At 44.0% G+C, this 144,179-nt stretch overlaps 1 protein-coding gene and 1 long non-coding RNA gene across 3 annotated transcripts; both read right to left on the bottom strand.

Moving 5' to 3' along the window:
* Nucleotides 1-53,295: 53,295 nt before the first annotated feature.
* On the bottom strand, nt 53,296-121,959 carry LOC119706802. Its single transcript, XR_005258605.1, has 5 exons — nt 121,835-121,959; nt 117,617-120,803; nt 116,933-117,111; nt 116,478-116,851; nt 53,296-67,665 (listed from the first exon to the last, which is right to left on the bottom strand). It is a non-coding gene; the product is annotated as an uncharacterized LOC119706802 (long non-coding RNA).
* Nucleotides 121,960-127,081: 5,122 nt separating this feature from the next.
* C14H16orf72 (chromosome 14 C16orf72 homolog) lies at nt 127,082-143,821 on the bottom strand. Of its 2 annotated transcripts, XM_038150881.1 has the most exons (4): nt 143,373-143,813; nt 142,528-142,608; nt 138,268-138,543; nt 127,082-130,509 (listed from the first exon to the last, which is right to left on the bottom strand). In XM_038150881.1, exons 1-4 carry the CDS (start codon nt 143,590-143,592, stop codon nt 130,265-130,267), a joined length of 822 nt encoding a protein of 273 aa, XP_038006809.1. In that variant the 5' UTR covers nt 143,593-143,813; the 3' UTR covers nt 127,082-130,264. The 2 variants fall into 2 exon arrangements, with proteins under 2 accessions (XP_038006809.1, XP_038006811.1); XM_038150883.1 differs by lacking the exon at nt 142,528-142,608 and having other exon boundaries at nt 143,373-143,821.
* Nucleotides 143,822-144,179: the final 358 nt, after the last annotated feature.

The following is a 144,179-nucleotide window of genomic DNA, read 5'->3' as shown; positions in this document are numbered from 1 at the left end:
CAAGCTTTGCTCTCCATGGTGCAAGCATAAGCCTGGAGTCACTGAATGGAGCAATGAAAATAATCCTACATCAGGGCAGTAATTCTCCCTTCTGAGGGGAAAAGAGAAGAAAAAGGGGAAAAAGAGGAGGATTTGTAAACTAGCAGCTGGTGGTTGAATGAGTCAATGTGATGTTTCTTGTTCACCTTTTACAAAATCAGTTGATAAGAGATGCAAGAGAAAGATGTATATTTCATTTTTGACTTAAAAAACTAGTGAAATTCTTAACATAATATTTTTTAAATCATCATATATACCACTTGTTTTAGCTTATTGAATTTATTTCCTTCTCCTCTTTATCACAAAGCAAGAGTAAAAAACCTCAGCTTTGAAGTTGGAGCTCAGTTGCTGGAGGAAAAAAAAATGTTGGAGTGTTCAGTGATGAACTTGGCAAAAGTTTGGCCCTTTGTGCCAAGGACCACAGAGCAGAGAGGAAACTCTGTCGCTGATAATTTGTCAAGAAAAGCTTTCTGCTGGAGTAAACCTCACCTTGTGGCTTTACAAAACCCTGCCTCCACATTGAAACAGCTTCAGTGAGGAATAGCTGATTTAAATGTTGCCTCTGCCTCCCTGCTCCTGCCTGTCCTGTGGAGAAGGGACAGCAGCTGGTGAGATCTCTGTATTTCCTTCATTAAACTGCTGAAGTGCTGTTCTTGACTTCTTCCATCCCCCAAACGAGGTCTAGTCCCTTATCTGGGTTCCATCACAGCACCCAGTCATTGCCACGATCTGTTTACTCCAGGAAAGCAGCTGGGGCTGGGCACTCCCTTCCCAAAGAGCAGCAGCCAGAGAATCCTGTGTGAAACACTGATCCTGCTCCTGCCACTGAAAACACTCACTGAAAACACTGATCCTGCTCCTGCCAGGGCTGCACCCTCACTGAAAACACTGATCCTGCTCCTGCCACTGAAAACACTCACTGAAAACACTGATCCTGCTCCTGCCAGGGCTGCACCCTCACTGAAAACACTGATCCCTGCTCCTGTCAGTGCTGCACCCTCACACTGAGTGTGAAACACTGATCCCTGCTCCTGTGTCCTCACTGCTGTCTTGTCACCCCTTGGGGTTGGCCCAAGTCCCCCAAATGGAGACTCAAAAGTGCTCAAAATCACCTCGTGCCACAGAAGGGGAAAGTTGTGACCATGATGAAATCATGTAGGAGGAGAATTCCTGACAGTGTGAGAAATCTCCCCTCTAAATTTGTCATTCCTATTCACTTCATCTTAAAATTCAGCACAATATATTGGAAAGGCAGATGATAATACCTTTCTACCACAAAGGAAAAAATCAAAACCAAACCTGGAAATAATCAGAGAACTAAAGAACTAACCAACTCTCATCAGTGTCTGTCAGCTGTGGCCTTTTTCTAGAAGTGCCAGCAAAACAAAGTTATTTTGATAAAAAAACTCCTATCCACCTTCAGCTGAAATTGTCTGGTGTCAATGGAAGTGACAACTCTGCTCAGCATCACTGCATTTTCTGTTAGTCACCACTCTCCAGGCTTTACTACATCTTCTACTCTGCTGGCTCGTGGCCATCTCAAATGTTATGTCCTTGAGTAACAATTTTCTGCTTTCCCATTTTCCCCCTCAAGCACAATGAAGAGTTTCATGGCACTCAGGGTGCAGAGATTCAGCTGTACAATCCCCATTGATACTGTCTGAGGAGAAAAGTCAAAGAGTCAAAGCCAACCCACATTATATTCATCTATTCTTCTGACATTTATACTGTTCAGGGAGCAAGGGGTGTTTTTATCCAGAACATTCCCCACACATGATAAAGGGAAGCTTCATGTGTGCATAATGTACTTTGTTTCTAATATAAATGTTTGGGGTTTTTTTTTAAAAAAATTTACATTGTCATACTTTAGTATTATTTCTAAGGAAATATATTGCCATTTAGGAAAAAAATTAATTGAGCTCATTACTAAATTATATATATATATATTTAAAAAAAACTCTTTAAAATACTGATCTGGAAGAATTCTGAGGTTACACCAAAGATGCCACTGTGCCCTAGGGTTAAAAGCTGCTCCTGATGTATGGGACTTACAGGAATTCAGTCCTGCCAGGGTTCATTCAGGCATTTAAACAAGTGTGGAAACATTTTGGGCATCAAGAGTCAAACTTACACAACACTTACCACCAGTGTTACTCCTCAGAGAATTCAGTGGGGCCAGCCCTGAAATTTTTAAGTGCCCCCTTTTCTGAAAATCTGAGAAACTGAGTCTCAATAGTGACATTTCTGAAGGACTTCCCACGTTGTACAGGGAGAAACCTGGGCTCTGTTGAGGCTTGGAAATATTAATGAAAATTTCCAGGAATGCCAAGCTAAATTTTTTTGCTAAATATGTGGAGTGCTGAAAATCAATAGGTACCTCCCACTTGAGTCCAAACCTGCAAACACAAATAACACCTCTGCTAATCTTTTAAAATAGCTTCATAGAAGAAAACCTGCTTTTATTCATGATATATTGTAAAGATTTTTAATTATACCTGTACCTATCATAATTACAAAGCCTCATTATATGATTACACAGCTTCCATTATGAAAATGCAATTAAGAAAATCAAAGAAGAAAAACATCACATGCACCTTCCAAAACTCTGAAAAATAACTTCTGAGAAGGAAGAACTGTGCTGGTTTCACTTGCCTGAGCAGCCCCACAGCACAGAAACTCAAGGTTTAGGAAAAGCAGGCATTAGGTGTGACAGCATCTCTGTGCACCAGGTACCAGGGAAATTAAACAGAATGTCATTCCAACCTTTCCTTGCACTCCTGCTTGGTACCATCCTGCTAAATTGCTTCCTTTTGCACATTTATCAGGTACTTTCCTGGCTTAATGAATATTTGGTGGAGATGGGCAAACCAATTTCTCCTGACAGTAACAGCTACATCCTGCCAGCAGGTCTGTAGAAATACACCATCATTTCCACAGTTATCCAAAAGATTTTCATTCCACTTCTGGAAAAAAAACTTTTGTCTCCCAAGGCTGAGCTTTCAATTTTGGCAACAGCCAGGTTTGTTTCTCCTGTAGTGCTATTGCTCTGCTCCTAATGGAATATTGATCTTTCTAAGGAAGTGTAAAGCAATCAATACACTACAAAGAGGAGAAGCAGCTAGGAAAAAACATCTCCTTATTCTCGTCATACCTAATTAGAACAAAGAGAAGTAGACTGAAACCAACAAACCAGAAATGTTTGGATACTAAAGATATTTGTGAAGTCTCCACTCCAAGGCAAAGTTTTGGCACAGATTTGGCAAGCTTAAGCTCCTGAATGTGGGACGGATGGAATAGGGCCAACAGTTTAATCTGTGCTGTGACATTTCTGGTATGTATCCATGAGTTTCCTTTGGTTAATTTTGGTAATAAAACTACAGAAGTCCATAGTGTGCATCCTCCAAGAACTCAAAGGTGTCTCTGTGTGTGTAGAAATAGCCTCCAGTAGGTACCAGGTAGAGTTAGGAGGGATGAATTTGGCCACACCAGCTTTATCTCTGTGTTCAAGTGAGAGGAAAACCTGAGGAAGACAAAATAAAGAATGGGAGAGCATGATGGGGAAAAGGCTTCCCTAGGTGTTGTCCTGCAACACCATGGGTAAAAGCAACAAGTTGAAATGAATCCCCCTCCCCTTTCTGTCCGTGTTGGCCAGAGCAGGACAGACATTACCCCTTACTCTAAACTGAGGTAGGTTTTCTGTTTGTGCAGACCATTGCCAAAGCCATTTCTCTGCATTTACAAATGACCAGGGATGCTTCACTTGGGATTGGATGCACTTGCTTGGAATCCTCAGCTCCCCTGCACTTCTAAAGTAACTGAAGTTCCACAGGCTTTTATTTTGCAAAATAATCTTTTATAAAATATTATAATAAATCTTTTTTTTTTTTTTTTTGCAAATCCAGTGTGAGCACTGAGATATCTCCCCACTCTGTGCATTGTTACTGTGCTCAAACTTCATCAAGGCAATGATTCTTTGCCCAAACTGTTGTTCCTGTAAGGGAGACAAATAAAAACTCTGTACACTCAATAACTTAAAGAGAGATGAATTCCCACACTGAGTTCAAGTATTACTGGTGCCTCTTTTAGAGTTCTCCATAAATTAACCTTTCTTGTAAGCAGCCCTTACCTAATGTTTGAGTAATGTCAATTTAGCTGAAGTGGAAGATTTAAACACCAAGGGAAATAAACAGCCATAAAGAAATGGATACAAAATGAATCATTAGTCAGGACTATTAGAGTATATTAATAACTTAAATGTTTTTAAAATGTTACCTGTAATTAGACATAAGAAATTACTGAAATCAACAAAAAACTAAATTTAATGTTTCTGTGACTTGACCCAAGGCATAAATATGTGTTTGCCAAATTTAAAGAAAGAGTCCTTCATGAAAGAAATAAGAAAGGAGTATGAAAAGGTGTAAAAAACCAATTTTTAGCAACACATAGAAGTGCTGGAACAAGTTCTGAAATATCTTCTGGAACAAAAACATTTCCTCTTTATGGAAAAGCATGAGGACTAGCTCTCTTTTTGGGGCATTAACAAGTAAGAATCAGGCACAGAAAATTCAAATGGAAAACAAATTTCACAATAACTGTACTGTAAAACATTATCCTGATATTAACTAGAGATATTTTTCCCCCTTATGTGTGGAAAAGAAGCTGGTAGTGAGAATCCAATCATGTAAGGAAATGCAGAGTAAGAGAAGAAAAAACTCTACATGGAGTTCATATCACAGAGCCAAAGGGAGGAAGAAATGGAAACCAGCAGCTGAAGAACATCTACCATAGAGGTGCCAATTTTTTTCTTGCACCTTGTTTTGCCTTGCTCTAGCTGTGCCACAATCCATGTGCATTCATTCCCTCAGTGAGCCCAACGTTTCAGGCTAATTACTGAAGCTGAAAGCAGCCCTTTCTGCACACAATAACATTGTAAAATTTAAAAATCCCAGCAACTAGACTCTTGTTCCCTCCACTTCTTTCTGCACATTACCCTATTATTCTAATAGATATCCCAGAGTTTGTGTCCTGCTAGTAAAGGGATGAGAGATCATTCTGATACAGTCCAGCTGAATGATTTACAACATAAGATAGAAGAAAGAGATTGCTTTATCTCCATCTTTCAAAAGATGCTGAGTGGAGAAGTGACTGAAATTAATTTCTGGTTTTTTGCTCCTAATCAGATGGCTGCAAATCATCACAAATCCTTCCAGTCTCTAGGGATTTTTGATATGGCAAATATGATTTTAAAATTCTTTGATGAGAAGAGGCAGCAATAGCTGTTTCAAATTGCCTTATAATTCTCATGTATGTCTAAGAATGGGGAATAAGCTGCAGGAATCTCAAAAATACAGAAGAGAAAAATTCCACTGGGCACTTGCCTTGGGATTCTATCTTGCTATCAGTTTATGTATGCTGAATTGATATCATAGGTTTTCACAGAAATTAGATCCATTTGATCAAGAGGCAAAGAAAGCTATTCGAGAACAGTGAATAAATGGAAGGTGAAAAGCAAGAAGAATGAGCATTTCTCAGTAATGGAAATGCTGGCAAGAAGTGGAAATACCTTACAGAGCCCCCATCCAGAAGAGACACATGGTTAATTTTAATTTTAACCTCATTTAGAGCATGTGATTCACTGCCCCATTTAGTTCAAAATGAAAATTAAGCATGTGCTTAAGTGCTTTGCTGGACTGAGGCCATATACAAGAGTACATTGGTCATGAATCCATATGCCATAGGTTGATTTGGAATTGAAAAGTCAAAGCTTTAAAATAAAACCTGAAATGCTTTACTTTGTTTATTTTTAGTGCAGGAATGCATTGGCAGCATGGAAATCTATAGCAGTTACACAGTTCTTTTGAGAAACTAATAAAAACCAAAGAGAAATCCCTAAAAACTTAGCAGATGAAATTAATCTAGAAAATTCCCAGCAAGAAAAGCAGCTTTAGGAGACTGAGTGCCCTGTCCTGTGTGTCTGTGCCAGGTTTCCCTGTGCAGGTTTCCCCATCCCAGAGCACACAGCTCACAGTGTGCTGCAGTCAGACACAGCTGAGGAAAAAGCTGCTCTGAACATCCCCATGCAGCACCCTCAGCACCATTTCTGAGTGATTTACCTCCTGGTTATCCCCTAGCCAGAGCCTGAGGAGAGGCATAATCCCTGGGCATGCTCAGGGAAATGTCACTCCTAATGTCACCTCTTCAGCACCGCAGCCAAAATGCCTTTCACTGCCCAATAAATTCCCCAGGTGAATGCAGAGGAGAAAGGGAGCCACAATTCTGTCTTTTCCTTACTCTAAAGTGATTTGTTACCTGGGAGTGCAGAACAGAGCAGGCACAGCAGGAATTAAGAGAAGGAAACATGCCCTGGGTCCCCAGGAACACTGTTTTGTTGCACTCTATTTCATATTTCTGCAAGCAGCTCTTTGGATGCAGGGTTGATTATTTTACCACAATAAGGAGAAAAGAGGCAAGACATAGCTACTCAAAAATAAGCAGGAATCTCATGCAAATGCCCTTGCCTGACCTACTGCTTCAGTTTCCCTTGTTTAGGCGCCCTGTTTGAAATGTCCCTTAGGCCAGGCACAGTGCTGCCCCTGTCCTGGTACTCAGGGCTCACATCTGTCAGCAGTGGAGGATCTTGGTGGCAGCCAAGGTCTGGGCAGGCCAGGTAAGAGCTGCCAACTGCTTTGGGAAGGTTTGCTTTCATTATTAACAATTGGAAGTTGTGGACAAAAATAATTTTCATAGATTGGAAACTTGCTTCTAATCCCCCTCCCTTTTTTTTTTTTTTCCAGAACATACTCTGTCTTCATGAAATGTTCTCATAAAATTTTTGCCAGTCCCAAAATTAGACATGTAAGCTTGGGATGTCCTTCCTTACCTTCCTTATAACTTTCTTATTCCAGAGGACATCAGTGTTTCAGATAAAAGACATCACAGTGCTCTGTGATGCTCTGGCATCCCTCTCATTACAGAATTTTTTCTTAATATCTAATCTAAACCTCCTCTCTTTCAGTTGGAAAGGTACACAGACTTGCTTCCTGTATCTTGGAAAATAATGTGATTGGGTAGTTTCACAAAGGTTTGACAAGGAGGGGATTGAGAAAGGAAATGCTGAACTTGGTATAAAATATCATCAATATCACACCCTTTTAACCTGTAATTTCCCTTAAACAGGACTGAACTCCCAAGTCTGTAGAGTATTATTTGACTCAAATACATGTATGCTTGTTTTTTAATCTTCAAACATGACTAAATATTCAACATATACTTGGAAAACATAATTATATAGCTAATGTAAGTCCCATTTATGGTAAAGCCACTGGCACAGAAGCAATAGAGAGAAGCAAATGACAAGCAAAATAATGCTGTGGGCAAAGCAAACTTGAACAATTGCAAAGGGATAAAGAAAGAGGTAATTATCTAAATGGAACATAACAGCCATTAGTCAAACATTCACAGCTTGATCTAAGCCCCACTGAAGTTAACAAACAGCTCCCCTTTGACTCCAGCAAGTTTTGAATTAAGATTTTAAACATTAGGGAGAAGCATTTTTGATGAGATTTATGTGGGTTTACTTTTTTTTCAGCATTTCACTCTCAAACTCTGCAACAGAAAGGCCATGAAGTAGCAGCTCCTCTTCATTAAGCAGAGAATAAAGTAGCTGGCTTCAGAAAGGCAATTGATATTTAGCAGTTATTTCAGACATATCTGGCTGTACATGAGTACCCCCTCAGTGGCATTGGCTTCCAAGTCCTTGGAAAACTGTCACAGAATAAGATTTCATTTAAAACCCAAAGTGTGCTCATTTCAGTGATAGTTTAGAAGCTTTTCTGGACACCTAGCAGAAGGGTATACTCTCTGCTTTGGAATGTAGAGAAATGGGCTGATTTGCTGACATTACAATTCCTTTCATACTGGGACGAGTAAGTAAAAGTTTGTCATTATCCTTTGGATGGAATGGGGGACCCACAAAGGTTCTGCCCAGTCTGTAGATGAAACACAGCACAGCTCCAGTCCCTGCAGGGCTGTGGGCATTTGCTAAATCTTGAGAAGAAACAGAGAATATTCAGGGCAGGTCCCTGGAGATGAATCACCTGGAGCATGCACCCGGTACTCCCAGACTCAGAGCCAGATGGCTGCACTGCATTTTACAGTGAAAATCCCTATGTTTGATTTTAGCAATGTTTATAGCTGGGAAAATTGATCTATAGGGGGAAAAAAAAACCACTTTAAAAGAGTTCTAATTACATGCAGCCCTGTCATGTTGCTAAATGAGGCCCACTGCTGTTTTATGAATAATTTGCAGAATTCATTGTCAGTAAATTATATTAGGAATTGGGAATAGGCTCTGAACTGCACTGCAGCAGGTTTTCCTTCCCTACTGCCTTCTTGTAATACATTCAGAGTATTTGCTATAACTACAGAACATAATTGCAATTATACTCAAAGACAAGGAACTATAACATATAAACAACAGAGCTTCATTTCCCACCAGACTGTGATTTATACTTAAACAAAGAAAGTAGCTGAGTAACCAAGAATGGAGACTCTTTCCAATCAATGAACCAAACAGAATGGTTTACCCACAGGAGGTGGTAAATGGGAATATCAAAGTTTCTTTTAAACACTTTTAGGCTGATGCTAGGAAGCTCCCAAGGGCTTCTTTTTCTCTTGAATCCAGTCTCTGTAGCATATCCTGGGAGAAAAGTCACCCAAAATCCAACACAACCACATAAGAGAATTTCTGTAATACACATGTAAGGAGGAAAACCCAAGAACAGAAGAGCAATAAACACAGTTAAGGGGAAGGTATCTATCGTTATCTCTTTGATTAGGGAGATAACACAGTCTAGAGCAAAGACAGCTCTGGAAAACAAAATCTCTCATGTGTTCCTTCCCGTTCAGCATATTCTGTGAATTTGTTTATGGAAAGAAAAAGTCCTCAGATAATGAGTTTACTGAGTTCTGCCCTGCTGCATAAAGCAGAGGATTACATGCACAGTTTTTTTTCCTAGAGCCATTTCTGCAGAAGCCATTCAAAGCTTTCAGAGACTACAATGGGATAAGTTCAAAGACTGGACAAAATAGTCACCAAAACTGAAGAAAGCTCTTGCATTTATAGAAGAGTTAGGGAAGAGCTGGAATGTGGTCATAGCATTACCCATTCTTGGCTGTTTCTAACCTTGCAGCTCCTGATACACCTGGAAAAAGAGAGGCTTTGAACAGAGCTGCTCAACATCAACAATTCCAACACAGCTTGAGCCAAGCTCCCCGCTCTGCCCGCCGCACGGAGCTGAGCAAGCAGCTCTGGGCAGCTCCCTTTGCCCACAAATGAGGGTCTGTGCCTGCAGGCTGGGCACTTCTGTTGTACAAGATCTGTTTGCCATGGAGAAAGGCAGGAGGACCACGAGGTGACAGAAGGTAACAGGACAACTGCTCTTCACTGATGCAAACATCTTTCCAGCAGCCTGGGAACAGGGTGCAGGCCTTGTGTCAATTGATTCCCACTTTAAGACACAGATCAAAGGAACACTACACCCATTCTTTTTGGTGTTTTTGTTTTGTTTTGGTTTTTGTTTGGTTTTTTTTTGTCTTTTGAAATCTGTTTAGTGTGGTATTCACATTCTCTGAACAGAGAGAGACATAATTCTCTCTCCCAGGATTTTTCCTGGGGAAGACAGTGAGAAGTTCAGAGAAGAAGAGAAAACAAGTCTTATCTTCACTTGCTGCTCTTGTTGTTTGGCACATGCAGCATGTGTTACAGAGATTGTTTACCCAAAGTGATTTGTTAATTGGATTCTGGTGATGGTTGTTTGGATTGATTGGCCAGTTGGGTCAAAGCTGTGTCGTGACTGTCTCAGACAGTCATAGTTTTTCTTTAGTATCTCTTTAGTATAGTTTTTAATATAGCATTAGTGTAATATAACTTAGTTTAATAAAGCATTTGTTCAGCCTTCTGAATCATAGAGTCAGAGCACATAACTCGTCCGTTGGGGACGCCCTGCATTGATAGTTCAGGGATAAGAAGCAGATTTCTACTGACACGACAATGTCTGCTTGACTTCAGAACCAGTTTGGAAATTTTAGTGGTGTGCCTGTTTAGCGGCTCATCCCACTTCTGCTGAAGAGCCCATTACAATGCCTGCTCTGTGCTAAATTACCTGGGAATGCTCTGATCACCTGTTGCTGCCTTCCTTGATTGTCAGTACCCTGCTGCTCTAGTCCATCAGCACAGCTGCACTGCACTCTCAAGGCTGTTATTCTCAGAGAGCTGTTTTTCTTCTGTGCAGACTATTCAGATTAAACCAGGCAATTCTTTATGCATAAAATTCTCTGTGAGGATGCATAACAAAAATCATGGCTTTTATATGATTAATAGAGCTGTCAGGACCTGTTTGAGATTTAACTTCCTTATTGTGAAAGTTTAACTTACTAGTTTCAGCATAAAAACCTACATAAATCACAATGTTATGGCAGTTGAAAGCAGGGTTGAAGTCATGTGGATTCAGAGGAGCTGAGGCAAAGTATAGCCACAAAGAATCTTTATTATACTGAAGCATCATGAAAATCACAGTATTTGATACAATATATGTAACCAGTGTTTGAATTTTTTAATGCCATCTAAGCAATTTGAATCATTAATCCAGTTATAAAAAAATGTGGAACCAATGTGCCTAAATTCTCTGAGTACCACTGAAGTCTCTGCCTTCATGTAGATTGATCTACTTGTAAATTGAGCAAATAATCTGAAATTTTATCAGAGTTCACAATGACTATTTAATATTTAAGCTACAAGCATTATTTCAAGGCAGTATCAATTGATATGATACTTTGCAAAATATTCTAAACATCTAAAGGGACTTATCATTCTGTTACCAAGAACAATGCCCCACATTATCCAATTAAAAATGGGAAAGAAAATCAAGGCCATTTCCCAGAAACCCTCACTCAGTGCAGACAGTTCAGGCAAGACTTACAGAGACATCACTGGACAGGAGGCAAAGGTGATGTCTGAGTGAAATTTGGGAAGGAATTCCCAGTGTAGCCAGAAATCAGAGTGCATCTGAGCACTACTCAAAGAACAGGAGACAGCCTGGATTGGTTATTAACTGATGAAGGGAAGCTCAGAGCTAACCTACTTCTTATGCTTGCTTTCAGTTATAAGACTAGTTTGAATTTTTCCTGTGAATGCTCTTCTAGGTGTTGGAAACAGCAGTGGTGGTAGCAGGACAGGGATAAAGCCCCTCTTTAACTTGCCACAGCTCTCAGACTGTTTTTCCCTCCTCCTCAAGGGCCTGTTCTTTGGTTTTACCTTGTGATAAGTCAGACAAATTCCCCACCTGGATAGCACCAATTCTGCCATGAAATGCAGGGTGAGCTGAGCTGATGGGCTGCCTGGTGCTCAGCCCACACTGCCAGGTGTCCAGCAGCCTCTCCACTCAGGAGAGCTGCACAGGGTGCACACAAAGTGTTGCCAAACCCCTTCCTGCAGGAGATGCCTGCCTGTACCATCATCAGCCTCACCTGCTCTCTCCCTGGTGTGCACCTGCTTTCCCACTAGCAGAGGGTGACAGGTTAGGGATTAACAAATCCCTGTGCTCCTTTTTTTGATCCCTGTCCTGATCCAGCATTTCTGTACACTATACCCTAAAACACGGGCCCTGGCTCAATGAAAAACGCTGCTGTGTGGATGTAAAGAGCCACCTGAAGGTGCTGCCTGCTCCCTCTTCCTAATTGCTGCAGTGTCTGACCGTGCTAGCTGTGCCGAATACCAATAAGAATTCACCTGATTTAAACCCCAGCCAGTAATTTTTGGATCATTAAAAAACCTATTCAATCTTTTTTCTGTGTCTTAAGCAGGTTGTTTTGCCCAGAGGTATTCTGTGACTCATCAGGCTATACAAATCTACCTACATTTCCAGACGCATTCAAAAATACAAAAGTATGGTAAATCAGCAGTTCTACCAAGAGTATTTTTTTTAATTTTCTAATCAGTTCTCCTGGTTTTTGTAATTTTTTAAATTTATTTTCCTATGCAGCATTTAGAGTAATCTTCCTGACATATTTTGGGGGCTCCACTATTGGGCTAGAACTAGAAGCTTTCCTCTCTCTCACATAAAGCAGATAAATATATAAATTAAACATTTAGCTTTAGCATGCAGTTGTTAGAAGTGTCTGCATAGGCAAGATTCAGATAATTGAAACTGCATAATAACATTCAGCTTAATGAAATGTTGGTGTTATAACTACAGAGAAACACTGCAGAGTACCCATATGACAACATTGAATAATCTCATATTATAGCATTAAAAAACATCCACTTGATTAGAGGCCAGGTTTCCAATTTCCTTGGAAACAAATTCTGTGCTCAAGAGGCTGCTTCTGCTGCTGCTTAATGAAACTGCTGCATGAACAACTGCCCACAGAACAACAGCGTGGCACTAAGATTTATATATTTTTGCCAGGTACATAAAAAGTCAGTGATACCCAGCACAACCCACACTCTGTTCAAACACTCTCCTCTGTCCTCCTGGGAGGGGGCAGCCCTCACACGGAGCTGTGCCAGTGTGGATATTCTCAGTTCAGCTGCAGAAAGAGCAGAGACAATTTCTGCCAGGCTGACCCTGGGAAACTTAGACAAAAGAATTCAAACATTCTATTATCTCTCTTTCTGTAACCATTGTTTATAGTCATGGTTCTCCACAGTGTGCTATTCACAGGACACCAATAATGTGAGATTGAGACCAATCAAGTATCACTTTAGCAAGTCACATTATAAAAGACCCATTACTTTCATTAAAGAGAGCCTTGTGATCCATCTGAAGACTGGAGCCTTTCCTTCCATCCCTGACTCAAGAGTGTTGTGCCAGCATAGTCTGAGCAGCAGGGTTTGTGCCATGATTCAATTCTGTGCTGCAGCTCAACCACAGGCTCAGACTTAGCCAAGGCTCCCTCTAAACTGCTCTCTTTGTCCTTGCAGAGCAAGAGACAGTTCTGCCTCGAAGTTCACCACTGAAGGGAGGATGGGAGGAGAAACAGAGGCAGAGAGATGAAGTAAGTTGCTCTCAGGAGCAGCACAGTGGGTTCAGGCCCCCTGTGCCTTGTCCCCTGGCCTTTGTGCAGCATCCTGCTGCTCCCTGCCATCAGCAGTGGGCACGCAGGGCAGGCGCGGTGCCCGCTGTGTCTGCAGGAAGCCACGTTAAAGTGGAAATGCCACGCTTCTCCAGCTCCTTTAAATAACAAGCTCTTATGTCTTCTTTCTTATCTTCTTCCCTCCATATATCAAGAAGTTCTCTTAGTTCAGAGTTGTTGCTGTTACAAAGCTAATCTCAAAGAACTGTGAAACCACACAGCTACAAACCTAAGCAGAAATTATATGCAACCTTTGTCTAGCCATTAATTTACTCCAGCCTTCTGGTCAAACCTCCTGCTAGGATAACAACAGACAATTTGGAGGAAGGATTGACTCCCACACAGCCAGGATGTAGGTAAGATCTCATCCGAGCATACACAGAGCTCCAAAAAAAAAAAGCACAGAAAATATTGAAACAAAGTACTCAAGATGGCTTGTTCTTGCATATTGGCCTTATTAACATGTAGGCACATATTGTCTCAGGCAGGCAGTTTGTACAGAGGTTCATTATCTTACACAGTGCTCATAACTCCTTCCACTTTAATCTTGGACTCTAAAAGCAGCTCCTCAGTGTAGATTCTAAAGCAGACATAAAAGTGTGTAGTGGGTATTTTTAAAATGTTTTTTAAACAGCCACTAGCTTGACTTTCAAAGCTGTGTTATCTCCAGAATAAATTCAAGCCTTTTTTTGCATGAAAACAACTCTGTGGAAATCAGTGGAATTGCATCCTCCTAAGACATGGGTGATGTCCTCAAACCTCAGCTTTGAAATGCAATTGCATCAGGAGAAGAGGACAGGAAAAAACGTGGCAAGAGCCCAATAGCATTTCAGAAAACCTGGGGCAACCTAGGGTCTGCTTCCTGACATGTCCTACATTGTAATAGCCAGACTCATCAAACAGCTTCATGCAGGCAGCCCAAGCCCACGGGTCTGACCAGTGGTGGCAATCTCTCCCACCCAAACAGTGGCCATCTGTTGTACAACATTTGAGCAGATCTAATAGCACATACATCTTAGAACTCAGGGAAATAAATCTTGACACCAGAATGGAGCAGCCTTCTAGTGCTATTTGAAATAGTGAAAGGAGAAAAATTATGTAAGAAAGATCAGTTTGGCTGAGTTGGCTTTTCACTTTTGAAAAAATACTGGAGTCTATACATGAGGTAGGTCTTTTTCAGAAAGGACTTTCAAAACCAAGTCAGACTAGCTTATGGGGGAAATGTGGTTCTGAGCAAAACAAAATACATAAATAGATTGGCTAGATTGGAGAGAGTAAGGCAATAAATCAAACCCCCATAAATAGCACTCAGAGTCACGTACCATACAAAGTCACCTAAAGCGGTGCAGAAAGAAAAAACCTTTGGAAAGCATAAAACTCAGAAACCAGACAATTTCAAGAGGGCAAACAGTGCATAATTTATAAGACAGGTGAAACTGCAGTGGTAGCAACAAAGAAGTGAAAAATAGAAAACTAAAGTTTTTCACTTCAAAGTTTTCCCATAAAGTACAGTAATTCTGCTGTCATCAGAGGGTTGGAGGACATGAGCAGGACAAGTACACAGCCCTCTGTTCTCCTGACAGCAGCTTCTGGGGGACCTCACTGATGTAAGCACTACAGTCATGTCCAGTCTAGAAAATGTCTCTCCACCAAAGGTACTTCAGTCACCATTAATCCTGACATTAGCAACGTCATATTTCTCTAATCTGATCTATCTCAAGATGTTGTATGCAATTTTGCAAAACACATGGGCAAAAATCTTGCTGGTTTAGAAAACAGCTGAATGCATCTCACAGTTTAGCTTCAGCTTGTTCCTATTTCCTCACAGCAATACACATGATAAGCAGAAGGCACAACAAACCCCAACCATTTCCCCTTGGTTTCATTCTTTTCCCTGGACACACATTCCCCCTATCCACACAGCCCACACAAATATTGCCTTCCAGTCTAGGGTGCAATTATTTGAAACTTCTTGCTCTGGCTGATCTGTAGCTCTTGGCATTTCTTTGCCTGAATGTTTGGCATGGCTTTGGGACAGCAGTGGGACAGGCATGTCCAATGAATAGGCAAAGGCAGAGCTCCCAGTCCCCAGCTCACCACTGCCCCACAGCTCTGCTGTGGCCTGTTTCCAGGACTGGGATAGAAAAAGCAAAATCATTTTTCCATGCAAATAAGCCACAGCACAAATCTGTAAAAATCATTATCTTAACACTTAGTAGATGTCATGGTTTTTATTATATATACAGTGCACAAGAGGCAGAACATTCTTTGGGAGTCCAGAGGAGAAGTTCTCACCCTTTCCACCTCCATTTAATAACATCTGGTGTTAGCTTGACACTGAAAATGCCAATTGAACTGTGCACAGCAATTGCACAGTTAACTGTTAGTTTGCTTTAAAGGACACCTCTTGAGCTTATCATCTTAGGGGGAAAAAAGAGCTTTTATTCTCATGGGGAAAATGGTGCTGGCTGCTACATAGCAATCACTGCCAGTGGGAAAAATAGTAGGAAGCCAAAGGCTGTATTATCAACAGTGTATAGAGGGAAGAAAAGTACAGCCACGGCCATGCTTGAACTGCTGTTAGTGTCTCTTTCTGGGAGAAGATGGAGCCTGAGATTCAGCCATGACTTTGTATGATTACCTCAACTTTTATTAGCTTTTCTAACTCAATGCAATTCAGACAGGTTACCATAAGAAGCCCCAAGCTAAGCTTTGCTGTATTTGCAAAAAAGAAAATGAAGTCTGCACTGCCAGTGCTGGCTTTGGTGCTCCAGGTTTCCCTCTCACAGGAAGGATTTCCTCCTTGCTCTTCTCCCATGTGTGCCTTGGCTCCTTGCAGCATTTTAAGCAGAAAGCAAGATTACAGCCTACAAGACTGCAGGAAGAGAGGTTTAGCTCAGTGTCACTGATAATTCCCATCACAATTACTGCCAGCATGAGAGAGAATAACAAACACCACTCAGCTTTTATGTCCTGTCTCCAGTGGCTGTGAGCTGTAGGGGTCTGAAGTATCATGTACCCTCCACGTGAACACCTTTATCTGACCTCTCAGCATTTTCTATATCAGGATCCTTTCCCTTCTTTCCCCCTCCTATTGCAGACTGTGACAGCTGTATTTTAGGAGCCACTATGAAAAGGCCAGCTAGTTTTAGTAGCTTTGATTATAAGCAGAGCAATTTCTTCTCCTGGGCAGCGTGGCTCCTCCTGTGAACCTGGCTGAGTCACTCACACTTTCCAGCAGTGATGTATTTGTTCACTTTCCTCCAGAAGAGGGGACACTGAGGAATTAAAAGGATCAGAAGTAATATCTACAGCTAGTGTCCCTCCCTGGATCTTCACCCACTCTTCCCTGCATGCTGAGCCAGCCTCTGCAACAGGAGCCACTGCTGCCGCCCAGCCGGAGCAGGGCCCCCGAGGGTGTCACTGCAGAGGAGCTGGCTGGGAGCTGAATGTGCAAACAGCCTGCCAGGCTGGCCCTGCTGCCATCAGCCTCCATCTGAGGACAGGTGGCAGCAGTCTATATAGCAGTCAAGGAAAATTAAGAGGCAAACAACTGCCTGCAGACCTTGTTTCCTGATGTGTCACCATCAGGCAGCTTGCATTTCTGGGAAGGGCTGCTTGAAACCCAACCAAGGAGGAAGCTGTTGTCACTGGCTTTGGTGCTTTGGCTTAGTTTTGAATTAGAAGTCAAGGAAATAGGAGCAGAATATTCAAAAGTAAAAGCTACTAAATGAGACACTTGTCAAGCTAAGTTAATTTCTAACCAACCCACTTTGACAGCATCTCTTTAATCACAAACAGAACAAGGAGATGATCAGTGCCACTGAATTAACTTCTAATTTCTTCTGAAATATTTAACATACCATTGCATAATTCTGGCTGATAAAGTATGACTATGAGCAAGCCTTTTGGAACATTGTGCTTCTATGTTGAGAAGCCCTAGACAAAGTATTTTGCCATGAAATATCTGTGGTGTACTGCAGGGCTGTGAGGCAGCATTATTGCTGCTCTGAGATAGAAAACATGCAGGACAGAAACCAGCACCTTAATTAAATGCATAAAGCTTAGAAATTTGGAATAATTTTTTTTTTCTGTGTAGGAATCACTGCATCATCTGTGGAGCTCACCCATGGGAGGGGACTTGGCCTTCTGAGCATGGCCACAGCACAGAGCACAAGGGGCTGGCAGGGCGCTCTGCTCCTCCGGCTAACACACAGCACTTCATCATCAGGGCTCTTGCTGGCAGATGGGAGAAACAACATTATGCCATGTAGGAGGTGCGTGGAACAGAGTTGTAAGGTTTTGTATAATCTCTATGTTGTTTGCTTTTGTTTCCAAGAACTTGAAATATTGTTGAATTGATGAGACCTTAACACCTTTTGTAGCTTAATTGCATCTTCACTGAGGAAAAGTACCAGGAAGCAATAGGAGAGTATGTGAACTGCTCAGGTTTGGCAGAGTTTAAGGATTAGTTTGGGGGTACATGTCAGCCCACATATCTTCATTTGATTGCCAAGCTCATGGTAAGAATTTTGATAACTTTCCATAGAATTTGTTGCAGGTGTTTTACTAACTGTTGAAGCACTGTCTGACAGCTAGATACTCGGGACAGATACTGTAAAAACAATACATGGAGCACACCCACAGAGCTGCAGTCTCCCACACTCATTCCAGAATAGCATTTCTTTTTCCCAGATAAGACTCTCCCATCTCTTTTGGTGGAGACCCTGTGCACAGATAACAGGAGACTACTGCGATTGAGGTGCTCTGAAGACTGGACTGATAACCAGGTACAGGGCTGGGATTTGATAAAGGAAGGCTCTGACAGCAAAGAACAACCTGAACAGACAAGACAAAAGGGTAGGAAAAGAGAAACACATAAAATCTTTAACAGCAGAGAAAGGAAGACTGCTGTGTAGCCTCAAGGTTTAAACACTGCCTGAGAAATCAGTCTCCTTGTTTCAATCCATTAACAGTGTATTTCAAAGGACTGGAATAGCTTCTGACCATCAGAAGCTTTGCTGACCAGCAGTGAAAAGCTCATTCTGCACATGAAAGAAAATGTGGAGGGAAGGAAAACCCCCTGCCAACAGCTGTGTGTTGTCAAATCTGAAACACATTTCGTCTGTGGCCATAAATTTCTCCAACACTTACATGACAGAATGCCTACCTTGATAATTGACCTTAATTCCTTATACAAAGCTTTTGAGCCTTCATTACACTTACAGATTCATGTGCACAGCTTTAAGGAACTCCACAGGGCACAAGGGAAACGTGCTGCAATGAGAGCAGGGGGAACCTGCTTGGGAGCCACCCGGCAGCACTGAAGAGGGCAGAAGATGATCTGATACAAGGAGGCATTTTAATCCATTCTTTTCTGAAGTACATTCAATAGAACTGTCTATTAATATAAAGGCCCTGATGTAATCTGCAAACATTGTGATGGCTTCTATGTATTGTAAGAAAACTGATAATGATCCTGTGGGGAAGAATAGCAAAAGAGATGGTGTCTAAGAGAAATACCTGGAGAGCAAGTAATGCCACTTTTACAGTGCAATTTGAGATGTCTACAGAGAGTGATTTGGTTCTTTCAGTGTTTCAGGCTGCTGTCCCTCAGAATGGCATAACTCTGCATTAGAAGGCTGAGGAAAATCTGTATCCTAGTGGCCAAACCAAGTTCATCTATCAAAGACATCCCAGACTAATTTCATATCCATAAAAACAAAAATATAAACCTGCAATTACCCCCATCTCTCTGTCACAATGAAAGAGGAAAAATTCCTAAGCAAAGTGTCTGTATTTAGGAGCTGCTGCTTAGTTCTGCAGCACAAGGTGAGGAGCAGAGCAAGCCTCCCACCTCAGGGCATTCAAAGAGCACCAGGAAATGTCTGTGTCACTACTGAAGCTGCAATCAGGAGCTGAGTTGAGTGAACAGCCCCTTGAATCAGAAGCAGAGTGATTCAGAGAGAGCCTGGGCTCCTCCTGAATGGCAGTGCCAAGAGACAGAGCCTGCCTGACACTGTCACAGAAGGAGGGGACGTTGTCACACCTGGAGGACAGCGGTAAATGCACTGCTTCCTATTCCTGAGCTCTCTCTGCCTCTCAGGCTGTTTCTGTCCAAAGAAAACTTTGACAGTTTTGTCAAATCCCAAATTGGTCCCAAAGCCGTATTTCTTCTGAACACTTCAAATTAAACAGATTAAACAGAACAAGACCCCATGCAACAGATACAGAGGAGCTAAGAATAAAACTGGCATGTACATGAAGGTAAAAAGGAGAAGGGGATGGAAGAGAAGGACTGATGTGCTCCTTTGACTTTTGGGGGCTGCAAGGCACATTAAAAGCAAAACAAACAGGAGTGATTTTCTCTGTTATTGATCTTTTAGTCACAGGGACTCCAAGTATTCCCAGGAAAGAATCTATTGGTATGACTCACAGAAAAAGGGAATCTAAATCAGGAGAGCAAAACCTGAAAACACAGAGCCAAACCAAAGTGTACTTCTGAAGGACAATATCTACTTTCTAATTTTTGCAGCCTGCACCTCTCAGAGGTCTGGCTTGGTTTTCTTTGCCTTCTTTTCTGTTTCCACCACCGCCTCCAAATTTGTTTATAAGCTCAGCTTCAGCTCACAGTGTGGAAAGGGAATCAAAGAACACTGATCAGCTTTGTTACAGACAGCTTGTGGAACAGAAATGTCTGAGGCATCCTGGCAGGTTGGTTGGTTGGTTTGTTGCAAGTGGGTTTCATTTTCATCAGACACCATCCCAGCTGTGGATCCCCACACATCTGAAGGGTACAAACACCATTGTTCTCTAATCAGGCCCACTTATGATATATTAAAAAATATATAAATATATATATATATATCTATAAAATATATCCAGCAATTAAAAATTTCATCCAGCAATTCTTACATCAAGCCCTAAATCCTATTTAAGCAAAAGTTTATTCTTTACATAAAGATTGCTGCATCAATACTGACACCATGCAACTCTGCCTAAGTACTTCTGATTCCCTTTATAAGTTCTACGTTTCACATCATGGAGGCAACCATGACAACAAACCCACTGAAAAAGCAAATTATTTTCGGTCTCTAAAGAGGACTATCATTACATCTCACTCTAAGAGCTGATGTAGGACTAATAGCAAGGCACTGTGGAAAACTTACATCAAAGCTGTCCTTCAAAATTCTCTTTTTTCCCTACCCTGGGAAAAAATATGCTTTAAATTCATAGTAGGTGCTTTTTCAAAGGACATGAAATGAATACACAATTCCAATTATTACTTTGTCTCCTTTATACTTTTACAGTCCTTATTAGATTTCCTCAATTAAAAATCAGCCCTGTATTTCTTATGGATTCCTATAGGGGTTGCAATAAAAATAAATTTGAGAAAAGACTTATTTGATTCTTTTCCATGGTCAATGTCATTGATGGGATTATGACTCTGTCTTTTAAGGGAGTTTCATAACTGTCATTTTAGGCTCTTTCTTCACATCACAAACTGGCCTGTGGTAATGGCACTTTCAAGGTGATACTTCAGGGTTTCCCAGTTTCTTAAATCATCTCTCTTCTTCAGCTACAAGCTAATGGTTTATTTCAGGAATATGACAAGCCAGATAATCACAGATTTACAAGAGAAGGCAAGAACATTTTTGGAAGAAAAACAGAGCCTTAGGTATTGGAAAGAGATCAGGAGAGAAAATATCAAGTCATTACAGGAAAAAAAACAGGGATATGATCACAGCCTTCCAAGACAAGAACAAGGTTGCCTGGGAGGAGAATATCACTCTGTGGGGAAAAGAAATCCAAACAATTCCCCTTGGAGAAATGCCAAGACCCTACTGATGGATGAAGTGAAGGTCTGGGAGGGAATCTAGACTGGTGGAAAATTGGGCTGGACATTTGGAGGAGGGAACTGGACCATTGGAAAGAAGCACAGGAATTCCCTGGATAGTCAAATCATTCACAAAAGAAAATAGCTGAAACCAAAGATGAGGCGCTCACATGCTTACAGTGAATTCCACCTTGCAAAGCTTTGACTGTCCTTGAAATCCTCAGTCCTTTTCTGTTAACAGTCTCTGTTTCCTCTGATGTGATTGCACCATCTGCCTGGTCCTAACTCACCAACAGGTGGATAATATTGCTAACTTTTTTGTCTCTATCAAGTATATTAAACATCGAATTTCTACTTCTCTTAAAGAAATGCCACCATGTTTTTGTTAATGTTAGTAATTGCCTTCATTAAACATCAGTGGAAGTGGTGAATATACTTAGTCTGTTTTGTTTTACACTGGAAAAGAAAGTTAATTCCCAAAACTTTTGGATTTCTGATTGTTGTTTCACATGAGGTATTCTGGGGCATTGTCTGTACAGGAGACATGTACATGTACTCATCTTCTTACTCAAAAAGGGGCATAGGGATGGACCTCAGCAAACACTGGGAGACTGAAAAGGAAGAGGACAGTGCTTAGAAATAATCATGATTTCACTGCTCAGAGTCCCATAATGGTATTCATTCTCCAGGAGTTATCCAAATACTCACTTATGCATTCATTCCGTTCCAAGGAAGTTACAGAAATTAGGTTTATGAATCCACATGCTCCCTACATTTTTACAGTTCCTAGGTCTGACAAAATATTTTAGAATAAATGAAAAGTGGAGAGGAGAGCAGATGCAATGGGAAAAGGATGTAAGTCAGTCTGGTGAACACAAAAATGACAGACAGAAACCATTTTTATGGTGTAGCTGAGCTGACTGCGGAGGGTGCTTTGACCTCTGCAGTGCATGGATGCTCACAGATTCATAAAACTGCATGGTGAATTCCCCTGAAATCATAACTATTCTCTCAAGAATGGAATGCAGCTGATTTTCCCTCCCTCATACTCCACAAAAGCTCTGATAATGGAGCATTAATGCTGAACATTGCAGAGAAATCATCCCAGATGCACAAGAGACCATTTTCTCTCCTGTATTCACTGTGTATCTCTTTGAGATAATTCCACAAACTGTTGCTGTCAGTGAGGGAGTAAACCCCTGTTTTTTAGTGTTTGTTCTCTGGTATTAGCCTGAGGTGATGCAGATGTCAAGCCTAATGACATAACCCAAAACATGCTCTGAAACCTCTGTGCTGGGCAGCTGCCAAAGCAGCCACACTGGGATCAGCAGGTCTGTGATGGGCACAAAAATATTCAGCATTAATATGCTGTAGAATATTTTAAAGCCAACATAAGAATCATTAAATACTTTAGGCTAAGCCCTTTGGAGGGCATCTGGCTCAACCCCATGCTTAAAGCAGGGCTGACTTCAAAATTAGATTTACCCTAGAATTAGAGCCACAACACCACAGGAAGGATTTCAAAGCACTGAAAAGTTTCTCCAGATTATCATACAGTTCATGAGTTTTTGATTATGCTGAAACTCCCACCATGTACTGCAAAACATGAGCGCACTGGTTTATTTCCTTCAGTCTTTCTCCCTTTGCTTCAGGAAAATTAAAAGTGACTTACATTGACTTCAAGACCTTAATGGATTTCTTCAATCTTCTGGGAGAGAGAAATTAATTCCTGAATGTTCACATAAGAAAAATGATGTTTTATCAACTGTTGGTGGGTTGTGAAACTGAAACAAAATGGAATTAATGAAAGAAAAATATTGTCCCAGATATCCAGGAGACTATGGACAATGCTGTGAAGACTTATGTTCTGTGGGAGTGAGATTAAGACATAAAAGATACAGAGAAAATGATATAAAAATTATATACCCAGAATGGGTCAATAGTGCATAACCATAGAAAATGTTAAGACTTAAGCAGTCTGTAACACAGTGAGAACATAAAATACAGGAAATTAATGCATGGAAATGAAAAAAAGGTCAGTCTGGTTCAATTCGAAGCCAAAAAGAAAAAGCATTTTAAAAAATCCTCATTTAGCCCTGTGGACAATCCAAACATCAAAGGAGAACAGAAAGAAAACCATCAAAAATAGCTGAGAACAACCAACATGAGGAATTTTATAATCAGACATGTCATATAGTAAGATTTTACTCCTGCACAACTCAGCTCAAGGAGTATCATTGGGAAAACTTCTTCAGCAAATCAGTAATTGGTGTTGAAACAGAGCCTCCCTTTAGAAAAGAATTCAGCTTGGAACTTTCAGTCATGAAGAACCACATATTTTGGCTAATACTGAATTATTTTCAGAGTATACCTCTTGTTTTCTGAAGGGAAAATCCTGATAAATATCCATGACATCAACTCAAACAAATGCAAATTCCTGAAGTATTCTAAAATACAGCATCTCCTAATCAAAATTTCAGCAGAGGCGGGTCCATATAAGAAATTGAATTGCTGTTCACTCAACAATGTGAATTTTCACAATTAGTCCAAAAGTGACTTAGGGAGAGATTCATTATTGAAGAATCTGCCCGTTTCACATATTTCTTGATCATGAGGACATCATTAACATGATTGAAGAAAATCTTTCCCTCCCTCAAATATATTTAGCAGCAAAATTTCTCATACTAGTCCCAACACCTACACAGCCTGCGCTGAGTGAGGACGTGGCTCCAACCTCCAGCTCATGACGGCAGCTTCAGCAGAGTGGCAACCAAAGCAATGCAAATGACTCTGTTTGCAGATTCTCAATTGTTTACTACATGGACAAGAAGAAGGAAGCCCAGAGGAACGGAATAGTGGTGGGTGTTTCATTAATGCTGATCAGGAGCAAGGAGAGCAGATGTGATGTCTGACAGGGGGAGATGGTTTGATGGAGAGAGCTCTGAGCCAGATAAGAACAAGGAGCCACAAGCAAGGCCAGATGTAAACAAGGCTGCAGGAATTGCCCTACAGAACAATAATATACGAAAATAAGGGACATTTAGTAAATGATACACAGGATGTGACTTCTGATTTGACAGGCATTCAGGAAACAAAACAATTTCAATTTTCAGACGTTGTGAGTCAAGCTGAGGACTGTGAACTCATCTGTGTGGGAGAGGAAGCTGAGAGAGGAGCTGGGGGATGAGTGGGATCACTTCTTTGCTTCAGGAACTGCCTTCTGGATATTCCAGGCTGACACATTTTGTTTTGACATGTTCTGTCATTTTTTGTCACTTGTATCATGTTGCATTGTCTCCTGGACTGTAATTAAGTTTGACAGAGGAAAACAGACCAGCTGAGACTTAACATGATGTGGCAGTTAATAGATATGCATATTTGTCAATTGTTTTGCTAAATAAACCTCCCTGACAATAGACTCTGGAAAGGACAAAGGAAAAAAGATAAGGAGTTCTCTCCTGTGCAGAGAAATAGGAGAAGTAACTGAAGTTGCTGGAACTCTCTTGAGTCCCCATGTTCCATACGCAAAGAGAGGCAGGTGCTGCTGCTTGGATTCAGGACACAGCTCTTCCTAACTGCACTCCATAGACTTAATTCATTGTTCCTATGGGAGAGAAAAAGGCAAGTAAATCTGAAGAGCCTCGTTGCCTTCACCCTTCCCAAGCCCATGTCCCTGGCATGCTGCACCAGAGAATCCATCAGCTGTGTGCAAGCACGTCCCAGGAGGGCAATCTCTCCTGGTAATGACTCCCTGTGCAGTGAGCACTGCCCAGCCAGCTTCATCTGATCCCACTGAGAGGATCCCCTGCCTCAGGAAATGCTCCAGGAGCAGGCAGGAGGCACGGGCAGCTGCTCTGGATGTTCTGCTGAGGCTGTGCAAGAGCTGAGCTGCTCAGCTGAGGTCAGTGCCCCCACCCAGGGGAGCTGCAAGGGGTCCCAACAGGCCCCTCAGGGGCACTGGGGTCAGGAGCATTGTGCTGCCCTGCATCCCAACAGGGCTGGAGGCTCAGCCTCACAGCAGACAGAAACAGGGCTCAAAACACAAACCAAGAGATGTATTCTTGCTTTGGGTAGAACAAGGTGGAATTTTGAGTAACATCACTGTTTAGCTCAGAAATTCAGAGAGCACAGTTCACAGAACACTCAGCTCAGTAGTTTGGCTCAGCTCCACAAGCTTTGATTGCACATGGCTAATTTACTCAGTCCCAGAGGAAATCTCACTGCATGCCATTCTAAGAAACTGCACTGTTTCTCTAGGTCTGCTCGGTAACATTGCTCTCTTTAGCAGGACACTAATTAGATCTAGCCTACAACCTACTAACTCTAACTGGGAGGGACTTCCAAAGTCTCTCTCACAGGAGAGAGAGCCATGCTGGCCACTGAGATGGCCCTGCAGTGACCTGGACGTCAGCAAGAGACAGAGATGTTCCTTCAGCTCTTCCTAACTTTTTCTGGGAACTGATTATGTAGCTGCTATAAAGACAAGGTATCTTTTACAGCGAAGCTATTCTACTAGGAAAATAGCTTTCTCCTTAGTTTAACAGATTAATTCTTTAATCTCTCTCAACTCTCGACCTTCATTGAGATTTACATGTTCTTAAGTGGTACCCAGAGCAGCTGCACACAGAAGATAGCAGGGAGTTAATAGAGAATCCTAAAAGGTTGTGTTTGGGCAGCAGTGTGTAAACAGTGCAGCTGGGGGAGGAAATCACACTTGTTTGCTTGAAACTTACATAAAACTGGACAGATCCAGAAATCATTTTACATCAGTTTTATCACTGCACCATCATCACAGTGCTTGCAACAAGCACGTGCTATGAGAAGCTGAGGCGCTCCTGGAAGGTGCTGAATGTTCTGAGGTCTCACAGCAGTGGGAGCTCTCTAGGCGTGGTGGCTGGTCCTGCACACTGTGCAAGCCAGAATCTTAAGTGACAGTATCAGAACTTAATTTCTGCTGTATAATTAAATTGGTACAGTTTAAGTTGCAAAACAGTTTAAAATGAGCAGCAGTGAATTTTGCTATAAACATTTGTGCTTCAGTACTAATTGCTGCCATTATAAATACTGCACATCAGATCCTCAGTGTAACTCCAGGGAATATGTAGAGTTGCCCTAGAGATAAATTATAGTTCACTACCTTTGCATGGTCAAAGAACTCCCATTTACTACTGTGAGCACTGTAAAAATAGTCTAATCTGCATTATTGCTGTCTTGCAGAAAAAGGAACAGAGTGAATGTGGTACAGGTGAGATGTGGCTACATCAGCACTGCAAAACCCTTGTCCAGGTACCATTTCACCCTGGTAATACAAGGTAGGGACTTCAGAGCATCTCCTGATAGACCTCAGACTCATCTCCTCCAGGACCAAATCTGTCCATGACGGGGGATCTGACACAGAGCAGAGCTTATTTTAGCAGCTGTTTATCTAGCACCTAATAGAGCTGTTTGAAATTTGTTATGGGGATGCAATAAAGAAGAATTGTGCCTTATCCCACACTGAGCTGCACTTCCAGATGATCTCTATGTAATTCACCATAAAGTTGGCCCATAAACTGTTTCCCTTGGTTATTTTCTGGTTTTTCACATTGTGCCTTCGTGGAGCAGCTCAGCCCAGACCTGTGCTGCTCTGTAGATGAACAAACCTTGAAACCTTCTGGCTTCATGATTCTCCTTTCCCTGATCTCTCTTGCTGGCATTTCCATATTCCTTGACAGAATATTCTTGGTTTCTAGACACTTCCTCCTCTCTCCCTCTTCACAGATTTTTTGCCTGTGTATTCCTTTACACCTTTTCTTCTTGCATTGGAGCCCCACCTCACCCTGTGCAGGTTCAGGACTTGCCCTGTCCCTCTGACATCCAGCAGCTCCTGGACACTTCTGCCTCTCAGGTGGGAGCAGGCTTTGTACTTCTCATTTCCCAGGGCTTGGGCAGGAGGTTTTTCCTTGCAAGTGCTGCCAAATCTCACAGAGAGGCACCTCCATGCAGCTGCTCTGGGACAAGAACAGCTGAACTTTGCCAAGATGTGTGTTCTGGATTAGAAAACTTGGAATTTTGAAGCACAACATCACAGTGAAAGCAGCTCCTCTTGTGACTCAGCTCTGATATTTCCTTATCCAGGATATTTTTCCTCTTGTAATTCCTTCACTACAGTTTGGTTGTGGCACTATGTGGAAGAAAACCCTTTAATAAAGAGCTAAAACTACAAATAAAATCTGAAGAAGTCTTGCATGTAAGAAGATTTTGTGGTTTCCATGCACGTATTTTAAAGGTGGTAGACTTTTGTTCTGTTTGCTTTCTAGGAGATGAACATGATGTAGTTGTCAAAGATAAGGAATTGTATTCTGGGAAATGAGATGCTGGAAGGTCAGAGAAAGAGTTCTTGAGCTTTGGCACTTAAAAAATCCATAAAAAATAAAAGAGAAGGCAAAGGAAACTTCAAAGGAATAAACTGGGGGGCTGCAAGTGGATGTAGACCAACCCAGCAGTGATCTTTGTTTTGCTTTCATGACTCATTGCCAATTTGAGATTTGGACAGATGCTTGCTTTCCTAGGTTCTGCTCATTTCAGAGCTAAACCCAGGAAGGAGATGGCCCTTCCTCCTTCCTGGGCTTTGTGAGCTTTCCCCCACTCCCCAGGGGCTCCTTCCAGCACATGGGGAACACAACCCTCATCACTGGAGATAACTGAATAATTCAACAACTTTGTTGATTAGTAGTCATTTTCCTGAACTTTTCAAATTGCCAAAGTATCACTTAATGAATTCATAGAGGAGCCAAGGCTTTGGAAGTAATCAGCCTCTTCAAATGAGTTCTCAAAATGAGGTTTCTGTCATCATAGCTGTGGAGAACAGAAAGAACCAAAGTTTGGTTTCACCTTTTCACCTGCATAAAATTTATTCCATCTGCTCCAGACAGCCCTTGGCCATTCTCAGCCCACTTTGAACCAAACAAAAATCTTCCACTCAAGATTTTTCCCCTAAATTTAAATTTTGGTAAAAACCTGAGGGCAATACATTTTGAAATGCTTTTTTTTCCCCTTACATCCTGAAGAACAAACAAAAAAAAAAAAAAAAAAAAAAAAAAAAAGAAAGAAAGAGGAACAGGTGTTTTGAGAAGAATAGATAGAATAGCTCAGAAAGAGAGGACTAAAATAATTTCCTTGCCTGTGGAAGTCTATTCTATTGGAAAACTAAAATCTTACTCTTAAAATAAATGCAGAGTAAGGCATCTCCTCACACTGCAGCACCTCCAGCCTAAGATCAGACTTGCATCCAGTCTATTAACAAATGAGATTCTTCCTTCTCTTAAGTCATCATGGAGTAATTTGGCTCCAGTCCTGACAGATGTCTGGACCCAATTCCACTGAAGTGGAAAGAGGAATGGCTGAAACTGCAGCAGGCTGACCTGAAATGTCCAAGAGCAGCCTGAAGGATCCCCTAAAGCCCTGGGGAACACCAGGGGAGGCCATCACCACCCTGGAGATGGGCATGGACTTCATGAGATGAAACAGGCTCTGCACAGAACCTCAGCCTGGGAGGAGCCAGCCTGAGTGTTCTCTTTAAAACCACCCAGGTGGAGAGAGGCACCCACAGCACAGAGCCAGGACCAGCACAGAGCCAGGATCAGCACAGAGCTCCCCAGCCAGGACCACTCTGGGCACTTCCCTGGGACCATCTCCCTTTGCATCAGCTCAGACTCTGGTTTGTGCTTTTCCTGCAAAGAGGAACAGAACCAAATCTTCCAATAAACCTCCCTTTACCAAATTCAGTCTATGTTTATTTAAATACCAGTAAGACCAGGGTGCCACTGCTTCCTTCATTGCTTGAATTCCATCCTTGCTTTCTGTGAGCTGAAATTCATAGTTCCCCCAGCTCTGCCTTAGACAAACATGGTAGAAATTCCATTGATAAGGACAATTGGGTAACACAAGCAACAAAACTCACAGTTACAGCTTCATGTACATCACAGCCCACAGGTTCTGACACGTTACACAGGCCAGTTAATCACATACAATGTTATTTTTTATTACATATCATACTATCCCTTTGCCATTGACAAAAGACTGTACCCTGAAAGGATGCTGAAAACAATTTAACTTCTAACTTCTGTTGTAACTGTCTTCCACCATGAATCTAGAGTTTTCCATCTTTTATATTATTCTATAAAAGCAAAAACAAAACAGGGTTGTTTTTTTCAAAGATTGAATAAATATGCCATGTTACTTCTATTTATTTAATTTGATCAAAATATTTTGAAGCTAAATTTCAGTCAAACAGCTTAAACCCTGTCATGTTTATATCATCTTATAACAAGTTTGAGAGGAATGATATGCATACAGTAAAATAAAAATGTTTGAGAATTTGCAGTGTAAAGAGAGAAGCAATAGACCTGACTGAACCCCTAGCTGGGGAGAAACCTGGACTTTTTCTCTCTTGCCCAAGAGTTAAGAGAAGTGGAGTGGTATCTTGTTTTCTGCACTCCCAGCAAAGGATGTTTTCACCTCACCTTTACTCGATCATTGCCACATGAAATGAGCCATGAAAGAAGCTGAGCTCAGCTTACACCCAGGCAAGTCTTAGCAACAACTGCATGGATTGACCTAACTGCACGGATGAATTTCTCTTTGGATCTTCAGGCTCTCCTTTCTCTGTCTCTTTGGGACAATTCAGGGCTGGCAGAGACTTACACCAGTGCCTTGCAACACTGCTGCCTGGAAACAAAGTGAGATCTCCAAATGGACTGGGAATTTGGCAGGAATGAAGAACCTGAAGCCAGAATTTCAAAAGAGTTCATTTTAGAGCAAACCCACCATTGACACTAAATTTATTTAAAATTCTGGTGTAGAGAGAAGCTTATGCAAGTAGTTTGCATATAAAGCAACTGTCATGTGAGCTCCAAGATTTGTGTTTAGGGTTCTGTAAGAATATAAATGGATTTATTGTACACCTCCCCAAAATTATAACTGCTAATTCCTTTATTAATTGTAAGAAATGTTAATAAGAAATGTTAGGGGAGATTGTGAGGCAGTTTGTGGATTTAGGGTGATCCTTCCCCCAAGATTAGAGTTTAGCCAGCTAAACACAAGGTGATTATCATTGGAGCCTTTCAATGCCTATCTTGCAGGTCTGCCATTGTTTAATTATGTTTGGCTTTCCATTTGCTTTTGCCAGGACAGCCCATGAGAAATGAATGCAGGCAAGTCACTGCTTTTACTGAGGTAAAACAAAATTTGTGCCATCAAGGAATCTGAGTCTGTTACAAACACAACAGTTTTGTCTCCCAAGAACAATCCTTCCATAAAGATACAAACAAATATTCTCAATTACTTTTCTGAAATAAGCACGTTTTATTTACTGATGGATGCTTCATCCCTTTGCATCCCTTTCCAGCTGAAAATCTTCTCCAAGACACTGGGACAAGTGTAGCCCTGCCATCCTTCTTTGTGATTCCAACACGAGGCTAAATGAGTCCATTATGACCACCGTGTGCTCACCAAACTATTCACACTTGTTTACTAAGGTGCACAGTGACTTACTGCATCTCCAGAGAAAATTATCACCCCTTACCTCATGCATCAGATTACAGCTAAATTATTGTTCTCATAGTACAAGGCTCATGTTTTATTCAAATTCTAACCAGTGCATTAACTCTGCCACTCAGCCAAGATTACAGCTAAAAATAGGGAGCACATGTCCTACTTCAGAGTATGTTCAACGTTACTACCACCAGCACCTCAGATTTCACATGTGCTCAGATTGCACAGCTTTGACCTTCAAGAGATTTTGAAGAGTGAAAGTCACTAATTGCCCTAAGATTAAAGGAAAGTCTGCAGCCTTGGCCACGTGGCAGCAGCTGGCACGTGCAGTTCTGCATGGTATAACCTGCCCTCCTTCAGTGGAGGAGCTAGTTGGGTTGATTTGGATTCTTAGGAATTCTTTGACTTCTTAGGAATAATGGAGCACATCGGCAGCTGTAACCATACTCCACAAGCAGCCAGGTCAAAATCAGAATATGTATATTCAAAACTTCTACAGATCCACAGAAAAAAAATTGCACTTGATCTTCCAGAAAATTCATGTTTCAGGTACTGGGAGTGTGCACAGAAAGAACCAAGTGGATTTGAACCTTTCTCTCTCCTGGACACAGCCCGTGGTGTTGCAAGCACTAAAACGTAGCCATGTGCTGGCCTTCCCCCTCACTTGCTGCCTCCTGCTCTCTTCACTCAAACCAGCTCTGAAGACTTTGGAGCAGGAGAATTCCAGCCCTGTTCTCAGCTGGCCCTTATCTGATTTACACCATTCCTGGTGGAAGAGCTCCCCTATGCTATGATGCCAGCCCGGCCAGTACAAAGCCAGTCCCACTCATAATCCAGCCTAAATTCTGAGCCATCAAAACAGGGCTCAGACCAGGCTATGAGCAGAGACAGGCAAAGCACATTTTATTATTTACATTTTTTATTATTCTCTTTATTATTGATATTCTTCTCAATCACTTCTGAAAGGAGGAAAACTTTTCTTAATTCTTGGTTTTTTCTACCATCATCCTTCAAATCACAACTCAGTTTTTGGCACACATACAATTCCATTTTGACACTGAGTGCACATCAGAAATACAGTAATTTATGATTTTAAGTATAGCTCTTTTTATTCCCTATTGAAAGACTTTTTTTCTTTGGCTTTCTGTGGTGTAAAGACTTGGACATAAATGACCCACAAAGTGTCCTAAATTGGCTTTACATAAATAAGAATTAAGCCTGAAGCATTTGAAATAAATGCTCATCTAGAAATGCTTCTACATTCATTAATCAACCTCTTCAGCTCCCAGTTTAGACACATTAGAGGTGCTCTTCTGAAGATGAAATTGGCCTGTAATCTGTTTATAATCCTTTTGAAGTTTCCTTTGTGCTCATTTTACTTTTTCATTCTACTTCCTTGGTATTCTGAAAATTAAGGGGCTAGAATTAATGAGGCCTGTCCCACAGTGCTTCAAAAGATTCCAAAGCCAACACCTCCTGCCAAGGTTAAAGATGAAAAGTGAAAACAACTCCATTGTATTTTCACCTTCAGAGCCTCTTCCTGCCTGCCTGGCTGCTGTAGTTCCCCACTGTATAACAAGGAATTTTTATTACAAAACTCACTCTTTGTTATCTGTAATTCTATACTTTTTAATCCATTGTTTAGGTAATAGATAAATAAAAGAGAAGAAGTACATGCAATATTGATGCTGCCTTCTCTAGCAGTTGTTTGAATGGAAAACAGTTAATTGAGCACTTTTTAATATTATATAAGGCACCTGGACTCAAAGGCTGTGTATCCATTGGTTCTGGAATGTGCCTGCATTTTCCTTCTGCAACATGGAGCACACACATTTCTCTTGGGGGGAAGGGCTTATTCTGGTCATTTCAGCTCACACAGTATGTATTCTGCACACTTCATGATGAATCAATTAAGAAGGTCACTTCCTGAGCCAGGACTTATGGCCAAGAGCGAATCCATTCTTGCTTGTGACAGATAAAGAAGGAGGTTATTATAATTTACTGCAAATGGTAAATGAGAGCTTCCAACAGGAAAATCTCTTCAAATTTTCATGATGCCACAGAGGGGCAGCCTTTTTCTCCTCTTTGGCAGCTCCTTTCCTAGAATCTTATTCCATCTCTGGTGGAGGTTTTCTCCAGCTTCCAGAAATGCATAGTAGCAAAGCAAAAGCCTGACTTAAATGAGGGTTTATTGAATAATAAAACTGATTTCCTAACTTCTAATATTGTCAAAGAGCTCAAGAAAGAATTGAAAGCTACAGCTGACATTTATTTCTGTGTATAAAGCCTCACACACCAGTTCCTGATGATGTGAACTGCAAACTATGCAAGAACATGTTCTGCACAAAGGGTGTTGAGATGCACGGAGTGCTCAGCTCATCCAAGGTGTGTTTGAGTGGATGCTGTTTATGGTTTTGTTCTGATTTTTCTGAGCCAAAAAAAATCTTTCAAAAATCAAGGTTACTTCTAGACAGGACAAAGAGTTGTTTAAAAGCAATGGCCCTGAGGGAGGTAGGACTCATTATCAATGTTGCAACAATTCTTCTAAAAAGAACTGGATGTTTTTAATATCCATGCTCAAGATTGGTACTGCAGGTATGAAGCTCCACATTTTGGTTACTCTGAAACCAGGGCAACTTGCCTGGTGGGGTGATTGGAGCTTCTTAATGCAAATCAACAAGCTCTCACTGAATTCAGTGCAGCTATCCTGACAAAAGCTTCTCAAGTAGTGCCACCAAAGCAACAAAAGTGCTAACCATGACTGATGGTACCTGGAACCTCCATAGTCCAGAAGCCTGCCCTAGAAAATCCATCTTTTATTGAGTTGTAGATCTATTAATAAAAGAGCAGATTTTTTTTTTCATATCTCTTACATTAAATGTCCCACCACCTTAAAAGGCTGAAGTGTCACAAAGAAATTAGCAAGAAGCAGCTGTTCATGCACCAGTGATTAAGAGGAGAGCTCTCAGCAGCATTTTCCACTTTTCAGGACAGACAAGGAAACTAACTGATAAATACATTATAAATTAATTGTATAATTCATCATGTAGGAAGCAGGGCCTTCAGAGCAGGATCTTGAACAGATGAGGGCAGGGTGTTTAGCAGACCTGTAAATGGCACTAATGAAATGGCTGATTGCCAAGGGGCAGGGAGGGCTCCCTTGTAGGTGAACAACAGCCTGAAGACCCATTTTCATCTGCTGCACATTTTATTGGCATCCCTGCTCTGAAATGTGCCCAGGAATGAACACTTCAGACCTCTAAGAGCTAATGTGGTGTAGGAAATAGAGCTAAGGATAAACAAATTATCTGTCCTTCTACCCTGAGCCCCATGAAACTTGGCTTTGGAACCAACAAGAGCTCATGTGTACAAAAATAAATAAAACATTATATTCACTACTGCAGAACTGCTCACAGGAGCAAAGTTCACTATCTTTAAAGTGTTCATAGCATTTGTACTCCCAGTAGTAGTGCATTCATCTTCAACATATACGTACATTGATAACTTTGAGATATCAAGTAGGATTATACTATGGGATTAATTTCAGAATCTCTCACCTAATTTTCTACTAAATATCTTTAGCAGAAGATATGGCCAATTAAGCAAAACTGCTGCATTTCCAGCACTGTCTGATCTGTGTCAAATACCTACCCAAGGAAAAGGACAGCACCCTAGAACTGCCTACTTCTTCCTCAGTTAGAAAGAGAATCCTGCTCAGAGAAAATCAGCTGAGACAAATCCTTTTCCAGCTGGCTGAGAGCACAGGATTCAGCAGAAGTCAATGGACTGTGCTCTCACTCATTAATCTTTCTTTTAATAGGTAGCAGGAAAAAAGTATCATTGTGATAGCAAGCAAACACACAGATATTTTATTATGAAGGTTAAGAATCATGTCTGCTTTAAATATTTATCAAAATTAATTAAACTAAATATTTACATGAGAAAGTAGAGATCAGTCCCCAGCAGTACTATTCAATCTTCCATTTACAGGAAGAAGAGATGGCTCTGCACCTGTGAGCCTGGCTGCCTGTTCCCAGCAGGACAAGAGTCACATTTATTTGTGAGCATCCTTCTCTGAGCAAGCAGGATGCCTCCAAGATGAAAGCTGCTCTACAGGTACAAGGTGACATTATTGCAACATTCATCTTCTGCTGAAATTTGAGCCCTAATTATCCTTTAAATTACACAGCATCTAGAGGCAGAAGCACAGCTAGCATGAGTTATTTGCAGAGTTGTGTTGTGACTATATATTACAAGGCATCATCCAAGCTGCAGACCAACAGGCTGAGAATGAAGAAATCCTCTACCAGCTTGCCATGCACTAATTTGTTAGCTGAGACATAGATCTGTGCCCACTGTCCTGGGAAGTGGGCAGGACATAAATCCTCAGGCACTACTAAGCACATTTCAGAACAGATCTTTATGTGATTATGAACCAAATGTGAAATTCTCCACTTGGGGAGGAGTCACACTCCCTTGCACTACAGCCACGCTGCAAATCAGCTCTAACAGACTGCAGCTGCTGGGAAAGCCTCCCCAGAGCAGGTCTGTGGCCAGAGCTGGGCTGGGAACTGCCCATCCTCCCCTGCTTTGCACAGCTCTGAGCTCTCCTTGTACCCCCTCTACCCCACAGGGCACCAAGGTTCTGGGGAGAGGTTCACTGGTGAAAAGAGATGCTGGGACCAGCAGCAGCTGCCTTCCCAGGAGACACAGCTAGTGCCAGACCAGCAGAGAGCCGTGGAGGGCTCTGGCACTCAGAGCAGACAGGCTGCAGGCAGCAGGATGTGTTTGCTCTCTCTGAGTCACAGGCTGCAAGTCAGGGTCATTGCCAAGCTTCAGACAAAAGGAGCTTTGTCTCACCCCACAGCAACCTCCTCTCTCTGATAAGTAGACATCATCAAGGCCAGGAATGAGCTCTGTCTTTGAAGACTGTATTTTTCTACTTGCAACAACAGCGGGTTCATTTTGTGGTGAGAGTGTAACTCCTTATTCACAGCCACACAGTGTCTACTATAACTGCCTTTGTCACATAAAAAAGTGTAAATGCTAGCACTGTGCTGCAGTCCTGATTTTCATAATTCAGTACAAGATTTACAAGTCCAAGACCAGCAGCCATTAAAAAATATCCTGCACAAAATCTGTCCCTCTTCCATTCTATCTCTACGACCCAACATATATATTGGTGATTTTATCACACCATTAAATTAGTACCACAAAGTTTTATAGCTGGTTCCAGTGACATTTAAAAATATTTTTAGTAGTATGGTAAATAACTGAAAGCTGTGCTTATTATATGGCTTTTTACAGTCTTTATCATTGCAGTGATTTACCATTTAAAGCTTTATAGCAACAATATATGGAGCAGTGTAAGTCCCATGGTACTCACAATATTCACTCTCCATCTGAAGCACTGGCTGAGCTGGACAGCAGAGTTTAAACTGGAAGGAAAGGATTTGTAAAGAGCAGAAACTCCAGGTACAGAGGGGTCAATTTTATATCCTGCAATTAAATAAAAATTGCTGTGCTGTATTTTTCCACAGTTTATGCACTTCTATAATCTGTGCTCCCTGCTCCTTAAGTTCCAGCATGGCTCCTCCACAGAGTTGAAGACACTTTTGTAAACTTTGGCTTATTTGAGGTTCAAATTCACTTTGTACTGCAGATATCCCTTCCAGAACATATTAGTGCACTCAACCTGCAAAGCACTTGTCACCTCAGCATCTCTGTGCTGCATCCCACCAACTGCTGGGCACGATTTGCTGACACTCAGCCAGCTTTCCTGGCTCTGCCTTCCACAGCACAGAAAAATTTCCAAAAATTAACTCCTTTTCTTGGCAAGCATCTACAGTCCCACTTCTGAACAATCACTTTACAAAAGCTGGAACTGGAGGAGAGAGGCAGCTTCCTTTCCCCTCCCTGGAGGTTGTCCCAATGCCTCTGACTGCCCTGCAGCCAGGAGAGGCAGCCCCTCACCTGCCGTGCTCAACACTGGCAGCAGACACAAAAGGAAGCCATAAAACACCAAATATCTACAGCCACTCTCCACTTCTAACAGTTCTACCCACCAGGTCTGTAAAGGGCTCTCTGTAGCCTTCCATACCCCCAAATACCACAAGGAAACTGTTGAGTGCTGTCCTGAGGGCTGCTCTGGCTGCTCCTGTGGCTCCAGCGCTGCTGTGCACACAGCAGTGGGTCCCAGCCACCAGGAGCTGTCATTGCCACTGTCCCTCCCTGCAAAACCCCTGCATGGCTTTTTCTCTCTCCATGACACCATTTGTGGGAGATTAGAAAGTTTGCTATTCTATTTTCTATTCTTAATGCTCATACAGTTGTGCTGTGCCAGGCTGCCAGCCCTGCCCTTGGCTCCTCCACAGCAGAAGTGGAATGGGGAACATGAGGGAGCCCAAACATTCAGCACCAAGCCTGGGGCAGCCTTCCAGCTGGAGCCAACAGAGGCTCAGGGTGTTTCAGGGTTACCTCAAAACCCTTCACCCACTCTGTGTGAGCCTCTGCTGAGGGATTGTTGCAATCTGGTTCCTTGTGCCAGGTTCCACACGTGCTTGGTTTTCAGCTTCTTTTTTCTACCTCTGTGGATTGAAGGCACTCGAGACAATAGTTCACCTTCAGGCTTAGATGTTTATTTTTTCTTACCTATGTTACAGTCTCACAGCAGTGAGTTCTGCAGAATTTCACTAACAAGGCACAAAGTGGCTGTCTCTTGCTACAAGGTCTTCTAAGGCTAAACTATCCATTTCTTAATGGATAAGATTATTTTCACTTTTAACCCAATAACTAATCACTCAAAGTCCACAATGTGGATTTTCCTCTCCTATTACAAAATACCACCCAAACCCATGAAGAAGGAGGAAGAACAAGGTGAAGAAGGAAGGACCAACCTCCACCCTAAAACCTCCATCTTGCTCTTTCACCCTGTGACATTACCCACTTGTAATCAACTCCACACCTGTAATCCCAGTGCTCTCAATCAATTTTGGAAGCCTGTTCCATGGCCTCAGGTCAAATGCAGTGCTCTCCTGGGAGTCAGAGTCTGGCAGCACAGAGTGTGAAGTTCTCAGCGCCCAGAACTCGAGCAGAGCCTCCAGAGCCCCACTGGGGTCACTCAGTGCCAAGGGCACACACAGACCCAGGGTTAGATCCACCCCCCTGCACAGGGCAAGGTCAAACCCAGCCTCTCACTGCAGCACTGGCATGGGCTGCTGCATTTCCTCACTGCATCCGGAATTCCTGAATTCCCAATAAAAAGAAACATCAAGCACAGGCTTTGTTTGGCATGCTTATGCTCAGAATGCAGAGGGTTGAGCTAGGCTAAAAGAAGTCTTGAGGCCTTTAAGAACTGATTTGTCATTACCTTTCTGACTTCCAGACAAAAGCAAAAACTTTTGATATCTTTGAACAATTCAAAACCCTGTAATTATTGCTCATCAGATGGTGGCTAGCAGCCCTATGACATTGCATGAGCATCTGAATTTAAGAGTTTATAATTTGATTTTCCACCCAGAGGTATAACACCAAATTAAATGTGTTAATAGACACACCAAATGCCTAATAGCAATCCCATCTGCTTTTATAGGTGAATAGATGACACTGACAACCTAATTTTGTAAATGCTTAGAGTAAATGAAATATGAAACACAAATCATATTTTTAGATTTTTTATATCTAGATAAATCCTTTTTATTCAGGTCAGAAAAGAGGATGCCATATTCCTGCCTGCTCATCTTGCAGAGAGACAAAAATTTAATATTTCACAAATGCAACATGTAAAAAAATTACTGTTTTAAAAAGTCCAGATAAATGCCATTAATTTTTAGTAGGGTTTTCTTGGTTGGAGTTTTTGTCTATATAACTGTGTAACCAGGGGATTTGGAAGATCCTGGCTTGATAAAATGTCATGTTCTTTTTATTTATGGTAAGAATTTCTGAAAAGAAGGATCACACAATCAGCTTTATTACTATCTCCAGTGCTTTTGAAAACTGCTGCCATAGGTTATTCTGTCAAAATCAGGATTTTTTTTTTTGTTTCTGAGAAAATAGAAAGCTGTTTCCTTTAGATTGAATGATTTGACTCGTGTTAGAAAGCCCCAGAGTTTTATACCTCCAGGAGCTTGAGCAAAAGGCCTGACAAATATGTGTGCAGCCAGCCCAGCTCCACCCCAATACTGAATTACAAACTCTGCAGACTGAGATCAAGGTGCTTATCTTCCTTAGATTTGTAGAGGAGATTTTTTTTTTTCAGATTGTCCAGAAAAGCTAAAGAAAACATCAATTTTTCTAAAATGTGCATTATACTCCTTCCTCAATAACTGTCCACAGTCACATTCCATCAGTTCTAAACTCTAAGCATTAGTTAAATCCTACATTCAAGCAAAGGGAGAAGGACTCATCCAGGAGCAGAATTCCAAGTTCTTGGTATCAGTGTTCAGTACTTCTTCCACATCCTCCCTGCACTCCTCCACTACTGTAATCATTATTCCTGGCATCACCCTGACCCTCTACCTCTCCTGACCTCCAGCTCACTGCGCCTCTGTGGCCAGGGAACATCCCCACCTGCCCACTGTGACAGCCCCAGCTCCTCCTGCTGCACCCTCTGTGAACTCCAGGGTCTCAGAGGAAAGTAGCAAATCATGGCAAAGTCATTCCTTATTCACACATAGCAGAGCTCTCAGCCAACAAACTTCAGAGTCCCAGAGTTCTTCATAGCCAAGTATTTGCAAGTTTTTTCTGCTGTCCTCATTTTAGGGTAAAAGGGTAAATTGAACTTTACTATTACTCATTGCTTACAGGGAAAAAAAAATTTCAAATATATAAAAGATTAAATAATATTATTTCTTTAAAGTGAAAATCTAGGGCCAGCAAAAGTTCATCGCAACTTTTAAGTCTTTCTTGAAAGCAGTAAACAATTCCAAATGTTTTATGTTTACTTTCTGAAAAGGAAAAATTCTTTCCCTCAGCATCTCTAAAAGGAATTAAAATATTTACTAAAGAGCCCCGAGATCACCAGTACAGAGCCCAACACAGTGTAAACAGGATCATTATAAAGCACTAACAGGATAATACTGAGAGCCATGCTAGAAAAGTCAGGGGGAGGTGTGCAGGGTCAGCTCGTGGCTGCTGTGCTGCCAGCCTGGCCACCAGCCCTGACACGAGGTGGCCACTGAGCTCCTGGGCTCAGCAGCCCTGGGGCCACCACTGCTGCTCTGATGGTGATGGGCTCCTGCAGCTTGAGGCCCCCCGAGACTCAACCCTCCTCTAGCATGGAAATAAAAGACAGATGTTTTGCTTTTTCTGCTGAAAGCATCCAGGTTTATTACGTAAAGGTGACTGTGACTTCTCCCAAGGCCTCCTCGTGCACACAGATCACAGCACTGTCCCCACAGCCACGTCACGCAGCCAGGCAGCACAGCAGTACTCCCAGGGCAGCCCCAATAAATGACACGGGACTGCCTTTGTGTCCCTTAACGTGAGGAGATTAAACATGCAGCTGCTTTTCTGAGGAAGCAAAACGTGATGGACCTGGCTGTGTTCAAAGCAGGCATTAATTTGTGTGTAAAACCAAGATTAAAGTTGCTCTAAAGTGCATTAGGACTAATCTTCACACCTTGGCTAATACAGAGAGCTGGGCAAGTTTCTTGCACAGGAAATAGCTGCAGAAGGAAAGATGATAAGGCCACCAGATACAAATTCAATCTTCCACATTGTCACCCATCTGTGTGTTGCTGTATGATTTCATTTGATTTGAAATTTAGACAGACAGAAGCTAGCTAGGACAGCTGGCAGGGCAAATAACCTTTTCTTCCCCTCTTTTTAAAGGGAATAATTTTTTCATCTCCCTGGTGGGACTGAGTTCTGTCTGCTGGAAAATGCATATATTCATTTTCTATAAAACACTATATAACTGTGTTACCTTTGGAGCGGCCTAATGTTCACTTCTTATTTCTTTGTACTCAAATTGCCTTGTCTTCACAAAACTGGGGCCACTCTTCCTTTCAAAAGGCACTGTCTATATTTGTGATATAAAACAAATAAAAGCAGTCTGGATTTACTGAGACATGCCCATTCTTCTCCCTGCCTGATAAGCTGAGCTGATCCAACAAGGTACTGACTTTCCAGTCACAACTTGTATCTCTGGGAATTAGGACCGCAAATATTTTGTGGATTGTATCTCCCTGACAAAATCTACACTCCAAAGAATATAGGATGCCCTAACTGGCAATAAGAAGCTAAGGAAATTTTAAGATCTTTGGAATGACAAGATTACATTGTTGTAACACTGAGAGCTGCAGTGCATTGAGCCCAGGCATGTCCTGCTGCTGCCAGCGTTGCAGTGAGATAGGAGAGAGGACAGTAGGAGGTAAGCACATTTTCAAAGCAAAATAAACAAACCAGTCAAACACACCATACAGCAGACACCCTCCATTCTTACAGTAAAACACTCAGCTAACACAGGCAAATCCCCACCTGGCACAGGAGGCCCAGGCAGCTCAGATAAACGGGGGGTTTTCATTATCATTTCCCCAGGCAGCAGCTCCAGGGGCACTGAAAGGAGTTTCACATGAGAGCAAACATCCCTGTGTTCCTTGGGGGTCAGGTAAATCACATCACTGGGAGTGCAGTCTCTTCATTTTCATCCAGTTTTGGAGCCCACATTTTAAACCACCGAAAGACACAGACAGGCACTCATAAAGGGCAGATAAAAACAAAAAAAAATGTGAAAAGAAGTGCACAGGAAGATTCCTCTGAGCTCCTTTGCAATCATGCAAGGCTGCCTCTGGGCCTGGCACAAATTGGAGTTTTGGAGCTCCTGGGCTTAATATGAAGTGGCAAAAATAACCTACAAATAAAAAACCTGTCTTTTGGTTTCCATGCATCTGTCTCTCATGAACTCAAATTTCTATCAAGTTATTTAGACTAATAAATCTTGCAATGGGTGGATTTCTCACCACTGACTGCTGCCCAGTGTTACAGCCTCTCTGCTGCTGCTCTAGCTGAAGTTGTGCAGTCCTCTGGCCAAGAGGAAACAACCACAGAGCAGAAATGTTTCCCAAGAGACTCAGCTCTACAAAACTTCCCTGCTCCTGTTCTCCCTTCACATTTCAGTGGGTAAGTGTCCTCAAGAACTGAGCATTTTGGCCTGTGATTACTCCCATCAGTCCTTTTCTTTACTGTCTTTGGGTGAAATAAGTGCACAGAATTCTGCTGTGCTTGATTATTAGTGCATGGAGAGATCTGCTCTAGCTCTGCTGAATATCTTGCAAATTTTGTCTTTCTTTCTCAATCTAAATTTGATTTCTCATGGGCTTAAGGGCATCCCACCTTATGTTTTTATTTATACCTTGTTTTCTCAAGCTTTCCTTGGGATAGGACTTACAAAGAACTGAAAAAAAAAAAAAAAAAAGTGGGGGTGTGTGGGAAGCACTGTCAACCTCTGCTAAAAATTAGATTTATCTGAAGATGTTTGCTACTAAATTCTATTACATTACAATGCCAGATAGAAAATAGCCATATTCCATATGGTTCACTGTTGTGTGTTTGTTTGCAGGTTTGCTTTGGATTTGAGAAGCAGCTGCAGCACAAACCCAGCTGAATATCTACACCTACAGACACTGAGATGTGTGATGTGTGCAGGAATTACAGCTGCTGCTGTAGCTCCACGAGTTAGCAAGGAAACATCCACTGAAATGCTGGCTGGTAACTGCAGCAGGTCAGGGAACAGAAAAGGTGAGACCATAAACTAACAGAACTCCCTGAAAAATAAAAATTGCATTCGTCTTCTCCTGACCTTAAGATGTGAGATGCTTGAGAATGTGAAACTCCAATCTCTTGGAGTAGATAAAATGTTCTGATGAACAGTATGTGCTCAGCCTCCTGCCAGATGGGATTACTTTTTTCTCCCCTGTTTAAACTATATGTGCAACCTCTGCAGCCTCACCGTTTGCAGAGTGATTTTTAAAACTACTTTATTGTTAAAAACCTGTATCTGTTTCGGGTCAGTTCTTGAAATTCAAATGTAACTACACCACCAGATCTTTAGCTGGTGTAAAGTAACTACCTGAAAATTCACTCTGTTTTTCAGCAATTGAGAATGTCACTTGATCAAGGAAATTATTCCTTCTGAGAAACCAGAACTTCGGAATAATTTCTCTGCTTTTTGTCCCACTCTGTTATGTATAAGTCATCCCACTTTCATCTGGGAGTGTCACAGCACATAATTAAATCTTAAAATTGTGTGGCTGTGAAAGTTTGGACCAATGAACACCGCCAGATTTCAATACTATTCAAGCTCCATTTCCTTGTAAACCCTGCACAGAAACCTGGAACAGTGACAGTGTCTCTGTGGATTTTAGCAATGAGACTGTTCTGGGGATCAGCCACCACACTCTGGGCTCCAGAAGCGACCCCCTTCAGTCCTGGGAGAGGACATTGCTCTTCCATCAGCAATTTAAATCTTGTGTCTTCTGCTGCATATTGAGCTCTTTCCATCAAGCAACTTAGCAGTCAAATCCTTTCACCAGCAAGGTCTCAACTGGAAAGGTCAGTAAACATGGGGAGTTACAGCTTCAGTGTGTCCAAAGCAGTAATGTAGGAGATTCCTGATGTGCTTGATATATTGCACCCCACTGGTACTGGAGCTATTCAACTGAAAAGTCATAAAATAGCATCAAATAAAGCACTGGAGCAGAAATGATTCAGTCATTAACACCCCAGACTCTCAGCCATTAAATCTCCCCCACCAAACAGTGCAGAGCCAGCACAGCCAGACCTCTCCATGTGCGTGGAGCCCTGACAGCCCCATGGATTCTGGCTGGGGGGCCTTGGCACGTGTGCCAATGGTATTTCCATAAATCACAGGGATTTGTCACAATTTTTCACCCAGGATGTGAATTCACATTATTCTTTTGCTGCCAGCACCACTGGCTGCTTTGTTTTAGGAAGCCTCCATGCCCCAGGTGTAGGTTCCAGGAAAGGCACCCATACTGTTTTTTATACTACAAAATAAATTCAGATTCATCTTAGCAGCTTGATAAGGGCTCCTCTGGAAGCAGAGCTATAACACACCTGAGCTTGTGCAAAGCACAGAGCCCTTCTCCAGTGGAATCACTTCACCCAGCATCCCTCAACCACTGCTGCTGGCAGATCCAGAACGTCCAAGACAGCAATGAAGGAATCCATTGCCATGGAGAAATGTCAGTTTACCATGATGAGAACCAGGGCTCTGAAGAAAAAAAACTAACAAAACCATTTATCCTCTCCTTGAAGTCACTTCACTCTTTTGTTCTAATGCAGAGCTTTGCAAAATACTAAATAAATCAGAATGAGAAATCATTGCTGTGAAGATGATGCAAGGACAATGACAAATTGAGCCCGAGCCTGAGGGGGAGAGACTTAAGGAAAGCTATGAAGCACTGAAGCAATGAGGAAAATTGGAGGAGTAGGGAGTCCATGTAGGAGCCACAGGAATAAAGGAGGTTTTATAGCAGGAGAGACAGACCTCTGAGCCTCTCACAATCCTTCATTTCATACAGCTTTGTTTATTATAGCATCTTTCTTTCCTAAGGCTGGAGCTTAAGACTTTGATTCATATTTCAGAGCTTTTTTTTTTTTTTTTTTCCTGACCTTGAAACACAGGGGGAAAAAAAACTGAAAAGATTTTTCAAAACAACTGTGGGGAAACTGTAATGCAGCCCTTGCTTACCTCCTCCAGGGCTGGAGGCATTTCAGGCTCCAAAGGCAGCACAAACATGAGATGTTCCAGACCCTGTCACTCTGCTTGGTGTGAGACACTGCTCTTTGCTGGAGCTTGAGAAAAGTATCGGCACAGAATCAAAAAACCTACACAGGGTTAGCACAGGAACTCAAAACTGCCTCTGCAGGCACCAAAAATTACAAGGGGAGCTATCATATTAAAGCAACCTGAATTTTTTCTCCCCTCAAACTAATCTCAAGACTTGTGCTGGTTGTTGAGGATGGGGCTATTAAAATAAAGGGTCTGAACTGCAAGATGCAAGCACGCGAGAGACTTCCCAACCAATTCCTTCCAAATGTTGAATCAAGCCTGTGGGCAAAAGGAGGAAGCCTGGAACATCCATCCCCACAGCAAACCCACTCTGCAGTGACCACATCAGCAGAATCCTCATTGCTTTAAAAACATGGATGGGTTAAATGGGTACCTGCTGGGAAGCAGCACCAGGCTGGGTATCTCACATCCATCCCGCCAAGCTTCAGGGACATAAAGAGCACAATCAGTGAAGGGGGTTAATCAGCGAGCAGAGACATCTCCAGAGGGCAATTCAGCCCATGCTAGAAGCAATCACCCTGTTGTCTGTAGGGGAGCACAGGTTAAGCATGCCCCAAGCTCCAGTGCCTCAGTGAAGTGTCTGAAGCTCAATGGAACAAATCTCACCTAAGAGGCTTTCAAAGACCCTTAATGGTCACTGGAAGTAATCACAGATTTCAGTGAGTATGGGTTAGGATTTAACTTCATCCTATTTTGGTAATAAAGTCAAATGCAGCCTTAAGCATTTAAGAGAAATAAAAGTCACAAGTGAGACTCTTTTCTGAGATTGTGATCTCTTTCAGTTTATCAGAGTGAAAGCTTGTGATAGTCCCTGTTAGACCCTTTAGTGCTGCTTTCAGAATTCTCACTTCTCCCTCTTAATACAAATCTAAGATCTGGACATCAACTTTAAAAAACAATAGTCTGCCAAAAAAGCAATTAAATGGTAGTTTTAATTTCTGGCAGGAGAATCAGTACTTTTTTTTCCACCCCAAGTTTAATGTCAATGAAAGAGATGAAATCACATTCCCTCTCACAAACAATCAAACATGATTTCTTTTGCTTTTATGCCTTTTGTCAGCAGTGCCAACTTTTTTGAGTTACTGTTAAACGCAGTCATTGTAAACAGAGCTAAAACCTGTCTACTCCTATTATCTCACTGCACCATCAATTGCCTTGGTAGTGAAATAGCAGCAACAAGACTGCAGTGTTCTTGCTAACAATGCCTGCTGTGGCTGAAGTGGGTAGGTCATGCACACAAAGCCAAGAGCAGGCTTTGGCCACAGCAAAGTGTTCAGGGATAGATCAGTGAAAGCTGCCGTTTATGCAGGGTCAGACACGGAGCTGCAGCTCATTATCTGTATTATTGCAGCACCCAAAAACCTTCAACCCAAATTCCATCCTCCAGAGTGACAAATGAGTAGAGAACATCAAAAGGGCTCAGTGAGGCAAGAGCTAAAGGCTGCTGTGGAACAGACAGGGCCCATAACCCCAGCAGAGAGGAGATGCTGGGGTGCAGGTCCATGGGGCAGGGAGCTCCCAGCCACTGCCAAATGCCACAGGAGCACTTTCATAAGGGGAGAGGAGGCTGGGAGGAGAGCTTGGATAGAGAGAGCTCCTGCTGAGGGCAGGAAAACCTCCAAGATCCATCTCTCAGCATTTAGCAGCTGCACTTTTAAGGGTTTTAGCAGGGCCCAGGTGAGAGCTGGTAATTCAAGAGTAATAAAAAGGATCATGGGGAGGAGGAGAAGGCAGCAGCACCATGAGCAGTGCTGCAAATGGGAATAGCTCACTTATCCTGACTTGACTGGAAGAGAGAAGCAGTGAAGGAATACAAAGAGTCATTGACATGGTCAGGGGCACAGACCAGAGGAAATCACCTTTCCAGAGGTTTCCCAACAGCTGTGAGGAAGGCAGACAGAGTCACCAAGGTGAGAAGAACAATTCCTCCACTAATTTAACTATGGCAAAATAATATTCCAGGCCCTGATTTTGTATATGAGTGTGGGGGTAGTACTTTGCAGCAGGAATCAGCAAGACTTAGACATTGGCCAAATAAAAGCATCCAGATGAAAATCTTGTTCAGGGACAAGACTTCAACCCCACAGACAGCATTTTGTCCATGCTGGTCTAGTAAAGCAGCAAGGTGGGAACACAGATTAACCTGTCTGCAGCTCCATGGAGCTGGACCTGGCAGCTCCAGAGCTCTGAAAACGTGTCAGAAATACTTAGATATTCTCTTGAATGTGGGTCAGGCAGTGGGAAGCATCAGCAGAGAGATGGAGCTGCATTTATGCTTGCAGATGGTTTTGCAAGACACAAGGTCTGGGTCACAGAGAGGAGGAGGTGGAGAAGGGTCCTGGAGAAACCTCTCCTCAGAGTGGGAGGAGGATGAGGGGTTCTGGCTGACAGAGCACCTCAAACAGCAGGAGAGAGCTCTGTGGCTTTCCCTGGCCTGGATGCACCCAGTCCTATGGACAACATAACCCTTGGGACCTATTTCAGATGTAGGTAGGTTTTGCAGACACTCAGATATACTCTTTGTGAATATAGGTATCTCACTGCTTCTTGCAAGTGCTAACAGCTTTCCTGACAGCTCTCCAGGCTGCTCTACTCCCTCCTGCAGCTTTTAATAACCAGGCAGAAACTGGAGTACAAAGTAGTCATAACCAGTGTTTCTCTCTCCAAAATCCCTGTGTTGCAAAGAAAGAAATTTGTCAGAAGCTGAACTTCTATGCATCATTCATTTCCATTTGTACCAATACTTGCTTCTGCAGGTCGGGAATTGCTTCTTGTCCTGCAGAGCAATGAAAAGCAGCAATGAAAAGCAGGCCAATAATGCCACCCACAGGTGCCCGGGTTTATTGCTGCCATGGATTTCCATGGGTGCTGGGATCCTGCAGTGACTGGAATGGTGGTGCTAATTCCACAGTGACACTGGTGCTTCTAAATTCACCTGCACTGCCTGTGCTGGGTTAGGGAACTCACAGGTTACTGTGCAGATGGCTTGTTTTCATTACAAATAAATTGTGTGGGGAGAAACAAAACCTACACAGGTGACAAAATAGAAATTAAAAATAAAAAAATCCCTCCCATCTCAGTACTCAGTGATATGGAGATCTGGTGAAAGCCTTTCAAGCAATCAAATCCACTTTTTGAATTAAAAACATACAACAGGCATGTTGCCACAATGTGCAGCTTATTTTATTTTGCCATTCCTATCTCAGAGATCCTTCAATTGTCATGACAAGGACTGTGATGATTTAAGAATTCTCCTTTACAGAATAAGACAGAAGACAATTAAGAGCTCAGTCCTAGGTATGGCTTGAAGCAGGGAGAGTTCTGCTCACAGGTACTGTACTCATTCTCCTATTTCTGTTTCATTAAAAATTTTAACGTTGGAAAAAACATTTTCAGTAATTGTTACCTGAACATTAATATAGGAATTTATGTTTAAGGTGAAAGGGATTAAAGGGTATTTATTAGTTTATTCTCCCTTTCTTACAGAGGCAGACTACAGTGTCACAGAGAGACTTGGGATCACATCACCCTGCAGGAGAGGAGGGAAGTTTCCTTACACTGAGTGAAGGTGGGCCATCAGGGGAGATAAAACAGATAAAACCTGGCACTCCGCACATTCTCATGGCTGGAACTCATTTACATCCGCAGCCAGATTCCCAACAGTCAGCTCTGAGTTCTGTGGGATGTGTGATGGCTCTGAAGGACAAAAACCCTTCCCATTTTCTGTTGTCTCAGCCCCTCACAAAAGGTCAATTCATCTGAATTCTCCAGGGCTTTCTATCAGTACTGACTGAGGCTGAAGACATTGCTGTACTTATAGGAAATCCTGGAGGAGTCAAAACCACAAAGGTGATGAGCAGATACAGGATTTCACATTGCAAGTGTCTTGCTGAAAAAGGGACTAGTGCTAGCAGCCTGTTCTCTGCATGAAACAGGATTTGGATGAGTGAGATTATCTTGGGCGTCCACATCTACTGAATAATTGAAGAAAATCAGTAAGGGAAAATTTTCTCTATTGAAAAATGAATTTGAGAACTGACTTGTGTGAAATATGTTTAATAAGAGCATTCAGGGATAAGCTCCTGCCTTTGATCTTGTGTTAGGCATCTCATGTTACACATTTCTTAGATACAGTTGTAGATAGGGCAGCTACATTCCAAGTCAGCATTATATCAGTATTAATGTCACCCTGGTTTACATACAGCAGTAAGTCTTTGTGTATTAATTGCATAATCATAATTTGAACTTATTTATTGCACAGAACATAATCAGCTGAGGGCAGATTCAAAGTAGATTAGAGACAGGGAATGAAAAACATGAAACTGTTCTAGCCTCAGCTCTTACTAGACACACTTATACTTTATTGATGAAGTTCATCAATACTCTTATTTAAAGACCTGGAGCTGTGAAGGAACCACTGCCATGCTATCACTGCTGGCACCAGAGGTAAGAAATTATTTCTGAAACCTAAGTGCTCTCCAAATGTCCCCCAAGTTATCCAGTCTCATTAAAATCAAAGGCATCATCTACTGTCCTTAAACATTTGAAGGAAAAAAACACCACCTAAGGTATTTAAGTAAATGGATTTTTTTCTCAATAAAATCAATATTTAAATATTTACATATTAAAATACTTACAGCCCTATCTTAATTACATAAAAGATGACCAACCTACCTCTCACCAGCCCAATCCCATGGGACAGAGCCCATTTAATGTGATGTGGGGAGGTGACAGCAGGTCCTGTCTCTGGAGCAGGGCTGGGCTCCCAGCAGCAGCCCAGGGCCCCCACAGGCAGGAATTAAGCAGAATAGAGGGCTGAATCTGGCTTTCCCACTAAAAATATTTATGGAAGAGCAATAAATGGTAACGATTTTGAGCAGCTACAAGAGAGCAGAGCCCTAATTTTGGTCTGTGCCCATTGCAGAGGCTCTGCTGTAACAGCAGCTCCAGGTGTTGGGAGCAATTGCACAATGCTTGTGACACAGAGCCACCCAAGGTGTCCAGCTCAACCAAATTGAGCTGTCCCCCAAAACAAACATTTTTATCTACAGTTCTTTTTATGCAGTCATAAAAAAAAACCAACCAAAAACAAAAACAACAACAAAAACTACCCAAACCTCTCAGTTTAAAGATTCAGTGACAAACCAAAACCATTCCGTTTTCCATCAGAAGTGCTGCATTTGTTGTCATACTGATGCCACAAAGGATTTCACCAAGCAGGCAATAACACATCTCATGATAAATAAGACCAAAACACCCTCCAGGCAAATTTATGGAAATCATCACTCACAGGCAAGCATGATAAAAAAGCACCCAGCTAAGCACTAAGCTAAGCACCTAGAAGCAGTGAGAGATCTGCTCCTCAGTGAAGTCCCTTCCAAGGCTGGCTGGGTGATCTCCAGGACGCATTACCTGCAGCAGGGCTGTGCTGCTGTGAGCCCCTGTGCTGTGCTGCCTCTGCTTGGCTGTCCTGGCACCGAGCAGCTCCCACAGGCTGCCCCACTTTGCCTCCATCCAGCACAACAGCACCATTTGCTGGCTGGCCAAAGAAAATGCCTTTCCTGGGGAAAACACCAGAGAGCTGGTGCTGAACCTTTGGGGGTGTGGGGGTGGTAGAGCCTGTCAGGGTGCGTTTGTGACTGGGGAGACTGGAAAAGCTGCTGCATCTGTAAAGACAACCAGACCTCCTGAATCTGGACAGCAATTAACCAGGGAATGGTGCTCTCCCCATGGGAGACAACAGCACAGGAACAACAGCTCCTTCCACAGAAAGCCCTGCTGGATGTGGCCCTTGACAAAGGTAAGGGGCTGCTATAAAAGGCCCAGCTATTAAATATCCCAGAGCTCACTGGAAGCACTGTTCCACAGATTTGCTGTCCTCAGGACACAGTCTGCACCCAAACACCAAGCCAACACAGCCTGGGACTTCATTACCCTTTCATGACAGAAGAGAGGGGCAACACAAGACAGAAGTTTGAAAGAGTTAAATGGGGCGGTCATAGGTTAAATCTTTAAAGATTTTCAGAAAATCAATTGCAACTGTGCCTGGAACTGGGCATTCTGTAATTATGCTTTCACAAATATATCATATACCCATATTTACAGCTAAAATCCTCATCTATCTAAAAGAAACACTACACTGCAATGTAGGAACACCAGCCCCCCAGTGTGCCACATTTCACTGCAGGCTCTGAGACAAATCATGGCAAGCAGCAAGGGCTGTGCAACAGGACAAAGCTCACAACATGGAACCAGAGCTTCCCAGCAATGCTGGGAGAGGAGAGCTGCTCAGAAAAGCAATAATTGAGTCCTTCTAGAAAGCTGTATATTGATACCATTTCCTTTGGATTCAGTGAAAACAGCACAAGATAAAGAAATGCAAATTAAAATACACCAGAGGTTTGCTCAGGAGAGGTGGTGGGGCCCTGCCCTGTGGTGCTGATGGCACCCACACGTGCCCAGACAGGCTCAGAGGAAGAGCAGGGCAGGGTTCCCTGGAGGAAGGCCAGCCAGCCTGCACAGTGCAAGCCACAGGAGACAGGGCTGCCAGGCTTCCAGCCAGCCTGCAGCCTCCCCCTGCTCCCTCTCCATTTCATGCCAGGTGCCCACACTCTCCAAAGGCTGACAAGCAGAGTTTAAAAAAAAAAAAAAAAAACAACACATCATCCTTGGTTGGTCTTCCATGTGCTAGAGCTAAAGCCACTTCAGTTGAGCTACAATTTTCCATGTTTTCTTCCCTGCAGCCTTGCTTTGACACAGCTCCTCCCTCCACACACTGGTTTTGGGCTGGTTCTGCAGATGGAAGCCCAGCTGACCAGGCCTCAGGGTGAAGGCAGGCAGGCCAAAGTGACCACTACTTTTGGCCACTTATTGTTCACTCAGATGAGCTCAGCTCACACACACAGGAACACTCTGTGACCTGCCCCAGCCTTCACAGCAGAGCCTTGCCAAAATCACCCTGCAGCAGAGACCCAGCAGCACCCCACAAACACACAATGCAAAGATTGACAGGGAGGCTTTCCAAAAGCACCACAGGGGTCCCATCCCACACCAGCTCCCCAGGGAATCAGGCACTTTGCACCATCCAGGAAAGCCTGCAGAACTACATTGCTGATACACTTTACTGCAGTGAAAGAGAATTGCAAATGTTGTTATTTGCTCTACCAGAATATCAAAGAGGAAACACAGCCAGAGCTCCAGTGAGAAACAGATCCATACCTTGGCAGTCCAACAGGGGTGCAGCTTGGATTCATTCACAGGCAGGCAACGATGGAAAAGTTCAAGCACAAATTCTTTTTCCAATTATTCATCAACCATTAAAGTGATATTCATGGGAAAAAAAAATATCAAAAAGTTTTCTTCTGCAAACAGTTCTCTCTGGCATGGCTGGCACCACATAAAGGATGAGTATTGAGTCTGCCTCCTCTGCCAAGCCCACACAGCAGCTCCCAGAAGCACGAAGAGAGCAATTAGCAGCAAAAGATGACAACACAAAGGCAACAGGTCAGAAAGAAATGCTCCAGAGCAGATCTAGGGGCTGGTTTTCTTCCCACAGCCCTTCCAGCCAGCCTTGGGGAGCACTCACACCTGAGCACAAGGTAACAAGCTAAGCTTTCATCCACCACCCTTCCTTAAATACACTACGGAACCTTCAACAATAACAGCTTCTCCCAGCTGTTAGGGAGAGCTCAGATTTCTGAGTCCACTACGGCAGCTGAGTGCCCTGATTGCCTCCCCCAGGAGCCCACATGAGCTCAGTCCTGCTCTGTGGCCCCTCCCTGTCCTTCCCTCCCCATCTGGGACACATCACCACAGCCAGGTGCTGCTGGAGAAATTCATGGCTCGACAGGGTGATTTTGACCTCCCTGATCATAAAGTGTTGCCACCTGAGCTGATGCTCAAACCTGAAGTGCTCTTAGTGAAGGAAATACTTGTGTATTGCTGGCCTTGTTTAGGGGCTGGCAATAATGATGTAGGGTAACAAAAAAAAAAAAAAAAGAAGAAAAAAAAATCTACAGGCAGCTACAAATGGTGGTGGGCTCAATAAAAGCCTAAAAATCTGGGAGATGGATTTGTCCCTAGTAGGAGTAAGAAGGGAGGAAACAGCCTGTCCTATCCAGCACCCTTGATGTCAGTATACTAATGCAAGAGTTAATCAGCACAGTTCTGATTCCACCAGGCAAACTGAGCCTGCTGATTCACATGGAAAGGTGAACAGCTCCCATGTGTGCTTGAGCCCTGCTAGCAGACAGGCTGCAGAAACATCAGGATCATTAGTGATTCTTGGGGGCAGGAAGATGAACCAGATGGCCTCTCCCCTGGCCTGTCTGTGAACTGGGTGGGTTTATGTGGGGCCTGGAGTTGGTAGCGCTCAGCCATGTGAAAATGAAACAGTACAAAAAGCCCACGGCTTTGGGGCATTTTGGTTTTTATGGCATTTGCACACAGAGAGGTTTGTCTCAGCATTTCTTTCTATTTGGCAAAATGTTATATTGGCTAAATGTTCTATTTGGGAACATTTGCTCTCCAGACTTGCAGATGTTCAGTGCCACCTTTGTCACTTCTCTCTTGTCTTGCTAATCATGGAATAGTGTCAAATCTTGTAAAATTTCCCTTCCCTTTTATGAGTTTGAACTTGTCATTTTAATAACAAATATCTGTCCACCCTTGTATAAAACCACAATTACAGATTTCTGAGATGTTTAGATGAAGCAGTCATTATTTTTATTGTGACCCCTCCTTTCCCAAACAAGCATGGCTAATCTTTTCAAAGCAAGCATGCCTAATCTTTCCAGGCTGTCTTCAAGGCACTGCATTATCATGACCCAATTATTCCTGAAAAAGATAGCTGGGAAATTTCTATCAGGATGATTTGCTCACAGAAAATGCAGTTGCCACAAATACAGGGATGCCTTCATATCAGTTAGAATGGTTTTCTATGGAGAAAATTCAGATCAAATATTTCCTGGTCTATCAGCTTGATGAGATCTTGTTTGTTGCCCCATTCTTTCCTAATTGGATAAGCACAGAGCTGCATTAACTCGAGGTGTGCTGGTGATGGCTGGGAATTGCAGGTCATGTATTTCATTTCAACAGGGCAGAACACTGTTTTAGTTTTCACTTTCTGACTTTCACTTTGAATTCCCCAGAAAGAAAAGTAAATTTCATTTAATTTCTTAATTTCTTGAAGTCAACTGAAGACAAAAGGGGAGGTGGTCTGTGCCACTCCTTTCTGCACTTCTGCACCATTCTGGATGCTCTCAGCAGAGACTGGAATCCCCTCTTACTGGTGTGTCCCAGGAAATCAAGGTCTTACTCCCTGACAGGACAGGATTTACAAGAGCTCAGCAGGGCTTTGAGAAATTCTAGCTGCTTGAAGGTGTCTGAAAGGTTTTCAAATTGCAGTGAGTATATTTGGGATTATTTCTGTTTCTCGGTGTCCTGACTTTAAACTAGGCTTATTACAAATGAATAGTTACTCTCCAGAAGTCATGTCACCCCTACCAGATTGCTGTGACATTAATGAAGCTGCCTTCTGGAGAGACTAGGAAGTTTGGCATAAACCTGTCCAACCTCAAAGCAACACCAGGGTATGTTAAAGGTAATTTTCCCCGTTTTCAAGGCAGCAGCACAGCCTTCTGCCAGAGACCCAGCTGCACGACTCAGCCCCGGGGACTGCAGTGGTCACTGTCTGTCCCTGAAAAAGGAATGCACATTCTATCCTGGGCACTGAATGGCCATTCACTTTACTGAAATGTTATTTCTTTTCATAACAGCTTAAAGGAAGGACAAAAAGAGAAGGAACCCAATGCTGCCACTTTGGAAAGCTTTTATTGTAATCAACCTTACAACACTTTTTGTTGTACAATACAAAGAACATTTAATCTCTGCTGGCTGGCACATTCCCTCCAGGGTTTTGCTGCTCACAATAGGAGCTTTCACTTTGACCATGGCAAAAATAGTGTCAAACCCACTGCAAGGCACTGCTTTTACTCTGGACACATTTGGGAAATTCTAAAGAATCAATGACTTCATGACATGAGGGAAAAAATAGGGGTTGCAGTTGGAGAGACTTCATATATTTCCTGTAACTTTTGCTGCCCATGAATATCACCATCCCTAAAATGTGTTTAACTTTGGTGCTGCAAATGCATGCATGGTTTGTTTTAACTGTTTGGTTAATTTAAAGAAAAAAATCCAAAATTATGAGATAAGATTTCCATAGCATTGTTCTTCCTAAATTTCCCAAAAATCTCTGAATGTGTGGTCTCAGGGCACTGCAGGTAGAAAGAGGCAACAGAGGTCTTGGAGCCACTGAGCCAGTGCTGAACTGTTTGTAGTACTGAAATGTCAGCTTTTCCTTCTTTTTTTCATGTTGGTTTAAAGGAAAGTGAAACAGTTTGTACCTAACAAGGTTTGCCTGGATATTTTCTAAAGCTCAGGCCAAATTCAACTCTGAGTTTTGGAAAAGGTTGTTAGAAAGTTGCAATTCAAGAAATTCCTCTGTACGTCCAAATTTGTGCCAAGCTTTTAGATGGCTAGATGAAAACTCCCCAGAAGGATTTGGTTTTGTTCACAGAGAGCCAAACAAGTGATTTCCCTCTGGATGAGTTGTGTGCAGCTGGGAGAAGATAACAACAAAGTGTAGGCGTGGATTGAAGCCAGCTCAGAGCGAAGGCACAGGCAGTGAGCAATGTGCATGTCCAGCCCCAGGAGCCACAAACACCTTTTCTGTCTGGAGGAGCCCCTTGGAACACCACAAACTCACTCAGCTGGTTACATAATTTCCTCTGCTCACAGCAGCTGTGTTTTCCACACTAAAGGACATTTCAGAGCAGCATCCAGACTGAATCTGCAAAACCAGCAAAGCCAAACAAAGCTAAGCTTATATTTTCACTCTCTGCCAGAGTGGCATAAAAAAGAACATGAGAGATAGAAGAGTAAATTTGTTGAGATGTGGGTGAGGCTTATGGAGAGGGTCCCAACAGGTCCTAAGGCTGTCACCTTCCCAACACTGTCCTGCAGGTCAGAGAGAGACTGGCTCTTGTCTGCCTTGTGTGGGACAGTCCTGCACTGAGAGCAGCAAATAATCAGAGTGAGCACAGCGTTAGACAGCCCAGGGACTGAAAGGTTCTGGCGTAAACTGGTCAGGAAACATTTCTGCATGTGGCACACACAGCGTGTCAAAACCAGGCATGCAACCTTCTAGCAGCATACAAATAAAAAATAGGTCACAAAATAGGTGAAAAAAAATCCCCTCTGCTGGCTAGGATCTCATTCAGTGTTTTGATGAACCTTGATTGGGATCCTTACGGAATATAGAGGACAGAATAGGTAAATCTAGGAGAAACTGTGTTGTCTAAGCTCTCTTTGCTCTGAGAGGTGCTAGATAGTAAATAATCCATCTTGGGGAGGCTTTGAGAGGCTGGAGACTTTTCCCATCTGCTAGAGATGTTTCTTAGTCTCGACTTGGATATAAATGCAGAAGGCAGGTCACACTTAAGCTGCTGCTCTGTAACCTTCTAGATGATAGGTAATTACTCATAAATGTGTCCTACAGATGCTCCAGGGATCCATCTGCACATGCCTGCCTGAGAGCTGATGGTTCTGGTTGAGTTCAGAAGAGACCAGAGCTGTGTGAGGAGTGGTAGATTAAGGGGATGCTCAGTAATTCAATTTTGCAGGCTCTGAATGGAAAATAATAAAGCAATGATAAGGCAGCTAGTAATAAAATTACATTTATTTTTGGAAACCAAAGAATTGTACAGCTATGGAAAAGCAGGTAGCTTGCCAAGTGGGCACAGCCAGCCCACCCTCCAGCTCCAAGATTTATGGCCACCATGGGCTGAGACATGCTTGGCCATCCTGTAAAGAATTCCACCACCCCTTAATGACATATCCCTGGGCTTCAGAACATTTTTGAGTGGAAAGTGGATTTTTCTGGCCATCCATCCTCAGTCTGCTCTGCTACAACAGCACTGTTTGCCCATCCCCTGGCACTGGTGACCAGCCTGGTTGCTGCTGAGACTCTGCTGGTCCCTGCTGAGGGCTGCAGCCCCCTCAGCAGATGGGCTGGGCTGGCACAGCCAGCAGGGACCAGGGTGGGTGAGATGCTGGAGGTGTGTGGAGGTGGGAGCGCACAGAGCATACAATCATCTATTTCTACTGATTGGAGACAACCAGAGAAATTAACGAGCTCCCAAATCACCCAGGATAAGTTAGGACACTCTACTGCTTTCCCTGAAATTAGTAGGGAGGCTTGCAATTAATTCAACACAAAAAGACTTGTGCACTGACCATCATTTCTCTGCTGCTGGAGAGAACTGCTTGGCAGCTTTCTGGAGAAGGAAAACTCTGTAGCTGAGACAAAGCACATAGGTGGGCAGGCAGTTGTGATAAAACCACAGGGAACGGGGAAAATGAGAACCATCTCATGCAGGACTTAGAAATGGAATAAACAGGTTATTTTTACAAGATGGAAATGAATATATAACTCCAGGGATGAGGAAAAATACAGCAAGTACCAGCATTTGCAGTTAAGCATATTCTATTGCTATTAAAAATAAAGGAAGAGAAAGGCAATGAAAGGAGTATTTTGAGAAGCAGACAGGACTGTGGTATCTGTAGTTAGGTACTCTGCCTTCTGCATACCCCACAGTAATGAGAGATGTGACCCTGTAATCTGCTGCAGAATTGCTGGTTATTTTCTGCTGCCATTAAGATGCAGGATGGGAGCTGCTCTTGCTCTCATGTGGACACTTAGACAATTTTTCTTTCTTTGCAGTTTCAGCCAATCCACACTAACAGTCTATGGCACTGGCATTTTCTTTGCCCCTCAGGATGGAAAAATGGAATTGATTCCTCTGAGAAGGAAGGGAGCAGGTATTCATTATCATAAGGTGAATTTGTAAAGTTCTGGTTGGTTCAGCTCTTCCCCTTCATTTTTTCAGCTCACTCCAAGTCATTGAACCTCTTGCATCTTGTCCCATTGGATGGAACAGCACATCACTCAACGTTACTAACCACGGCCAAGATGATTCTTAATATTGAAAATTAGCAGCAAAAACTGAACAATCACCTGAGAAAGCATTTCTCCACTTGGGCTTCACGACCTGCAACAGAAAGTTTTGCAATGAACAACAGCTCTTTGTCACTTGGAATAGTTCTAAAACTGTTGCTGCTGCATTTTCCACCACAGTGAAATCAGTGGTATTAACCTCAAGGCACCTAAAGAGCTCAGGTCAGAGGACCAGACCTCCTGCACTAGTAAAGCACAGTAACTACACCAATTTTAACACCCCTGTGCACTGATCTGTTCTCATAATCAGGCTTGTAGGAATAACTTCCCTGCAATGTGTAAGTAGCTACTGCTGGATAGTGAGTGGCCAGAGTGCTGGAGATGGCATTTGACGCTGGCATGGGGCTCTAAATCAGAAACCACTTGGCTTTTGTCATCCCCATTTCTTTTGTTTTTCAGCACATGGAAGAAGTTCAGATGAGCACACACCCCTCTGAGAAGAACCAAGGCTTTCTGCACAGAGCAGTTCTCTGAGGTCAGAAGCAGAGCAGCAAGCACAGGGTAGCTGGAGCTGCTCTGAGCCCTCAGTGCTGAGCCTCTGGAATTCTTCTCTCCTGATAAGCAGAGGCTGCCTAATTGTACCCTATTCCAGCCAGACTCAAGTGTTGGCAATTGAAAATGACCATCCCAAAAATAAGACAAGATGTTGTTAAGTCTCATATGCAATTTCTTTTCAGATTCCTACCATCAATTATCCCACTTGTCTGTAATGGCTTCAGACTCTTTTATCTTCCTCTCAGTGGATTTCTCTGCTGCTTTGCATTTAAATTCACCTTGTCTTCCTAAATGCACAGACAAACTGTAAGCAATAAATGAGCCAGGCAAAAACAAACATGTTGTTTTCTTGGCTTTCTCTGCCATCCTGAGCAAAGGATGTTTCTATATCCCTTTGAGAAAGCCATCCAATGATGAATAACTATTTGAAAAACAAATGGGTGGGATTGTACCATCCACCTACTTCCCAGCCTTAGAGAGAGTAGGAAAACCCACCCATCCGTAAATATTTTTTAGGGTGATAGTTCTGAAAATAAAGTAGGCTGGAACGTTCCCTATCAGGCCAGGCTGCAGCATTCAGCTTATATCAATTACTGTCTATTTGACATGCTTCATGCTCCCTTCATTAACAGGATGAAAGGTTTTATGGGATAATAACCCAGTTCCAGTGAGCAAATGTATTTGTGAGACCAAAGGCTGAGTCCTTTGTCCTTGCAGAAGGAGCCTTGAGACTGCAGCAATTGGCAATGGTCTAGGATGGATAAATCACAGGAGCAAAACTTCTGTCCCACAGAACACTGTCCCATCCACGAATCACTGGGGACAAAGGATCCTCACTGCAGGAAAGCTGAGGGAGCAGAGATCATCCTGGTGAGGATGCTGCCACAGGAGGGAAATAGAACAGCCATTGGCTTCAGTAGGGTATTGAAGATGCTGTAATTGGAGTTACTGTCATGTTAAATGGTCCCTCATGGTTTCTCATCTCAATCAAGGTTTGATTGAAAACCTGTGACCTGAATTTGTGGTCATTACCTTACCAGAACCTATTGGTTTTCTCGCTCTTCGGGCAGTAGGCAGATGGTAATTGTTTCCTGAAACATTTCTCAGCTGAACAGCAGTGACAAACACTCTTCTCACCTCAGAAAGTCCCAGAGCACATTACAAACTGCCTGGACAAAGAGGACAGGTGTGTTTTCCTTGGATCTGGCAGAAGCTGAGCAATAGCCATTCTCATCAGGGAAGAGGTATGCTTGGCTAATGGAAAATAATCATACCTGGCTTTCCACCCCAGCTGTCCCACACTGTTAATCTCATTGGACCTGCACTCAAATTATCAGTAGGCAGCCTCTTCTCCTTCTGCCTCAACTAATTACATGGAAAATCTCCTGTCCCAACACAACCAGAGCAGACTGTAAGAACGGAGGAGGGTGTGCACTAAGGGATTGCTAACAAGAGGCAAACTCTCTTTAATGTTCTCCAAGTTCTTCATTCCCCCACTGGGGCCAGCTGAGTTAGGACCCAAAGCGTGTCCCCTCTTGCAGCCTGACTTTGCTGGGTGCAAAGAGCACAGTTTTCCTCCTGGCTGTGGTTTCTGGCTGTGTGGGACAGGACATGTCAGGTTCTTGCTGCTAGGCTCTATTCCAGTTCACACAACCCATGCACCAGAAAAAGAACAAAAACATCCACACAGATCAAATATTATCATACAGTGGCATCAAGATATCTCATTGTACCATCCTAATCTGTGTTCTGTATAAAAATGTGGTATTCAAAACCCCACCATGTGAGATATAACCTGAGAGGAATCACAGTAAGGACTTAAGAGGGGTCTGTACTAATGGCAGATGAAATTAAGTTAGTAGTACAAAATTATTTGCTTTAAGCTCAGACCATGGACTGAATTTAGAGCTCTAAATCAGTGTTTACTTTGTTGAACAATGAGTTCTTGCAGGAGAGCATTTACTACAAAAACAAAGCTTTTTATCCAAATCAGTGAGTGTCAGAGTTTGAATTATGGCTGTAAGAGAAAGTCTTTTGTTTCTGTCACCTCCTTAGTCAATGCTAATTTGACCAAGGTGTGAATGAGTTAGTGTTGCTCCCAAAAATTTTGTGATGTGCAAAGAGCCACCTTCTCCCCAGCACACAGAGCCTTTGGAACTCCTTTTAGACATCCTCAGAGAGTCTAGATGAAAAATCTGCCTTCAGATGATGGGAGACAGGTTAGTAACTTGCAGGATATTTATTTCAAGAACCAAAGTTATGGCTACAACAAAACAACTGAAGAAAGGAGAGGTGCACAGTGGATGCACATTGAAAGTTTCTACCAATCTGCTCCAAGGTGAGACTGAAGGACAACAACCATGCCCAGCACAGCAGAGGAACAGCATGTCAAGAGATAGGAACAGCCTGTGGAGTTCAGCAGCAGAAGATTTGGGAGGCACAAGGTCACTCTGTACAGGGGTAGTGTGAATTGCAGAGCCACCTCAGGTGGGGTGAATATTAGCTCACTGCAGCACTTGCTCCATAAAGCATTATTTACTAAAATACACAATTTTTCCATTTTTCTGGTCTGCGGTTATTTTGTGCAGAGCCCACGGTCTCACTGGAAGCTTCTGCTTGAAAAGTCTCCTTTAGCATCTCTCAGAATTGGGAGAGATGCTAAACTGGCATGGCAAAAAAATAACAATCATTTGGGAGCAATTTATATCCTGCTGTTACAGACTCGCAAACACTCATTTCCATACCACCTACAGTTATGTGTGCATCTCTTTGTTCTGATATTGAGAAAAAACCCATTTGTATTCTTCCAATACAAGCTATCCTTGGCTTGAATTTTTTAGTTGGTCAAATAATGCTAAAGAAGGAAATATTGGAATTTCTGCCTGTGCCATGGGACTATTCAGGCAGGCAAACTCTATTACAGCCATGGTCTTATGAAAGGAAAGCTAAATCTCCTCATTAAATCTTGGTTGTTGTTATTTTCAAGAAGAGAGCCTCTCTACTGCAGGCAAAATGATGGAGAACGTGAAAACCAGTGGTGGCAGCCTGCAGAGGAGCTGTGTGTGGAGCCATGCCAGGGGGAAGGGGACAGCCACCACTGCAGGGTGGCACTGCTCAGCATGCAGATGTGGGGACAGCCACATCTGCTGGGCCCCAGCTCCCACCTGCATCCCCTCTGGATTTTTGTGATGAGACACCAAACCCAGTATTTGGCTCATGAACACAATCTGGCACCCCTCTGTCTCACCTGCACAGAAACCAATCAAGCAAAAAGCCACACACATTCTTTTCCCTCCTGCCTGTCACTGACCTCTGGACATCAGAAATTCAGCCAGGAAGGCTTCATTTGACAAGGACACATGCCAAAGCTCACCTTTCCAGAAGGATGTCCAAATTCTGAACCAGTAAGTTAAAAGTAAAGCAATTAAGAGCACAGTCCAATGGAAGTGGCATTGAACCCAATTTTGTGTATTGATTTTTAATCATTCTTTGCATCCTTGGGCAAAATACTTTAGCCTGAATGCAGCAGAATATCCAACAACTTAAGTCCTACAAGATTTGAGGTGCAAGGCTAGAACAGAGCCCCCACAGCATCTACACTAGACTTTTACTAGTCTGTCATCTGTTAAAATGGATATAAAATTAGCCCTGCTTTCCCACTGTCTTGCCTGTTTGGGGAGAAGGGGAAAAGCAGGAAATACAGAGAGAGAATGATGTACAAAAGCTTGTGACATAAGAATAATCCTGCTTATTTAAAAGATAAAAACATCTTAGAATATTTTCTTGTGAGGGATGCAGTTTGAAAGCAGTCTAAGAGGTTTTCAGCAATTATGGTTAATGTATCTAGAAATAATCTAAATGGTTAGTAAAATGTTGACTGCAAGATAAACATATTTATGTTATATGAAACTAGATTTTAAAATTGCTTTTTTGACACTCAAATGCAGGAAGCTGTCTAGTCCTTTTACTAACACTCTTAAGAAATGTTAATAAGACTTTCTCCTGCTATATTTTAAATGGAAGAGGTGGTGTAAACAACACTGCAGATGGATTTCTTTGCTCTGCTGGGGTATCCAGCTATCCTTCAACCCACCAGACAGACTTTTGTTTACATATTCCACATAAAATTGTTCAAGAACCTTTAACTCATGCCAGGATCCAAAGCTCTGTGCATTCACTGGACAAAGAGCACATTCCCTGACACCTTCTCCCCCTGCTCTAAACCAGCTGGGGAACATTAATCCAATTATAGGTGAATGTAGGATTTATGAGTCTAGGAAGTCATACTGAGAGATTTTTATTTTTTTTAATGGTTTGGCAACACCAGAGGTTAGGTTTTTATGCCAATCCAACTCAAATGAACCTAACTCTCCCTCCCTTCACTGGAGGCACTAACCTCTGCCTGGGGACCTGTGGTCACTGCTTGGCCAGGTTGGCAGAGACAAACCTGCTGCTCCACAAACCTTGGGGCAGCAGGCCTGGCTGTAGCTTTTGACTGCTAAGCAAGGGAAACCTAGAATCAGTCAGGCCTTGCTGAAAGTTCACGTCAAAGCAAGCTTTTAATTTATTCTGGATGATTTTAAATACCCCAGCGCTCCAAAACAGCTGTAGTTCCCATTGTACCTACACAGACTCAATTGCCAGAATATTTAACTACGTGTATAACAGAAGACACAACCTTCATTATGCATTTAATTCTGAAAATAAACTACTAAGAAAACATTTAAGTCTTTCCAAAATAAGTTGGATTGTTTTCCTTTTGCTGTTGTTCCTGTTTGGTGGCTTTTTCCTGAGAGCAGACTGGATTGACTACAAAAAGTTAAAAGTACAAAATCTATTAAAAAATGGTGTTCCAAGGAGCAAGCACTTGCACCTAAGAAATCTTTGTTGATTGTTGCTAATATCTATGATAATTAAGCTAAAAATACCCACAAAGCAATAGAATTTGCAGAGATAAGTCTATTGTCTTAAGCAAATAATGAAGCCAGGAACAGTTAAATTGATCTCATGACTCTCATTTCAATAATAAAGCAGCAACAACTGTTAATCTATAGCACTCAGTTTAAATTACAAACCCAGCGCTGAATGGGCAATTTCATTAGAGAGAACACAGCTAAGAGAGAAACAGCTGGCAGGGAAAAAGAGTCATCCCCATTGAAATCCAACCTTCCCGAGAATTTCTTGTTGCTCTGTACCCAGACTCATCCTCAGGGAACAATTCTCACAAATACCAGGTGCTCCTGATGGAAGTTCTTGGTGTCCAAGCAATTCCCTTTCGTTTCAGCCCCAAGGCCGGCAGGATCCAGGGCTGAACCGGCTGCCCCAGGCTCCATGGGTGGCCTGGGCACTGCTCCAGGATGGACACAGGGACCACCAGGAAGGGCAGGGAGAGGGAGGGGAGCAGGTCACCCCCACATCTGCCTGGAACCACCCCACAGCGCTGCCAGGGAGGCTCCAGGACACAAGCTGTGTGTCCCCAGGGATAGGAGCAGCTCAATGAGCAGATGGGAGCTGGTTTTTTCCTCTTTTTATTCTTGTCCCCGAAATTAACACATGGTCTGCAAGCCAATCAAACTCACCCACGGATACTAGCACTGCCTAGAAGAGACAGCTATCTTTTTAAATTAGATCCTTTCAAACACTTACACAGATCCTTGGGTATTGCAGGGGCTGTGGAACTGAAACCAATGAACATCCACAGTAGGTGAGGGGAGGAAAGGCTTCCACCACCTCTCCTGGCAGCTGTACAGAGCTTATGGGAGGAAGAACGTCCTGTTCTCACTGAAGGGAGCAGGCAGGACTATAAATATCCACATGGAACATATTTACTGAAGGATGGAGTGCCATACTAACAACCATTTTTTCACGGTAGGACCAAATTTCACAGGTATTAGCAGCTTCCTGAAATAAAGTCAGAGAATCAGAGGATAACTGAGGTGAGAAGGGACCTATGAAAGCTTCCAGTTCAGCCTCCTGTTTAAAGCTGGGACAACTTCTATGTTGGTTATTGAGAGCCTTTCCAGTTCTCTTCTGATAAATCTCGAGGATGGAGAGCCCACAGCCTCCCCAAGGAATGTGGTTCCTGTGCTGCATAACCCTTATTCTGAGGATTTTTTCCCATATGCAAACAGAAGGAATTTCCCTTGCTGCAATGCATGACCACTCCTCGTCTTAGTGCAGCACTCTGTGCCAGAGTCTGAATCCATCACCCATCTTGTCCCTTTCCATTAATGGTAGACAGTGATTAGATGCCCCCTTATCTTATGTCCTCCTGGCTAAATAAACCCAGCCCTCAGAGCCTCTCCTGAAATACCACATGCTGCACTCTCCTGAGCACCCACTGACTTTCTGCTGGACTTGATCCCCCTTGGTGACCTCTCTGTGGCCCAGGGACACACCAAACCCACAGTGTCCACCTTGGTGACCTCTCTGTGGCCCAGGGACACACCAAACCCACAGTGTCCCCCCTTGGTGACCTCTCTGTGGCCCAGGGACACACCAAACCCACAGTGTCCCCCCTTGGTGACCTCTCTGCAGCCCAGGGACACACCAAGGCCACAGTGTCCCCCTGGAGCTGCAGCCTCACAGGTGCTGAGTGCAGTGTCTGACCTGTGGCCACACCTGAACAGCCCAAAACACAGGCAGGTGTCACCACCTTCAATACACCTGCAGTGCCCCAGGTCCTCTCTGCAGAGCTCCCTGAGCTGTGAGTCCCCAGCCCATGGGGCTGATGTGTCCCCAGGGCAGGACTGGCTGTGTTTTACCTCTCTGCATGTCATGAGGTTCTCATTATCCTGCTCCTCAGGATTCCCAAGGTTTTTGCCTATCATTGGAAATGGACCTAGAAGGTTTGGTGGCATATTCTGCATGCCTTCATGAAAAGGAGGAATGGCTGTCTCCTGTGCATTTAGCCTGTCTCCCTTGTGCCACGGTGGTTTACACCAACATCACATTCTCAACCCCCAAACTCCAACTGACATCACCAAGAGTTTTTAGAGACTGCAGTGACCTTGAGAATGCTCCTGCACAGCAGCAGGATCAGGATGTCAGCATTAGTGCTGGAATGGGGTTGTTTTAACAGGACTTTGCTGAGAAGGAAGGAAGATTGAGCTGCTGCTCGAGCGGAGGTGGGGGTGGTGTTGAAATCTATAAGCAGTATCCCTGTTCAGGATTCTGTTAGCTAAATTTATGACACACATTGAAGCCTCATTTTTCCCCTAGTAAGAATATTTCTTTCAGCTATTTATTTTGCATTTCATGAGACCTTCTGCAGATGCAGTGAGCTATATCACTCTATTCTGCTTATAGAGCATCCTGAGATCTAGATGCTTCAAAACCTGGGTGTATTGTAATGACTGTATAGAATATCTCAATGAAATTCTACATCTTCACCCTTGATAATTCATTGGATTTCAAGTGGAAATATTCATGGCAGCTCTTGCAAATGCTGATATAAGCCATGGAGTGAATGTTCACGAAACTCAACCTCCTGTGCCCAGATTCTTCATAGAGTTCATCCTATACATGGGATCTCCTTTCTCACAGGAGTTGTGTAAAACATGGCCTCTCCCTAATGAAATTTTTATTTTTCCCCTTTCTTGCTGCAATTACAAATGTATTGTACAAGTACACCATGGTTGTGCTTCTTCAATTTTTGTTATAATTCCCAGAGAATAATTAGTTCTGTATCTTCTAACAACAAACAAATATATTCGTGCAAAAGTTAAATATTTACTTGCCAAAGAGCCATCACAAGTTGTCATGAGTGCTTGTCTTCATTATGTGTGGGAAATTAAATGGACTTTGTACCATAATTCTGCTGGTATAATAAAGGATTATGCCCAACAAGGGAAAAGTGACCTCATTTGGTTGGAAAGTAACACCCCCTTCTCATTAAACTTTACATCATATTGCAGCAAGCTCAGGTCTTGTCAAATATGACAAGTTCAGACTTCTTTACTGCGCTGAGACAGCCTGTCTGCTCAGGAGGTACAGGACTAACCTAGTTTAGATTTGGAGAAAACCTTGGGTAGTACCAAATATCCAGTGTTAGGTGAAACATGTGCAGCCAGAAGAATTTTCATTCCCTTCCCATCTGACAACACAGAACTGATGAAGTGAGAATGCTCCAAATAAAAAATAAAACCAAATTTATTTTAAAGTCCCAGAATCAACATATCAAAAGCTAAAGGTAGACAGGTTGCCCAGATGTCTGCACCCAACTGCTTTGTCCTTTCCAGCCTGGTGGGGATAGATCAGAAAGCATCCAAGATCCTGCTTTGGGTCTTTTTTTAACAGATCATAATTGTGCACAACCCATTGTCTACAGCTGAAAACAGCACTGGGACTGTTTTTGTAACAGAGAAGCATTAGCTAAACACATTTCCTTAGCATTTACTGGACCCAAAACCTAGAAGTTCCCTCATTTCTCTTTCTTGGACCCATCAGTTGTAAGTAAAACCCTCAGCCCTGTAGCTGGGGCACAGAATTTACACTCCTACACAGCACATTCTGTTATCCTCCACGTTTCTTTGCTGGCACTGGGGAATCTGATGTTTCCCCATCTTCTTTGGAACATCATGATGCTGGAGGTTTTGAATTTTGACCCTTGCCTTTGGGCTACTAAACACTTCTTCCAGTCCTTTTAGATTAGATATCCCAACTTCCAGCTGGCTTTAGGAGGTTAAAACACACAAAGACCTTTAGCTTTTTACATCAACTAATCTTTTGCTAAACCAGCAGCAGTCTCCCTCTCTCTGCAGATATGCTAACCTCCTGTCACTACATGAAAGGGTTTAACAGTTTCTAGGGCACAGAATACACTCGAGCACAGAATTTTGAACTGCTTTTCACCATGGATTTCATGTACAATTTGAGGCTTGCCAGGCATTACCCAAATGAGACACGACAGTTCTGCTTTTCCAACAAAAGTACCAATAACCACAAACACATGACGTGGTGACCCCTGCATGGTCAGATAAATCAGGTGTACCCCAGTGCCACAAAGTGCCAGAGCTGTCTGCCCACACCTGGGGCTCTGCACGGGCACACCTGGACTCAAGGGCACAGGCACAGATGCCTGTGGGCACAAGCCCCCACCCAAGAGCTCTGTGTCCCTCCCCACTTCCCTGCACAGCTCTGCAGCCTCTCCAAACCTCTTCCACACCTTCTAGTGAAGATGTTTTGCCAAGCTGGAGAGCAGAGCTAGGCCCAGCCAGTGCCCCATGCTGCCTGAAGCCACCCAGCTCTGACTGGTGACTGGGCACAGCCTGGGCCAGGTTACTGCCCAGGGCATTGCCAGCATCTGAAAAAACTTCTCAAGCCACGTTTAACCATGTTTAGGATAGAGGTTTATGCCTAGGCTTTGTGTGTTTCTAGGTGTGTTCACAATCCTGAGGCACAGGGAATCTCACCTTGGGGATCCATGGCCAGGTAATGAGTTAAGGACTGCATGGTGGCTCTGTGCTGGACACACAGGGAGCTTTTCCAGGAGCAGGAAACAGCCACAATGTCAGACTTTGCTCCTTGGGAAGACATCTGGGAACATTTTTCCAGCACTGGATCAATGGCCTCAGTCTTCCAAAGTTGCCTTTTCTTCTCCTTGCCTCTCCCTGCCCAGCTCTGGTTTCAGTGATGCTTAAAAGCAAACACGTGTAAAGGTTCTTTGATCTCAGCTGTTTCACAGATAACTAGAAGCTAGGCCCTCCTCAAATGCACTGCAGCAGTGATTTTCTGGAAAAACAGGCAAATTTTGAAAGTGAGACTTGAGACAAACAGCTGAAAAGCAGTTATTTCACCAAAGAACTGCCTGTGCTCAGACAACTCATAAAAACAAACCTGACAGTTTGTGCTGATGTCACTTTGGCCCTGAACAGCTACAAACCTGCAAACTCAGGGCAGTGTGGAGCAGTCTTTCTCCCTCTTCCAGGAGGAATAGGAGAACACTGGGTTTTGCTGACGTGCTGCATAATGAGCAGTAGATACTCTCAAATAGCTTTCCTGGCCAGGACCCTTCAGCAGGGAGTGTAAACCTGCCTCTTGGTCCTGCAGAGGAGATCTGTCATGAAGGAACAGAGCTGCTCCCTCAACTTCTCATATGTCATCTCCAGCAGCACTCTGACTGTCCAGAACATTTCTATTATCCACCTGTCAGTGCTAAAATGGAGAAAAGGAAAAATATGGTGTGTTCTGTAGACTACATTTTACTGAAAGGTAAGGAATGGTTTCAATAGTGTGTTGAAAAGTATGAGACATTTTCTATATCAGGATAATTTTTTTTTTTATCTCAGGGCTTTCATTTAGGGAAATAAGCTAGGACTGGAACTGAAAGTCTTAATTTATTGAATATTTGTAATTAGATATTTGATTATGTTCAATATACAGTATCTTTTGATTTGCTGGTAGCCAAATGCTGCTACAAACAACACTCTGATGATGACTAGTCTATCTTTCCAACAGCAGTGTTATCCTCATCTTAGAGTCTCTACAACCACAAAATCCTTCTCAGCAGATGGACACAGGTTTACACATCCTCATCAACTCCATGTGCTGTGTCAGGGCTGTAGAGTACACTCCAGGGTGGGCTGTGCTCCAAAGGGATGTATCAACACCCCCTTGGTCAACAGCACCCACTGGGCTGGTCCATGCAGCCCTAGACATGCACATGTGAATTATCTGAGGTCCTTATAGCCCCTGAACTGGTCTGGAAAGATGTTCAAATTAATTAGAATTATCATTAGCAGGCAGCTGCGTGCAATGCCTTGTAGTGAGCTAGAGCCTGGGCTGCCACCCAGCAGGGGTGACAGCCTCCTCTCAGACAGCCCTACCCCAAAAATATCTTCACATCTCAGGATCTGGGAACCCATGGCCCTTGGGAACCCGTAATAACTGTGGATTTTCCAGACCTGCAGAGGGATTTAAGCAGCTTGCTCAAGAGCAGACTCTCCTGAAACATTGCATCTCAGTGCTGACATCCCCTGGGGGAGAATAAGTAGGAGTTAGGACTTAACCTTTGGGATGCCAGTATGTGGCGTATGCTTGAGCTAATCAGTGGAATTGCTGAGTGAAAAGCTGTATTCTCTTGAAATAAATATGGTTCACCCAGAAAGGTATTAAAACTGAGCCTCTGCAATAAGAGCAATTGTTCACATCCTGGAGCATGCTGCCCTGAGCAGTTACTACAACAAAAAGGGATTAAGTGCCTCTAATTATAATTACTGTTAGCCAAACATTTTGCTATCAGTGGGCCTGTAATAAATAACCACGACATCTCATGGGTACAGCTATCAAATTTACTGTCACTAGCTGAGCTGTTCTGATTAAGAGCCAGAGTTTTTCCAGTAAACACACAGATCCCTCTCTAAGGACTGAAGAGTAAATGAGAACTGAAAATCTAAGGGGCAGAAAGAAAGGGCTCCCACGTGAGCCTCATTCTTTGTTCAGAATGCCATGTTTCTGTAAATAGAAAAGACAGCGGTAACAGAGTCCTTACCCCACTCACAGGGACTCCCCTCTTGTGTTATCCATCAGTTATTCCACAGGCTGGAAGCAGCTGAGTGCTGTAGTGCTCATGGCACATCCCTACACTAGCACAGAGACAGACAGTTGTCCTGTCCTGGAGACCTTCAGCAACAAGAGCAATCCTCCTGTTCTTCTCCAGGCTGCTTTAAAACACCTGTGAAGTGTTACTGAGTTACTTAAAGCTACCCTGATGCTTTAACTTACAGCTGAGCTTTTCAAAATAGATTTTATGACCCTTCAGAGACAGACACTTAATTAGTTTATGTTTACTCAGCTTCCCCCATTTTTATTTTGGTTCACCAGCAATTTCTGGTGAAGTTTGCAGCCCAGGTCTGTAAAGATTTAATCTTTGGTAGTGAACAGGATTAGAAGCAATCAAGGAAGAGCCACTCTCTTAGATAAGGTTTTGTAAATTCTAGACATTCAAGATGCAAGTAGATGAAATAGATCAGTTTTCATCTGATAGATTTTGTTTTCAGGTTTTGGAGACAATAAATGCTTTTCCAACTTCCCCTGAGGATTTCAGCATTGATTTACTCTGTGTTTTTTCCTGAGAAATATGATGAAACAGAAGAAGTATTCCCATTCTCTTCTGACATCTCCTGCTGGGACCTAAACACCCTGCTCCACCTCAAGCCTGCCTTGAGCCCCCTTCACTTGGACCCCAGCCATAAGTGCTCTTTCTATCAATGTTAAATGTTCCGTTGCCATATTCCAGTGCTTCTCTCAGTGCTGCCCTCACTCCTGTTCAAAGTCTCCCTTCTTGCAGCTGAGCTGGCATCTCTTTCCCATCCATTGCCTCCATGGATCCTCTGCCCTGGCCAGTGAAGCCTCAGGGCAGGTTGGACTGATTTCACTGGACACCCTGAAGTCTTTGGAAACTTGCAGAACTAGAGCACAGTTCAGCCCTGTCATCCATATCTGGAGCTCTACAAAATTCCCTCAGGTCTGGGAAGGCACAAACTTCAGTGTGAGCTTTCTCTGTGCCTGGGGTGCTCACAAAACCCAGCTGGACCCTCCAGCACCAAGTGAGACCTGGCTCTATGGCATCTTCTCCTCACCTCAGGCAGCAGGGATTTCACTGCCCCTCTATCACTGAGAATGCTACAGGAACCACATCTGTAAGCCACCATCCCTCTGTCAAACTGGTGAAACTGTCTGGCAGTACCAGAAGCTTTTAGGAGGGACGGACAGACACACAGAGTGTGGAGAAGCAAAGCCCAAATTTGTCCATTGAACCTGAACTTGTGAAAGTGCTCTCTGCCTGTGGTATAGAGAGGGGTCTCAGGGGTTTCACCTCTTCTCTGGGGCTCAGCAGCCCTGAGATGGTTTGCAAAGGTGGTTGTTTACTGTTTGCTCCTCCAAATAAACTTTTGCTTCCTTGCTATTCTGTGATAATCTCCCCTCAGCAGATAAAGTGGCTCCTGCTGATCTCTCCACAGGGCCATTGTTTGTTGCTGTAACAATCAGAGGAGCAGCAGGAGGGGTTTAAACAGCACACACACAGCTCAGAGATGATGGGAAGAGAGAAGGACAGGGCAAAGGAGAGGTAAAGGAGACCATAGAGAAAAAAAAGAAGGGGAAAAAGAAGATGAACAGGCTTGTTTCTCCTCAAGGTCCACAGTTTTCCAGGAAGGATAGAAATGTTATCCCAGCTGCCCCTGCTAAACACAGCACAGGACAGACACAGGGACACCTGACTCCTTTCCTGCTCCAGGCAGCTGAGTAAAAGTAGCTACTTCCTGAAGAGCCATAGGATCTTGTGGGGCTGTTCCTCCTAATAGCTGAAAAGCACTCTCACAGGTCAGAAAGTGTTTCCAGTCCCATCTCACTGATTTTCCAGGAAGCTCTCTGAAGCATCCACCAACAGTACCCAGAAACTCGTTCCTTGGAGCCAGAGCAGAACAAAGAGAACACAGAGAGGCAGCAGAAAGTTAAGGGGAAGAAAGGTTTGGCAGAAAGTAAAGTAGCTTCTTTTCTTGCTGGAGTTCTCTATCCTGTAATTTACCTACAGCAGAACTGTGCAAATTTGCAATAATGGCTGGGAGACCCATTGTGAGCTACTGAACCTTATGAATTACAAAGTAATTGGAAAAACACAATGAAAACAATGTTTTGCTCCATAAAGCATTCCTAGTTCCTTTACTGGGATGGCTACAGGTCTAGTTATTTAAAAGCACTTTGCAGGATGCTGCCATACTTAAGAGAGGATGCTTAGCAAAGAAACAAACGCTGAAGTCCTAATAAAGAGAGATTTCACTGTGAGCAAGCAGATCAAAACTATTACAGCAGGAAAAATTAGGTCTAGGAAGAAATATCCAGAACCAAATGAGCTGTACTGGATTTTACAAGAGTGCAAGTTGATGAAATTACATTTGGGGCTGTTGAGCAAACCCTCACCCAGTCCCCTCTGTTTTAGGGAAGCCCCTTTGTCCATGTGCAGTTGGCACAAGGCAGAGCTCAAAGCCCTGTGATGTGAGCCAGGAGCCTCCTCTGCAGCCTCTCCTCTTCTCCTGCAGTCCTTGGAGCACTCTGGGACAGGCTGTGCTTCTGGGAGCTGCCTGCTGCTGGGATGCATGGTACAAAGTCATGCAGAGAGGACAAAATCCTCTGCCATAACACTGGCAGACCTCAAAATGAGTCTGGGAATGGACAGCCACAGGTAGAGTTCACCCCACGAGCTCTGGCTGGAGCACTGAGGGGCTGCATGGGCCAGGCAGCACCTTCAGGCCCATCCTGAGCCCCTGACAAGCCTCAGAACCATTGTAAAATGAGGAAGATGTTGCCCTCTGCTTTGTCATTTCTGTCTGCTTCCAGCTATAATGCTGATCCTCACCCCTCATGTGCACAGTAATAAATTAGGAACAGGTACAAGATGATGAAGATGGTTGTTTTCCCTCCCTTTTCTTTTTTCCTTTCTCTGGATTTGCTACAGGTGTGCCAGTTAGTGATAAATGAGTTTAATCCTTGCTCTTTTTCTTTGTTGATTATTTACTGTGATTTGATTATATCTACAAAAAGGATTTTTCTAATACGTAATGTCTGTGTCAGTGGGATTTGGGGCATGTATAAATCATCTGACCCTGATACCCATTGTTGAATAAGTATTTCTGAGATGGATAACTGCCCACAGCCCCCTTCAAAATCCACCAGGGTGGTTTTTAACCCTGTTATTTTTTTGAACTCTCTATGAGGAACCTCTCTTCTCCCATTAAAAAAACTGTGAATGCTTTCAGAATTTGAAGAAATCCAATCCTTCTAATGAAGATGATTTGCTTAGGGTTGCAGTTCAGCTGCCCGAATTTTAAATCTTGATGTTATTTGCATTTGTATTACGTTAATCAGAACAACAGGCTGGCCTTACCCCCACAGATGTCTGATTCCCACAAGGGTGGGGGTTTGCTTTGAAATTGTTAAAAATTCCCATAAGTCTCTATCATTGAGGATGTGCCTAATTTTCCTACTAAATTTCTCCTTTTAAATAAGATTGTAAACACAAGAGGCGCAGTATTTGCAGTGTTAGGACACACCTTCCCCAACCTTTTTCAATCAGCATTATCAGGATTTGGCCACAAGCCTGGTCCACATAAATCATCGAGGCAGGCAGTCACCCTCAGTGCTGCCATACAGATCTAGCAGGCTGACCTTTAAAATAATACTGCAGTGATCCCATTTTACATGTCCAGAGATGTGTTTATCCTAAAGGGATCCCACTCCAGCACTGGGGGGAATGCCTCTGGGAACCCGGGATCTCCAGTGCCCAGCTAACGGGCACACAGCCTGCACAGCTCAGAGAGAAGCAAGATTTGGGGCATGGAAACCAGCACAACCCAAAGGTGCCTGTGAGCCTCTGATTCACTCCGAGCAGAATCAAATCATCAAAGTTTCCCTGGGTAGCTCTCAGTAAACTCAGCTCTGTGGAGCAGAGAGGGGATAAAGAAAAAGAGGTGAAAAAGTTGGGCACAAGAGAAAAACAAAGGCAGTTCCTCAAGCTGAGGTAGGAAAGGAAGAGGGAATGTAAGTCTTTGAGATAAGTCCTAAGAATGGGTGCAAAGAGAGAAGAGAAATCAGCTTGGCACATGGACACAGCTCTCCTACAAGATACATTGTCCCCTGAGAAACACTTGTGCGCCCAAAAGTTTGCCTATTCTTTCTGAATGTGTCAATTAGAGATATTCCCTCTTCCCACACATCTTACTCCAAATAGAAATTAACTGGAATTGACTGACAGGGGATTTAGTTCTCTTACAAGATCAGGTTTTCTATCTGACTCATGAAATGGCAATACACTTTGGATAAAAGTTTGGGAAGAACCAGTTTCTGCCAGACGGAGAAAATTCTGGCTCAGGAGTCCGTGATGCTTCTGTTAAAGCTCTTTTAACATTTAGCAAATAATTAATGTTTAAGCAAATTTTGAGTGAGGATGACCTTGGAAATAACAAGAGATTTCTTTTCAGTTTTAGCTAAGTTTTGCTGCCTTCTCAGAAAGTCCCCTGAACACGCAGACTCCTCATTTACACAGAGAAGACATTGCCCTTCACACAGAGGCACAAAAATGCTGTGAGGGTAAGAAAACCTCATTGCCAGGCACCTACAGGGAGAGGTGACTCAAGACACCCACACACCAGAAAGCAAATGCAGGGTTCCCATGTTGATATTGATGGTGCATCTGAGGGAAAGCACAGGGGAAAGCTGTGATGGGGACAGGCTGGGCTGGCTCACTGCCGTGGGGCAGCACTGCTACAATAAACACCTCCTCAGGAAGCCCCTGCAGCGTGGGCTTGTACAGAGCTCTAGCAGAATTAGCCTGCCTTAAAACACAAATATCAAACAAACAAACAAACCACGAGCGGCACTTTCTCCTTCACCACTGACATTTTGATCCATGAGACTGTAAGCACCATCCCATCAAAATTTTGTGTGTGTTTTGAGTGCTCCAGGTGTTCCCAAAGTTCCTTCTGAACCTCTTTATCTCTCCTGGTGAACCAGGTTTGATCCTACAAATATCAAACAAATGAACCATGAGTGGCACTTTCTCCTTCACCACGTACATTTTGATCCATGAGACTGTAAGCACCATCCCATCAAAATTTTGTGTGTGTTTTGAGTGTTCCAGATGTTCCCAAAGTTCCTTCCAAACCTCTTTTCGTCTCCTGGTGAACCAGGTTTGGTCCTACCACAGCAGTGCAAAATGCAGCTGACAGCACATCACACAGATCAGGTTCTTAGAATTTATCCAAGCTGTAGAAAAGAAATAGTATAAATAGTGCTGCCTGCTGTGGGCCATTTGGGTGGAATGCATATCAGCATCAAGAACAGAAAAATTTGATTTTGTCTGACTGGAAAACAGTATTCAGAATGGAAGGTTAGAAGAAAAAAATATGGCAAAGCCAGGTATATTTTGAAACATCTCCCAGGTGTTAAAAACTGTTTGAGGGTTGTTATTTCCACAGATCTAGACTCTAACATAAAACACAATGTTTCTCTGCCCTGAGAAAGTAGGGTGGCTGGATGAGACAGCTACACCTTTTTAAATAGAATATCACAGGTGGGAATGCACTGGTTTTTCATCAGAGTAACACTGGTAGCACAAATCCTTATTACCCACTGAATATAAGGAGAAAATAAACATTATTAAAGGGTTTCAATCTATCCTGCAAACATAAGTGGTCTTGAAAGTGTTTTGAATGTTTATAAATGGAGCTTTGTGCATATAAACAGGCAGCAGAACTGTGGTAGTCAGTAGCTGTATGTAAACATATGCAAAGTTTGCAAGGTCTGGGTCTGTTCTTCCCAGCTCTTATCAATTCATGTTAATAGAAGGCAAAGGGTATTTCTGACCCAACAGCAAGAAAATGTTTCTTAACTTTGACTGAACCAAGCACATACACTTTTGGTGAGAAACAAGTTTCACTGGTAACAGAACCATTCATAATTTTATCAACTCTGGTGTCCTTTCATGAAACATCAGCTAAAACTTCATCTTTTATGCTGAACTACCACAGAAGACACAGAAATTACAATAACTTCTGTTTGTTACGATTACAACTGCTTTCAAGATGCACAACTGAGCAAAATGAAAGCTGCCTTCCTTTACCACCCAAGATGCTGCTGCATTTCAAAGGGGTGATAGCCAAATGCATTCAGATGATAAGAACAAACTGTTCAAGGAATGATTCTCAGCAATGACTAATATTCGATAATAAGAGCCATGAAATGAAAGCAGCGTTAAGTTTTATTAAATGATTTTCCACTGCCTCCACACTGAAGCATTAGCCTGTGCAGCAGAGAGCTCAACTAAATTAACAGTTGAGAAAGAAGTGTCAGGAGCTATTACAAAACATATTCCCACTAATGAAATTCAAAGTCCATGGGAGCAGTTGTTTTATAGATGTGGAAGGGGGAAAGAAAGGCAATCCTTGTCAGTAGCCCATGAGATGTGGAATATCAAACTCCCCCACTTCACCCTCCTCTGCAGAGTCCCTTGACCATGTCTGTACTTACTGTGCTGGGAAAGAGCACAGGACAAACTGGAGGCTGAAAGGCCAGGAGGATCCAGGCTATGCCCCACTGCCATCAAACCAGAATCCTTCCAGTCCTCATTCCCACAGAGGTGTAAGTGCCTATTGCTTATTCTGCAGCTGTGGCCTCAGCAGGGGCAGACCTTGCAGCTATAAGGTGCTTTCCCACCAAGATTGTAGCCTAAGTGCAAGTATTTCACAGCCAAATGGACTCACTGCAGATGGAAAGGGAGCCCTGGTGTCCCCATGGTGCAGGGATGTTGCCAGTCAGCTCCAACAGAGAGTGTGCCACCAGCATGTGCTGTGGCCCTTGGCTCAGCTCAGCTCACAGACACCCCAGGGACTCCAGCCCCACTTTCCAAACAAGAAGAGAAGTGTTCCAAAAGCACCTGCTCCAGGTAAAACACCTTAAGGTTTGGCCTGCCCAGATGACATCACCCACAGACAGATGTTTGGCCATCCTGCCCCATCCCTGGAAGTGTCCAAGGCCAGGTTGGACAGGGCTTGGAGCAGCCTGGGATAGTGCAAGGTGTCCCTGCCCACAGCAGGGCTGGAATGAGATGAGCTTCAAGTCCCTTCCAACCCAAACCATTCCATGATGCTCTGTCCCTGCTGGTACAGCCCTGTGGTGGGGTGAGTGCATCTCCCACGAGGAACCCAGCAGAGTTACAAGGACTGAACTACTGCAATCAGTTTAGAGTTCTCCCAGTTCAGACAAATAAATAAAATAAATTAACATGGTGCAAAGAGAGTGACCCAACTTCTCCTGTTCCTTTCTGCTGAGCCAGTGCTGGTACCTCTGACGTGCTCTAGCTCCCACTGTTCAGTCATCTCACAGCTAATTATACATCTACTCCCAAGTTTCTTCTATCCATTATTTTTACAAGTAACTGAAAGAGTTCAGTCTAGAAAGATGTTCAAAGGAAGACACCTTGTTCGTGAGCTGTAATTATCAGCCTAGAGAAGAGATATCTGAGACTAGAAAATTTCAGGGGGAAAAAAAAGAAAATTGAAACCAAGATGCCATGCCTGAAAAATGGTCAGCTGCATTCACACTGAAAATCAAATCTAACCTTCATGCAACTAAGCACTGGGTAGACCACTCATGGGTATTGTGGATTTATCAGCAATTGAGCATCTAAATTAGAAAGCACAATGTTCAACCACAGGTTCTCAGACTCCGTGTAGGAAACACTGGATGGAACTTGTGTCTCTTAATGAGGAGGTCACACAAACTCCTGATCTTAGAACATTTAAACTGTTTACAGCATTCCCCACTCAGTGCTGCCATCCTTACTGAAACCTTAGCAGCAGGTCTGATGGAAAAACAATCCTCGCATGATAAAAAGTGAATTTACTACCCAAAAAGATCAATTACAAAGGCTGGTAGGTCAGAGACAGTACAAAATGCACACAATTTGAAATATAGGCACGCTTTACTAAAATATGAAAAGCCAATTACTTTTTTTAGCTGTTCAGCTTAGTCATTAATACCTGCTCTGGGATCACTTTATGCCAGAGCAAATAAAGGAAAGATGACAAGGGAGCTCCAGTTACTGTGGCTGTAGGAAATGACAGGCTTTGCATCACCAGCTTTCTTGCCCTTCCTACTCTCTGCCTCCAGGGATCTGAACTCTCAAGCTTCACTCAGATTAAACTCCATCAGAAATATCAGTTTATTTACATTTTCTTGGTGAAAGAAGGGAAAACAAACCAAGATGTGTGTATACATAACAGCAAAAGCCTAATTCATGTGAGGCTTCTGCTGTGGCAGATCTGATGAGAGAGAACTCCCAGATCTGAAGTTATCTGCCCAGCTCCCATGGCTGGACACACAGCCCCAGGTGATTCCCTGAGCTCCCCACAGAAAGGATGGATCATTCTGCTGCCTCACCCCTCTCTCTGGCATGCTTGCCTCATCTGAGCTTTCATCTGAGCCATGACTCTGCTTCATGCAGTTATGGGGCAAACTGTCCCTGCAGTGCTGCCCACAGAGCCTGCCCAGTCACTGGTGACAGAGAGAAAGCAGCCTTGCTCCCAATAAAGGAGGCAGCAGCTGCCCAAGTGTGTTTCTATAACAGACCTAGGGATGCCTCCATGGTGTTAAGAACATTTGTAAACCTTCTTCATGACTATTAATTACTTGGAAATTCAAAAACCTAATCAGCTTTCAGACCCAGGCTGCCTTGGCCTATTTACACCGCACGTTGTTTTGCTGCCAGTTGTGTGCCTGAGCTGTCACCACACATTTCCTTCCCCAGCCAAGTCTGGATGTGCAGTGATGGGCATGTTTGTGCTGGAGCATTACTTATGCAGGCCAGAAGGTCTCCATGTCCCCTCCACTTCTTCAAGGGCATCTTCCAGCTATAGCTGTGCTATAAATACTCCAACCTGGGCTCTCTTTCCAGCCCAAGCTGTCAGGGTACAATAAGAACACACAAAGGTATGGAATGCACTTGGACTAGAACAGACCTGCCAGCTCCCAAAATGGCCACAGACCACTTGAAAAATTGTTTCATGGTATTAAAACTTTGTGTCTCATTCCCTTCAACTCCAAAGCATCCCAGCTTCTTTTCCAGCATTGTATAGCTGGTACCACCCCGTTCCAAACACCATCACCACCTGAGCTGAACTGATCACAGGTAAGTGTGGAGTCCTGCTGGGTAATAACACTGGACTAGACCCTTCCTGATTCTCACTACCTCCTTTTAGCTCCAAATCCAAAATGTAAACAAGAAATCCAAGCTAAGAAAAGATTCAAGATCAAAATCTACTGAAAAAGACCTGCAATGTTGGTTATGCTCAGCAGTGAGAAATCTACAGCTTGGAGATTCAAGTGTGATCTTGGATTAAACCTGGTCCTGGTTTGATTATTGAGACACACTAGAGATAAATTGTGAAAGAAGTGACATAAATAAAATGGCTTGGCTTTAGATGCAGGACAACTCCAAGTTTTAGTTGAACTCTACAAAAGTAATGTGACTGGCTTTTTCTTTTCTCTGGCATCTCTTCAGTCTGTTTTTCTTGCCTGCTGATTTTGTTGCTATTTTCAGTAGTTCCTTGGAGAGGTACAGAGGTCACAAACTAAGGTACATTAGGCTTTTACAAGCACCTAGATGAGCCAAAACATTGCCAAAATAACATACTCTGATTTGCCTTTCCTGTCATTTCCCAAGCAGCTACTTTCCTTCTTTGAGCACACAGAGGGATTGCAGTGCCTAAATTCAATGGTTAAGGTGAAGGCACAAAATTCTTCCTATCCCACTCCATGCCTGGGAACAGTGAAGGTTAAGTATGGATCAGGATCTCTCAGCACAACTGCATTCTTATTTCCACCAAGCCTGTTTTTCCTTTCGAGGAAAGATGCATTGACAAAATTACAACCACACAGAGCCATTCATGAGAACCAACAAGGAGGCATTTCCTCACTTTGCCTTGGTGTCCTTGCTCTTTCCAGGGGATTAACACACATGCCCAGACTGCTGGGTCACTTCCCTCACACACTCAGCTCAGCAGCCACCAGACTGCCCCCAGTGCTGGCTTCAGGTTTGCTGTCTCTTCATTTTATGACTCTCCCTCCTTTCTTGGCTTCTTTGTGCTTTATGAAAACAAGATGCAAATTTCTTCAAATCTATGTCCCAGTTCTATCTAAGCTCATCAGCAGGCTTTATTCTGTTAGTCTGTTTTTCCCTTTTGGAGAATGGCCTCATCATACCCCTCATTCTTGAAACAGATCTCCTCTCCAGTCCCAGAATGTCTTTGCAAACATGTCCTGTCTCCTGCAGAGCTTGAACATCAGGAGCTTTCTTGGGGAGGTTTAGAGTGGAGCTGCCCAGCTCACCCCACTCTTGCTGTGTTCTGGAGCCCTCTCACTGTTCTGAGCTGTGGCTGGCACATGCTGAGCCACTTATTTGTGAGGGAGGTGTTTGGTGGCATGTGTGTAAACTGATTTCCAGGTAGCTTTGACAGGCAGAAAACATCACCACTGAGAAAGGGGGAAATGAAAGGCTGACACAGCTAAAGCAGTTCCCAAAGAGGTCTGGAGAATCTGTGAGTTACATAAATGTACTGACCTGATCATTTGGCACCTAGACAGGCATGGACTCAAACTTCTCTGAAAATCAGTAATAGCAGATGTTAGTTCTTATAAGAACCTTGAAACCACTACCTAAAACCAATGTAAGTCTTGTGAACTGAAGAAGTGATGGAATATTTTGAAACATTTGGATATCGTGTGCATCTTCTAACTCTTCTATCCTGTATCTAGCAGAGTGCAGCTGATCCCCCATCTACTCTCAACAGGCAAATGTCTGTAGCACCTTGCAGTTGACTTCTGCAAGAAGAGATGGCACTCTGAGCCTGTCTACATCCTTCAGCTGCTCTGACCAACTGCATCTTTCCACACTGCACCCACAAGAAAAGTTCCCCAAAAAGTAAATCCAGCACATCTGAGAGATTAAAAGACCCTCACATCTAAATGCTGCTGGAGGTTGGTACAAGATGTGGCTGGGAGATGTTCCATGAGTTCAAATATCTGAACTTCACCCCCAGCTTTACTAGAGAGCCTCATAACCTTGAGTAAGTCATTTTGCTTTTCTTTTTCTGCTCTTCTGGTTTGTTTTTCAGGTGAGAGATCCCTTGGGAATGGCTGTGTCTCACACAATGTGCTGAGATAGCAGAGCTCTAAGATGCAGGACTGCAGACTTGACTGGGCAGTACACCTGATTAACAAAGGAAATAGCTGCAAGGAATGTTTCCTATCAGGACTTACTTATCAATTAAAATTTTATTACACATGCTTTTTGCATAAGAACTGTCTTTTTCACTTGAAATTAGACATAAGAAAAAATGTCTTGAAGCTCAAGAGATTTGGATTGATTTGCCATTAACATCCACAGGGACACATTGCAAGGTCTGGTTCCTGTGCTGCCTATCGTCTTCTGGCTGCTGTCCATTTACAACAGATGGGCTGGACTCCCTTGAGACTCACAGCTACCCATCAGGCCCTGATATGGCTGTGGAAATTGTTCTTGATCCTCTAGCATAGCTCTGCCTCTTGTTTTCTAATGTCTTCTGAGAGAACACCATCCCTGCATGTCCCCTTTCCCAGTGATCTGACAGTTCAGAGCAGCAGTCCGTGTCCTACCTCCTGTTTGCAGAGACTTTGCTCCGAGGTCAGTGTTCTGTCTGGCAATTTGTTCCCATCAATGCTTTTTTGTTTACTGCCTAGGGAAGGTGTCTCTGGCAAACCCCTGGTATTTCACAAAAATCCAGGGAGCATTAGACAGAAAAGGGCACAGTCATTAAGCAAAATTATTGGAAGCATGTTCATCTCTCCCAAATGCACTGTAATATTTTCTCACTGTGACTTACACATTGCAACACAGGCTTGTGGAACAGGTTCACACTTACATATTTTAAGGCATATCCTCTTCTAGGTCACTGCAGGTGACTTCTAAAGTTCCTAAGAGAGAAAGAAATCAGATTTCAAGGACTCTTTGTGAAGGTACCCTGAGTGATCTAAAAGGCCTCCTGTGCATTACCATCCTGACTCCAGAAACTGCAGGTTCATGGCATCGTGCTCTCTAGGAAGACAAATTGCTTGCAGCCTGACCAGAAACAAGCAAAACTCTGCAGTTCAATAGAGCATAGGAACATGCCCTATTGAACATGAAACAAGCAGTTCAATGCATAGGAACAACCAACATCTAAGAATGAAACTCTTGTTCAAACAAGATCATTCCTTTCACAGATAGGGCAGAGTGCTGGTGCTTTAAAGGACTTTCTATTGTATTTCACCTCCAGGAGCCCAGGTGGTGACCAGCTTCCAGTACAGCCCCAGCAGTGACTTTGAAGGTGACTGCTCTTTCTTCCTTTTTCTTTCTATGAGGATCCCAACAACCTTTAGAATTTTAGTATAAAAATCAGGTCTTTTTCCAAGATGTAACTTGTAAGAGCTTTTATCTACTCATCAGGAACACTTACACAAAACTAAAATAATTAGCACATCACTGGGACTTTATGAAAACCATCAGCATTAACCACAAACGCACACACAAACTCTAGAGCTCGTTTGCAGAAGCAGGTGATGTTATCTCACTGAGCCAGCCCCTTAGAGATATCCACATACATCCCTGAAACTTGTACTGCACCAAGGGGAGAGCAATAACCAGTTTTGGTTATGTGCTTTGGTTATTTTTATTATTGCATTACCTCTGAGGTGTGTGGAGCATAAGCAGCTACATGAGGCAATTACCTGGATGTGGGCCAGTAGAGCAGCAGCTTTGATGAAACCCTGAATTCATGATGTGGGATCACACCTCTGCAAAAGACTCTTTGATCATACACAAGCCAAGGAATAACCACTTCACATTCTTTCCTGCAGCTGGTAAATGAGGAAAACCCATGCTTACATCCTCAGGGACCTTCTTAGCTAAAAATAGAAAAGCTGCAACAGCAGCATCACTGCACGGTGTATAATCTGCTTAAGCACTGCACAGGAGGTGTCTCTGATTCCAAAAAATACTCTTGACATAACCTACAGGTACTTTAGAGACCAGTGGCAATGTTCTTGAAAGGATTATAAACCATTGCAGCTACAGCCCTGCATTTACCCCAGCCACATGGGAAATCTTTTTTAACTGTCTGAAGATTAGGAAGGAACTAGGAGCAACTCAGCTTCAACATCCAAAGCTTGTGGAAACTGGAGCCAAGTGACTCCAGGAGAGCAAGGAGAGCCCCCAGCAGGTTCTGAGGCACTCACTGCTGTGCTCTCAGTGCACCCACCCTCCAGCAGCTCCCTTCAGAGTGACCCAGCATCTCAACGGTGCAGCTCCTTATCCTCACCCCTGCCTTTCCTGGACATGTTGCAGTGGCTGCCGAGTCCAGTTTAGTTCTGTCTCACCCCACCAGGATACCTCACCTGTCTGAGGCCCATCTCCCTGAGCCAGTTGCAGCCATGTCCATGGCACACACGGAACCATCAGCTCAGCAAGCAGGCAAACAGCCAGGCCTGGCTCACCACAGCCCTTGCTAGGAGACAAAAATGTGCACAAGGGACTAGGAGATACTTCACCTCCCAAATCCCCTCAGAGCATGTCTGCTGCCATCTAACATCAAAAGCAGTCATTCTGTGCCCTGCTGATGGCAGCTGAAGGTATCCTGCAAGAGCTCTTCCCTTTGTCTAACTGGAAGGCTGCATTTTCCCAGCACCTTGGAACAAGTCAAAAACCATTACCTCGGTACCAGTGCAATTACACCTGCATGAAATGAGAGCTGGAGGAGCTGAGAGTGAAGTGGTTCTATTCCCAGGAACAGCCTTCAGCAGCTTTCCCACACAGGGATGTTCTGCACAGAAAATTGCCCAGTGGCCACAGAGACTGGAAACTCTATTTCTGCCTTACTGCACAGAAGAGATGAAGAACATAAGTCTGGACTATTAAAATAAGCAAAGCCCTAAATTGTTCAATTAACATGAAGCAGTCAAGGTGAGAGTTCTCTGGAAAAAGTACTGAGGCACAACTTTAGTTCATAGCAAGGATATGATGGAGTGAAGGTAGGTGACCCATTTGAGGGGAAAACAAAGTATGGAGTGACTTCCCAGGGTGTGTAAAAGACATTTTGCCCAAGTTCCAGAACTAAATACGATACATAAGATTGGTTGGTTCAGTCTTTAACAGAACTTCTGGGTAGATGAAGCCTTAGTACCTACATTCTTGGGAAAAAAAAGGCTTTGCTACAGTCTAGATCTTAAAAAATTATTCTACTTCAGATTCTTAAAATTCCAGTTGAATTTCAGACATTTGGAAAGTTTAGTAAAATTGTATTGGTGCACTTTCAGGTTGAGAACAAAGGCTCAGTTACAAAGAGAAATGCTGCAGCAGAATTGACTTGGTGTCTTTTCTTGTAAAGCTGTTTTTAATGTAATAAACAGCAGCATTATTAATGCATTTTACACCACTGAGAACCACAGAGATAAACTGTGATGGGATGATGCAAAATCCCAGATTTCTGCATAGGCAAAGCAATAAATACCATCACTTGTTCTACAGAAACATCATCACCTATTCTACAGAAATACACAAGAATTCCAAATGTGAGAGCAATGAATATCTGTAAACAGTTTCCTTACTCTTTTCTGCTTTTTAAGGTAAAACAACGGTAAGAGAAGGTTCTTTACTTGCAGCATCCCCAAAATGTGCATCCACATTTCTCCAGAGAAGGTGGATGGGGGATGGAAAGAAGACAAGGAGATGCAGATGGGAAACTGTTCCCACTGTTTTTTACTTGAGCTGCTCGTGCCTGAGACACAAACAGCAGGTCTGGCAGCTGCCCAAACACTCACCTGAGCCCAGGTACAGCCTCACAAGGTGTTTCAGCAAAGCAAACCCTGAGTTTTACCTGCTCCCAAACCCAATTCCCCCTCCCACGGCCACAGCCAGCAATAACACCTCAGTCACAGAGCACTTCTTCCTTACACAGCCGGCTGCCTCCGGAAGGGAGGGGCAGCTCATTCACCTGCATGCCCAGACTTCAAAAAAGGGATGTAAATTTCCATTTTAGCCCTAAAGACACAACATTTTCCTTGAGCTACTGAATGCTTCAGTGGCTTCACTTGAAATCCTGAGCATTCAGCAGCATTCCTCTTCCCAGGGTCATGCGAAGTTTATCTTTCCAAATCACTCAGTGCATCTGTAATCAAGCTGTATCTTGGCTGTAGTCCTGAGGTTTACATCTTGCTGTCTGTCACTTCCTTCACAGGTTCACAGGAGGTCAGAGCCCCCCGTCCTTCACATCTTCTCTCACTGAAAACACATCGAGTTAAAGCCAAAAGACAGCTGATGGAGCTTCTCACGCATGACTAGAAGATTTAGATCATTTCCATAGTGGAATGTTTTCCATGGTGTTTTTCAGCTGCCAAGTGGTTACCCATGCAAATTAGCTGTCTCATAAGTAAAAGCACTTCAAGGGATACTCTCAGTACCCCTCCAGATCATTATATTTAAAGTTATTATGATATTTCTGATTTAATTCAGTTCTTGCTGTGAAAGATACTAGGTTAGTCAAAATATGAGGGAGCCCACCATCTATTTTAATTAATAAATTACAAGCTATTGTGTAATCAGTAAGATTTCATCAAGATTTTTTCAAGGTTAAAATGAAGAGCTCATCATCCATGAACACAATTTTCAGCTGAGGATCATACAACAATGCCAGAAGATGGAGAATGGAATTCCAAGCACACATGTGACTGTTCCTGCAGCACTGTAATGAGGTGGCCTTGAGCTCACACAAAAGCTTTCAAAACAGTAAGGCTGCACTTTTTCAGAAAGTATTTTAAAGTGTGTTTAAAATTCAGCACATCTTTCAGTCCCGTTAATAAAAGGAATGTCTCTTAAACATATCCATAGATCTAAATACAGACATCAATTTTTCCCTGACTAGATGATTTAATGAAGCATTCATTTTTCTGAGCAGGGGTCTGATCACCTCAGGAAAGCAGCAGCACGGGCAGTAGCACCCAGAGCCACCCACTGTGCACACCTGCTCTTTGGCCATACCCAGGTCCAGCCCAAACCTTTGCACAATCCTGGAAATGCCTCCTCAGAATCTTGTTCTGTTTACATCAGCCTCCTCACCAGCGTGAAGAGAGCTGCTGCTTTCTGTAAAGTGAATGACAAGTCTGTAGGCTGGAGACTGATGTTTAGATTGCCTTCAGTGACTCACAGGAACAATTAAACATTCTGTCTTACAATGGCTTCACCTCTTTGACTCCCAGTGTCAAGACAGGGCTCTGCATCAGCCATTCCCTGCAGGTACTCCTCAGGTCCAAGGGTGGCTCTGGAGAGGTCTGAAGTGACTGGATTTCTTTCAAGATAACTCCTAGTTAAGGAAAAGCTTGTAATTACTCACACTGAAAGTCTGAGACTGTGATCTGCACACAGGGAGCAGGACAACAAGCAGGATGGTCTGCAGGATGATCAGTTTTGCTGAATAACTGGATCTTGTTGTGACTCCATTTTAGATAATGAAAATACTTGTTCAATATGAGAAGTGGAGCCCTGACACCCGTAATGTGACAAAGCAGCCTCACGGTGCATCCTCACAGCACTGGCTGGTTGGGCTGTCCAGCTCCCTGAGCCCAGCAGAGCAAGCTCTCCAGCACAGAATGTGGTACTCCAAGAACCAGCCTTAAAAAAGAAACTTGCACAGAACTCCCATTCACTACAAAAGGTTTTCACACATCCTAAGTGCATTTATGGGTTGTGCTGTAGAAGAAAAAAAACACTTAATTTTATTATTATTATTTTTTTAATATGAGTCTGAAAAATTTAAATTGCTTTTAAAAGTAAATCAAGTTCTGGGTCCTGATACTGGAAGATATTTAAAAATTAAAGCCAACAGATAAATATTGCAATTGATTTCAGTCATGGACTAAAATCTCTCTGGTGTCTGGGGGGACTTAAAACTCACCAAGTCTTTTGAAATAAATGCTGATACTTTTCCCCCAGGTTCAAAGAAATTGGAGAATGATACCAATTCTGTATTCAAATCAGCCCATGAGGATTAGGCAAAGGTAGCTATTATCTCTGCAAAGCATGTGCATAACAATGAACATTTAAAGAGAAAAATCTTCCATTTCAGTAAAATTTTATGAGAACACAAAAAATAGTAAAACCTTTATCTCAGACACCTTATGCAACATCCTCCTCCTAGCAGCACTTTTCTCTCTGATGGGTTTTGCAATATTCTTATTCAAGAAACTATTCTTTCCAAAATGCTAAATTTGCAGAGGTACATTCTCATTTCACTGTGTTTTAAAAAACAATAATTCTGTTTGAGAGACGTCAATGCTTTTTGATACTCAAAGTGTAGATAAGCTAAGTTTCAGCATGTTTTATTGACTCAGTTTTAAAAGTCTTGAAAATCAACATTTCTCACTGATTACAGCTTCATTTGGGAAAATATGATTTTTATTTTTTTATAAGGCAATTGTTAATTCTCCAGCTACTTTGCAGTGTAATATTGGGATTTAGCTCTAACAGTGGGTCTTTATTATTAGGAAGTTAGTTGGACAATATGGATTATTCTTAAGCTAAATCCAAAAAACTGCCAATAACAAGTCCAATTAATTTTTAAATGTAAACAAACCCATACTGCAACAGCTCCCAGGAGCTCCCAGGACAGAGTCATGCATTGCTTCCATGGCTGAGCACTGGGAAAAGTATTCTGTCACCTGTGACTGCAAAGAAACCCCATTGCAGAGCAATAAGTGGGTTTAAACCCAGAAAACAGCTTTTATTTCTAAATTTGGAATTTTTCCAGTCAGCTCTGTAATTCCAGTGTCTCACTTAGAACGGATCAAAAGTTTTAAAGCAAAAGTTTCCTTCCAAACAGAACAGTTTAAAAAAAGCCTGGATGTGGCACTCAGTGCCAGGGTTTAGTTGATGATGAGGTTTTAGGTCCTAGGTTGGATTTGATGATCACAAAGGTCTTTTCCAATCTAGTTCATTCTGTGATTCTGTTACATTAAGAGTTCTTGTATCACATTTGACATTTTCCATATTCCAATTCTGAAAAAAACATAGAATCAATTCAGAAAAAAAAATACTGAAATACAATCAAATTTTCTTTAATTTAAAACAAAGTGGGAATTTTCCAAATCCAAATCTTCCAAAGAGTTTCTCTGTGGCACAAAGTGAGGTTGACACTTCTTAGCTCATCCCCCAGTAACACCAGCACACAAACACCTCCCCACAACCCTGCAGACCAGATCAGCTGTGAGTGCCCTCGTGCTCACCTGCACTTACCAGCTCCTCTGATGCTGGCAGAATGTAGAGCCCTGCAAACCCTCTGTGAAAAACAGCCTCAAATTATGGACACATGAGAAAAGCTTAGTTTTTTTACTGTTAAAACTTAACCTGTTCCTTCTTTTACATTGATTTTTCCATTTTCCCTAGGTAAAGTGATCAATCTTGGCTGCCCAACAGCATGTAGAGCAAATAAAAACCCCATTTGATCTACTCTGCTATGGATCTGCTTGTTAGAGTACCTTGGAGAATGTTTATTTCTCTGGAAATATAAACATACTTGAGAATATGTTTTTCTGGAGAACTTTCTGATGAAAGGTCAAAATCTTTCCATTTCTTCATTTCCTGGATTCTCTAGCACATGCCCCAGGAGTGCAGATTACCATTGGCACATCCTGGTGTTAGCAATTAGAGGCATGGGATGGCTCTGACTGGGTTTGATTGCCCTAAAACAGATTTTCTTATCAGCTATTGAATTCAGGATTCAAATTTTTAATCCTCTCCTGAAAATTGTCTTTTTTTGGGTTCTGCTTTCCTAAAGCAAAAGAGAATATTCCTAAACTGTCCTTCCCTTTCCTACAGCAGGGGATTGCTCCTTTTTGGAGGAATTTGACCTGAGGTTCAAAAGTAAATTGTCATGGGGATGGTACCTGTAGGAGCTTGCTCTGAGCTGGACCCTGCCAGCTCCAAAGATTCCCCACAGGATTTACTGAAGGATGATGAATGTTAGCTCTCTCCAGACAGGATGCAGAAGTTCTGCAAGGAAACTGTACAAATTGATTTTCCCTTTACAAAAAAGGTTAATTACAGAGCCTTGGGAACATGTTTGTTATTTACTACAAGTAATTAAGAGACCACCTTTGACTTGGGTATCAGTTTAGCCCACAGATTAAGCTTCCTACTACTCCAATTTTGCAGCTGAATAAACTTATCTGTGGAGAGGGGACAGGGCCGTCCCAGCTGCCCCCAGTGACCTGCTTGAGGAAGGTGGTGTTCCCAGCACCCATCCCATCCACCATTCCTGATAAATGCACACAAGGGATGTGCCAGCCCAAGGGATGAAGCCAGCTGAGGGCACAGCCCACTGTGACTTGTAAATCAGTGGCAATGAGCACAGCTTGTCCCTGGATGAGCCACTTGGGCACGAAGGATCATTCCTGGTGCCAAACACAGCCTTGGCTTTTGCCAGAGCTTGTAGGGCTGGCTTGGTAGCACTGCAGCATTCCCAAAGGCAGGCAGAGCCCTCTGGTGTGCCCCCTGCAGAGTTCAGGGACCAGGATTTGGGCCAGCTGAGCAGGCTGGCAGGAGGCACTTGAACCATTCAGCCAAGGCGTTCGACCAAACACCGCCTTCTCCTTCTCCCTACTTTGGGCTCACATCGCTTCCAGCGTGGCCGAGTTTCATGGGGAGAAGATTTTATTTGTTTGGTGCCGTTTTTTCTCACAACAATCTTTAGGAGCTGTTGAATACAACACTTCTCTTTGTGGCTGTGCTGACACCCATGGACAGGAGCCCTGAGGGGACCTTGACGGCCTGAGCGTGGGTTGTTCGTGCTCTGGGGAGGGAAGGGTGAGAAGTCCTGCCTCCACTCCTGCAGCTGTGGGCAGCTGATGTTTCTCTCCTTGGAAAGGTCAAATGCTTCCTAACAGGAGTGTTAGGAAATGGGCAGCACTCTGCAGATCCCAGCCCTGTGCCAACACATCCCTGCTGCCCTGGGGAACCTCTGCACAGCTTTGGTCCTCCTTGCCCTGCCACTGCAAGGATGAAACCCACACCAATAAAATCAATCCATTCCTTTGATGAGGGCAATAACCAGAAGAGAAAAATGGGAGGAAAACAAACCTGACCTTATGACATTTGTGACATTCTGACAAGAACACAAAATGGCAAGAGGTCCTATTTTTAAAGGCCATCATCCTGCTGCTGTCGGACCATGGCAGAAAGCTGCCTCCACAACATGCCCTCAGAAATAAAAGCTGGGCTACCACCTAAAATTGCTGCAACATGCCTCTTTTTTTAAGGTCTCTCTCAGGGAAACTGAAGTCTGTGGGGGAAAAAAAAATCCAGTATTTATTTTATATCGGTGTGCTTAAATTTAGCCATTATTGATTCTCTCCTGGATCTGTCCAGGAGAGAAGGAGAAGGCAGAACCAAGATGCCAATAAACAGGCAAGGTGTACATAGGATTTACACACTCACAGAGAAGTAGAAAGATTAAAAAAAAAAAGCTTCATGGTCTTACCTTGCAAATGAACAATTATAAGGAAACTAGTGGTTTTTTAGGCTCTCCAGGTTAAGGATATATTTTTAAGGCTTCAGATTAATGAGACCTAGTGCACCGACTTAAAGCAGGAAAAATTCTTCTTTAATTACTCAAAAGAAAAGCCCAATAATTAATAGCTACCAGAAATAATAAATCAGCCAGGGTAATCTCATTTTCATTACACTTATTAGCTCAAGAGGTTGGTCGAATCAAATGCAATTCATTCTTGCAGAAAAAAAATACACTATTATTTTTAGCTCATTTCCCAAGACTGTGCAGTCACTGTGCTTGGGCTGCCTGCCTGTTTGTCCACTCTGATAAGTTTGGAGCCTGCTGGCCAAGTTCAACTTGAATTAATGACAACACAGTAGTCTCAGAGATGCTATTGTCTGACCTGTTTTGTGACCAATCTCTGGCCAGGAAAGACTCAAACAACTTTGGCAGACAGAAGCAATGTGGTGTGAAACCTCCTTACCTGATTGCATGGGAATGGATGGGCACAGGGAGAGAGAAGGAATGCAGAATTACACATGAGGATACAGATCTGTCATAGAGGCACTGCAGGGAGAGCCCACACAGTCACCAAATAGCCAGTAAATCTATCTGTGCTTTCAAACAGAATCACTTACTATCATACCATATTTATTTATCCTCAAGAAATCAGATTATTTTAATACTAAAAATATTCCATTACCTATACAGCAAAAAATATGTTAGAAAATTTCCCAACACTGACCCCAAATTCCCACTGGGAAATACTGGGGAAACTGGGGGGGATAATCCTTAGCAAGCTGATGAGCAGGCTTTGTTCTATGAAGGAAATTCCTAATCTGTTGCTTTCAACCTACTTCACGTTATTACTAAAATATTTACTGAATGGATATGATGCAATATCTCTTTCTCTTTGCAAAATTCTCCTAAGGTCAAAAATAGGTTATGACTTAAAAATAACATGCACCACATTGGAAATCAATGAGATACTCTCTGACCAAGACCCAATAACCAAGTCATGAGCTGTCACACACTTCTATTTTTAGGAATGGATTATGGTTTTTTCCTGGGCATTGGCAATGACTGCTTTCCTTATGTATCAGTTCCGTAATGTGACTGACCCTTTACTAACTGAGATGTTTGATACACAACCTTGTGACAGTGTTTATGGCAAATACTGCAAAGTAAACAACAGCATTAGCCAGAGGTTGGCCTGGAACACCAAGGCATGCCTTAGGAAAACACCAAACTTCTCCCTGGTGCCTCTTCAGCTGGAGTGAACCAGCAAAGGGGATGACAAAGTGGATCACAGCCACAGGAGCCAGCTGCTCCTGCAGTCCCATCCATGTTCTCCCTGCTCAGAGCACTTGTGGATGAGGGTGCTGGATTTGTACCTGGAGAGAAAAGTCTTTAATCAGCAGAAAGGAGTGAGCAGAACCCACAGAACATCTCAAACCCCAGGATTTAGGGCAAAGACAGCACCCACCTTGAGTGTTGCACACACTCCAAAGCAACAAATGGGGAACAGGAGCAGTGAAGCAGCCAAACCAACTCAACAGCAGAGTTGCTTGGCTCGTACCATCAAGCAGTAGAATAGAACTGGCAGTGAAAGGGTATAAAAGGCCCTAACCACCAGGAAAACTCAACAATCCCAGCATCAAGGGGATTCCCAATCTGCCTGGCAGGAATGGTCTGGGAAGGGACCATGCCTGGGACAGTGGCTGAGTTCCCTCTGCCTTGGCTTGTCACAAAGGAACAGAAAGCCACTGTGAAACTGCAAGACAAAAGATGAAAATCAGTATTTACAAACTCACAGGGAAATTTTTCATGAGGACCTGTTACATTTCTGCTCAAAGCCTGCTATGCTATGCAATGGCTTTTTATGTCTGCTTTTTTTTCCCTTCATTAATTCTGATGTTGACCATCATCACATTCTCCTTTCTGTAGTAATTACAGCAGACAAGAGAGACGAGCCTGAAACATCAATGGATGCAAGTAACACTTGACTTTACGGTGCTCCAAATCAATTCTCTGTAGTGTGGGCTTATCTTGAGCAAAACAAAGGAAATCTGTGAGAAACCAAGTGCAGCAGCAATGAAATGCAGGTTGGTAAGCACTGCAGATGCTGGTAGTATTTTGAGGAGGATGTGACAGGTTAAGGTGCAGATACCTGAACTCTTGCTGAATGCAGTGGACTGTGTAAGCTCAGTGTGATTCTCAGCCCAGACCCAGCATGATCAATCCCACAACAGTTTAAATATATGCTAAAGGGATTACCTGGCCTACATGACATTTCATGTGGTGCCAGCTCACCCTCACACACGTGGCAAAATGTGGGCAATAAATTCCAGGATGCTGGCACAACATCCTGAATGCCACCACAGTGCTGAGCAGCTCCAGCTCTGTCAGTGTCACACGCTGTGACAAATTCACACTCACCTCTTTTTGCCTTAAGGAGCAGTTGACAGCTAAACAGCAACCTGCTGAGATGCTCTAAAGCATCCTAGCCAGGACTAAGATGGGGCTGTGACTGAGAAGTCCTCCTTACTCCAGGTTTGGGATTTCTCATAGACCTTTCCCAGTTCTGTTATCAGGGATGTGCACACATGTGACAAACCTGGGACCAGTAGCTCAGCACTGTGGCACCATGCTGAGGGAAGAGTTCATGGCTCTTGGTTCTCCTCTTCAGCACCTGAATCTACAACTTGCAGTTCAAGGCTCAAATATAATGATTTCACTAGTGACTCACCAGCAAACAAACATTTTCTGCACTCTTTAGTCCAGCAGGATATAGACTTTTCAAAAAGTAAAAACTTGTCTTTCCTTGACACAAGGGAGCTATACAATCACTTAAAAGTAAGTAGATAAACTCTAAAATAATGCCTTTTTTACAATTGCTGTTCTGGTTACTCTAGACTGATGTACCAGCTGATTGCAAGTAAGATCTTGTCTAAAGGGAGAAGAAGATGCATAAGCATTTGCCAGAAAAAATGCTTTTTGATTTCTCTTAAAACTCTCATTTATCAATATTTTAGTCCATGTTCAGCCTTATTCCACATAATCTTCATTAACTTTTATCACTTACATTTCATTAACTTTTACTACTATCATTATTGCTCACCAAAGCCTAAAGGAAAAGGTGAACCTGGGAATGGAAAACGCTTGTACATTTTTATCCCTTATGCAGCATGCATAAAAGGAGAGTGGTTTCTGTTTCTCTGCCTCCCTGGGGGATTCACTGCTCCAAAGAACCCCACCACCTGGTGAAAGTACCTTACTCCTTACCTTTCTTATTTGCCTGTGACTCTGAGAATAAAAGCAACACACTTTAGTAGGGACCTGGTGAAGGGGGCAAAGTGACCTGGTGAGGGGACAAACTCCTCTGCAGCACTTCTGCTCCCTGTGAGAGAGATTTTGACTGCATCCTCATCAGCAAAGCCTTGGAACAATTTCAGTGTAGCAGAGCTGTTATAAATCATGAGAGCACAGCAAAGCTCAGTGTGGGGCCTTTCTCAGAGGGCAGTTTCACACAGCATCAATGTATTTCTTCCTAAGGGGCCATCTCCTAAAGGCTGTGAACAAGAGCACACTGACACTGCCCCCTCAGAGGCAGAGTGATCCTTTCTGCCTGCTGCCATTCCCCAGAAATGCAGGAATTCCACCTACCAGAGACAGCAACTCCACCTGGCTAAGGTGACACGGAAGGTACAAATTAAACTCAGCAGCTCTGGAAGTGCTTCAGCCTCTACTTGCAGCAAGTCCTAATAGGATGCTTGTAAATGGTTTGGAGTTATTTGAGTAGGAATGATCTAATAGTCAAATTGGTTTTGCACAGATCATTGTTATAATGGGTAGCATTGAAAGGAGGGAGAATTATGCTTCCTCCTGAGCCTTCTGTATTAAAGTTAATTTCATCAGGATAATCATTGCCTGGGAGTACCCAGCCCTGTGAAGACCTTTCTTTTCATGCATTAGTGAATTATGTTTTAATTCCTCATTATCAGCCATGAAAATACTATGCAGAAAACCCATCACACACAGATAATTTGGGACCATGCACCCATCTTTGCCAGCTGCCTCCAAGGAGGAGCTGCTGTGCTCCACACTGTCCTCACACACCTCAGCATGCCTCAATTAACAATTCTGTGTATCACTACCTGGACTGAAGTTATTCTTGATCTTTGACTCCTTAATACAGAAAAATGCAATAATAAAGTGCAGCCAGAGGGCTGGCTTTCCATAGATCATTCAGAATGTTTTTCTATTCCAAATTTGAAGCCTTTAAAAACACTCCTACTCCACTGCTTAGTGAGTCCTGTGGCTGTTTCTCATCTCATCTGCTTCTCCTTGTCTTATTCTGTTAGAGACCCTCCCTGTTGGATAAAGTCATCAGGTCTTTGAATAAGGAGAAACAATTTCTTTCACTTGATTAACTGCATGACAATGCTATCAGCTCCATTAGGGGACAGGAGCATGAGACAGGCTATCAGGGAATCAAAGTCACTCACAGCAACACAAATCTCTGCAGCAGCAGCATGAGGTTTGAATAATCAATTGCACATTCCCAGGGAGTTTGCATCCAATAATAAAAATGTTTCTTCCAGTTTTCAAAGGTATTGTGCTGCACAGGAGATTGACAGTAAAAACAAAATTCCTTCAGCATCACTTCTTAGTTTATTTGCAGAGTTCGACATGGGTGAAGTGCAAATTTGGGGCAATTCAGATATGAGAATATGACATTATGATAAAGATATCTGTAAGTAACTGCAATTACTAGAACAAGATAAATTAACTGTGGCTCTATCTGGATGCCCCTGGTCAGGAGAGCACCTATGGCAGAATGGGCTGCCAGCTGCCTGCAGGCTGAGAGAGTCCTGCCCAGGTTTTCTTTAACTAATACCTCAGCAAGTGCTTCTTGGGAAGTGTGAGGTCTGAGGCAGCACTAACTGCTCAGTGGCTGTTGAGCATTTGAAAGAGAGCTGCCCACTGCAGCAGGTGAGTGTTTTCAAACCCCAGGGAGCCGCACAGCTCTGCCAGTGGAAGCACCACAGCTTGTCTTGGACATGGCACACAAGCCCTGAGCTTTCCTGGAACCCAAGGACAGCCAGTGCAGCCCCAGTGCAGCCCCAGTGCAGCCCCAGTCCCTCCTGCCTTAGCCATGAGGTCCTGTGCCTCCAGCCCATGAGCTGCAGGGCTTCAGAGAGGGCTGGAAGTTCTGCTGGGGAGGAGACAAAGTGCAGTGTGCTGGCCAAGTCAGATAAGGCTTTTGCTTTTAAACCAAGCAGTTTGGTTCAATTGCTGATACACACAAGCTCTTTTTGTCTGATGGGATTCGTCAGTCAATTCTGGTACATCAGGATCCACATCAAAACTGTCACATGTGGTAGATGTCTCAGGAAAAGGAACTAGGACTGATAAAGTCTAATAAGGCCAACCAGGACTTCAGAGAAACTGGAAATTTGGAGGCCAGGCCAAGAATCCAACTTGGTAAGTTCCTGTCTGAAATTAAAACCTTTATACCACCTCAGTCCCAGAAGCTTCCCAGAATAAACATCACTCCAGCTACCAAGAGCAAGGAGTGAACTGCAAAATAATTACACTCATCATGTGCCAAGGGAAACCTGACTGATTGCTGCAATGCTGATTAGTTGCCCGCCTGCTCTGGAGAGCATTAGCATGAGAGCAGAAGACACCTTTGATAGGCACTGAAATATCAAGGTTATCTCTTTGGCAGTGTGGCTGAGGTTATAGTCCCAGGAAAGGCTTGTTTCATCTCATTATCACAACCTCTTCCCCTCCTGCTGCCCATACCTCTGGGATAGTGAGGCATGACCACCCCAAGCAAGAAACCAGTCCAGTCTTGGGCACTTCCAGGCAACCACCATTTTTCCTACCTGCTGAGGACACTGCTCTCACACAGCTAGATGGTACAATAACTTACTCCACTCTGCAGCAGCTGCTTGCCAGAGATTAGGACTTCCAGCACTTTTTTTTTTTTTTTAATAAAAGAATTTACAACTTCAATTCCCAGTCAATTCTCAGCCCTGCTGCAGCTCAGCCATCTGACAGGAGCCCACCAAACCTCATGTTTGCAAAATTCATATATATATATGTGTGTGTGTAGGATATTAATATATCCTACTTGGGAACTTATATATATTAAAAATATATATATATAGATATAAGTTCCCAAGTAGGACATACCAATTATCTGAAGCCCAGCCTCCAGGCCCTTTTCAAAGCTGCTCAGCTCCAGCCATCACATGCTGCAGGAGGAAGCAATAGGTCTCATACCCAAGAAGATTAACTCTCCAGAGCTTTTCTAATTAGAGACACCAGCTCCTTGCCAAGGAGATGTGCTTGCTGCAGCTTATTTTAGCTCTGCAGTTCTGACAAACCAGACACTTTTCTTCTTATGATCTTGTGTAATTGGAAGGCAAACTTTTTCTGAATAATGAATGCTCAGAGACACCACAGTTCATGAAGGAGGGTACTCTCATGGCAAAAACAGATCTACAAAATGATAGCTTAACTGTAACAGAGAATTTGCCCCTGTAAATCCCAGAAGCAGTGAACAGCCGAGGTTGGCAGGAATCCCCACTCCAGCCCCTGCTCACGCTGGAGCCAACCTCAGAATCAGATCAGGTTGCTCTGGGCTGTGCCAGTAAAGCTCTGGATGTCTCCAAGGACTGAGGTCTCCCTGCCTCTCTGGGTCCCCATGGCAATGCCTGACCACACTCACAGACAGAACAATTTTCCTACCTAACAATTCCACTTGCTGCAAACAGCTCATCATTGCCCTTTGCTACGCAGCTCAGGAGAGAGTCCATCTATAGTCTCTGCAATTTCTCACCAGATTACATTTTATTCATTATTTGAATTGATCTTTGGTGCTCTCCACATTCTAAGCTTTTCAAAAACAAGCCTTATTTAGGCCCGGGTAGAAAGGGGAAGAGATGGAAGAGATGCCTTTCTACATGAGTGACTCTGGAGCATGAAGGTCCCTTCTGCAGGGAAACAAGGTGAGCTAGGACCACAGCCTGAGCAAAAACTCCTGCTAGGCAAAGGAATGCGCATTTTCCAACTTACCTTTCCTTTCTGCTTTACTCTGAGGGGTGCTTGATAGAGCTCCCCAGGAGCAGAAGCACAGCTCCTGTCACCACAGAGCACCAGAAATTCAGTGTCTCATCCAGGCAGAGATGAGGATTAACCTGCTTTCCTAACTCCTTTTGAGCTTCTTCCTGGTACTGGGACAGAATTCACAGAAGTTTCTAGTCCTCTGTTCTTCCCCATAACAAAGGGGGGAAGAAAAACCAGGTCAAAAAAACCATTTTTTCTTCCTCTTCCACCAGCTGTGAGCAGCTCCAGGCTCCCTGATGTGCAGCATGAGCAAATGACACCTTCAATGGGGGGCTGAGGAGCCAGCAGACAGAGGTTAGGGGTGCACTGGCTTCTCAAAGGAGCAGTCCAAGGGCAGGACAAAGCCAACACTGTGGTGTTGTGGAGAATCCCAGCACAGAAATGAGATTTCCATTTGCCCTGATGGTTTCACTCCATGTGTCATTTGTGTGCCTCAGCCCTCTGAGCTGAAATCAAGAGCAGGACCTGCAGTGCCCACCCTTCCCCACAGCTGATGTGTGTCACATCACAGAAACCAGGAAAGGATGGGAGCAAATCAAAGGTCAATGCAATACAGAGGCTTTAATAGAATTTTCTGTGCTTTTTCCCTTGGACGACACTGAGGGCTCAGCCCTTTGTCTTAACACAGCACTACAGGCTTTGGCAGGTATGTAATAGAAAAAATACCACGGGGACATTTTACTGTGTTTCCTTTTCTGCTTCTCTCCTTCCCCCCACTGTCTTGAGAAGAAGTAGGTAGAGGAGTTTCAGCCATTGCCAACTGCTGTACTAAAACAATAGCATTTTGGGAAGGCCCAGAGCATTATTTGTAGCCACAATAAGCACAGTTTATAACCAAGCCTTTCACATCAGCAGATCACAGCAGGGCACTGAAGAACTGATTGTGTACCTAAGCACGTTTGCATCCCACCTAAATAAAAAGCATTAATTTAAAGTGTTAAATGCCCACAGCCCACACACAGCACCCTTCAAACTGCAGAGGGAAAAACAGCTGAGGTGAGCTGAATAACAGCCCAGATGTTACCCTGGTCTCTGCTTCCTGCAAAGTGAGCCCACAGGGAATGCTGTCCCATCCCATGGAATGAATGTCAAAGCTCAGGTGATATGAGCCCAAATCCCCCTCCCAACAGCCACTACTGCCACCCACAGCTCCTCAGGAGTCAAACATTGATGCTCTTCATCATTCTGCATTATTTAAAAATTCAGCTGTTGATTCTAGCAGTCTGTCACATCATGGCATATTGCTCTTCTCTCTTTAGAACAGACAGTGTGGGGTGTGTAAAATAACAGACACCCCCTCTTCTCCTCTATTCAAGCTTTAACTCCACAGAAGTCCTTGCTCCCCAAACCTTTGCACTTTGCTGCTCCTACATGCAAGGTACAGGCTGACACACTGACCCTGAATGAGCTCCTTGTAGCACAAATCCAGCAGCAGCACCAAACCACACGACAGCTCTTGTAATTGCTTTCTACTAATTTACATTATACATTAATCTAACATTATACATCAATCAATAGGTGAGAAGATTTCACTGCTCACTGGTTTTGAGGAACCGATTAAAGGAGTGATAAAGAAGATTAATTTATTACAGGATCTGCTAGGAGGCTAAATGCTTGCAGGGGGAAAGGAATTATTGACTTAGGTTTACCAGAGGAATAATTCCCATTCATATATGTGTACATATATGTAGAATAAGATGTATGAAGATGTAGGAATATATGCACCAAACAGCTTTGGCGCGTGCTGTGGAGCGGTTTTGCTGGGCACAGACTGGAGATGAAGGATGGAGAGAAGCAGCATGGAGCTTCCTTCTCTTGCAACCCTCTGCACTGCTGGAAAAGCACCTCTGTGATTCTCTGAATGCAGAGATTCAGAAGTCTTTTAGTGTTAAAAGGTGATAGAATCCCCACCAGTGATCCTCTGTGAGCTGTGCTGCCATCAATCCCACAGGCTCAGCAGGGGCCATGGGAGGGGACCAGACAGAGTGCCCCTGGGTGGGTGGGTGGCAGCAGGCAGGCCAGCACAGCACCTGACAGGACACAGCCTGAGCAAGCAGCAGAACCCCACCCAGCAGCTGCACAGCTGGTTTTACCACCTCCAGCACCCGAGGTGGCTGTTCAGTGTGCTGGGACACAGGTGTGCCCCAACAACATCTGCATCACTTCTGCTCACCATGCCAACCTCCTGGACTCCCTTCTGCATCTACCAAACCATGGTGGACATGCCCTTAATTCATCTACCTAAAAAAAGACCAGTTTTCCATTGGGATTCAACTGCAGCCTCCCAAAACCCTGACACACACGTGGTGCCACTCATCACTGGGAGTTTGACCACACCAGTGCAAGGAGGGACATCCCCACCAGAGCAAAGAATATTCACACACAAAGGAGGCTGGGGGGCCACGATGGGCAGTGACCTGCCCATGGCTGTGTGTCCCTGTGTGCCAGGCTGCATGCCCGTGGCTGTGTGTCCTGTGTGCCAGAGGCTGTGTGTCCCTGTGTGCCAGGCTGTGTGCCCGTGGCTGTGTGTCCTGTGTGCCAGAGGCTGTGTGTCCCTGTGTGCCAGGCTGTGTGCCCGTGGCTGTGTGCCAGGCTGTGTGCCCATGGCTGTGTGCCCTGTGTGCCAGGCTGTGTGCCCCCTGTACCCATGCCTTTGTGCCCTGTGTGCCTGTGGCTGTGTGTCCCTGTGTGCCCCATGTGCCCTGTGTGCCAGGCTGTGTACCCGTGGCTGTGTGTCCCTGTGTGCCAGGCTGTGTGTCCCTGTGTGCCCCATGTGCCCTGTGTGCCAGGCTGTGTGCCCGTGGCTGTGTGCCAGGCTGTGTGTCCCTGTGTGCCAGGCTGTGTGCCAGGCTGTGTGCCCATGGGTGTGTGTCCCTGTGTGTCCTTGTGTGCCTGTGGCTGTGTGTCCCTGTGTGCCAGGCTGTGTGTCCCTGTGTGCCCGTGGCTGTGTGTCCTGTGTGCCCGTGGCTGTGTGTCCCTGTGTGTCCCTGTGTGCCCGTGGCTGTGTGCCAGGCTGTGTGTCCCTGTGTGCCAGGCTGAGCAGTGCCTGCAGATTGTGCACAGTGCTTGTGGCACAGGCAGGATGGAGCGAGAACCAGAGTGTGAAAGGATTGGCATCTGCCCAAGGGGCTCTGCTTAATGGCCTGGTTTGGATACAGACATTTGGACAGGGAGCAATCGATACTGCACAGAACAGCACGGCACATGCCTTGTCTGCAGCCAATTGTGCTGCTCTCTCTGCTGTACCATATTCACTTTAATGTTAGCCTGAAAGGAGGGAGCATGGCAGGTCGGCCAAGGAAAGTGGCAGTGCTGCTGTACATCTCAGCCCTCATTTCTTCGAAAACTCATGTCAATCCAGTGCAAATCCTGTCAACCAGGCCCTTTCAGAGCATGGTTTGAGGAAATCCATTAAGCCTTCACCCTGTTCACCATCGCTGCCGTTTTGTCTTGCCAGTGCCACACGTGCCTTTTGGGCTCTGCTCCACTCCCAGCACAGCATCTCGCTTCCCACCAGCAACAGCTCCCCAGGGAAAAGCAGGACAGAGTCCCAGACTCAGGTCACCCTCCTCTTCCTGACCAAGCACAGGTTGTTTAGAACAACATAAATGCCCAAATTGAGCCTGCATACCTGGGGGCCTTAGCCTGTGCCTCAGTATCTGACTATTGATTCACCCAGCACGGGACAGCACCGTAAGGAAAGTTGTATTGTGGGACCAAGGATGCTGCTCTGAGCCAAAGAGCCTGTCCTCAACACAGCACTGCAGTTGGGTCACAGCATCCTTCATCTCTTTGCACATCAAGTCAAAATCTATGAAATTCTGCAACAATCCCTCTCTCTCAACCTTCATCTGACTCTTCTTCAAGACTGAATTTCCCCCTACAGTATCTTCAGTGCTTGGAATTGAGTCTCATACTACCTGGCCTCTGTTTTAAAGCCTCAAAATGAGAAAAGGAAAAAAGACCAACAACTAAAAGCAATTATTTTAACTACTCATTCTGGATGCAAATAGACCCTCAGTTGTTTGAAGCCCTTCATTCAAGGTATGGCTGTTATAGGCAGCTGACCAGCACAACACACACTGCTGCCATGCCCTCTGCAGCACCCGGAGGTGCTTCTCTATCCCAAATTACAGGAAATTAACATTTTCAAAAGCTTTTGAGTGTTCCCAGGCAGGAAGCCTTACAGGAGGCAGCAGAATCAGTATTATTTATATAGATCCCATTATTACTAACTAGAACTCCACACTGTCACTGTAATAATGCATTACCCAGGAGGCCACTGAAAAACCTGAACAAAATCCTGCAATACAGGATGAAATAAGAACAAAAAGGAGGCAGCCTTTCAGATGCCTTGATGTTATCCCTTTAAACAGAGCTGCCTTGACATATGCTGTGCATTACAGGGGACTGGCACGTCAGCAGAGCACTCCACGACAGCCACAGGGCTCGAAAATCCACCTTTCCCTTCCCACCTGTATTTTCAGGTTTAATTCTTCCTGTTTTGTTTTTCTACTGATGTGAATATGTCTCTTCTGTTGGGGAATTTGGCTGTAAGAAATCCCAGGGGATAGCCCTGGCAGGTACTGCCTGATTTGAAGGCAATACTGAACAATCTTCATGCAGAAGATCCCTAACGGGGACAGATTGAGGTAAATTCCTCCTGAAAAGCCAGGCTACTGCTCTGCAGAACCCCACAAGCTATGATGCGCCCTCTCTTTTCAAGCAACCATCTACAGAAATGACAGCAGCAGCACGTGCTGCAGACACAAAGTCAGGTATTGCCTGGCTCTGGACCCTGCCCAAAGGATGAGCAGTTCCCACCTGTGCAGCAGCCAGGGTTTGCACTGAGGCTCCAATGAGCCAGTGCTGCTGACTTGGGCATGGCTGCAGGCTTGGCTGGGGGTGGGTTTACACCTATGGACCAGGTGGCTCTTTGTTTTAGGCACAGGCTTCTCAAATACAGTGCTTCAGGAGGCAGAGACCCCTTCCCTCAGCTCCAAGTGAGCCTTGCAGCACCGCTGCAACAGGCGAGGCACACCCAAGGGACAGGGAAAGTCAATATTACTGGTGCTCTCACTGAGGGAGCTGCAGAGAGAAGCTTGTTAGTATTGATACAGAAACCCAAAACCAGGACATTCTACCCCTCCTATTTGTGGAAGCAATAATTCTCTGGAGGTGCTGAAAGAATACAGAACAAACCACACACAAAGTAGCCTCATTTCAGATCTGGGTACATTCCAGGACAGTTGTGGACAATTATCAACATCTGGTGATTTGCAGCAGAACTTTCAGTCAGCATCTCCATCGTGCCCGTGTGAGAGCCTGAGGAGCAGAGGGCTGGCACAGTGAAAGGCTGAGCTGGAGCTCTGCAGCACTGACACAGCCCCAGCCCGTGACTGCCCTGGCAGTGCCAGCCCAGCCCTGAGCAGGGTCTGCCAGCTCTGCCCTCCTGCCTGTCAGACAGGCTGGGGACACAGCCAGCTGGGACAGGCACAGGCTGGCCAAGCCAGCCAAATTAAACCCATCCAGAAGCACCCATCGAGTTGGGGCCAGCTAAAGCTGCTGGTTGCCACCAACAAGGTTCCTGTATTTTAACTCTCAGTGTGTTTCAAGCACTGCTGGGACCTGCACCTCTGGCCAGAACCCCTGCTCTTATGACAAACTCTCATTAAACAAACCCCTAAACAAGCAGATTTGTATGACTTCCCAGCAAGCATGTGCCAAGGTGCCAAGGAGACTCCTGAGCAGTTCAAGCCAACTGTTAATACATACAAAAAATATAGCAAGATCCATCTGAGGACTATGGATAAAGCTCAGTATAAGCCAATACCTATAAATAAATGGGGTACTGGGGACAGATCAGCTAAAGATCAGCTAATCTGCATGTCATCAACCACGGAAAATAAAATGTTCAAGTAAACCAGGTGTTTGGGTTGCATCAGTATTTGACAGACTAAGCTTAAAGCAGACTTTCAGGTGCAGCAAATTTCAGTCTAAAAGCATTTTATAAAACAAAAAAAGGCACTCAAATGATTTTAAAATTAGTTAACCAATAGTACTACACGATAAACAGACACGTAGCCAAGTAGTTTCTGTCCTTGATCCAAGCCTATTCAGCCCATTAGTCAGTGATGTGGGGAACTCACAAAGCCATTGCTGATGCAGTGTGTGCAGGGCAGCGCTGGGTGCCAGGAGCAGCATTAATGATGGGAACAGGTCTGGGAAGCCGGGCAATATCCGTTCATTTGAGCAAAGTGCTCTCAATAGCTGCAAATGGCACAGTGCCTGCCTAAGGACTGAGAACAGGGTCATGCTAATCATACAGATAACAGCAATTAAGGAAAGGAAATGAGGAGGTTTGTACAGAACCAGCCGTACATGAGCTCCTCATGTGACGCTGTTACTGAGGGGAAAAGCAATCCAGGGCTACATAAAGAGAAGATTAACCAGCAAGCACAGGGAAAGGGTGTTATTTCAGCATCCAGTATCCAAGATACCATTGCTGAATGCTGTGAGCAGCTCTGGTGACCATATTGCAAGGATAGGCCTGGAAATATATGAAGGATTCAGACAAGGCTCTGAAGTCATATTGGCTCTGGAAAAGTTGCCTCATAGTAAGAGGCTTTTGTGGCTCAGGCTGTGCAGCTTTCCCAAGAGGTGACAGGGATAATTCAGCCCCAGTCTGCAATTACCTCTGAGAGGAAGAAAATCTGATAGCAGGTGACTCCTGGCCCAGCCAAAATGGACATACTGCAGAAGCAGCAAACGCAGCAAACATTTTAAAGCAAAACCCTGGTCTGTGATCAACTCCATTCCCCTCAGTGAGAAGCATGAGTGATGTGAGGACAAAATGCCAGGCTGAAGTCAGGAGCCCAAAGCAGAAGGTGCAGATGGAGTTTGGATGTGCAAAGCAGCACCTCCTAGCCTGGACACACAAGTGAGAAGGGTGTGGGGGTCCTGCAGGTCACAAACCCCTCCCAGTTGTGCTTAATGGCCCTCCCTAGCTGCCCATCTCTGACCCATGTGTGACACATCCCCTAACAGTATCAAAAATGAGGTTAATGGCAGTGGAGAAAATTCTAAGATCTCCATGGAGCGTGCCTGAGGAGCCAACGGCTCAAACTGCCTGCCAGAGCCATTTGCAGCACAGGACACTGAGATCTTTGGGGTTTATTCCTCATATTGACACATGAACAACCTGAGGATGGTTTGAAGCTGTGTTACTCTACCTTTCCACTGAGATCTTTGGGGTTTATTCCTCATATTGACACATGAACAACCTGAGGATGGTTTGAGGCTGTGTTACTGTACCTTTCCACTGAGACCACTGCAGGATTCAATGAATTTTAAAAATCACAGATCATACCCAGGACAGTGCTTCAGCAGAGCTGCCCAGCAGCCTCACAGCCTTTCCCCAGGTCCACATAGCTCACCCAACACCCACAGAGCCTCAGCAAAGTCACCAGGAGCAGGACAACCCCCTCCCCACTGGCCCCTCACATCTGCAGAACTGCAGATTCTGATGCCAGCCTGAAGGCAGAAATATTCTTTTCTGCCCACTGAAGAGGGCGCTGGGGTCAGGTTGTCATGCACAAGAGGAGCACAGGAGGGCTCATCAAGCCTTTATGCCCAATTATACATAAATGAAGCACTCTCTGCAGTCACACGTCTGTTGTGCTTTCCAAACCACCACAAGCACTTCCACCCAAACCTGTGCATGGATTACCTGGGGGGGACTCTGCACATTATCCAATTAAAAGGAGGGAGAAAAAACGTGATGAAGCTCCACAGTGATTAGGCAACATTTCACATGTCAGAACAGCAGATTTAATTCAAGTCAGGAATTTGTTAGAATGCTGTGACTAAAAAGAAATACAGGCTGGCATTATGAAAGAATATATTGTAATGGAATCTGCAGCATCAGATCTTTTCCAGGCAAAAACTACTTGTTACAACAAATGATCTAAAAAAAATCAGTATTCATATAAGAATCTGTGTGCATCCACAAAATAGGAGTTGCAAATACATTAGGTTTAAAAAAATCTCAGAAAAAACTCATTTTCAGTTAAGTTCCCCCATATCCTGCCCTCTCAAATGACTGCAGAGAGCATCCATACAGTCTCTGAAATCCCATTATCTCCCTGTTCTCGTCATAAATTCAGCAGTGTTTCTTTGATAAATTACATTCCTTTCTATCATATTATTTTAGCAAAAAGTACACATCAGAGCTCTTAATTAAAGGCCACACCTGTAAATTGGATTTTATATATATAATTGGAATATGTACATGTGTAGAATATAAATATAGTACATGCACATAGAGATGGGATCAGGATGTTCCATTACCAAAACAGCACTATCATTTCTACAGCTCTAAAAGAGCCTATTGTGATCTGTGATTTATGTGTTTGTGGGAGCTGTGCTTGTCACCCAGAGCTCCATGCCTCCTTCATTCCTCTGGTTAAAATAGATTAGTTTTTTTAGTTTGTCTATGTGATAAGCTATTCTGAAAGAGTTATTCTTGTGTGGATGCCCTCAGTCTGAAATGAAATACTTTATCATTTTGATTTAGCTTTATCCATATGCTCAAAATTCCCCTATTCCACACGAGGAAACCAAAGAATAAACTGAGCAGCAAGTCTGCTTCCAGTCCAAATGTCCTACCATTGGTGTTGGGCTGGAAAAGCTCCTCAGTAACAAAGTGCCCTCACACGCTGGCTCTATGTGCGCACCCTCCTGGGAGAGGAAATGCTCCAGCCAAGAGGAGAGAGGTGCGAGGGAAGAGAGAAGTCTGCACAAACACCATCAGGGGATACAAGACACACCATCACCGTCCTTGTGCTCATCACACCTGTGAGGCAAATGCTGCACTTGCAGCTTTTGCAGAGCAGCAGCTGAGGCGTGTGTGGGAACACAGAGAATTCCTGTGCTCAAGGGATTTGGGTGCTCTCAACACAGACTTCCATCAAAAGCCCACAGTAGTTCCAGTGACTTGCCCAGGAGCGGGAATGCAGCCTGTGGCAGTGCAGGAAATGAATCCAAAAGTGGCCTAAGTCCAGCTTTGGAACTGGTCTTTGCAATGCTCCCACTTAACACAAAATTGTTCTTTAGGAGAAGTGTCACTACAAGACTTTCATTTTCAATGACTTCATTTAAAGTTAGCTTCTGCCAGTCATGTAGGAAACAGGACATTAAGGGAAAGCACAGAAAGGCCAGCCATGCAGTTTAGATTTACTTGGCAATAGGTGATGGGAGGGTGAGCCCTGAGCCTGCAAAGCAGTGGGGCTGCAGTTCCCCAGGAGCGGGCTGGCACAGGGACCCCTGGCACACTGTGCCTGCTGCATCCCCCTCCCCGTGCCAGCAGCCAGGGCAATGACTTCGGCACAGACCCCACAAAGCTCCTTGCCCTGCCAGCAGGGCGCAGATTCGCCTCTCCTCCATTAACAGCGGCTTTGGCCAGGCTCGGTGCCCGGCTGGGGCAGCAGCAGCGCGGGAAGCAAAGCAAACCCGGAGGCCCCAGGACGGAGGGCACGGGTGACAGGTATGGCGTGTCCCAGGAACGAGCCAGCCCCGCAGCCCCAGCTGCCCCACGAGTCCCGGCCGTAGGTAGGTCAGGCTGCAGCCCAGAGCGCCGAAAGCATCCCCGCGGGAGACAAGCAGCCCATTCACCTCTCTTTTCCCAGCCGGCAGGAATGAAAAACCCAGCCAGGAGCTTTACAGCCTCTTTATTTCAAAGATCAAATGGAAATAAACTTTCGAATGACGTTAGCTAAAACTTTCTAAAATAAACCTTCCATTAAAAGGGGAGGCTGAAAGCAGATATTTCTGACGCTGCCGCATCCTCCACAGCGCTCGCGCTTGGCGCATCCCGAACCGCCGCCCCTGGAGGAGCCGCTGCCTCCCACCGCTCCAGCCTCGCCTTCCCTGCTCCAGTTAGAATAAAAGGGAAGGAACCCTGCCTGCACACACAGGCTTGCCCGGAGCCCAGGCTCCCAACGAGCAAGTCGCTCTGTCAGGTTAATTAGCACATAAATTAAGAAATGTTTTGCTCACAGTAGTGCCAGGCACAGCCAGGGTCCCCCTTGACACGGCACAGAAGGAAAGCTGTGGGCATGGAAATGAATGAAGCACCAGGGAGCCAGGACACAAATTTTTGTAATATCTATGGCCCGTGGTGCAGAGTCGCTCACAATCAAAGCAAATTAAAAAATCACCCTGTTTCTATCATAGCAGCTATTTCTTCCTTGATTACATTTCAACTTTTCTGCTTTAAAAGTTAGGACATATTTTCCAAATATTTCCAAAATGGGCATCTATGCTTCAACCACACTCTTTCTGGAGTCAGACCATAGCTGAGAACCATCCTGAAGCTCCCTCACCAGGTCAACCCCTCCATCTCAACCCCTACCACCACACCAGAAGAAATTGGTACATCTTCAATCACCATCCATCCCACTGTCGGAACTCAGGACTCTCCTCTGGGTGTCCTGGATGGCCAGAGCTGCTGGCAGGGGGCTCTGAGACCCTGGCATGCAGCCAAAGACACACGTGGGGTTTTGATCTTAGCCCGTGGAGCAAATTACTAACTCTGTATGAAGAATTACAAGCCACACACACACAAGTTTAGATAGCATAGTAGAGATAATCACGAAGTGAAAGGAAGGATTTTTGAGTGCTGTACAAGGGGGTTTTAAGCCTTGTACGCAGGGGTCCAAGTTTTGTACATGGGGGTCAGGAGATCTAAGATGGAGGGACTTGGGTGTGCCCTGTCCTCTTTCTTTCTCCTTCCTAGCCTCCATGTCTTTGGTGATGTTGGCACTCACAGATTGGTTTAGAGTAGAAAGTCACCATTCAATATAGATAGTAGGTATTGGAGAAAAAGCATAAACATGTAGTACGTAATATATGATATAAAAGATGGCACCAGCCCCCTGGGAGGGCAGAGTGCCTTTGTCTGACCTGCTGAACGGGCCACAGCAGCTCAGGAGAAGAATCTTGTAGATAACCAACAATAAACAACCTTGAGACCGGACAACAGAAGACTACTGAGTCTTTCTTCGAAGGCACGGGTTGGAGGAGGGACTTTTCCATCTTTCGGGGTCATCCCAATCTGGGGGTGAAACCCCACATCCCACATTGCCCCCCTCACACCCAGACAAGATCTTTGGATAATGACTATATCTTAAAAATATTTTTTAATTATTTATATTATTTTTATGAAGAACCATGAATTACATACATCACTCAAAAGAAATGTAGAAAACAAGGAGGTCAAAATGTCAGTGTTCACAGCAGTGACCAATTCCACTCAGCTGCCCAAAATTTTCTCAAGGTTCCTTCTTACCTGAGGATGGCACAGTTACAGAAAAGACTTGAAGAAACTTATTCTTCTGAATGGAGAAAAATAAAAAAAAAAAACCTTACCAGTAATACTGAGCCAGCCTGCCAGAAAATGGAAGACAAAAAAATATGATTAATGATGCCTTAATCTTTTAATGCAATAATTTCTGCCTCCAAGGGACTTCTGGTAAATAGCACAAAAAGTCTCACCAGGAAATTCCCAGACGCATTTATCTTGCTGCTGGGCAGGTTCTCTGTGCAGTCACAGGCTCCTCAGTGCAGCGAGGGAGTTGCTGGGCCAGCAGACAGACATGAAAACCTATTTCAGCTCTAAAAGCAGCGCAGGTTCAAAGCCTGCTCGGCTTGTATCACGGGGAACCCCATGTGGAGCTCTGCCACCCCCTTACACACTGTCAGAATCCTGAAATTCCTGTTGTCCCCACGTCAGCAGCTCCCCCATGGAGCCTGAGCTTATTTCTGGTGCTCCACCATGGCATGCTCAGGCCACCTCAGACTCACCACCCCTGTTTGCTCTGTGTCAGGACAGCACAGTTCCCTCAGGTGACTCACATCCTGCGTGACCAAGCCTGTGGTCCATCCTGTGGTCCATCCAGTCACACCTCCCAGCCACCATGACGAGTGGCAACCCACCAGGAGTGTTTCCATCACTCTCCTGCCTTAATCCCTGTGGGACAAGGAGGCCTGGGGGGAGTAGACACAGCACAATTTGAAGCTGTCCAAAGCAGGGTCAAGCAGCTCTGAAGAAAGAGTGGGTTCATGTGAACACACCATGAATTGTGAATTTCAGAGCACCTGTTAATTTTAGGAGGAGCATCAAGTGATGCAGCTGAGGGTTGGAGCTGCAGGTCAAAGTGTCACACAAAACACAACGCTTTGTGGGAGGGACCCTGGCCAGGGAAGGGAAGGACAGGGATGGAGAGAGTTTGGGCACATGCATGTAGATAGGTAGGGTTTCTTTTGACACATCTTTGGTCAATAGACACCAGAAGACTATGTAATTTCATTTACTTAAATCTCCTGATTTGCACACATTTAATCTTCCTCTACCTTGCTTCAGATAACAGGCCTTGAGGGCATGGATTTGAAGGGCAGCAGCTTTACAAAACCATTTCCCAGAGATCCTTAGCCCCAAACAGGCAACAACAATCAGGTGAACACTAAACAACAAACGAGGCACACCTGAGTCTGGCAAACTGAATTCATGCACATTGGCAAGAATCAGCTGTACAAGAGCTGCCCACGCTAAAGGGGCAGAGATTAAAGGGTAGAACTTTAGGAAGTGCTTCCAGGCACGCAGGTAATCATCCAGACATGAGTAACAGCAGGGACAGGAAGCAGTGGGAGCTGGTATAGGAGCACGTGAGCTGTGCTCATACCATCACCTCAGGCAGCACACGTGGGCTCCCAGGGCAGAACCACAGCCTGGAGACAATGGGCACTGGACTGGCAAACCCTGCTCTGAGAGCTGCCACCCAGCAAAGAGCTGCTCCTGGAAAACATCTAAGCAATGTGTGCTGGGGATTTGTACTGGCATATGACCATGGCCAAGTGCCCCAGCACAGGGAAAGGAGGGTCCCTGCAGCAGCTTGGGGTGCTCTCCAAACATCCCATTTAAGCCAATAAACTCCACAATTTTACAATAAGCTATATAGGGAGTTGCATACACATCTTACATATGTACCCTGGGCATCCCCAGATATCTACAAAGATTGAGGAACTTAACTGTCTCACATTCTGAAATCCATACCATGAACTCAGACCATTGGATAAACAGCACCAGTGGCATTCTGCTGCTATTGGGGATGCTGCCATTTCAATGCAGTTTAAAAATGCATGTTGCTGTTCCCACCTCCTCCATCTCTCTTCATACTTCCTCACTGCACTTCCCCAGCCATTTCAGCACATTCCCATTCATTCATTCATCATCCTCCCCAAGCTGCCTTTATTGGATCCTGCTTTATATTTGGTACCCCCAGACATTTCTCTTCATGCCCAAGAAGAACCAGAAAATTAAACCTGTAGAAGAACATAGAATTGCCCTTAAAAGTAAAAATGTATTACCCTGAGACAGCTCAGCAGTATGTCAGTATATAGCTAATGAGCATTCTTATTTTCTAACCCCTTTGTTTTATTTGCAAGCCTTTGAAGGCCAGGCTGTGTGACCTGGGGGACAGAAAGGGTGAACAAGCTCAGATGGGCCAAATATCCAGTATCAGAAAGACTCAGAAGTACCTTCAAGGACAAGAAATATGCAGGTGAGTTGTAGGAGTGGTTAAGGAGAATACTCAGCACGTATTATCAGGTGAACATTAAGGCACCAGCACCTGCTCCAGAAGAAAAGACTATTCTAAGTTCCCAGAACTCATAAACACTAAAAGGTTCCACGGATGTAATTTCTCTCCCCTCTCTCTCCTCCCTTTCCTTTCACTTCCTGCCCATTCACGGAACCAGAGTTTGACAAAATTGCAGCTCAAGTTCCAGGCAGCGGCTGCTGAGAGCTCCCGTCCGTGCTCATTTGCACAAGGCTTTAGCAGACTGCAGAGTGCCATCTAGACGGAGGAAGGAGGATGTGCTGCGAGCCAGCCAGCTGGAGGCAATAAATCCTTCAGGGGTGCATCACAGAATGCCTACAAGATGCTTTGCAGAACAGCTCTTTGCACACTGCAGATGTTTTGTGGCAATTTTTTAAAAGTACTAAAATCCTCCGGTAGCTGAATGAGCAATGGTCTCAAATGGCTTGTGGGATGAGATGAGAGCTCTTTTAGTTTAGCATTTGAATATTTATGCATTCTCGTAGAGAAACATTTTAGTTCCTCATTTTTTCCAGGCTATTTAAGGTTCAGATGACCACTGAATCAGGACAGTTTTTAATGCTGGGCTTCAGAGCCTCATTAAAGGACACATGGACCTGAATGGGGCGTTGCATGCAAATTCACAAATTTTTTATGTATGTGCAAATATTTGCCTATGAGAAGGCATTGAAGGCATAGACTCCATGAGCTGTGGATTTTTTGCAGGGTAGAAATCTTGCCTGTATCATAAATGGAAAAATATTAATCTGAGATGACCATAGAGCTGTGGTGGGCTGCAGCTGCTGCAGGGCCTGCTCCAAGGGACAGTGTTCCTACAAATGTGCAGTAAGAAACCAAACCACATCAACACCAAATTTCTGCTCTCCTGTCTCAAGAAAACAGCATTCTCATTTCTGTAATAGTATGAAAAGTGCAGCAAAGTCTCTCCTAAGCTCATACATTTCCCTTATATCCAGCTGTGCACAATCACTTCCAATCCCAGCCACCCCACAGAACACCAGCAGCTCCAAGCCCTTCGCAAACAGTGCTGAAATGCAGAGACCTCCTAAACGTGCTTGTGCAAGACTGGAATGTGCCTTTGCTGTCCAGGACAGCCCTTCTAGTTTAGATGAGCCTGAGGATAAGCCAGTACTTGTGAAGGTCATCGAGGAGGATGAAGTCCCCATTGACCTGCTCGGGCAGGAAAGCAGGTCCTGCTGCCCCATCACCTTTGTTAAATCCAGCGTGGAAATCACTCCACTGCACCTTGCTGCCTGCCCTTGTCCAAGCTCACAGGATAACCTCAGGAAAAATCCAGCAGAAGGCTGAGATGGGGACACAGCAAGCAGAATAAACGTGTTCACCTTTCTCCTGTCAAAACCCTACCTGACAAATTCACGGTTTAAACTAAGCGGCCCTGAAACAGACCCGTGAAATGGTTTGGGTTAGAGGGAACCTGAAAGATCATCTTGTTTCAACCCCCCTGCAGGGTTGAAATGTAATGTAAACCATAGAGATGGGGTGGGCAGCAGCTGCTGCAGGGCCTGCTCCAAGGGACAGTGGTCCCACAAACCTGCAGTAAGAAACCAAACCACATGAAACATAATCTGCCTAAGTCAGGGACACCTTCCACCATCCCAGGCTGCTCCAAGCGCCATCCAGCCTGGCCTTGGACACTTCCAGGGATCCAGGGGCAGCCACAGCTTCTCTGGGCACCCTGTGCCAGGGTCTGCCCACCCTCCCATCAACAGCAGCCAAAGAATGCCTCGTATCAGAAGTCTGTATTTAAGAGACAGCAGCACAAAGCTGCCCTCAGAAGCACGACCATTTCTTTGGGAGTTATAAAACCAGGCACTAGCACAGCAATGTAATAAATAATAGAACCTGGTGAATAATGCAAATAAAACATTTTCTCTTCCAATTTTTCATGTTTCTAAATATATTTCCTTCTGTTGCTGTCAGGCCTATTCTGCTTTGCCTTTCACAAACCTTCATGAAGAGCAGAAAAAAATTGCAAAGGACTTGGGAGAGAAGCAAAAGGGCTGCTGTCACCCCTGCCTTGTTCCCCCTTCCTCTGCCTTGTTCCCCCTTCCTCTGGCACACTCTGTCAGGACCAGGAAGCTGGGGGCTGGATTTAAATTCAGCAGGAAAGCTCTCCCAGCCTGTAATTATGCTGACAGCTCCACGAAAGCTTTACTTTGGGACTAATTAAGACTTATTAGATTTGAAAACAAACAGAACTTGGTTCTTTCCAGTATGATAGACCCTTTACATGTGCAAAGCAAAAAGGTGAAAACGAAAAAAGGATGGAAGTGCAAGGAGAAAAAAAAAAAAAAAAAAAAAAAAAAAAAAAAAAAACCAAAAAAAGAGATCTGTGTCCAGCATTTTGAGTCAGGACATGAAGGGTTCTTCATGAGCATCACCACTGGAGATGGTGGGAGGGTGGCCAGAGGGACAGAGCCCGACTCAGAGCTCCTCACCCACTGGTTAGGGGCCCCTTGCACATTGCTCCCCATTATCCTGTGGTTAATGCTGTGAAGCAGGAGGGAAATTCAGCCTTTCAGAGCATCTGATGGCTGAGAGATGGGGCAGGAGGGGAGGCAGCACACACAGGATCTTGGGGTGAAGGGCTGCACTTCCACAGCTGCAGGAGAAAATGCACAACCTGAGCTGGCCTCGGTCAGCATGAATGTCACCTTAGTTTGTGTACTGAATACCTAATGCCAGTGCAGGAAAAGGACACTACAGCAGAGTTTTTCAAAAAGGCATTCACAGGAGCTGCACCAGACACCAGCAGATGAAGTTCAAAGGAAAGGGGCAGGTTCCCACCTGGTGCAAGTGGATTTCACTGTCCCCAGAGAGACACAGACAATAAATGCAGTTCATTCACTCTTCTCATAGACTTTTCTCACATTAAGAGCAGAAGATGAAGAGATTGTGTGTGCTGAGCTGCAGTAAAAAGGCAGCGTCTGGGTGCCGAGCCCAGCACAGCTGCTGGAGTGCCAGTGCCCTCTCCTGTTCAGTGAGCAGCAGCCCATTCCACAGCATGTCTGCACGCCTTCAGAAGCTGGGGAAACATTCCCAGCCGGACATCCTGCTAACAGCCCATTAAAAATGGTGTTTATAAGGTTAAGGGAAATGTGAAAATGCTGCAGAACTTCTGTAGACACTGTGTTCTCTTTGCTGCAGTCCAGAAGAGTTCTGGCTTGCATCGGGCCATTTGGGAAGGAATAATCCTCAGACTAGCCCATGTCATTATGTACAGCAGGTTTGCATCTTCTTTCCAGGGCACATCTTCAATGACATCCACTTTTACTCTGTGTGGCTGTAACTTGAACTCCAGCCACTGCCAAATGTATTCACAAAGTCACAGAGGAGGAAAGCGAAGCCAAAGGGAATCATCAGGGACTGACACTGGGGTTTATCCTCCCACTCTACCTGGACAGTTTTCCAGACTTTTTACACTGTCATGTAATTACAGCAGCACAGATTTATCCCCATTTTACCACACTATGAGAAGCAGTTGTGTTTTGTGCTACAAAGTGTTTTCCTAACAGTTCTCTTCTCAGCCCAAGGATTTCTGAAGGGTAGCTGTGATGAAGTTTCCTGATCTGATATTATTAAGCATCCTAAAGCAACTGAAGGAATTAAAAGGATGAGCAGCAAACCTTTTCACTATTGGAAAGTGGGAATATTCCCAGGGACACTGTCCCCAGATGCCTTTAGAATTGTTATTGATGTGCCAACAGAGGGAACATCTTTTCCTCCTTCTGAATCACCACTGCCTGGAGCCATGCTGTAATGTGGGAATTCCAGCACCAGACTACCACAGTGAATGAAGATCTCCAACTCCCATCCTTGAGAGAGTTGTCACTTAATGACACATGACAACACTTAATGGCTTAAAACTAAGACAAAAATAACCCAAGGCTCCTCAAAACAAACTCAGCTGAGCAAGGTTTCTGGCAAGGGCACTGCAAACTGAGTGGTGAAGGCCCCCCAGTCAAACAGGATTTCCTAGGTCCTGACTCGTCCTTGTAATCCCAGCAGTGACCTTTCCTCCTGCCTCCCCTCACAGGGCTCACAACCTCATATCCCCGGGGGCCAGGGCCACCCAAAGCTCAGGGAGGAGAGGGGTGACACATAAACTGCTGAGACCATCTCAGCCCTAACCAGGCTGACAGAGACAAGCCTGATCAGCTGATGGAGAGCAAAAATCACCCAAGTTAAGCAGAGCAGGAACATGTTTAGCACCTCTCAACCCTGGGAGGCTTACAAGCGCCCTTGAGCAGGAAGGAGGAGCTCTTTGAGACCCTGCTGGGCAGAGCATGGCTTTGGTGGCACTGCTGTCACCAGCACCAAGAGAAATTGCCCTACAGGGAGCCAGGGGTAGACAGTACCTCCTGGCAAAGTCAGACTCTCCTCCTGGGGATGCCGGGCCATCTGAAAGTTAAATTGCTCTATCTGGAGCAATTCCAGTTTGCCCAACAGAAAACCAGGGCTCAGGTGAGCTGGCAGAAACAGCTCGCCCTGTAAAGTGGCTCTCGTGCCCCTCTCACTGTCTGTCGTTCTCACCAGCCCCAACCAGCAATGGATGACAAGAGCAGGGTCTCTGTGATCATAGATGGACAACCTGACATGATGTGTTATTTCTTATATTTCCTCTATGTTTTTCTCCAAGTAAAATTCATAAGATCAGACAAAATTTCATGCTAAAATGTTGTCTAGGGTGTTGGTGGCACTATATTTGTACAGTATCTCACATTAAAAGATGTATTAACCTGTACAGTAGATTCAATTAATTCTGCTTTGTGTTCTGGCAGCCAGAAACAACAAATACAGCTGCTCTGCTATCAGCTGCCAGGTCTCCTGCCACTACCCTTCTATAAACCTATTTGCTGGCAGCTCCTGCTGGGAGCAGAGACCTGGGGTGATGCTCACAGGGGTCACAGAAGAGCAAGGGCACACTGCAGCCACTGGATGTTAGCAGGCTGACACCACAGAGCCCTGCTCCAGCCAAAGAGCAAAGCTCAGAGCACCTGTGCAAGGGCCTTGGTGGTCACACCCAGGGGATACCCACAGCTCCTCACATGCAGATTTGGACATCTCTAACTTCTTTTTTTCTGCAACTTAGATCTATGAGAGAAAACTAATCTGTGCCAGTTTGGATGCTCACACAAAATCCATCAGTATACCAGGGCTCTTCCAATGATTTGGGGTTTTGTCAGTTTTTTACATAACATACGCTCACACTGCAATAATTAGGACCAGATCTGAAAGTTGCTAAAAAGCTGGGAAGTGGGGATTTATCCAAGAACAAGTTTTGGGACTCTTACAAAACAAGGGAGATGTTGCACCAAAGTAAACTGAAGTTCAGGAGACACTAAAGGTTTTTGCACACCCCAAACTGTGTTGGTTGGAGTCTAAAGTGAGTTACATGCAATGACTTGTGGCTGTTACTCCAAACTCCCAGTTTATAGGAGCCCTGCTACACCACTTTGAGGAAAAGCCCATCAAGGCATTTCCACCTTCACCACCTGTGGATGCCAGACAGACATGCAAGCAGGAATTAATGCCCCACATTTCTGAGCAAATCAGTCCCAAAATAAAATCTGAAGGGAAAGCCATACATCCAGGAGCCTACCTTTATTGGAATGCACCTTCATCAGGGCACCAACGGCCAGTTTCAGGCCAATTTCATCAGGGAAATCGTCTTTTTTATGTCAAAACCATCAGGTTTGGGGTCTTCTGCCCTGAAGCAGCAGCAGCTGAGTTGGGGCTTCCTTGAGCTGGTTCATGTGCTGTAGGTGTGGGTGTCCCCTCCTGTGCAGGGCACCAGCCAGGTTAGCCCTGGGGAGGATGGAGCCATCCTTCAGGAGGTGTCACACACTCCACGTGGGCACGTCCTCTGCAGCTGAGGCTCCTGCTGTGGCTCCACATCAGACAGTGCAGATCCACCCCACAGCTCTGCCCCAAGCTCTGCATGGCTGCTAAGGTAAGCTGCTGAAGGTTTCCTTTCTGTGGGACACAAACATTAATTAATCAATGACTTTAAAGCCATTTATGGCACTAAAGTTCTCTCCTGAAATCCCTAGTTACCTCTGGTGCCTGTACCTAGCAAGCTGCTTTTCTCTCTGCTGATATTCAGTCTTGCTGAGTGTCACCACTGCAGGGACACCACCATCCCTCACAGTCCCCACCCACAAAGCCTTCTCAGTTGAAGCACCACTTCTCTTGTTTTGTGGCCCAAAAGCATCACTTCAAGGTATGATATAACTCTATAAATAAAGATAAAATGTATAATACTTGTGATAACCAAATTGCTTTCACAACACATTGCTAGCAGTCTCTGAAATCTCTAAATACCCAAAAGTAGAAAGCATTTAATTGCACTCTGAGTCACTGATGGATCAGTCCATCTGTAATACTTAGACTGAGTAGCTATCTCCAACAGCTACACCCATATTAACAAATAAGAAAAAAAAAAAAAATCAAGTCCCCAGCACACTTAAATCAATACAGCTTTAAATGTACTCATTTGAGATGAAACCAAAACCCTCACACATTAAAAAGTGCCAGCTCAACATTTTTCTAGGAACTGAATCACCTTTCCGCCAGCCCCACAGGACTCCAAAGAGTGTTTCAGAGAGGGAGAAAATGTCCAAGAAGCCTTTAAAAATTGAGAAAAACTCAGAGTGGCAACAATGAGTAATTTCTGCCATGTACTTCCAAAGGTAAGGGATAAACAGGGGCACTCAAAAGAAAATTTAGGGAACTACCCACTGAAGTGCTCCTTAGTGTGCAGTCTTCTGCTTTCTTTCAAAGGGAAGAATATTTTCTTTCAACTTCACATAATTTCAAAACATGAAAAAGTAAAAAAAGAAACCAAAACAGTGCAGTAAGTCAGTTAAGTAAATACTGGCAGTAACTAATATTTATTGAAGGTTAGTAAATAGTGAGGCCCAAAGCCTTGGTGTAAAACCAAGTAGCTCTAAATCTGCCCCACTGCACCCAGCACTAGAAGCCACAGACATGTTCACCCCAGTATTATTTTGCATGTTTTAAGTCATGTCTCCACTCCTGAGCACTCTAAGGTTTGATCAATCCTATGCTCACATCAAAAGAGCAAAATGTTGTAGTAGCTGTGTAAAGAATCGATTTGTAAGAAATGGAGGAGGGAACTTACCTGCGTGGACTAATAAGTATATGAGGCATGCCAAAAGAACATGTCAAAGCATTTGAAACTATAGCTCTTCTAAAATCTGAACCATACTTCATTCTACAGCCACAGCACATGAAAAATATGTCAGAATCTGTGCTCTAAGTTGCTGAAATTCATCAGAATCAATAGGAAACCTGGAACAAAGCATAGCTGCCATTGAGAGGAAAACACCAAATTTCTGCTGGCCCTTTGGTGGACTTTGTCTCACAACTGGACACTGTGGACTATACAGATGATATCAGCACAGACTTACTTAAAATAATGAAAACATTAGAGGATGTGAGGAAAGGGAAGAATGACAGAAAAGATGAGGTATTGCTGAGTGAAAGCAGAGTAAGGAGGTACCACAGGAGGGCACAAGGGGGAAATGATTTGCCAGAGTAAGATGCAGATCCACAGCTTTGGTTCTACTTATAGAAATGGTTAAAAATAACAAAAAAATTAGAAAAACCAGTTTAGAAATGTACTTGGTTGTTTGTGGCAGCCATGTCTCCTGTTCTGAAGTCCACAGGCATCTCAAGGGCCATTCCTTCCATCAGGAGGGTCACAACAACACAGCAGAGCTATTGATCTGCATTACTCAGTGCCTGCTTCATCCGTCCCAAGGGTGGCAAACAGCCCTGGCAGTCCCTCACCTGCTTCCAGGACAGATGGGAGGGATTTCACCCAATATTTAAATTTCACCCAATATTTAAATATGTAAATTTATTTATCCAGGAATTTGAGCTCAGAGCTTTACCTCACCAAGGCAAGCTCAGGGAAAATCCACGTGGCATCAGCACACTCAGCCAGGCTCCAGTTTGCTGCAGAAAAGTGAGCCCTGTTTCCTGAACTTCACAAACATGGAGTCTGTGGAAATAGTCTGTAAAATGGGATTTCAGTTACACCTGAGCTGGAACTGTTAAAAAAATTCCTTTTGCTTTGAAGTCTTTGATGCAGGGCCAGAGCCATTAGAGCAGATTCAAGCTCAGGAATGATTTTGGTTTGGAGTGAACATCTGTTCCCTCCCTGCGCCCCTCAGGCTGGGCAGGAGCCAGCCTGGCTTTGGCTCACATTCTCTCTAAGTGTGTGTAAAAACTTCTTGGGTTGGCAGACCAGACACAAAACAAAGGTGGCAGTACCTTTGTTTTGTGTCTGGTTTGACACAGAAACAAAGGTGGCAGTAGGGCCCATGAGGAGCACAAGCCTGCTTCAGAGGGGCTTCAGCTCAGAGTCACCACAGCCATCTCTGACCCTTCCACACAGCCTGGCAGTCTGCACAGGGACTTGAACAACAGCCAAGCCAACCTGGCCAGCCAGGGGCAAGAGCTGCCGTGAGCCCAGGGCCCCTGGCCAGCCCCGGCAGTGTCACTGCAGCTGCAGCACCAGGGAGCTCATGGCAACCCAGGAACCAGAGCCCGTGTCCCCACACCACCCCGCCACCTCAGAACGCTGCTGCTCTGCACTCGCACAGCTTTCTCCTTGGAATAACTCCTCGTAGTAAGGTGCTATGACCACGTTTAACCCCAAATGTGGCTCAGCCCTGGCAGCGGCGGTGGGCCCTGGCCTGGCTGCCACCAACCCTTCAGAGCAAACCCTGCAGAGCAGGCTGTGGACAGTGTGATAAGGCCATGGACAGTGTGATAAGGCTGTGGGACAGTGTGATAAGGCTGTGGGACAGTGTGATAAGGCCGTGGGACAGTGTGATAAGGCCGTGGGGGCCGTGGACAGTGCGATAAGGCCGTGGCTGCCAGCACCGAGGCTCTGCTGGCTCACACCCTAGATGGCAGCAGCACCCAAGGAATGGGCTGGGAAACCCAAATCTGCCCATGCCTGATGGGGTTTCACGTTCACATAAATCCCATCTGAAGGCTTTTATCTAAAAAGAAACTCCTCTGGAAGCCTGAACAAAAGGAGCATGATGTGAACTCGGGGCGTTTCTGGAGGCTTGGAACCAAGGTGTCAGATCGCCTCACGGCAGCACGGCAAGGACAGAGCCAGCTCTGCCAGGCAGCTGCAAAGATCACAGGCACACTCTGCTCTTCTCTGTCATCAACACACTCTTCTGCACAGTAATGGCAACAAACCTGCTGGGAAGGGGTAACTGAGAGGCCTGAACCACTGGGGAGGGATGACGCCCTCAGCATGGGGAAACCTTGGCCTGTTTCTCTGTGTAATCCTTTCTAAGTCATACCCACACTTTACACTACCTGTACTTGTTTCAGTACCGGTGCCCCTGTTCCCAGCTCCTGATGGCTCCTCTCTACCCAGCCAAGAGGACAGTCCCAGGGCAGGAGCACAGCCCTGGCCCAGGGCACACAGGGGCCATGGCAGCCTGGGACGGCGCTGGGCAGCAGAAGCTGCAGGGCCATTCCTGCTGCACCCACCCAGGAGCAGTGGATGCACACCCTGCTGGGATTCTTCCAGGAGCGCGGGGTAGCAGGCAATGCTGGCTGCCATTGTACCCCTGGCACACAGGACAGGCACTGCACAGCACCCACCTCACTCTGCAAGGTGTCAGAGACCTTCGGAGAGTCCACAAAAGTCAGCTCACACCAGACTCTTGTTTCCCTGCCCATGCTGGCCCTACCTCTGCTCTCCAATGCTCTTGCAAAATCTGCAGTGCTGCAGTCAGGGCTGCAGTGAACTCCTGGGAGCTCACTCTATTCCACCCCTCATTCTGAAGAAACATTAATATTTTAGCATCAATAACTATTGATTTTCTTTTTCCATCTTGCATTTCTTGAGCACATCCTGTATGGAAACAAACTTGAGAGAGAAGAAAAGAGAGCAAATAATGTTGTTTAATTTGCAGCTTCATGAAGTGAAATGCTAAGCCTGGACTTTTCCATATGGATTAAGTGTCACTGTGGCAAATAATGGACAAATACGTCTACAAATGAAAACCAGAATGAGATACAAGTAGCAGAAGTGGGAAAGCATCACTCCATCCACTGCCTCATGCATCTCCCTGCAGCAGCCAAGGCACCAGCCTGAGCCTCACGCTGCTGGGCTGGGCAGTGCCACAGGTTTTACCAAATCACCTGAAAAGCATCTTGGCCATCTTGTCACCCATGTCACTGCTGTCTGAGAAGAGTTAACTTTGGGCTAGATATTCAAAAGTTACTCTTGTATAATAAAGTCATGGTTATGGAGATTACACCAGCTCTACTGATATATTTGAAAGTTTAAACACAAGAAACACACAGGATTAACAAAAAGTGACAGTTTCAGCTCCAAGGGCCTGCAAAGTTGCCTTCAGCCACGGAGAAAGTAGGCAAAGCAGGCTGTCAGGATGGATTTTGATCTTTACAAAGGCAAGATGACGGCACACTGTGCTTCTAGGGATACAAATACAGCTAGTAAATTCAAGATTTCTGTTGCACAGTTCTGTTCATCTGATAATCTTAGGAGTTTTTTTCAGCTAAAAAAAGAATTGATTCCCCACCAGTCACAGGAGCAGGCAAAGGTACGGGGAAGCAAACCCACAGGGGAGGGGTGCAGCCCCGCTATCACACAGGGCAGAGCATCTCCTGGCACAACCTGCTGGATGCCACATTCCAGAAGAAAATCTGGGCTAAAACACAAGAAGCAGAACTCCAGACCCTGGGAGAGCCAGGACTCCTTCCCCACACCTCAGGCTGTCCATACCACCTCACCTTTTCTCTGCCTGCTAATACAGGGACAAATGCTGCTTTTTAAATGTATTTAATCAGTAGCTGGGTCACTGCCGCATTATGGGTATGCTCTAGAGTTAGACTCCCAAAAAACCAGGGGCTCCAACGCCACATGGCACTTACAGGACACGAGGTTTCTGTAATCCTGGAGAGGATTCTCACTTCCTCCTCTCTACCTGCAGCCTGCAAAGATCAGTGAGCTGCAGCATAGCCACCGCTGGCAGGTTCACCCCTCTTCTTTCCTGTGAGGCTCCAGCATGGGAAGAAGCTCCTCCAGTTCATTCCCAAGCAGTGGAAATTGGCGAGGCTCCATAAAGCAGCTGAAGATCTGGCTCCACTTGATAGTTTTATCTGAGATCACGATGAACTTGACTAGAGGGTGCCAGCTGGATTGCTCTGGGGAAACCCTATTCATAGATAACACTTGAAAGGGCAAGTTCAAGGTGATGGCCCCTGGTGGGCTGTTTTTCTATTCCTTCAGGAGATCCTTACTCACACCTACTGCAGTGCTTGCCAAGCAGGTTGGAAAGGCAGCAGAGGAGAGCTCCTGGTGCTTTGTGCTTTCTCCAGGCTCCTGGCAGGACCTCTGCTGCCATCTTGCCCTGCACCACAGGCCCTGGACAGCTGACAGGCAGCTGCACATTCTTCAGACCAAACCTTCATTTTTGTGGTCAGAGCAGTTTGGGGATTCTTTCTCAGAGCAATGAGATTCTCATTGCAACAACTTTTTAGAGCCATCACCTGCTTGCCTCTGAGCACAGCACTTGTTACTTGACTCGGGGCATTTTGTTTCACAAAGAACATTGCAAAATCACCAGCAAGAATCACCTGAGGAGTTCTTTTTGTTTGCTGAAGGACTGGTTTTCAAAGGGGCAAAGGCACTAGGCATAGCATCTAAATAATCCCAAGGGCTCTTTGCATTGCTTTAAAAAACTTGGGAGATATTTTAAAGCATCAGCATCACTCCCATGAAATCCCCTGTGACACAGAGATGCCACCACTGAGCCTAAACCACAAAGCAAAGCCACAGACTCAAAAAGGAGAAAGGATTCCCCTCCATACCATTGCATTAGGGCTTTATTTGGGAACTTAGGCCACTTGGCTTTGCACAGTTCTAAGTAATACTGCACATGGACCACTGTAAAAAGGACTTTTTGAAGTGAACAAAGCCATCCACTGGCAACTACAGCCAAAGCTGAACCAGGGCCAGCAGGAATACAAACCTAGCCAGTCTAAGCCCAGAGCTATTGCAGCTCAGGGCAGTGAGAGCCCGCAGGAAAATTCCCTTCACCTTCCAAGGCTCCTGTATCACCTCTTGCACATCACTTATTCCTTCTGATTTTCAGCATCTCCTGCTGACCATCTGTGCATATTTGGAGCTCACTCAGGCATTGGAACGACTTCCAAAAATTGAAATTTCTGGAGATTTTAGGCTGAAACAGAATAACTAATCTGGGGTCTTCTTTTCAGGCAATATCTCAGGTTTATGTAAAACAATTTCAAGAAGCCAACAGCTCACTTGGTGCTTTTCTGAGATACTGTCCAGTAAGTAGAAAGTTTTAACAGGTGTAAGTTCAGGGTTAGGGTCTCTCAAAAAGTCATAGAAGAAACTGACATAACAACACCTTAACTGATTATGTATCTAATCCTCAGTGTTCTGCCCTTTCCCCATATCAAATCACATCAGAACTCACATTAACAGAATCCAACATATATGTTTCACTCCCCAGGTCACTGTATTAGCTGCCAACCTGCCAAAACACGAATGAGGAGGGGGCTTGGCCTTTATACAGAACCACTGAGAAACTTTTAGTTGGAATTTCAGCCTTTAGAAAATGGCATTTTTATGCCTTTATCAAAACCAGCGTCTGGCAGATCTTCTCCTTCTTTTGCAGGTGATGGTTCCATCAAGTGACTCAAACTCAGCACTCACCTGCACCATCACAATCCATCCCAGTTCCTTCAGAGCTCCTGAAATGCGCTAGATGGAGACAAGAAATCCACATAGTCGCATTTGGGACTGGTTTTTGCTTTGAAGGGCTAGCTGTACTTTAGGAGTTGCAGTTTTGATGACAATCTTTACGTTTCCAGAGGAGCATGTGCATAACAGGAAAGGAAAATTCATCTGTTCTTGCCAGTGGTCAGTGTTTTGAGCAGCAGGTATGGCTTGGCAGCAAGGACAGCAGTGCCTTTTAACCCCTCACAGATAAAACTGTGTTGCAAAGGTCAGGACAGAGCAAATCTTAGACTAATTCAGGTGGAAAGCAAGCCGGGGGGATACCTGCTCCAATCTCTGCCCAAAGCAGGTCCAAGAACAGGATGGAGTCTGCAGTATCTTCAGTGGGGGAAGCCCCACAACCTGCAGGCAATCCAAGATTATGTTACCTTGGGAAAACCACCACAAATTACGTAAAAGCACTTACCAGAACCACCTGGACCTTCAGACAGGCTGTGCTCAGCACACGGAGAAGCTTCTTGGGTATGGTCACACATGGGAGGAAGAAAACCAGATGCAGACAAGGCTCGTGGGTCAATCAGCAAAGATCAACCTGGAAACTCACTCTGAAGGAACTCTTAGGTGTTGTGTTGAAGGGATTAAAGATCCAGTTATTGGGATTCAAATACGCTGAACCCATTTTTCTGGAAAATTTCTACACAGGACAGATGAACTGCTCGTATTTTGGGATATGCATCTAGGCCTAAGGAATTCTGGCAAGATTACACCAGAAGCTGTTATAGAGGAAGCAGTTGCAGACAAATCAGATTTTAATTAATAATCTCAGACTCCAAATGAGCTGCATCCCTGCACTGTCATCTGCAGCTACAACACTCAGTGTATCTTCAGCAGATTCCTGCTCTGAAAACCACAATCACTCAAATCAAAGACTTTAAAATTCCTTTTAGCAGCAAGACACACATCTTCAGTGATTTACATTAAGGACAACAGTTTCTCCAGGGAGAGGAAAAAAGCCTGCCTACCCCATGGGAGATCACAGATGCTCTTTCACAGAAAGTCATTTAAATGTAGCCAGGAAAAAAAAAAACAAGTTTCACTGAGTGAGCTTTTTCAGCAGAAAAGCTTAGAGATGAAAGTAAAAATACAAATTCTAGTTCCCTCAATAGAATAAACAGTAGGATTACTGGCAGGGCATTCAATGCAAGTCTCTAGAAGATGGTTCCCCTCAGCTGAGAAGTTCACTCACCTCTAAGCATAAACCATGTATTTCTTTTTGTTGGGGCTTTCAGAGAGACCAGGAAAACAGGCCTTAGAACACTTTTGTTGAAGCCAGCTTTAGTTATCTTCAGCTGTACTCTATGAAATAGATATAGCAATATCACTCTTGCAAACTTATGGCAAAGCTCTCTCCCCAGAGCTTTGAAATTTGAAATATATTCCAAAAAGCACAGCAGCTGTTTTTTAAAAACAGCCACAAGACTGGCCTAAAGCACACCAAAGATGCACAGATTTTTGTGGTTTGAAAGTGATGTAGAGACTATAATCTTGCAGAGAGGTAACACTAGAGACTATGAGTTATTAAGTACATCAGATCAAGTAATTACTCACTTAAGCAGCAGAATTTGGTATTTTCTCCCCATCTTGATCTTGCATACCCATCTTGATCTCTATACATATTATGGATGGTACTCAAGGAATTCACTTCAAAACAAGAAAGCTAGGTTTAAACAGCAATATAGAAATGGAAATGCCCAGAAAAGCAACAAACTAACCTCAGTGAGCAGCACTGGCCTGTTCTGTGAGCACAGGTACACAGGGCTGCGTGGGCAAGAGCTGAACGTGGTCCTCTCAGAACTCCAGTAGAAACAGAACAAGGTTCTGAGCGCACCTACTTTAAATGCAAACATTTTGTATCCTCTGCTTTGATGTATTGTAAAAAACACACCAGGTCTTCAAAGTACCAAAAAAAAAAAATTCCTGTGGCTTGAGTTTCAGAGCTGGAAAAGCATTTTGAGTTTTTCTAAGATGCAACGTTGTTACACCGTAACACTAACAGGGACCTCAGAATTCCCCCTCATGCACAGCTTGCTGTTCTGTAGCACCCAGAGACAACTTCACCTTAAAATAAATCTGATAGAACAGTGAGATATGACAAAGCATGATTAATTTAACAGCATTTATATGCTGTTTTAACCAGCTGATCGATGCATTTAGTACTGAATTTTAAGATTTTCTACAAGGCAGTGTCTGCCCCAAGGGCTCACAGCAGATTCCAAGGAGATCCTGGTACCTTGTGCACCCCCCCCTCACACCCCACTGCAGCCAATGAACAGTCCTGGTGTTCCACAGCCCCTGGTACCTGCTGGGACAGCAGCACCCTCAGCCACAGTCACATGGCAATTGCTGCAATCTCACCAGCCACGGAGGAGCATCTGGCTTCCATCTCTTCTACGAAAACCCCCAGAGGCAGGTGCTGCTTGCCTCCTGCACAGGAGGTTCTCCGGTTGGTTTATTCACCACAGCCCGTGTGTGTTATCCTTTTGGGACAGTCTGCGAGGGGCACAGTGGGAGCAGGGCTGCAGAAAGCACCAGTGTTGACTCAGGGCTCTGAGGGAATTGCCCAGGCTCCATCTCTCCCCAGGAGCCCCATGCTCAGACAAGGAGCACCCACGGGGCCCTGTGGCCACCCCACACAACCACACCAGCCCCACCTGGGGCAGAGAACCCCACAGAACACATCAGGCGTGCATTCCTCATCTCTGCCAAAGGATTACTTAGCTCCAGGCTAATAATTGAAAGATGCTGGGTTTTAGAAGCTATTTAAGAATCTTTCTAAATTCCTGTTGGAACATTTCGGTGGCTAAGTAAGTGAAAAAATGTTAACATTAATTAAAAAGATACTTTCTGAACTTGAAAGCCCCTATGAAATAAAGCTTTCCTTCATAATGGAATTCTAAAACCTGCTGATAAAGCAAGTGGAAAATAGTTTGCAGGTTTAGGGATACCCACATGAAGCAGGAAATGCTGCTAATTAAAGCACCTGATTTCACTTAAGTCCAAAGAGTCTGTTGCAAAAGACTGGAAAGCTCTACTATTGAAGTCAACACCACTTAACTTCCTAAACTATGCCGCTTAAATCTCTTTAAGATGCTTCTATTAAGTATTAGTGATGTTGAAGTCTGCAGTACATCTTGTACACATGTAGTACACCCCAATTTTCCATATGACCATTAGTCCAAAGGAGACAAAACAAAACCCTGTGTGTAAGCTACACCAAACAGCTACCACCAAAGCGCATTCAAGGTCCTGATCTGCACAACCAAGGCAGCCTGTCAGCTCACACTAATCACATCTTGTCTGGCATTACTGGACCGTATTACTCAGAAACTTAAAAGAACTACAAAGCAGCCTGATTAGTTGTATTTTTTTTTATTAGGTTTATTATGACTTAGAGTTTCTATTACTCCAGCTGGGTAAACCACATTTGAAAGTAAGTTTAACTGCAGGACTTCAATTTCAACCAAAATCATTTTTGCATGACTTTATTGTAATATAGATTTAAATTGAACATTTAAAACTTACTTCATTAATAAGCAAGCCAAGCTCAGTAGCTTCAGTGCAGGATGTACTTTATGTAACTGCCGCACATTCAGGTTAGATTGGATGTACACGGAGAAGAGACCGGGCAACTGCACGAGTCAGAGGAGAAAGCAAAAGTAAGCACCATTTTTACCAAACTAAACAGTTCTCCAGTCAGTGTTCCTTACTGAAAATCAACTCCCTTCTGGCTCCAGGCGCTACAGTTTGGATATAACTGAAAGCTATTTCCAGAACATCAGTTTTCTACACTGGCACAAGAAATAGTCTTCAAAGCAACAGGTACTGGACTTCTTTTTATTTTTTTTTTTTCAGAGACAACCTGTTCTCCTGTGTTTATCAGGTGAATACATGCATTTTTGATCACTCTGGCAGAGGTCAAAGAGCAAACAACAGTTGGGGCTAAATGAAAAACAATCAAGAGTTGCCAAATATTTAAGGTACAAGCAAAAAAAAAAAATTAATGCAATCGGTTTAATATGAAAGTCTGCTTTCTTTCAAAGAAAAATGGCACAAATTAAATAAGAAGCCAGACAAATTTAGTTTCAGATGGTAATAGACTGAATTAATGCTTCAGAGCATTAATAAGATTTATTTCACTGCAAGAAAGGGGAGAAGTAATTTGAACAGGCTCTGTATTTGGGCTAGACCAGACGTACAGTTCAGTCCCTGCGTGCAGGAATGATACCAGTACGATGTCACCTTTACCACATCAAGAATCAAGTGTGTTAGAAGTTGCAGAGCATAAGCATCTTACTTGTACAAGCCAGTTATAAAATAAACAGAAGAGCTGAAGAATGGCTCTCACACCTGTCCTTTCTGTTCAGGACTCCACCTTTCTTTTAGAACAGAAAAATCCCTCTGCCAATAGTCTAATAAATACTAATGTATATTCAGATACCATCTTCAAAATCTTTGCTGAAAATGCAGTCTCCAAAAGAAACTAGCGTTATGCAGTATCAACATCTTACATAAACTAAACCTTATGAATTGTAGTTAATAGCAGTAACTGAAATTAATGTATACTGAGTCTTCAAGTGATGTGCAAGTTCAGCTATGTAACACAGGTGGGGGTTGGAGCAGTTCTTAGCACTTTTCTCTGGACACTTCTGACAGCTGTCCATGAACTACAGAGCCTCTTGCTACAGTACTGTGCAACTACTGACATCTTCAAGGGCTCTTCAGTGTAAAGAAATGTGATGGAAGCACCACAAGGCAAGGAAATCTGGCTCAAGTAGAGAGCCTTGAGTATCTCACACAGCATTGCTGTCTTGCCTTGACTAGAGACATCGATGAGAGGGTAAAAAAGGGCAAACCTACAGTGAAGTCTGCTTCAAACAGCAAAGATAATACAAAAGAGATCTGACTCTACAAGCACGTAAGCAAAAGTCTTCTTGAAGAGCTGTGTATTAACATGGAGCTCAAGGTGCCTTAACTTCGCCAGAAACCACAATTTTTAGTACTGGGAATCTAGCATAACTACATTTAATCCCAGGATCAGTCTATGCTTCCAGTTAAAGCATGCATACCACCTCTCTAAATACCCCTTTTCCCAACGTGCAGGGTTGGAGCTCTCCATTTTCTTATTCTTTCTGTGTTATCCTTTTCCAAGGCAGAGATTTAGAGGCCCTAAAGCCAGAGCTCTCCACCAAAGACTTCCTCCCTCTACATATAAAAATAGTCAGGACACTCTGAGACTGACATCTGTCCTTCCCCATTCAGAAACAGATTTGCAGCAGATCAGTCTTGATCTCTAGTTCAGTTTTAGACTATGCTTAAGTTACGGCAGCCAGAGTTCAATCCTATGAATGTAAGCTAAACACAAAAAGAAAGCCATTTATCCTTTTAAATTCATGCTTACAGCATGTTTATCCAGAGTTTTATAATCAACTTCCAGTTTTAAATTATTTTCTTAGCACTTCACAGAGCCTGCATGTCACTCCCTCCTGAAGGGGATGGCATCACAGAATCTTGTTTAAGTTAGTCCAAGTTTCCACATGTGACCAGAAGTCTTACTTGTTAGAACACACCCCTTTTCCAACTATTCCCCACATTCCCTCTCCTCCCACCCCTCCCCAGCAATGGGCAATTACTTCACAAGAAATGTAAAATAGGATATGGGTGTACACAAAACCTACCCTTCACTAATACTGAACAGAAAAGCCTATTTTCCAATTACAGGACATTTTTCTCTAAATTTAGGTCAGCACTGGTGCAGTCTGCACTGTGTATGATTACCACAAGGATAATACCAATAAGTACATATATTTTCTCAAACTGATTTAAAAGCCTATGAAGTTAATTGGGGAAAAGTTTAATATTGCTACTTCAGAGCACTAGAACACACAAAGTGAATCCAATAAAGATCCTTGTATTGATTCAATATTAAGTATTAATTGCATGACCATCATAGCACCTCTTTACATTATCACACAATCACCAGAATTATCAACTGCTTTTAAAACTAAAAAGGGTACAGTCCAATATTTATAACTTGCACACTGTTACTATACAGAAACTAGGTGCATGGTACAGTGCTGCAAAAATGGAAGCCTGCAGTTTTGACAAAGATGCCAAGTCATGTTGTAGACAATTTCAGTCAAACTGGCAATACTGTTTAAGCAAATACTCAAAGCAGGAAATAAAGGACAAAAAAAAAAAAAAAAAGGAATTCTATAGCCAAATAAACATCTGAAATTTCCTTTCCCTTTAATAATACAAGTAAGGTCACTTTTAGCCTTGGAACAGATACATGTTCGCCTATGATGATCTTGCTAACTACTACACAATATCTGATGTCCTCTGCTAAGAATATAGTTTAAGAAAGCCGCAGTTACAAGAGGCATCTAATGTAATATCTAAAATTTCCTTTATGGCATTTATTGAATTCTTTGTCTTAAACAGTGAATATGGAAAGATGGCCTCATGTTTCCTTTTCAATAGTACTCTGAGGATCAAGTGGCTTTCAAGCAGCATGGTGGGTTTGAAATTTTTGCAGTTTAGATCATTCTGTTGCGTTTATGAGTTGGTGAGTCTGTAATGACATCGCCACACTGGGCTGAGGTACGCTTTCTAGTTCCACCATTGTCCAAGTGGAGTGCCATTTCTTCTGATATGAAAGTGTTCAAATCAACATCATGGAGTCCATTTCTCCTTCGACTAGCATTGGAGCCACTGCTCACGTGAGTAGGCGAGCCTGGGGTACTCGAGCGAACACTTATACTAGCCATTGCACCACTAAGACCTGGGGAGAGAGAGAAAAAGGGCTTCAGTCAGACAGCACAGAAAGCTCAGTTCCCACGTGTGCCACACAGCATCGCCCTCAGCCCCATTCCACCGACATCCTAAAGACACTTCATCCTGCTGTTTGTACCATCCAGTCCAGAGCACACCTCCTCAGCTTTCAGCCTGTGTAACAATCCAGTAATTACCAGAACTGCTTTTTATGATGTTAGAAGTGAGCTTATACACCAGGATGTAACAGCACACTCTGGCAAACATTATCTCCATAGGCATTACATGCTATTTGAAACAGGGACACACTCGAGAGCAGATAACTTCAATTTAAAGGCTTCACACTGGACCAAGGACTTTGGAGTTGAACTGACCTGGTCTTGTGTCAACACCACCACCCTGCTCCCTTTCACTCCCTGAAGGAAACTGCAGCATGGCAGCAGGTCTCAGACAGGTGTACACCACAGCTAGTTCATAAATACCAGCTTTCATTTCATGGCTAACGTTAACAGCCAACACATGAGTATTATTAAATTCAGAAAAGCATTTAAAGAACAAGCAAGGACAACCACGTGACCATCACCCAAAATTTGTTATCAACAGATCTGATGCAAATCACTGTCACAGGTACCCTGCAAGTACTTTGGTTTGTATTCAGATTAATAGTATTTGATTCAAATTGGAGTTTATTTATTGTAGAAACAAGGCCATAAAAAGACAACCATGAACTTTCATACTAATTTAACCTCTGCCTTCTGTAACATTACAGTTTTGCAGAAGATTGTCCCAAATGACTGGGACATTCTAAAACAAATTTAGTAAGGACTAATACAAAAAAGTCTAACTACTCTTCTCAATTTCCAATTCAGACTGAATTTGGAGATAAACAAGAGCTCAGAGATAAGACAAACATCTTTACTATTATAACTTTTCCAAATCTGTGTATTAGTATTAGAAGAGTACAGAAACATCTGTTGGCTCTAGGAAAGATAAAGATAGATCTCCATATTTTCTAACAATAATGAAAATGTTGAACTGTCCACGAAGATTCCACTCTCAGTAACCTTCAGAATCTTAAGAGCTCCCTTCTCCAGCCTCAAATATTCCACAGCTCTGTCCAGCCATCGTAAACCTTATGCATGCACTAATTCACATCTCCATGTACAGTCAAATGAGCAGCCAAAATCCACTGACTGACAAGTCAAGCCTAACAAAACCCAATCCATCAGCTGCTGGCAGGCCAAATAGGCAACTTCAGAGGCTCTGGGAAGAGAGGTCTGCTAGAACTACAACATCAGTCACCAGAAACCTCAGAAGTCTAAAAGCCATCTGCAGCAATGGCAGGCTCATACACAAGTCAGGATGGAGCAGCCCAACCGACTCCACTCTATTGAACAATATTGAATGAACATTTAAAGCTTCCAACTTGTAACAGCACAGGAAATACTTCACACAGATCTGGCATTACACAACCACCAGCAGACACAGCCACTAATCACTGATTCTTTCTTAGAGCTTTTGCTTACAGCTGCAAATGGTGTTCAAACAGGGTCCAGAAGCATGGTCTGAACTCCAAGAGGCACCCTGCAGATTTTATTAATAGCAAAATCATTGTTCATTCACAATGGCAGAAAGTATTTAAACAGAAGAAGCTGGTTCAGTGTAAAGGTAACTCAGAAATTAGGTTTGTGACAGTATTCCCAGGATTAAGGTCAAGCTTAAATTGAAAACCATTAGGAAAAGAATTTCCCATGCATCCACCAAATAAAGTAATGCAGCTAAACTTGATGACAAATGTGTAACAAAAAGCCAATTCAGATACTGTATCTTGGATAAACTACTAACGTACACAATTTGGGCAGGTAACAAATCACTTCACAATTCAAAGACATCAGTAGTTTAATTTCAACTGGTATAACATACATCAGAAAAAACATTATATCATCCTGTACATTTAAATTGGAAAAAATCTGACAGCATACAGGTGACATTTTTTCAAACCCAAACTGATTGTAGAGATTTCCCCCACACCCCTATTCCAAGTAAAACTGCTGTGACCACACAAGTTCAGTGTCATTACTTACACTTAAGAGTCAACAATTTACATCACTTATCAGTCATTTACTATTATACAACTCATACCAAAGAGCAACATAGTAATTCAGTTTTACCATGACGTCTTTTTACTACATCTAGTGTCCAAGTAAGGGAAGAAAAATTTTTCTAAATAAACCCCAAAACTGACCTGTGATGTCAAAAGACATTTTTTTTTGCACCACTCAACAACTATGTTTTTAAGTGGAGCCTTTTCAAGTAACAAGCATTCTTTAAAATAGTTGATACAGTTAAAAGATGCATCTGTAACACACTGCAGCATATTCGAAACCAGACTGCTAAAGTTCACAAGCAATGCCTAAAGCAGTCACTGACTTCCCAGCATTTAGGTAATGCTGAATCACTGCACATTTAAATACACAAACAACTTTCAGGAGATAATTACAAGTTAAAATCTTCAAGCCAACTTAGAGTCTAAGGCAGGAGAGTAGCTTTGAATTAATTTCTACAGATCAGAACACAAGGATATTGCATCACAGCATGGGCTTGGAGCTACAGGTTAATCTTGCATCTCATACAGGTATTTAGCACCAGTAAGAGTCATGGCTGGGTACACTGACAGACTGAGTGACAGCCTCAGCTCCTGGCAGTTAACCACATGACACAGCACTGCCCAGCCATCCAGAAGGGCAAAACTGCCAAATGAAACAGATCACAGTTTGGATTTGCACATTAGGATTGACTAATTGAGCTAACATGGGAAAGTCAAAGCAAACTCAAGGCATACATTCAAATATCAAGATGCCACTACATGGAACCAACATCTCTGAGAACAATCTGGAAAAAAATCTACTTTTGGTTGACAGGGAAGAGAGTTAAATTTTTCCTTGGGAGGCTGTGACAAGGCACAGGAAATCTCAGAAAAACCATTTACTGTGAATTACTCTGAGTTTAAGCTTTCAGCAGACTCAGAGCTCTTCCCAAAGCATTTAAAGCAATAACTGACAGTAGGAAGTGGTAAGATGACACGACTGTCGGCAAACACCATTTCCCAACCTCAAATTTCTATACTGTGATTAATATGGCCTTAACCACAGGCACACCAGTTTGGTCCATACAACAGGACAGAGATCCAAACAGCTGCTGAAGTGGCTTCACTTTTCCCACAATCTCACATCCACCTCTGAAGTTTCCCACTCCTTCCTACCAGGGCCATCTCCTTTATTCTTTGAGGCCTTTAAGAAGGCCCACATGGCTCTGATCCCCTTTTGAATTGGAAAGGTTTGAAGTGGAAGGCATATCTCAAACATTTTGCAGTACCTAGTACATTCTCTTTCCTATCATATCTTTCATCAACAATATGACATTTCATAGACAATGATTTTACAAAGAATTATATTCCAAAAGGTCTTACAGTACTATTAGGAGCTGTGACCAATACTAGCCAATTTATAACTAAGTACACCCCAAAACTATCAATATTTTAGAATGCTCGACTGAAAGTATGTTTCATGGATTACAAAATACTTAAAACTGTCAACTCAAAATTAGCAAGTTTATCACCACTGGCCTAAACAAATTGTAAATGCTGTTGCATCTGCACTACAATAATGTCCATGTACAACTTATTCAGGTCACTATCACAGCATAATACACTGGGTAGCTACTGTTCCACACAGTAATAGTACTAACTATTGTTTCTAGACGTTTTAATCAGGAAGTATCAAAAGGAACATTCATGCTTAGTTAGTGTGACTAAAGCAGGAATTAGTTAATAACCCCAGATAAATACAAAATAGCATGCAGAGAGATCCCTGTCACTCCTCTGTCATATTCACCCTTTCATAATATTGGCTCAAAGAGCAAGTCTTAGCAGCACATACCAATACACAATTCCATCACAGCTATATATACATACAACCTTTAAACTAACCTGTGTCAGACCAATCTGAACTCTGCTCTCCCATCCCCTTTTTTACCAACTGCTGCTTCTCCACTCAGCTAAGTGCTCCTGTTTTAAACTTTAATATTCTGAGAAGCAAATATGAAGGCCTAGTGGAAATTCAGACTCTTAAAGGGCCAGGTCAAACACTTCTATATGCAAGTGTTCTCCCTACCCCACAGAGACTAAATCACATGAATTGTATACATCAACATTAAAGCTCAGGAGAAAAAGAACTAATGTTCTCTCGCTGTACTGCTGCCCTATTTTTTCCCCAAATTCACCTGATTTTTGATTAAGAATGCTCAAGTCAAATGCATTCCAACACTACCTTTCCAAGCTTGCTTCTTGCCCCTCCTCAAATCACAGCATTTTCTCCCATTATGCTGGGAGGACAGTGTGTGAATCATGGAGCCACAGTGAGGACACGGGCTGCGCTCCACACCTGGTACAGCAGCTACAGCCGGGCACAACGCGGCCGAGCACGTGGCAGTGTTTGGGCATCTTGCACTGTTAGCTCAGACTGATGCAATTCTGTCATTTGAAACTCATCTCTTACAGAACTGGAAATGGCAATACACATCCAGAGACTAGGTGAAGATACAGCCATACTTTCCCTAGCTGCTATGACATTTCAGGGACTAATGGAAGTTAAAATCCCAAGTCTGTAATTGAGATGTTGGACAATAAAGGTATTATCTTCTGCTACCACATCTTAAAACACCAAGCATTAGACTGATGTTTCCTTACAGTTTCAGAAAACTGCACTGGCACTCCAGAGTAAAACATCACGTATTACCTTGAGATAACTACTCAGCTTTTCTAAAAGGCTTGAACTTCTTCTCAAATATTCACAGTTCAAGTCGCCAGCCATACTTTATTTCAAAGGTTACCGATCAGCATGCTAACAGTGAAAAGCTCATAATAAGGGAAAAGATGTTGTTTACCAAAGTTTACTCTCTCAAGAGTAAGGTTCCAAAGTCTCACTCTCACTAAGTAACACTGAAGATTCCAGTAAAACCTGCAGAGCATAGGTGCCATGGAGTTAAAAGAAAAGGAAGATCACATCTTAAACATTCTCGTAACTAATTTTCTGCTGTGATAATTTTGCTTTTAGCTACTATAACAGGTTCTTCTCTGCCGTTCTGCTCTCAAGTTTTCTTGTAGTAGAAAGATTTGATAATCAGTACCACAAGATTAAATTCTGGGGTCAATATCCTGTTCAAAAAACTGTCAACCAGAGATAAAATACAGGTCAGAGGTTACAGAGCTGGAGACAAAACCACAGTTTTAAGATATTTCTTTTCAGATGAAGCATACAGTTTAAAGATTGTACTGATGCCTAAAGGATGCTAATGTCTAATGTTTTAGTCTAGGGCATACATCTAGAATTGTGTTTGATGTTCCAGGAAATACTGAATTATTAGCTATTTTGTTACCACTGCTTCTGTCAAAATTTTTGGATGTGCTTATGATGCATTTAGGGGTTACACTGAAGAAAGAGGGGAAGATCAGTAAGCTATAATGCCATGATCTTCAGACACATAATAGTACCTATTTCTGAGAAGACAATACACCAGCTCTGCTTCCACTGAGCTTTACTTGGTGCCATAGGCTACTCATGCCTATCCCTGCTTTACTAAAAGGGGTCTTGCTGCAAGCAGCAAAGTTTTGGCATTACTCCTCAAATCTAATTCAACCCATCCACATGATCAATAAAGAATGCCCTATTCCCACCAGGAAGCCAACCAGCACAAAAACAGCCTCCCACCTTTACAGTTAAGAAACTCATCTCAGAATCTCTGTGCCTGGACTGCTCCTCGCTATCATCAGGTTCTCACATTTCCTCATCATACTTAGAAGCAGCACTTTTAAACCATGTGCCAAAAATTACAATAAGCACAGGCCTAATGAGGACAATTTACACACACCTGAAGATCCTTGACAGGCTGAAAAAATCAAAACATAGCTTCGAGAAGCCCTACAATAAGTAGGAAATGAGTTCATGAGATTGCTTAATCACAACTTCCTTAAAGGAAAAAAAAAAGGTGGTGGGAGAAGCTGGAGTAATGCAAACATCGTAGGCAATAACCTAAAAACAGTTATGAGGCCCAATACAAGCCTAGGCACTAAAGGATTAGCACAAAAGCATTTGTGTCAAGGAGCAGATTGAAACTGATATGAGGAGAACCTAATCCAGAAGGTGACTGACATGTAATCTTGTCAACCAGCTGATGAAGCAGAAAAGTACATTTTGAGCCCCTGCAGTGCCTCTACAGAGGACAGAACTTCCTCATGACCCTGCATCACATTATGAAATACAGGAAACTTTATGTATCATTGTTCAGATCCTCGTGCTATAGAAAAGTGACTTCCATAAACCACCTCTGTACAAAGCAGATGCTGGGAAGCGACACATGGACACAAGAAGAGCCCTATTACCAATAAAAATGCCTCTGAGTTTACTCAGAGAGCTCACTGTGCTGAAGTGATCCTGCCTAAGCTTCCCCTCACCTCAGACTGAGCCTTTACAGTTAAATCCAACTCCACAGATTCAACTGTATTTTCAGAAAAGCATTTCTACAAGGGTGCTTACCACAGTGCGAGCCAGCTTCTGCAGCTGTTCTCATGAAATTAATTTTATCTACGCAGAGTAAGCAACAGTGGTGCACAGAATTCCCTAGCCTCCTTCCAGTATGAGACAGGAAACTGCCAAAACCAACATGACTGAGTGGGGCAGCATGTTTGGTTTAAATGGCTGTCACCTAGACAGTAGCAGTGTCTGGACTGGGCATGTTTAAAAATCACCACAGCACAGAAGCCAAGACAGTATTTTCAGGAATTCATGCTTCTAATTAACCCATCAATTCTACCCCCCACTGAGAATATCCAGACAGTAAAAATTTCATTTAGATCGCACTTCTAGATAGCTTAATTTTCATTTTTAGAATGGTCTAGGGTTTGTATCTCAAGATAATCTGCTACCCTTTTGAATTTTAGAAGGCACAAAACCCAGAGGTGAGCAGCCTCATCTCACCTCAGGAGCACTTTAAAGCACATCTGTCCATCACACGCTCAATCATAATCCAGTACAGAATAAGCTACTGAATACTCGTGTCTAAAAAGAGATACACCCAACACTGCTGGTGATGGCAACGAAGGCAATTCAGCACGACACCAGAAGACATGTAAAGCTGAAAGTGAACTAGAACGAAGTCCTGAACAGGACTCAATTATTCCAAAAATGTGTAACTGAAACACCCTTTCCAAGGTACTTTAAGTAGAATGCTGAACTGCATTAGTGCCTAACAAAGGTACCAGAGAGCTAGAGACAGAAGCCTCAGACATCAAATTCCCTCCCTAAACTCCCAAAAATTGGCTAGTAGTCAAATCTTAATATTTAACTAGTTGCTAGCATAGCATTGCCATTTTCCAAGAATTCTATTTACTTTAGCATTGGTATGAACGCCAAGTCCCTTCATGCTTCAAAAACACTACTAAGACTTGATACTTAACTGTTGAGTTCACAGCTGTGCAATATTACAGACCCAAACTTCATTTTTATTCAATACCTTTTCTTCATTCAAAATACTCAACTATACAAATTTTCAGCAGCCAACACATGCCTTATACATGCAAAAGCTCCCTTAAAGAATGAAGGGGATACCTCCAGCTGGAACACCAGGTACATGACACATTTTGATATGCCAAACACGCTTTAAGAACCCCCACCCAATTTTAACCAAGTAGTATTGAAAAAGTGACTGTTACCATGCAGAGCTATGGCTTCACGGAAGGGTTGCAAATCAGTCTCTACAGATGAGCTAGTTTCTGTTGAAGTAGCTCGGTTAGGGGATACTACAGTCAGTCTTGGGGGAGCTCTAGAATTTCTTGGAGGAGGGACTTTTCCACAAAGGAAGCTGATTAAGTCTTCTCTTCGAATAGTTCTTCTGCGTTTTTTAACCCAGGCTAACACATCCTTATTCCGACGCTGATAGCCAATCTGAATTCCTAAATCAAAGCTTCGCTGGTGGGCATCCACACTCTCTGCAAGAGGACAGAAAAAAGTTCTTAGTGTTACACAGCAATGGACAGCATGGCACAGCACTGATGTGGCCTCCTGCCAACCACGGGAAAGAAGTATCTACATCTTCTACAGGTTACGCCTAAGGCAGCACCAAGGCGGCTGCAGCAGCAAAGAGGAGTTCCATTAAACCTGAAGAGAGCATTGGCCAAAACATCCCATCCTCTTTACAAGTCAGACAGTCAACAGCAACTCCAGCTCCACTTAAACAGCATTTACTATACTTCAGGTCAACACCACAGCCCTGTTGTACATTAAAAACACACTTAGGGCTTGTCAGACTGAGAAAGATACTTCAATCAATGGACAACACACTTAGACACACAAAGCGCATCAATACAGCCAGGAAGCCCCAGCATAAGAAAGGAGTATCTGCTTTTCTTCATTCTGACAGGTAAGGAACTGCCAGAAAACTCAGGATTTCTTTCAAGTTCTTCTATTTTCAGCTGGATTTCAATTGCAGAGGCAATTCACAGGCCAGTTTTGAAACTACTTAGAACACAAGTGTCCCCAATGTCTTTCAATTAGCCAACACACCATTTACAAAGGCTAAGAAAGTTTCCTTCCCCATTTAGGATCCCATGGCAATTCTGATACACAAAAGTTTTACACATACAATTTACAACAAACCCTACTACAAAATAAAATTTCACTCTGTTAATGTAACTAGTCACCTGTGCACATCAGTTATAACTGTGTCTCCAATGTATTAAGTTGCTTTCAAACTTCGGGAAGTGTATTTCTGGCTACCAGTTTGAGTAAGTTTCAAACCACAGTAACAGGTGGGACAAATCCTGTCCACTGCACAATTATGCTCATCTTGTTCGTCATAGGTTTGCTATCAGAGCTTTGATAACACTTATTTAAGTTTCATGTAAAGTTTCATACTGTTATGTTGCTCTTGCTCCTTAAAAGACATGAACATATCCACTCCAATTTTGTTTACTTGAATTCCATAGAATTTCTTCCATGTGGCAAAGCTGATTTAAACAGAATTTTATAGTCTTGTTTTATTAATGAAGCCCAAGGCAAAAGCCAGAAGATAAAGATATTTCTTTAAGAACAGCTATCCTAAAATATTGGTTTACAAACAATGACATACATATCTAATGTAGCTTTGTCACGGTCCAGAACCCAAAAAGTACTACTGTTAAATGTTAGTCTTGGACTTGTATTCTAAGGCACCACTGCACAGAGCATGAAAGACAGCACTGAGATCTACACTGCCACAGAGCAGCACTTCAAACCTAACACAACAGCCCAAAACCATCTCAAGCTGGGCTGAGTTAAATCTTGGAGCTTTTGGAGTATAGACTAAACTAGTAAACACATGTAACTCAACCTGTTATTTGTATCCACTCTGAGAGTATTCCGCCTGTACTACTTGGTAATCTGAAGGCTACATTTACAAATGCTAATTCCTCTGAAAGCAATGGTAACATGACAGATTATTCCTCCTGCCATTTTATACAGCACAGCAGCCCGCACTCCAATGCACTGGCAGCAAAAGCTGCCCAAACACTCTGGAGCCAACTTGGAAACTGAAAATACTCCTTTAATCACTTCCTAAAATACCAGGAGTGTCCTTCTGAGGCTTGGCGGCCGACTTTACGTCAATACCCGGCTTTCTTTGTGTATGAGAATGCTTTACAAAGTGCTAACTGTGAACTAGGTATGAGGTCAAACAGTGACTGCTGATGCAGCCCAGAGAAGTTTCAAGCATCATTACCCCGGGTACATTAGATTTTTATGGTAAAAGCCACAACTACTTTGTTTACAAAGTTAAGCTGGCAAAACCTAAGCAGTCATGCTGCATATATTCTGAAATTACTAAGTCAAAATCAACATTGGAAAATATTTTTTTTTAATAAAAACAAGGTAAATTGTAGGCTCAGAAGTCTTATTCTAACATATACCCAGAACTTTCCACAGTGGCCTTAAGTTCTAAATCCTACATTACAAGCCATGCCTTCACTTTTTTAGTGCAATCAAGATAACGAAGTGCCTTGAATGCAGTCTCTATCACCAGCACCAGAAATCCAGGACATAAGACCATCAGTGTGGTGTGATATTAAACTTCTAATCTATAGTCAGAAGAAATGCTGACATTCAAGACATCATGGCATTCTCATTATGCACCATTCCTCGCGTTGCTCTTGTTAAAAAAGATGATGCCTCAAAAATCCAAGTATTTATCAGATCAGAAAGCAGCTGACAAGGCAAGAGGCAGTTTGTGGTGTTCAGTTCACCACACCAAGTATTCCTCCAGTATTTTGACAGAGTCCTCCAAAACAAACAGTACTGAGAATGTGAAAAACAGGACTTTAGGAGCCATGTTCACCACTAGGGAAAGCAAGCTCACAGGAAGAGACTCCAACTTGTCAGATATGACAGTGCTCAGCTGGTCCTACCATGTCATCACCAAATTTCTACTGACTTACAAGTTAACTGAAAATTGAAAGATGGCATTCCCAAGTAACTCAGGTACTTTAGGATCTATTTGAAGAAAACATTTGTTTCAGGTGCTGGTTTTTGTAGTATTACATTATACCTGACAAAAGTCAGCTTCCAACCTGAAGTCTAGTTTCCCCGATCACCTATTCATCATTTAATCACACCATTGCCAACAAAAAAGGCTCATTTGCCTAGAGCACAAGTAATCTAACATTTTAACCAGAAATAAACAGCCTAAGTCTTCACACTAAAGATGCTGCAAGGGAGAGCCATTTGTAAAGACAGACCATAATTATTCCAGACAATTTATTAACACTACCTGCTGCTACTCTAGCACCATTCTCAAATGACTATTGTCCCCAGACACGTTCTAGTGACCCACACCCTCAGGCCAGCACCTTCCTGCTCTGAGGTGCTGCCCCTTCCCATGACCTGACACAAGCACACAGCATTCAAATGCACCTTCTGCAGGAGGCAAGGCTCTGGCAGCCAGGGTTGTGCACCTACATCGGTCAGCAGCCTGATCACCCATCACAAACACACCAACTGCTTAAAGCAAATCCGAAACAACAAAACTGGAGGCAAATGAAGGAGCATAGAGGGAGAACTACAGATAATGCTGTACAGACTAAGGGGGGGAAAAAAAATCAAACTATAAGCCAGAAAAACAAACATTGGAATTTTGTAAGCACTTCCCTTCCTTGGAAGGCAGCAACAATGGGAATAACAATGTGCCAATTTCAGCCTTCACTGATACGTATCATTTTAGCATAACCTTTTAAATAAAGTACAAGCTACTGAATGATCCTTCTGCAGACAAGAATTCCTGGGACAACCCAAAGAACTGCAGAGTTCAGAAACACCCAGTAAACCAGTACTAAAGCACAGCAACATGCAAAGCACACTCCTACCAAAGTTCTGCCTAACGCTGCCTTCTTACAGCCATGCTGAACGCAGATATAATGACATTTTAGTGCTTAAAATAAACTGTGAGGCTTACTTAAGAAGCCTCAGTGCCACAAGATAAAACTTTCTGTCACATAACATCTATGCAGAATGTTATGAACACTAAACCCAACTTCGCTTCACCACAAAAGAGAAGGTATTATACTGACACCCCAACATCTAATCCACCATGAAATACAAACAATGCAGGGAATTTCAGTACTGTTTAATAAGCCATTGCATGCTTCCCTTAAATTCACAAGAAACAGACACATTTTAAAGATACCCTTTTTTCAAAGGTCTCAAAGTAAAACAGATTTTAAGTTTATGAGTCATTGACATGAGGCAACAGAAAAGATTCAGCTACCGTCAGCTAAAGTGGACCAGGGAAAACCTGCAAGATTCAGGAAGAAGTCTCGGGTTAGATTTTATCAGGGTGAATAAGAGACATTAACAGGCCCTACTTATGAGTAAGCCGGGGCAGGAGGCAGAGTGGGGCCCGGCTCGGCGGAGAGGGCTGCCGGGGCAGCGGGGGGGCAGCCCCTTACCTTTGTAGAGGTTGGTGACCGCAGTGGCGGCGTTCTGGAAGGGGACCCAGAGGGAGAGCCCCGGCTGCTGGCACACCCGGTCTGCAGGGAGGGAAGGACACACGCTGTTTATTTTGGAGTCACCCGCTCCGAACGGCCATGTTAGGTTTCGCCATTTTGTTCCACCTTCCGGAGGCAGCTCCGGATCGGGGCCGAGCGGGGCGGGCGGGCAGCGGCCGGGCCGAGGCAGCGGGCGCGGTGCCCCCAGCGCGGCGGGGAGCGCCCGGCCGCCCCCGCCCCGGCCCCGCCGCACAATGAGCCCGGCCCCGCTTCGCCATTTTGTCGGGAGTCTCTCGCCGGGGCTGGGCGTCGGGAGCCGCCGGCAGGGCCGGGCTTCCCGCCCCCCCCACCCACCCCGGCGCTCGGGGCTCGCCCCCGCCGCCCGGACCCTCCCGGCGCGGCCCCCGCCGGAGCGCCCCGACACCCCGCGGCCGCGCTCCGGCCCGAGCGCTCCGGCAGCCGCGGGAGGGGGTGCGGCCGGGCCGGCGCAGGAGCCGCCCCGGAGGCCGCGCCGGGCGCTGTCCGGGCCGCGACCGCGGCTCCCCCTCCCTCTCGCCATTTTGTTTTCCCGTCCGTCTCCGAGGGCGGCCGCGGGCCGGCAGCCGCTCCTCCCGCCGCCTCGGCCGCTTGTACCGCTCGTAGCGCTTGTACCGCTGCGGGCACTTCCCCACCCCGGCGGCTCCGCGGCTGCACGGCGCCCCCACCCCCCACGGCCCGGGCCCCGAGCCCACCGCGCTCGGGCTCCACCGGCCTCTCGGCCGCAGCCGCCCCAGCTGTGCCCTCCCCAAGCCCCTGACCGTGCTCACCCTTGTAGAGCTGCGCCACGGCGGTGGCCGAATTCTGAAAGAGGTGCCAGAGCTTCTGCTGCTTGTGCTCGGGCTGCGCCGCCGCCTCGTCCTGCAGCTCCGGCGCCAGCGCCTCCTCCTGCTCGGCCTCAGCCAGGCACTGCCGCTCCCACTTGCTGAACCAGTGCTCGGGCCCGTGCTCCTGGATCTCCGCCTCGCCCTCCTCCTTCTTGTCCTCCATCCTCCGCCCGGCTCCGCGTCCCACCGTCGCGTACACCCGGTCCGACAGCCGGCCCCGCTCGTTCCGTGCGCCGGGCCGGCCCTACCTCACCCCCATGCCGGGCCCGCCCGTCGCTCCGCCGGCCCCAAACACTCCGAGCGCCGGCACCGCCCCGAGCGCACTGAGAGCCCTGCCGAGGCGCCTGGGAACGCGCAGCCGGCCCGCCCCGCCCGCAGCGCTCGATTGGCCACCGCCGCCCCGGCACCGCCGGTCCGTGCGGGATTCCCGGCGCTCATTGGCCCGTTCACGCGTCCGTCACGCGGGACACCCCGGGGGGCGGGGCTAACGCAGGTTTGGTTACGCCGTCACAGCCCCGTGCCGGGGGCGTCGGCGCGGTGCGCGTGCGCAATGCGCTACCTCGCGCGGCCCCGGCCCTGGCCCCGCCCCTGGCGTGAGGCGGCCCCGCCCGCGCCCCCCGGCAGCGGCCCCGGGGCCGCCCCGAGCGGGCGAGGCGCTGCCGGCCTCGGGCGGCTCCGGCAGGCGCTGTCCGCGGCCGTACCGGGAGGTGGCAGCGGCCGCCGCTGCGCCGCTGAGGGGCAGAGCCCGCC

This window comes from Motacilla alba, chromosome 14, assembly GCF_015832195.1.
Source record: "Motacilla alba alba isolate MOTALB_02 chromosome 14, Motacilla_alba_V1.0_pri, whole genome shotgun sequence".
Classification (NCBI taxonomy): domain Eukaryota; kingdom Metazoa; phylum Chordata; class Aves; order Passeriformes; family Motacillidae; genus Motacilla; species Motacilla alba.
The sequence above is the reverse complement of the archived record's forward strand: the minus strand, read 5'-3'. Positions and strand labels throughout refer to the sequence as shown.

Excerpts from the sequence above, each read along its gene's own strand:
- C14H16orf72 (XM_038150881.1), bottom strand. The coding sequence starts at position 143,592 with ATGGAGGACAAGAAGGAGGAGGGCGAGGCGGAGATCCAGGAGCACGGG. Across the intron at positions 142,609-143,372 it reads CGTGGCGCAGCTCTACAAGG|ACCGGGTGTGCCAGCAGCCG; the intron begins GTGAGCACGGTC and ends CCCTCCCTGCAG. Across the intron at positions 130,510-138,267 it reads TGAAGCCATAGCTCTGCATG|GTCTTAGTGGTGCAATGGCT; the intron begins GTAACAGTCACT and ends CTCTCTCCCCAG.